The sequence below is a fragment of the Girardinichthys multiradiatus genome, chromosome 2, assembly GCF_021462225.1.
Source record: "Girardinichthys multiradiatus isolate DD_20200921_A chromosome 2, DD_fGirMul_XY1, whole genome shotgun sequence".
In the NCBI taxonomy this organism is placed as follows: Eukaryota; Metazoa; Chordata; class Actinopteri; order Cyprinodontiformes; family Goodeidae; genus Girardinichthys; species Girardinichthys multiradiatus.
The window spans coordinates 45,712,623-45,816,705 of record NC_061795.1 but is presented as its reverse complement, the minus strand read 5'-3'; the positions used below and the strand labels follow the sequence as shown (position 1 = coordinate 45,816,705).

Sequence of the window (104,083 nt, the reverse complement as noted above, 5' to 3'; positions counted from 1 at the left end):
ACAGTTTGGTTAAGCTGTACAGTGTGGCCATGTTGAACAGCTTCAAAAGTTGGACATCATTAGTAATGTGGTAACAGTTTTATCTCTGTATGAGTATCTCCTTCTCTCCCTGGCTTCTCTTCTGCATTGAAAGGAATCAGCAGAAGTAGTTCCCACATCTGATCAGGAAGCTCTTGGACGTTTCCCATTCCAGGGCATGATCCATTAATAGGAAACAGATAATCCTCCAGAGGGACCATAGTACAGTGAAAAACCATTTTCCACTTCACATTTTTTTTGGTCACAAACTAATGTTTCAGATCCTTAAACAAATTTTTAGCAGTTTTTAAATCAGTCAGTCAGTCATTTTCTACCGCTTATTCCATAGTGGGTCACGGGGGAGCTGGTGCCTATCTCCAGCAGTCTATGGGCGAGAGGCAGGGTACACCCTGGACAGGTCGCCAGTCCATCGCAGGGCAACACACAAACAACCACACACACTCATTCATACACCTAAGGGCAATTTAGAGTTACCAATTAACCTAACAGGCATGTTTTTAAATAATGATTTTATTTATTAAAGGAAAACAATTTAAGGACCTCCTGGTTCTGAATAAAGGATATGAATTGCCTGTGATTCACATTATTTAAAGCTTAGGTTAATTTCGCTTGCCACACCTAGACTTGACCTCAGTAGAGCCTATCTGACAACATTAAGTAGGCTAGAATATCTCAAAAAGCAATGAGAATTCAAGAGCAAATGAGAAAAAAAGTCTGATATTTATCAGTCTGGAAAGGGTTACAAAGCCACTTCTAAGCCTTTGGGGCTCTAGTGAACCACAGTGAGCGCCATTATCCATTAATGTAGAAAATAGAAACAGTGGTCAAACTGCTAAAACCTACTAAAATTACAAGACTGCGTCAACTCCGCTGATCCAGGTGGTCACTCAATAATATTCTTGCTTCCCTTTGTTGAAGTCAGTGTTCATGATTTGTGGTTTACGTGTGATGGCCTGGGACTGCTTTGCCACTTGAAGTCCTGCAAGAGTTGCTGCACGAAATCTGTAAGGGGTTGAATACTTTTTCACGTCCCTGTATTATGGTCCAGGAGCTCTTCCAGAGAGCCGAGAAGGAGCTGGAAGGTGTTGCACATAAGAGGTATGTCTGAGTTTCTCTCCTGGACCTGGTACCTCAGTGGCCTGACCTAGGATAATGGATGGATGAAAATTTAAAAACCACCTATTAGTAATCATTTTTTATCTCTTATCCATCTCAGGACCTTCTGCTTGTCATTTCAGGGCCCACTAGTGGGGCCCATCCCCAGCGTTAGGAACCGTTGCATTGAACTGACATTAACTTCTTGTTTTTTGACTTTGAAAAACAAGTTTAGAGGTTTGCGAAATGTTTGTCAGTGTGCTGCTCGATGAAACGGTCCATTCAGTCATGGGTTTCCTTTTAAGATGTGGGGGCACACCTTCATCAAACACACACACACACACACACACACCTATAAGTTGTAAGGAGGCTGGTAACGTGACGTGTTGCCGCAGCAAAGTGAAACATTCTGAATGTTTGACACCAAGCCACTGTTTCATGATGTATTTTGGATGAAACCAGAACCTTTTCTTCATTCAGCCTGTCACCACAGCCCCCTGCTGGTCAGTTAGTGCTATGGTCTGAAGGAGGGTGGTCGAAATTGTAGTTGTAATAAAGACCAAAATGTTGTTTTTTTTTATCCACTCTGGGCTATGTCAAAAAGAGGAGGGGATACAGTGTTGGCCAAAATTATGACAGCTGGTAAAGATGTGTAAAAAAAAAAAAAACTAAATTAAATACATATTTTATAGTTTATGCATACTCTATAATAATTCAACCTATAATTTCAGTACAATTTTCTTTATCCAATTTTCAAACAAAATCCACATTGAAAGTTATGTTTTTAACAACATCACCGATGCTGCATTTATTAGTACCCATGCTGTAATTACTTTGTTGATCCGCCAACAGGACAGCACCTAGAATTATCCTAGAATATTTAGCAGATTTATTTTGAATTATTGCCCCTCCTTGAACCGCCACCTTAACGTGGTGGAGGGGTTTGAGTGCTCAAATGATCCTAGAGGCTATGTTGTCTGGGTCCTAAATGCCCCTGGTAGGGTCTCCCATGGCAAACAGGCTCTAGGTGATGGGTCAGACAAAGAGTGGTTCAAGAATCCCTCATGAGGACCAAAATATCGAGGCACGTGACGTCGCCCGGTACGGCGGAGCCGGGGTCCCACCGTGGAGCCAGGCCTGGGGTCGGGACTCGTTGGAGAGCGCCTGGTGGCCGGGTTGCTCCTCGCGGGACCCGGCCGGACCAAGCCCGAACGAGAGACGCGAGGCCATCCCCCAGTGGGCCCACCACCTGCAGGGGGAACCGTGAGGGACCGGTGCAAAGAGGATTGGGTGGCGGACGAAGGTGGAGACCTCAGTGGCCCGATCCCCGGATGCTTAGGCTGGCTCTAGGGACGTGGAATGTCACCTCGCTGGGGGGGGAAGGAGCCTGAGCTTGTGCGCGAGGTCGAGAGATATCGACTAGAAATAGTCGGGCTCGCCTCCACGCACAGCGTGGGCTCTGGAACCCATCTCCTTGAGAGGGGTTGGACTCTCTTCTACTCTGGAGTGGCCCACGGGGAGAGGCGGTGGGCTGGTGTGGGTTTGCTTGTTGCCCCCCAGCTCAGCCGTCTCGTGTTGGGGTTTACCCCAGTGGATGAGAAGGTTGTATCCCTGCGCCTTCGGGTTGGGGAGAGGTCTCTGGCTATCATTTCAGCCTACGGGCCGAGTGGTAGTGCAGAGTACCCGGCCTTCTTGGCGTCCCTGTCGGGGGTGCTGGATAGTGCCCCTCCCGGGGACTCCATTATTCTGCTGGGGGACTTCAACGCCCACGTGGGGAACGACAGTGACACCTGGAGAGGCGTGATCGGGAGGAATGGCCTCCCCGATCTGAATCAGAGTGGTGTTTCGTTATTGGACTTCTGTGCTAGTCACGGATTGTCCATAATGAACACCATGTTCAAACATAAGGGTGTCCATCAGTGCACTTGGCACCAGGACACCCTAGGCAGGAGGTCGATGATCCACTTTGTTGTCGTATCATCAGACCTTCGGCTGCATGTTTTGGACACTCGGGTGAAGAGAGGGGCTGAGCTGTCCACTGATCACCACCTGGTGGTGAGTTGGATCCGCTGGAGGAGGAGAAAGCCGGACAGACTTGGCAGGCCCAAGCGCATAGTGAGGGTCTGCTGGGAACGCCTGGCGGAGCCCTCGGCCAAGGATGTATTCAACTCCCACCTCCGGGAGAGCTTCGACCAGATTCCAGGGGAGGTTGGAGACATAGAGTCTGAGTGGACCATGTTCTCCGCATCTATTGTCGATGCTGCTGCCCGTAGCTGCGGCCGTAAGATCTGTGGTGCCTGTCGCGGCGGCAATCCCAGAACCCGGTGGTGGACACCGGCAGTAAGGGATGCTGTCAAGCTGAAGAAGAAGTCCTATCAGCTGTGGTTGGCGGCTGACGGGTACCGTGAGGCCAAGCGTGCCCGGGCTGTGGTAGAGGCAAAAACTTGGACCTGGGAGGAGTTCGGTGAGGCCATGGAGAAGGACTACCGGTTGGCCTCGAAGCGATTCTGGCAAACCGTCCGGCGCCTTAGGAGGGGGAAGCAGTGCTTCGCCAACACTGTTTATAGTGGGGGTGGGAGACTGCTGACCTCGACTGAGGACATTATTGGGCGGTGGAAGGAGTACTTCGAGGATCTCCTCAATCCTGCCATCACGCATTCCATGGTGGAAACAGAGGCTGGGGACTCGGGGTTGGACTCTTTCATCACCCAGGCTGAAGTCACCGAGGATGTTAAAAAGCTCCGCGGTGGCAAGGCTTCGGGGGTGGATGAGATCCGCCCTGAGTACCTCAAGTCTCTGGATGTTGTAGGGCTGTCATGGTTGACATGCCTCTTCAACATTGCGTGGCGGTCGGGGACAGTGCCTCTGGACTGGCAGACTGGGGTGGTGGTCCCCCTTCATAAGAAGGGGGATCACACTCCTCAGCCTTCCTGGTAAGGCCTACGCCAGGGTATTGGAGAGGAGAGTCCGACCGATAGTCGAACCTCGGCTTCAGGAGGAGCAGTGTGGTTTTCGTCCCGGCCGTGGAACACTGGACCAGCTCTATACCCTCTACAGGGTGCTCGAGAGTTCATGGGAGTTTGCCCAACCGGTTCACATGTGTTTTGTGGACCTGGAGAAGGCATTCGACTGTGTCCCTCGTGATGCCCTGTGGGGGGTGCTCCAGGAGTGTGGAATCGGGGGCCCTTTATTAGGGGCCATCTGGTCCCTGTACGAGCGGAGCAGGAGTTTGGTCTGCATTGCCGGCACTAAGTCAGACCTGTTCTCAGTGCATGTTGGACTCCGACAGGGCTGCCCTTTGTCACCGGTCCTGTTCATAACTTTTATGGACAGGATTTCTAGACGCAGCCAAGGGCCGGAGGGGTTCTGGTTTGGGGACCAGTGGATTTCTTCTCTTCTTTTTGCGGATGACGTGGTCCTGCTGGCCCCCTCTAGCCAAGACCTACAGCATGCGCTGTGGCGGTTCGCAGCTGAGTGTGAAGCGGCTGGGATGAGGATCAGCTCCTCCAAGTCCGAGGCCATGGTACTCGACCGGAAAAGGGTGGCTTGTCCTCTTCAGGTTGGAGGGGAGTTCCTGCCTCAAGTGGAGGAGTTTAAGTATCTCGGGGTCTTGTTCACGAGTGAGGGAAGAATGGAGCGGGAGATCGACAGACGGATCAGTGCGGTTGCCACAGTAATGGGGGCGCTGTGCCGGTCCGTTGTGGTGAAGAGAGAGCTGAGCCGAAAAGCAAAGCTCTCAATTTACCGGTCGGTCTACGTTCCTACCCTCACCTATGGCCATGAACTTTGGGTCATGACCGAAAGAATGAGATCCCGGATACAAGCGGCTGAAATGAGCTTCCTTCGTAGGGTGGCCGGGCACTCCCTTAGAGATAGGGTGAGGAGCTCGGCCATCCGGGAGGGGCTCGGAGTAGAGCCGCTGCTCCTCCACATTGAGAGGAGCCAGTTGAGGTGGCTCGGGCATCTATACTGGATGCCTCCTGGACGCCTTCCTCTGGAGGTGTTCCAGGCACGTCCCACCGGGAGGAGGCCCATGGGACGGCCCAGGACACGCTGGAGGGACTATGTCTCTCGGCTGGCCTGGGAACGCCTTGGGCTCCCCCTGGAGGAGCTGGAGGAGGTGTCTGGAGAGAGGGACGTCTGGGCGTCTCTGCTGAGTCTGCTGCCCCCGCGACCCGGTCCCCGATAAGCGGAAGACGACGAGTACGAGATTTTGTGTCTCCTGAACTGTCTCTATGTTGTGTTTGGCTGTATGTATGGGATCATTATCTGACTGAAAACAAGAATAATGACCCATTTTCAGTTTTCTGGCCAAGGCCAACAAGGAAGGCCAGCCCACAGCATCACAGATCCTTCACCATCCGTAACAGTGAGCATCCTTCGTTCCAAAGCAGAGCCATTTGGAGTGTTTGTTGCCAAAAAGCTCAATCTTACTTTTTTCTGACCACAGATCCAGTTACGGTCCCAGTAGAGTTTAGTAAACTCCATATGTTCATGTTTGGGAGTTTAGGACAGAAAAGGCTTTTTCCTGGCATGCCTCTTAAACTGTACAGTGCTGTGAAAAAGTATTTGCCCCCTGAGATTTTTTTTTTCTCTCTTGGCCTTTTTAATCATACTTAAACGTTTCAGATCATCAAATACATTTTAATATCAGACAAAAATAACCCGAGTAAATGTAAAATGCAGCATTCAAATAATGATTTAAAAAAGAAATACCGCTATTTAAACCAACCTGGCTTTATGTTAAAAACACTTCCCCCTAAACCTAATAACTTGTTGTGCCACCTTTGTTTAAGACAACAGTTAGTGAGTCTTTTCTATCACTGAGAAGGAAATTTGGCCAATTCTGCTTTACAGAATTGCTTTATTTAGGCCACTTTGGATGGTTTTTGAGCATAAATGGCCTTTTTAAGGTCATGCTAAAGGCAACTCCATGTCATTTAAGTCCAGAGTTTGACTAGGCCACTCCAAAACATTCATGTTGTTTTCCCTTTTTGTTGCCGCTGTTTGTTGTTGGTGGTGGTGTCTGCTGCTTAGCTTAAGGTAAGGAACTGATGTTTTGAGGTTCTCCTTTTGGGTTTTCTGCTGGAGAGCAGAATTCATGGTTCCATCAACTACGGCAAAGTGTCCAGGTCCTGGTGTAGCAAAGCAGCCGCTGACCATCACACTACCAGGCACTATGTTTTACTGTCGGTATGGTATACTTGTTCTGAAATGCTTTGTCAGTTTTACTCCAGATGGGAAGCACATCTTCTACAGTCTGTAGAAGATGTGCTTCCTAAAACTGTCGCAGTTTTAGGCCAGTAGGCATGCCAAGCCAAGCCAAGCCAAATATGATAAGCAACTTGGATAAAACATAATATAAAACACGTAAAGGATGTTATAAGAAACTTGAATGAAATGAAGAAAGTGAGCTCTGTCATGCCACGTCAAAAGCTAATGAGGTAAGGTGGGTTTTCAGAGCAGATTTTTTATTTTATTTTACCGTGTCCTGTCCCGGCAGAGTAGCGCTCAGAATTGTTGTCTGAGTGCCAAGAAAAAGCCCAACAGATTTACTTTCACAAGTGGAGCATCACAGCTAACGCTTTAAAGCTCTGCTTGATATTTATAAAAGGAAACTTTATTAGAAACTGCTTTGGGATTATTTCAATTGTTACGGACACGGAGGCAGAAATGGAAAGGAAAAAAAAGAGAAGCTCAAAAGAGAGAAAGGTCGGGCAAAAAGGAAAAGGGGAGAGAAGGAGAATAGAATGGAGGAAAGAAAGAAGGATGAAGAGAATAAAAGATATCACCCTGCTTGCTTCTTCACCTGCAGAAATGTTCATATTACCAGCCTTTTTACCAAAAGGTGCACTGTACTTATAAATGCAAGATGTATTTAGTGGTAAATGCGGCTCAATACAGAACATTTGTGTATCTATTAATCCCTGAATCTAAACACCTGTGGGTCAGAGTGTGAGCACGTTTGTGTATACAAGGTTTCTCCATGAAAATATCCAATAGTGAGTGTGAGGAGCCACAGACTTGCCCCCCTGTACCCAGGACAGATACGGAGGAGATCCAAGCCACAGACATCCAAAGGCCCCTAAGAGCACAGGAACCCCAGGAGAACCACCGCCAGGACTACCGTAACCCCGCCCAGAGAAGAGCAGGGGAGAATCCCAGGGGAACCACCCAGCAGCCACAGTGCAGAAGCCCCAGGGAGCAGCAGCGACGAGCCCACAGGCCCCGCCCGCAGCTGTCTACGCCCAAGCAGATCCAGTCATGGACCCAGAGACCCGAGACCCTGGGACATATCCCTCCCCAAGCAGAGGCTTGACCGAGCCCTGGGGTCCAGGCCCCGGCAAGCAGCCACCAGGAGTGAGCCAGCACACACCAAAGCACCCAGCCCTGGATACCGAGAACCACAAGTACACCGGCGAGCAGAGATACCAACCACTGGCAGGTAGTGTGGCGGGGAGGGAATAGGCCCCACATTCGATGGGCACCTAAACTGATCCAGAAGAGGGAGCAGCCCAAGACCCAACCTGACACAAAAAACAGGCACACACAGTCACAATCACACCTTCCCACCCTCATGCGTACACATAAAAACACTCACACCCACGCACCCAACGTAAAGACAAGATGTACAAAAGAGGGGTCTACATGGTCCAAACAAGCCCGCCAACCAGAGCCGTCACAGAATAGAACAGTCCCAACCCCCAATGAGTTCCGATTCCAACCCCATGAGCCCTCCACCCCCAATGAACCCGACATGAATCTCCCCACTGGGCCACTCCCAACCAGGACACAGATATTTTCCGACGAGATTTAAAAATAGACAGTGAAGAGGCCTGTCTGATGTGTAATAGCGGCAAGTTCCAAAGTCTTGGAGTTGCCACAGAAAAAGCTCTGTCCCCTCTGAGCTTCCACCGTGTCTTCAGCACGTCCAGGAGAAGCTGGTCCACTGACCTGAGTGAGTGGGAAGGACAATGCACTTGCAGAAGCTCAGAGAGGTAGGGTGGAGCCAGACCATTTAAAGATTTAAAAACAAATAAAAGAATCTTAAAATGAACCCTAAATTGAACAGGCAACCAGTGCAAGGTGGCTAAAGCAGGAGTTATGTGCTGTCTCTTTCGTGTACCAGTTAAAAGACAGGCAGCTGCATTCTGCACCAGCTGGAGACAAGACAGGGTTGTCTCCGATACCCCATAATACAGAGTTGCAGTAGTCAAGGCGTGTTGTGATCACAGTTTTAAAGTCCTGTTTTAAAATAATATGTTTCACCTTTGCCATTTGTCTGCATTTCACCACTGAGCTGATCTGCCTGTTAAGATTATCATCACTATCCTTTTTTAGCCCAAGATTAGTGATAATGGGTTTTATATACTGATTCAGAGGGCCAAGCTTTATTGTTAACGACCCAGTGAAAACCCCAGAACTAAAAAACAAAACTTCTGTCTTTTTGTCATTAACATTAAAGAAATTAAGTCATCCAGGCTCTTATTCCCTCAAGGCACTAAAGTGGTGATTGTGCAGAGTAGGTTCCCTCATGTTTCAGGGGACCATGAACCTGGCAGTCATCAGTATAAAGGTACAATGAAAAAAGCAGAAGCCCAAAGATTGAGCCTTGTGGGACGCCACAAGAAAGGAAGCAGAAGATGATTTAAAATCTCCTAAGCTAACACAGAAAGTGCTTTCAGACAGGTAAGAACTGGACCAGAGCACCATGAGGTGCTCTAAGCAAGAAATTAAGATGCTGTGATCCAATGTCTAACGCAGCCGTTAAATCCAATAAAACCAAGATCACGCAATTTCTGGAGTCAGTAGGTAAAAGAATGTCATAAAAGGTATTGTCCTGTAGCCATTTTACTGACTTATGAAGATAAACATCTGCCTCATTTAAATGACATGGTCTCTCGTCTTGCCTATATTGAACACTGGCTAAAAGAAAGAGGCCTATGTGCACCATCATGTTAATACTGATACTTAAAAAGCATAAATAAAATGCTTAAATCACATTTATTTTAAAGGTTATATTAAATTATTAGAGGTGCCAATACTTGGGTCACAAGTGATTTTAACTATTTCTTAATTTGGAATTTTTCAGTGTGACGTTATAGTACAATGCAGTATAAACTTTAGTTTGTTTCGAATTAACCATCCATTTTATTTATTTAGTTAATTTTCAGGCCTTTGATACATCTGTACCAGGGTTACCAATGAATGTGGTCACCAGTGCCTTTGCTGTAATTTTAATAAACTGAATTGAACTGAAAACTGGATTAGCACTGAAAAAATAAACATATGAATACTGCAGTTTCTGTCGCAGTCAGAAATCATTTTACTACATTAGTAGTAAAACAAACAGAAACAAAATGTGTAAAAGCTCACAGAACAGCATTTCAAACATGAAACCAGTGATAAATTCTATGTTTTCTATTTAAATCTGTGCCTCAGACCAGTTTGAACCAGTCTGACCAGTAAACAGAGACCTGCAAATGTCCTTCTACACCTTCTTGGGCACATTCGTGATGATGGGTTTGGGACGAGTCTTAAAGATCAGTTTTCGTTTGATGAGCGCGGACACCGAGTAAGATGTAGAGGAGGATGCAGGCTGGTCTGTTTCCATGGTAACCTGACTGATACCATCAGTGTTACTGTCCTGTGAATGTCCCGAGTGCTTTGTGAGGACGGCGAAGGGCTTCTCCAGTTTGACCATCTTCCCATAGAGAATGTGATGTCCTACGATCAGCACCGGCACCCCCTGGTGGAGAAAAGACAAACAGCACAACACAGAGAGAGGCTAACATATGAGAGTGATTTTAACTTAAATGTGGATTTTTTTTCTTTTCTCTTGAGTAAAATTGTTTGAAAACGAACAATTCAAAGGTTTCCAAACATAACAACCATGAAGTAAACTTCTGTAATTTTGTCGTATTCAAACTGCTGCTGGATTGTTGGAAGAAGGTTCTCTTGGAGGAGGTTTGATACCATTTATCCATGGCTGTATTCTTGTGCAGAATTGGGAGGAAGCCCTGTGTCTTGGAAAAAAAGCAACCACAGATATGGACTGGATCAGGATGCTGCATGCTGGCTCCACACAGGACTCATGGTGGCTCTCAGCTGCTCTTCTCCAGATGTCCCAAACAATCACAGGGAGGATTCATCAGAGAAAATAACTTTGCATCAGTCTTCTGTTCATCCTTGTCCTTCCTGTTGAATTTTGGTGTCTCTTTAACGGTTTTCTTGAAACCAGCAGCTGAACCTCTCCACTTACAGTAAATGATGATTCAGAAAACTGTTTTTCCAGCTGCAGTATTCTCAGCAACAATTTTCTACATGTGAGGCCATTTTGATGCAAAGTGATGATGGGCACAGCTTCTCTTTGGAGGTAACCATTGCTAACTAAATCCAGCTCATCTGCTCCTTTCTTACATAGCCACCTCTACTGATTAAAACAGATGGACTGATTTCAGCTGTAAAGCAAAAAATATGCATCTGACCTTTATTTTGACTAAATGGCTTTATTCAGTGTAAAGCATCTGCACCTCCTTGGTGTAAAGCAGGTCTCCCATCACATTTCCTGCAAGGCCAGAGTTGAGTCTGGACACCATCTCGCCCTGCAGCTCCACCAACAGCCACTCCGGAGGGTTGCTGCCATCCACGCTGCCTCTGCAGGAGCGGAAACACACGGTATCATCACACGGTATCATCACACGGTATCATCACACGGTATCATCAGATAAAGCAGGGAGTCTTGTGTTTGTTTGTGATGTTGTGGCTGAAATGGAGTACCACATTCTTCATGGAGAAAAACAGGTGAGAGAGGGAATACTTCAGCTGTATTTGCATGTTGATTTCTCATGCAAACCCCATGAGATGTTTTTACCACCACAGTTTACAAAAAAAGGTTTATGAGAACAGAATAAAGTATTTACACCGCTTGACCATTTATCACATTTTGTCAGGCTACAACCACGACCCTCTTTGTAATTATTGGGATTTTAAGTGACCAGCACAAAGTAGTGTTTAAATGTTAAGTGCAAGGAAAAGAATAAATGGTTTAAAACATCTTTACAAATAACAATCAAATACAAAAAACTAATAATAAGCAGCAAGAACTTGGTGTGTGTTTATATTCAGGATTTGTCTTTGCAAAATGTCTCAAGCTCAATCAGAATGGACAGAGAGGGTCTGGGAACATTGATTTTCAAGCATTGTCACAGATTTTCCGTTAGATTTATGACTATTGTGACTTTAACTAGGCCATTTTAACACATGAATTTACTTTAATCTAAACACCTCCTTTTTAACTCTGGCATTATGTTTAGGGTCATTGTCCTGTGTAAATGGGGTTTTGATGCGTATGTGCAGTATTAAGTTTTCCCACACAGCATTTTACTTAAAGACCAAAAGGTTTGATTTTGACAGGAGCAACTTGTTCCACATACATGCCGTGTCCCCCCACCCTCACGGCTCGTTGCAAACTGCAGATCTCGTGTTGCTTTCTTTTTTCTGATTTCTTTGAAGGAAAAGACTTGCAAAGTGCACAACTAATAGATGTTGTGTCAACAGATTCTCCCACATGAACTGTGGACCTCTGCAGCTCCTCTTGGCTGCTTCTCTGAATAATGTGTTCCTTGCCCTGCTTGCCAGTTTAGGTGGACAGATGTGGCTTAGTAGGTTTACAGCTCTGTCATCTTCCCTTTTCAGATGATGCATTGACCAATACTCTGAGTGGGATATATGTCATAAAATAACCCCACTTTAAACTTCTTTACAATTTTATTCCTAATCTGAATGAGATTATATTTCACACAAGTGGACTCTATTTACATAGAGGGTGACCTCTGGAGGCAGTTGGTTGCGCTCAATTTTATTTAGAGGTATCAAAGTAAAGGGGGATGAATACAAAAACAGGCCTAGTTGTAAAGGTTTTTAATTCTTAGATGTAAAAAATGTTTAGATGTTAAAAAATGTAGAAAACCACATAAAATTTTCATGCCTGTTAGGAATTATTAAGCGCTACTTTGTGTTGGTCTGTCACATAAAATCACAATAATAAAAATAAAGAACAGGTCAAGGGTTGCGGACACTGATGCAAAGCACTGCACTCTTGTGAAAACAATCCCAATGGTAATCAGCTGTTGGAAGACATTCATGCAACTGGATCGCTGGGTGTCTCAGATTCATCAGAGAATATGGAGAACAAGAGGTCCGGTTCTGCTTTTCAACTCTGTGCATACAGCAAAACAACAGGAAAGTTACCCATACACAAGAGAAAAGGATGGTGTTAACATAAAATAAAAATCACAGAAACAGGATAAAATAATAAAAAACAAATCAAGCATCAAAATCCCACCATTCGTCATAGTTTTTGCTCACTCACAGAATGTGAATTTTGTTAGTTCATAGAATATAAAACAATTAAACAGAAAAAAATTAAATCTGATTCTATGTCTATTTGCTACACAATGTGATAGATGCAGAATTATTATTATTTATAAATATTGGTTACATTAATTTGTCCATTTAAATTAATAAAGATTTGTGATTTTTTTAAATAAGGAGATAATAAATTTAAATGTATAACTAACTACACTGAAACTGTTTCTACTACATAAAACCTATTAAAATACACTCACCGGCCACTTTATTAGGTACACCTTGCTAGTACCGGGTTGGACCCCTTTTGCCTTCAGAACTGCCTTAATCCTTCGTGGCATAGATTAAACAAGGTACTGGAAACATTCCTCAGAGAGTTTGGTCCATATTGACATGACAGCATCACACAGATGCTGCAGATTTGTCGGCTGCATCCATGATGCGAATCTCCTGTTCCACCACATCCCAAAGGTGCTCTATTGGATTGAGATCTGGTGACTGTAGAGACCATTTGAATACAGTGAACTCGTTGTCATGTTCAAGAAACCAGTCTGAGATGATTCGTGCTTTATGACATGGTGCATTATCCTGCTGGAAGCAACCATCAGAAGATGTGGTCATAAAGGGATGGACATGGTCAGCAACAATACTCAGGTAGGCTGTGGCGTTGACACGATGCTCAGAGGCCCAAAGTGTGCCAAGAAAATATTGAAAATAACGAGTGGTTATTTGAGTTACTGTTGCCTTTCTATCAGCTGGAACCAGTCTGGCCATTCTCCTCTGACCTCTGACATCAACAAGGCATTTGCGCCCACAGAACTGCTGCTCACTGGATATTTTCTCTTTTTCGGACCATTCTCTGTAAACCCTAGAGATGGTAGTGCGTGAAAATCCCAGTAGATCAGCAGTTTCTGAAATACTCAGACCAGCCCGTCTGGCACCAACAACCATGCTACGTTCAAAGTCATTTAAATCACCTTTCTACCCCATTCTGATGCTCGGTTTGAACTGCAGCAGATCGTCTGGACCATGTCTACATGCTTAAATGCATTGAGTTGCTGCCATGTAATTGGCTAATTAGAAATTTGAGTTAACGAACAGTTGGACAGGTGTACCTAATAAAGTGGCCGGTGAGTGTATGTTAGTGTGTGAGAAATACGATAGAAATATTTGTTGGTCAACAGAAAAAAATATATAACTGCATTATATAAATTATAAATATAATAAATTATAATAATTTTAACAGCTTTTCAGAGAAGTAAAAACGGGTTTTGTGATTATTTTTACTACACTGAAATCCATCTTGTAATGTCACGTTTTTTTACATCTCAAAGCTGCTGCGGTTATTCTGCATCTTTTGGAGAATTATCCGCTAAAAATGTGAAAGGTTGCGGTCACATGAAGTGAAGTTAGCGCAGTTCTCACCGTATGAATATCTGAACCATCCTGCTGGGAACCAACCAGCCACCGCGTCTTTAAATCCGCTTGGAAAGGTTCTTTCAATCAGAACCAAAACGAGCATTCAGCAGCCCAAACTGACACTTCTGTTTACGTTCGAGTTCCCGCCAACCAGCTAGCGTCCGGGACGTCATGACGCATTTCCGCTCCCTCTTCCTGCTCCGGGTCATCAACGTGGTTCCTGATGTTTTCAAACGTGCAGCGTTAAATGTAAGGTGAGTTTGGCTGAAAGTCAGCGACGAAGAGACTTTTACTAAGTTTTAAACTGTTGTAGTTCAACTGTGAGGCGTTTGAGTTCTTCTAACCAACAGTTCGCTTTGGTTCATGTTAGCATTCCGAGCTAACTGTTGTTTTTCTTACATATGTTTGAACTCAAACGGGTTTATAAAGCCAACTGAGACTCCTTCTGAGACTTCTGTCCCTTAAAACGTTTCATTCACTTCCAATATCTAATAAGAACAATTTAAATTAAGGAATGTCAGACGATTTTTTTTAATTTAAAGTCAGACATTTCATCCATTCCTCGCATGATATAAAACAATACTGCCGCTTTTTAATGTCGCGATTGTGGAATAATTAGTGTTTGTTAATGAGCTTATTAAAGGTTTTATATCTATACGCCATGTTCCTTTAGCTAAGAGTCAATATTTTGTGATGATGTTTACTTAAATTTAGGATTGACAGTCATAAGAAAAGTGTTCATCCATATTAGAAGCTAAAAAACATGAAAATAAATATTGTGTAAATATGTTTTCTCGTTGAATGGTAAATTCACAATTTGTGGACGATGCAACGCAGCATCCCATTGTTATGATCTGAAAAAACCAAACTGGAATTTCAACCAAAGTAAGACAGACCATCCCAGAAAGAACAACACACACAGTGTGAAGCATGGTGGTGGTGGCATGATGCTGTAGGGTGCTTTGAATTAAAATACAAATGGTTTAAGATGGCGTTCAGTTTAGACCCAAACCCGTCACCGTGATTTCAGGTGTACATCCAGATCAACAAAATAATGGCTTCTCACAGGAAAATAGCCGTTGTGCAAAGATCCAGAATCCGACAGAAGGTCACCTGAAGAGAGCTGTGGACAAGAGATGTCCTCACAATTTGACGGATCTGGAGAACGCTTGCAAGCTTTCGTGAGCAAATACTTCCAAGTCAAGATTTGGGATGCTGATGGACTCTTTCCAAAGTTGACTGAATGCTGAAATTCAGTCAGAGCTATCAGTATAGGCAAGGCAAGTTTATTTATGGAGCACATTTTAGCAACAAGACAATTCAAAGTGCTTTACAGCTTTGCAGTGACAAACAGAAGAACATAAAAAAAGTACACTGCAGTGGCATGATTCTTTAAGAAGTTTGATAATCCTCACCTTTGTTTCAATTGACATCTCTCGTGTTGGTGCCATGATTCATGTTGGTCCACTTGTTGCGACAGCTCTGCAAGGTGTGATCACTCGTTTTTAAATGCAGAGTTAATCTGATGCAGGTGTTAGTTTTGGGAATGAAAATATCCAGGGTGATTCCATAACTTTTTCCTTCTGCTCGAGCAAGAACAGTGACTGTTACTGACCACCACAATGTTTTCTTTCTTGATTTCTTCTGTTGTTTCTTAAAGCCAGAAAGTTACCACTTAGAATGACTGTGATGTCTGTGATCGGCTTTTGTTTTGACAAAATTAAACAACTAAGTACACCCTCCGAGACTGGTGATTCCATCACTTTGCCAGGGGTAGTAGCGTCCACTGTCAGGGTGTGAATGTGTGAAAGAAGGGGTGGATGGCTGATTGTAGTAGAACGTCCTCAGACTTGATAAAGTGCTATACATATTGAGCATTTAGGTCAAGGAACCCCCATTTAATGGATCTGCACAGGGATTCTGTGCTTCAGAACTTGGAGCTAAATGTTAACCTGCCTATAGAAACAGCAGGATTACTCAACAACCAGCCATGAAGTGCAGACTTTATGTGGATCAAGTGACTTTGACCTTTGTTCATCAGGTGGCCATGTGGGTACTAACAATTTGAACTTGTGTGCTCCAAAAAGTAACAGTAAATAGATCCATCAGATGTCTTCTCCACCCACCTGATTATTTTCTTTGTGGTTTCTACAGACAAATCTGAGTTTTTTTCTGTCCCACTGTCAAATGGGGGAGTTTAAAGTGCACCGGGTCCGCTTCTTTGACTACATGCCCAGCGCCATCCGGGCCATGGCCTTCAACAGCCACACGGAGCGGCTGGCCGTGGCCCGAGCTGATGGAGCCGTGGAGATCTTTCACTTTGCTGACAACTACTTCCAGGAGAAGGTAAAGGATCAAACCTGTGGTTAGTTTGAATGCTTTCACTGTCTTCTCTTCAGCTGAACAGATTCCTGGATCTAACCTCCTCTTGATGCTCAGGTAATCCCAGGGCGGGACAGGAGAGCCATCGAGGCTCTTTGTTGGGTGGGCCATCGTCTATTCAGCGCTGGTTTGGACGGGGAGGTCACAGAGTATGACCTGGAGAACTTGAGGGCCCGATACAGCATTGAAGCATATGGAGGACCAATTTGGGCCATCAGCAGCAACAGCCAGGGGACGCTGCTGGCGGTGTGTAGATGTCTCAGTTATATTTAAGAGGTTTTATGGGTTTGACTGATCTACATTAAGATATGAACGGACTATTTTCTCTAACAGGCTGGGTGTGAAGACGGAACTGTGAAGATGTTTGAAATCCTGGAGGAGAGGATTCAGTTTCAGAGAAACCTTAGCAGGCAGAACGGTCAGTGTCCTCCCACTTTGACTAGACCTTTTTAAATTGTATAGTAATATTAATAAATTATTCACTTTATTTATAAAGCCTTTAATGAAAATGCAGAAGCCGGGAGAAAAGAAATGAGCTCTTCATGATCCAGCAGCTTGTAGCGCCACCTTCAGCAGCAGAAACACTCAGCAGGAGTTTTCTGCCTGACTCCATCAACCTCTCAGATTGTGGTGGAGGGATTTTGACCCACTCTTTTTTTCCAAGTTGCTTCAATTTATTGAGGTTTACTGAAAGTTGTTTCTTCACAGCCACCATAAGGTCCCAGCACACCATTTCAGTCTGGTTGAGATCTGGACTTTGACTGGGCCATTGCAGAACCTTTGAATTATTTTCTTTTTTCTGCCATTCTGACTATGGTGGTGGTAGTGTGATGGTCCCGGGTTGCTTTGCTTCCTCGGGACCTGGACACCTTTCTGTAAACGGTACTTAAAACCAGTTGAGTTGCTGTTGTAAAAACCTAAACAGATTGTTCATTCAAAACAAGAGACTCCTGTAAAGAAGAGTGGTCCAACGTTCCTCCTCAATCACGTAAAAGACTCTTTGCAACTTATTAATGCTTATAAACATTTAGACAAAAACAAAACAGACGAGATCTGTAATGGAGGCACATACTTGTTCTTCACCTTAGTTACTCTAGAGGGGATAAACTAAACTGACAGGAATGTAAAACAGATTGTTCAGAAAAATGTGACCATGTCTGAATAATTCTTCAGGTCGGATCATATCTCTGTCCTGGCATCCGTCTGGTGCACTGATAGCAGCAGGAATGATGGACATGGTCAGGATCTTTGATACGGAGACGGGTAACTTCATCCTGAAATATCCACACGGAGGCTGTGCTCGGTTAAATTGTTCCTGATCTGTTCAGTGTTTGTGTTCTTGATCAGTTATTTCCTTGTCTTTGGTTCTGACTTCAGGCCACGCCACACACAGGCTGCTGGTGGAGCGAGGTGTGGGAGCCTCTAAGAGCAGGGAGGTGGTGGTTTGGAGTGTCGCCTTTTTGTCCGACTATACCATCATTAGTGGTGATTCTGTAGGAAAGGTCCAGATCTGGGATGGGTTAACTGGAACTCTGATCAGAACCCATCTGGTCACTAAGTGGGACGTCCTGGCTCTGTCCATTTCACAGGTAAGAAACCCGAGACAAGGTGGACATTGAAACTGGATGTCGGTGCTGACCATTGCAGAATCCGTCATGTTGTGCGAATATTTGACAGGATGAGAGCAGCGTGATCGCTGGGACGTCTGAGGGAACCATTGTCCAGTTTCAGTTCATCTCCTCCACCGTGGGACAGCAGGACAAGCACTGGGTCCGTACCAGGACCTTTAAGAACCATTCGCATGATGTGAGGGCGCTGGTTCACACCGACACGGCTGTGGTTTCTGGAGGTTAGTGCTAAATCATTAGTGTTACTATCCTACCTGGCAAGAGTCCCGATGGAGCTCTCTGTTTCCGTATTTGCCTAATTAATGTGTTTAACAAGACCAAAAGGTCTTTGGTTTTTCTTTGGACTTTGGAAGCTTTTTCATTCATTCATTATCAATCCAGAGAAATGTTTTCCTAACTGATCTGTGAATCAGTCCCAACACAAGAAGGTCCCTTAGTTTGAATCATAAACCCATTTTGTCTATACCCTGTAGTTTAATAAAGAACCAAACTTCAACTTAATGTAACTTATTTTAGTCGGACTTATTACTTACCTTGTTGTAATGTCTTAGCTTACCGTATTTTCCGCACTATAAGGCGCACCGGATTATAAGGCGCATAGAATAGAAGCTACTGCAGTCAAACGTTTGACTGGGGTTGCGTTATGCATCCACTAGATGGAGCTGTGCTAAAGAGAATGTCAACAAAACAGTCAGTCAAACTTTATTAATACACTACAAACCAGCGTTCTGATAACTCCATTCACTCTCATGGTAAGGTCTCCTCTACATAGAAATCTATTGAATAGAGCCAACCACACGTTAGGAATGCATTGGAGTCTATGAAGTTGAAGTTGAAATCAAACGTTAGTTAAAACGTGAAAGGGAACTTTTCCCTGATTCAGTAAACACGTAAAAGAAACAGTTTGATGCACTAAATCAAACGTTAGTACTGTTAACCTTTCCTGTTTCTGTCCCCTGACCGTAGTCTGATGACACAGGGGAGACGCTTTCTCCAGGGCCGAAGTTACTAGTTTCCTCGGGGTTAACTCCCTCACTCATACGTTGCTGAGTTGAACATGAAGAAATAGCATCAAAACACTGAGTTGTTGACGAGATTCGGGGTTCTTTTTAATGACTTTGCAGCACGTAAAAACACAGGGCTTACAGACTCATACACCGCTGCTCCGGTCGCCGTCTCTACCCACCCCACACACACAATAATACCGACGTCACTCCTTCACTCTTGATTCTCAGCTACGGCAGCACACAGCGCCACCTCTGTCCGGAGGAGTAATGTCAACATCTTCCATACACACACACGAAACATACACCCCACACACTGAGCTTCTAATCACATATAGTTCAGGCAATTCCTGCAACAGTACATTCAAACGTTATACACACACAAGTGGTGTTGGACTAGGAGTAAGCACAGTACAGGTGTTTACCGCTATTACTTCGGCGACGCCCCTGACTACGGTAGCCGTAATGCTGCAAGCGGTGCGGCTACCAGTCGTACTGAAACATTTTGACAGAGCGCCGTGTACAACCAGTATGGATCAACCAATTAACCAATTGATCCATATATAAGGCGCTCCGGATTACAAGGCGCACTGTCATTTTTTGAGAAAATTAATGGTTTTTAAGTGCGCCTTATAGTGCGGAAAATACGGTAGTTTAACCAGACTAAGATTACTTCACAGTTTACTGTTTAATTTATTTTTTCTTGCCTTAGTTTAGCTTTAATTACTTCACTTTAGTTTACCTTAATCTGGTCCACCTTACCTTAGATTAGTTTGGCTTGTCTTGACTTAGCATGCCTAAGCTTAGCTTCACCTTCTTTGATGAAGCATAATGAATGATGATGATGAGGATGATGTTTCCCTTCAGGTATGGACACCCAGGTGGTAGTGAGACCCCTGCTGGACAAAGTGGAGAAGAACACCCAGGAGTCGGCACTTCGCAAAATTGCTTTCCCACATGTGAGTCCAGAAGGAATATATCTTACTGCATGTGAACATAGAAAAGATCAAGAAATCACGTCTGTAGTCAAAACCCGTAGAAACGCGGGATCAACTGACTATTTAGATATGGATACGAGATTAGTGAAATCTATAAATCAGGTTTTTAATGGAGCCATTCATATACGTTTGTAATTTATCCTTTTTTACTGTAAGATTTTCTTGAAATACAAAAGTAGTCAAAGTTATTGCACTTAAAAACTGTGACAAACATATTTTCTCAAACTACAGACCAGCATCTTTACTTCCTCCATTTCTAAACATTTTAGAGAAATTGTTTGTTAGCAGATTAGATCAATTTATAAATACAATATTTTATTTAGTACTCAGTATGGGTTTCGTAAAAATCTATGGCCTTGATGGACATGGTTGAAAAAAGATTTGCAACATTTTGTAAAAATCTTTTCTGGTCTCAAAAAATCTTTTGATTCCGTCAATATCAGAATGCTGCTGGAAAAGTTAAGGTAATGTGCTATAAGAGGACTAGCACAAGAATGCGTTTCCAGTTATTTAGTAAACAGCAACAGTTTGTAGAGATTAACTGCAAAGTATAAACATCCATAAAAAAACATATACTATAAATATGAATAAAAGATTAAGCACAATATAACCAATTAAAACAAACAAGGTCAAGCTAAGTCTTTAATGCTGAAAGCCAAAGAATAAAAATGGGTTTTAATACAAGTTTTAAAAGTAGGCAGTGAAGGAGTCTCTCTAAATGTGTAGGGGTAGGTTATTCCACAGCAGAGGAGCAACAATAGCGAAGGTCCTGGCCCCTCTGAGCTTCCTCCTTGACTTTGGTACCTGCAGGAGCTGCTGTGTGTTCGGCCTGAGGAACCGAGAAGGTAAGTAGGGATGAGGAAGCTCAGAGAAGTACGGTGGGGCGAGGTCATTCTGACATTCAATTTGGAGCGAGGCCCGATCTCCTCTGGGCTTCAGCCTAGATTTACATCAACAGAAGCTGGTCAGATGATCTTAGGGGTGAAGCAGGTCAGAGACGTGCAGATCAGCAAGACCATAAAGCCATTTAAAAGCAAAGAGAAGAATTTTAAAATCAATACCATGACCCACTGGCAGCCAGTGGAGAGATGACAGAGCAGGTGAGAGATGTTTGTGTTGGCGGACAGTTAAAAGACGAGCAGCAGCATCTGAACAAGCTGAAGGTTCTGGAAGAGGGGCCTGGCTGATCCCAGCATGAAGTGAACTCCAGTAATCTAGTCGAGTTGTGATTAAAAAAAACTTCAACTGTCAGGAGCATGCCAAGCTAAACATCTGACAGGTTTAAACCAGGACAAACCTGGTTTAAACTTCTGAGTAACAATAGTCTAACCGTGAGGTGAAGGACCCATGCCTGATATCAGCCATTTAAGAGGAAAAATGTGAGGCTCTCCTAATTAAGTTCTTTAACAAAAGTTGCATTTTGCAAAAAATATTAAGGTTTTTTTTGTTTCTTATTCATATAACTTGATTGTTTTTCAGTAAAATTGTTGTTAAATATGAAACAAAACTCACTTTCATAAAGTGCCCTAATATTTTCGCGTGACTTCATATCATAAGTGACTGCTATTAATTGGAATAGGCACCATGACAGCATGCTAACCTCCGGCCTCTCCCTTGTAGAGAAGCCTCGTTAGTTGTGCAAAGAAAACAGGACTTCTGCTCTTCCAGTTCCCGGATCATTTGGAGCTGTGGAGGCTTGGAGAGAGCGACGGAAACGGTGAGAAAACCCATTAAAACCAACTCATAAAGGCATCAGATGTCTGCAGTGTGTTTATATTCACTCAGTGGATGCTATGTTACCTCCACTCTTCCCGCTTTCTAAATCATTCTTGGGTAGTAATTTTATTTCAAACTGTTTCTAACTTTAGCTCAATTGGTGAAGTTGTTCCGTTATTCCGCAACAAAAAGAACAAACGAAACTGAAAAACGTTCGCTAGTGGTCTCGGTTTCTTCATCTACGTCCAGGGCTGCTGCTAGTTGTCAGTGATCCGATTTGTGGTGTTCCTGGACTGGATAGGTTCTGCTGCAACACAGGAAGTCCTGGTGCTTTTCTTCACTACATACAGGTCCTTCTCAAAATATTAGCATATTGTGATAAAGTTCATTATTTTCCATAATGTCATGATGAAAATTTAACATTCATATATTTTAGATTCATTGCACACTAACTGAAATATTTCAGGTCTTTTATTGTCTTAATACGGAGGATTTTGGCATACAGCTCATGAAAACCCAAAATTCCTATCTCACAAAATTAGCATATCATTAAAAGGGTCTCTAAACGAGCTATGAACCTAATCATCTGAATCAACGAGTTAACTCTAAACACCTGCAAAAGATTCCTGAGACCTTTAAAACTCCCAGCCTGGTTCATCACTCAAAACCCCAATCATGGGTAAGACTGCCGACCTGACTGCTGTCCAGAAGGCCACTATTGACACCCTCAAGCAAGAGGGTAAGACACAGAAAGACATTTCTGAACGAATAGGCTGTTCCCAGAGTGCTGTATCAAGGCACCTCAGTGGGAAGTCTGTGGGAAGGAAAAAGTGTGGCAGAAAACGCTGCACAACGAGAAGAGGTGACCGGACCCTGAGGAAGATTGTGGAGAAGGGCCGATTCCAGACCTTGGGGGACCTGCGGAAGCAGTGGACTGAGTCTGGAGTAGAAACATCCAGAGCCACCGTGCACAGGCGTGTGCAGGAAATGGGCTACAGGTGCCGCATTCCCCAGGTCAAGCCACTTTTGAACCAGAAACAGCGGCAGAAGCGCCTGACCTGGGCTACAGAGAAGCAGCACCGGACTGTTGCTCAGTGGTCCAAAGTACTTTTTTCGGATGAAAGCAAATTCTGCATGTCATTCGGAAATCAAGGTGCCAGAGTCTGGAGGAAGACTGGGGAGAAGGAAATGCCAAAATGCCAGAAGTCCAGTGTCAAGTACCCACAGTCAGTGATGGTCTGGGGTGCCGTGTCAGCTGCTGGTGTTGGTCCACTGTGTTTTATCAAGGGCAGGGTCAATGCAGCTAGCTATCAGGAGATTTTGGAGCACTTCATGCTTCCATCTGCTGAAAAGCTTTATGGAGATGAAGATTTCATTTTTCAGCACGACCTGGCACCTGCTCACAGTGCCAAAACCACTGGTAAATGGTTTACTGACCATGGTATCACTGAGCTCAATTGGCCTGCCAACTCTCCTGACCTGAACCCCATAGAGAATCTGTGGGATATTGTGAAGAGAACGTTGAGAGACTCAAGACCCAACACTCTGGATGAGCTAAAGGCCGCTATCGAAGCATCCTGGGCCTCCATAAGACCTCAGCAGTGCCACAGGCTGATTGCCTCCATGCCACGCCGCATTGAAGCAGTCATTTCTGCAAAAGGATTCCCGACCAAGTATTGAGTGCATAACTGTACATGATTATTTGAAGGTTGACGTTTTTTGTATTAAAAACACTTTTCTTTTATTGGTCGGATGAAATATGCTAATTTTGTGAGATAGGAATTTTGGGTTTTCATGAGCTGTATGCCAAAATCATCTGTATTAAGACAATAAAAGACCTGAAATATTTCAGTTAGTGTGCAATGAATCTAAAATATATGAATGTTAAATTTTCATCATGACATTATGGAAAATAATGAACTTTATCACAATATGCTAATATTTTGAGAAGGACCTGTACATTTTTGTAGAGTTTAATGTCGTGTAATACCAGCATCCTAAAGGAACTAACTTCTAAGTGCAAAATGTTAGAATTACTGACATCTAGTGGTCAGGTTGGGCATGACTACTAGATAACTAGTATCTAGCTGTAATTAATTAAGTAGCCTAAGTTACCCTGTTGTAGAATGAATCACAAAAATCCTAATTTATTCTTTAAATCGCAGCGTTTGCATTATTTCTGCTTTAAAGGTATAGACCAAAAAAAGAAGAAAAATCCATAACAACTTAATAGAATTATTCAAATAAATAATAAGAATAACAATTATTATAAAATTAAATAAAAATGACTTTATTCGGTTAGAAATTTGAACACCACAAGTTGAAAATAAAATTGAGCAAAGTGATTGGATATGAATGTAAACTTTGTTGGTAATGTAATGTGAACTCTGCTACCAACGCTGTGTTGACAGGAACACCCGGGGAGAGTCTGCCTGTAAAGAGGAACCCAGAGAAACTGATCCAGCTGAAAAGGAAGGTGGGTTGTGTTGTCACGGTAACCAGCTGGGCTCAGCATCTGCAATTGGTTTGAATGGTTTCCTGCTTTTGTTTTCATTGATGTCAGGGTGAGTTCTGTGGAATCCAGTCGGACATTTCAAAACCAGAAAAAGCATGAATGTGTCGTCATTTTAACCAAACGTTCTAAGATTTTTTTTCATTTATTTAATCAGTTTTTATCTCGTATAATTTAAACTAAAATAAATCCGAACAATTTAACTAAATTTAGTTTCAGCTGGTAGCTGGAGAAACGTTTGGTTTTGGGGCATTTCACACCTGAGTTGTTTGACCCGTTTAAAAGCAACTCTGGTTCACGTCGTTTGCGTAGATGTGAACGCAAACTGAAAGAACCAGACGGCAACTATTTGGATGAGGGGGTCTCGGTACGGTTCCAAAGGAGCTCTAGCATGGTTCTGTTTTATGCCCCTTCCATTAATACCTAATCTGTTCTGGTTGGGTTGGGTTGGGTCGGGTCGGTTTGTCACGGTTTGATTCATTTTCCATTACAATTGGGCACCATCTCAATGGGGCAGGGATCGTTATGAGCAAGGCGGCCCCACGGTCCGAAGTGATGTGATTTTAAGACAAAACACAGGACAGCCTGGACCGCTGCTCCATTTGGGCTGCAGTCAGACTCAGGGTGACAGAAAAGAGCCGGAGAAGGTTCTAGGTAGCAAGACCCAAAGCACTGTGGATCAGTCCAGGCGAGAGAGGGAAGCCATACCAAATATGTCCTCAACTAAATCGTTGAAGATATTAGTTATTGAAATATGCTGGGACTAGTGGCTCCGCCCCCTAACCAATCAGTGACATATATATATATATATATAATCATCTTTATTGGTCATTGCACATGTACATTACAACGAAATTTGTCCTCTGCATTTAACCCATCCCTTACAGGGATTGTGCGGCGCCCGGGGAGCGTTCTGTGGGACTTCTTAGTCCCTGAGTGGGACTTCTGGGGCTAAGTGGTAATCTGTGGGATACGAACCTGGCCCCCTTTGTCCCCTCTGGAACACAAACCTCCTGTTCTAACCACTAGGCCACCACACCGTGGCCGACCGTCTTCTGCCGTCACGTTTTCAGTGCAACTCGAAAAGGTTGGACCCACAAGTAAGCAGGTACTAAAAATACCAACGGGTCCACGTAATGGTTGCTAATTGAAAAGCGGGTCGACCCATACCGAACCGGTCTGAGTTGATACTTGTGAATTTAACACAGCTACCAGGTGTACGCTCCTTCCCGAAGCAAGGTTTGTATTGCAATGTGGGATGCGGTAGGGTAAACAAACTAATAAACACTTAATACGATTAAATTCTCCGTTTTTTCTACAAGCTCAGAACACAGAACCCGCTTCCTGCATTTACATTACGCCCTGGACACATCTGACCCATAAACAGACTGAACGTTCCCACCTGGTTTGTTGTGACGGGTTTTGGTTCCCTCGTTGTTTTCTTTGTGTGAAAAGAAACAGAACTGAGTTAAACTCCTCAACTTGATTGGGACCAAAGCAAACAAACTACCCAGAGTTTACCCAGATTGTGTGTTTGCTGCCCCCTGCAGGGAGAGGATCATATCTGCTGCAGCACATTGTCTCCATGTGGAAGCTGGTTAGCTTACTCCACAGTCTCCAGCGTTTGTCTCTACAGACTGCAGCTCAGCAGCAACAACATCAGCATCCAGAAGGTGAGTGCCACACGCCCTGAGCTGCAGGGTTACCTGCACTTTCTGCACATTTCATCAGAAAACATCTAATTAAAGATGGGCCTTTTCATTTAAGCATTCAAATTTGGAAATTTGCAGTGAAGTTCATATTTTAACTAGAAACTACAGGTCTTTCTCAAAATATTAGCATATTGTGATAAAGTTCATTATTTTCCATAATGTAATGATGAAAATGTAACATTCATATATTTTAGATTCATTGCACACTAACTGAACTATTTCAGGTCTTTTATTGTCTTAATACGGATGATTTTGGCATACAGCTCATGAAAACCCAAAATTCCTATCTCACAAAATTAGCATATCATTAAAAGGGTCTCTAAACGAACTATGAACCTAATCATCTGAATCAACGAGTTAACTCTAAACACCTGCAAAAGATTCCTGAGGCCTTTAAAACTCCCAGCCTGGTTCATCACTCAAAACCCCAATCATGGGTAAGACTGCCGACCTGACTGCTGTCCAGAAGGCCACTATTGACACCCTCAAGCAAGAGGGTAAGACACAGAAAGAAATTTCTGAACGAATAGGCTGTTCCCAGAGTGCTGTATCAAGGCACCTCAGTGGGAAGTCTGTGGGAAGGAAAAAGTGTGGCAGAAAACGCTGCACAACGAGAAGAGGTGACCGGACCCTGAGGAAGATTGTGGAGAAGGGCCGATTCCAGACCTTGGGGGACCTGTGGAAACAGTGGACTGAGTCTGGAGTAGAAACATCCAGAGCCACCGTGCACAGGCGTGTGCAGGAAATGGGCTACAGGTGCCGCATTCCCCAGGTCAAGCCACTTTTGAACCAGAAACAGCAGCAGAAGCGCCTGACCTGGGCTACAGAGAAGCAGCACTGGACTGTTGCTCAGTGGTCCAAAGTACTTTTTTCAGATGAAAGCAAATTCTGCATGTCATTCAGAAATCAAGGTGCCAGAGTCTGGAGGAAGACTGGGGAGAAGGAAATGCCAAAATGCCAGAAGTCCAGTGTCAAGTACCCACAGTCAGTGATGGTCTGGGGTGCCGTGTCAGCTGCTGGTGTTGGTCCACTGTGTTTTATCAAGGGCAGGGTCAATGCAGCTAGCTATCAGGAGATTTTGGAGCACTTCATGCTTCCATCTGCTGAAAAGCTTTATGGAGATGAAGATTTCATTTTTCAGCACGACCTGGCACCTGCTCACAGTGCCAAAACCACTGGTAAATGGTTTACTGACCATGGTATCACTGTGCTCAATTGGCCTGCCAACTCTCCTGACCTGAACCCCATAGAGAATCTGTGGGATATTGTGAAGAGAACGTTGAGAGACTCAAGACCCAACACTCTGGATGAGCTAAAGGCCGCTATCGAAGCATCCTGGGCCTCCATAAGACCTCAGCAGTGCCACAAGCTGATTGCCTCCATGCCACGCCGCATTGAAGCAGTCATTTCTGCAAAAGGATTCCCGACCAAGTATTGAGTGCATAACTGTACATGATTATTTGAAGGTTGACGTTTTTTGTATTAAAAACACTTTTCTTTTATTGGTCGGATGAAATATGCTAATTTTGTGAGATAGGAATTTTGGGTTTTCATGAGCTGTATGCCAAAATCATCCGTATTAAGACAATAAAAGACCTGAAATATTTCAGTTAGTGTGCAATGAATCTAAAATATATGAATGTTAAATTTTCATCATGACATTATGGAAAATAATTAACTTTATCACAATATGCTAATATTTTGAGAAGGACCTGTATAACAACTAAAAAACTTGTTTCATGGTCCTAATAGTATTTATTCTGATATTTAAAGCCCCGGCATATAGATATGTTTCGAAAAACAAAACTCATCTGTCACAGGATGTTGGGGTTTAACATCAGCAATACCAACAACCTGGCAGAGATCGTGAAGGTGTCTTCTTATTGTCTCATACCTTCTCCTTCTCCCTCCAGGTGTCCAAACTGCCCAAAGAACTGCGCTCGGTCCATCAGCTCTGCTTCTCTTCGGACTCCTCCAGACTGTTCGCGTCCTCCAGTCTCTCCTCCGTCATCGTTGTTGCTCTCGATCAGACGGAGTGTAAATACCTTCACACCCTCAAACATAAGTCTGGTGAGTGTTGTTAGTGGCTCGTTAAGAAGCTGGTCTTGTTGCTCAGAGGCAGGGGGAACCCACAGCATCACTCTTTCATCAGAAAGAAAGAAATTTAGACTTTAAACAAAGAGTCGCTGTGTCAGAACGATAAGTCTCATTGAAAAAATGGGCAGAACCTTCTGGTGGTCCAACCTTTGGTTCTCCAGCTCTGGTACCACTGGTGATGCTTGGTTGCCTTTTAGTGATAATCAGAAAAAAGGTTTTGTCCGAAGTGCGGCCTGGTGGCCATTTGTTGATGCAGATTGTTAATGTTGGGGGGGGCCTTTGAAACAAGATGCAGAAAAATTAAAATATTGTTAAAATAAAAAATTAACCGTGATTTAGCCATAATTTTTATTTCATTTTAAACAGAACCACACCTATCCAGTGACTTGGATTGACCCAAATGTCAGTCTTCTTGTTCAGACTGTAATAAAAAATATTTTCTAGACCAAGAAATGTATGATACTGTACGCGTGTCAAGAAAATCACTCAAATCTGAACTTGGAAAATTAATACTCTCATGATATCACAGTTTGAATTGAAAGAAAGAAACATTTCTGCAGCAAGTGAGGACTTTCAGTTGGAGAACTAAACCCGTGTGGCAAAAGGTTTGGACGCCACAACCCCAAGTGCCGCATTACGTATTTATCTTTACCAGCTGCAATTTTCTGTTGGGAAATCTTGACACATTTATGATTTTAATTTAAAACAAAAATGTGATTCGATTTTTTTTTCGTTCACCTTTTTGAATGGATGAAAACCATCGCCATTTCCTAATTGGTAACCTCAATAACCAGGCTAACTATAACTAGCAATACAAGCTGACAAGGTATTTCTCTGCATTCTGTATTTTAACCTCTAAAGCAACATGTTTAGTTGAGGAGATTTTACAGCGCAGTGTTTGATTTAATTAGACACAATTTGCTCAAAGTGAAAATAAAGAAATTTTTTTCCTTTTATTTAATAAATTCTAGACGCAAAGCAGCCATGTTGGATTTTGAGGATCGGGTTGAAGAGAAATCTTTGACTTTCTCACTTTCTGTTAGGGCTGCACAACTGATTCAAACGCACAGCGTGGGCTCTGGAACCCATCTCCTTGAGAGGGGTTGGACTCTCTTCTACTCTGGAGTGGCCCACGGGGAGAGGCGGTGGGCTGGTGTGGATTTGCTTGTTGCCCCCCAGCTCAGCCGTCTCGTGTTGGGGTTTACCCCAGTGGATGAGAGGGTCATATCCCTGCGCCTTCGGGTTGGGGAGAGGTCTCTGACTATTGTTTCGGCCTACGGGCCGAGTGGTAGTGCAGAGTACCCGGGCTTCTTGGCGTCCCTGTCAGGGGTGCTGGATAGTGCCCCTCCCGGGGACTCCATTATTCTGCTGGGGGACTTCAACGCCCACGTGGGAAACGACATTGACCCCTGGAGAGGCGTGATCGGGAGGAATTGCCTCCCCGATCTGAATCCTAGTGTTCAAACATAAGGGTGTCCATCAGTGCACTTGGCACCAGGACACCCTAGGCAGGAGGTCGATGATCGACTTTGTTGTCGTATCATCAGACCTTCGGCCGCATGTTTTGGACACTCGGGTGAAGAGAGGGGCTGAGCTGTCCACTGATCACAGCCTGGTGGTGAGTTGGATTCGCTGGGGGAGGAGAAAGCCGGAAAGACTTGGCAGGCCCAAGCGCATAGTGAGGGTCTGCTGGGAACGTCTGGCGGAGCCCTTGGCCAGGGATGTACTCAACTCCCACCTCCGGGAGAGCTTCGACCAGATCCCGGGGGATGTTGGAGACAGAGAGTCCGAGTGGACCATGTTCTCCGCATCTATTGTCGATGCTGCTGCCCGTAGCTGCGACCGTAAGGTCTGCGGTGCCTGTCGCGGCGGCAATCCCAGAACCCGGTGTTGGACACCGGCAGTAAGGGACGCTGTCAAGCTGAAGAAGGAGTCCTATTGGCTGTGGTTGGCTTGTGGGACTCCTGAGGCGGCTGACGGGTACCATGAGGCTAAGCGTGCTGCGGCCCGGGCTGTGGCAGAGGCAAAAACGCGGACCTGGGAGGGGTTCTGTGAGGCCATGGAGAAGGACTACCAGTTGGCCTCGAAGCAATTCTGGCAAACCGTCCGTCGCCTCAGGAGGGGGAAGCAGTGCTTCACCAACACTGTTTACAGTGGGGGTGGGGAGCTGCTGACCTCGACTGAGGACATTATCAGGCGGTGGAAGGAGTACTTCGAGGATCTCCTCAATCCTGCCATCACGCATTCCCTGGTGGAAACAGAGGCTCGGGACTCCGGGTTGGACTCTTTCATCACCCAGGCTAAAGTCACCGAGGAAGTTAAAAAGCTCCACGGGGGCAAGGCTTCGGGGGTGGATGAGATCTGCCCTGAGTACCTCAAGTCTCTCGATGTTGTAGGGCTGTCATGGTTGACACGCCTCTTCAACATTGCGTGGCGGTCGGGGACAGTGCCTCTGGACTGGCAGACTGGAGTGGTGGTCCCCCTACATAAGAAGGGTGACCGGAGGGTGTGTTCCAACTACAGGGGGATCACACTCCTCAGCCTCCCTGGTAAGGCCTACGCCAGGGTATTGGAGAGGAGAGTCCGACCGATAGTCTAACCTCGGCTTCAGGAGGAGCAGTGAGGTTTTCGTCCCGGCCGTGGAACACTGGACCAGCTCTATACCCTCTACAGGGTGCTCGAGGGTTCATGGGAGTTTGCCCAATCGGTTCACATGTGTTTTGTGGACCTGGAGAAGGCATTCGACTGTGTCCCTCATGATGCCCTGTGGGGGTTGCTCCAGGAGTATGAAGTCAGGGGCCCTTTATTAGGGGCCATCCGGTCTCTGTACAGGCGGAGCAGGAATTTGGTCCGCATTGCCGGCACCAAGTTGGACCTGTTCCCGGTGCATGTTAGACTCCAGCAGGGCTGCCCTTTGTCACCGGTGCTGTTCATAACTTTTATGGACAGGATTTCTAGACGCAGCCAAGGGCCGGAGGGGGTCTGGTTTGGGGACCAGAGGATTTCGTCTCTTCTTTTTGCAGATGACGTGGTCCTGCTGGCTCCCTGCCTGGACGCCCTCCTCAGGAGGTGTTCCAGGCACGTCCCACCGGGAGGAGGCCCAGGGGACGGCCCAGGACACGCTGATGGGACTATGTCTCTTGGCTGGCCTGGGAACGCCTTGGGCTCCACCCGGTGGAGGTGTCTGGGGAAAGGGACGTCTGGGTGTCTCTACTGAGTGCTGTCCCCCCGACCCGGTCCCGGATAAGCGGAAGATGGCGAGTACGAGTTTTGATTCAGGGGATCACAAAAATGGCATAACGGTAAAAAATCTGTTTATATTATTTTGGGGGTATATTCAGGTATGCTCTTATTTTGCAACACCTCAACCTGCCTTTTTTACACACTGTTCCCTTTGTCCTTTCCTTTTGACTGGTAGCGGATAAACCTTGCAGGAAACAAAATAAATGAGAGCGCAGCAGACTCTTGACTGGTAGTGTATATTTATACTCAAAGCTGAACCTATGTGTGTTGTGCCTCCATGTTTTAAGGTATCAGCACTAATAAAGAAAAAGTAGAGGAGGAGCAGCAGAATATTCTCCTGGTGGGTAGAAGTCCTCTAGCGACAGACTGCTGCATCCTATATGCACAAAGAGCTTCATCACGGATCCTTCCTCCCAACAGCTGTTGAACTTTATAACCATCACTGCTCCCAACAGACTCTTAAGTGTTCACATCCCTGCTGTTTGAACAGTTTCTCATGCTCTTGTGGTGTTTGTTCTTAATTTATTTTATATTTTTATGCACATATATTCTGGCACATATTGTACATAATTATTACCTTGAATGGAAACAGAAAATCTGGAGAAAAAAAATCACCCTTCTCAGTTACACATTTATTTTAATCTGAGTATGCAGATTTTAATAACTGTACAATATTTTTCTTGTCTTGTAAATTTGCCTTTGCTATACTATTTGTGTTATTTTATTTTACCTTTGTGTGTATCTGCATGCTTTTATTCGCCTGTCACGTGCCTGCTGGTACGACTGAATTTCCCTGCTGAGGGCAAGATTCATTTTATTTTTTTTCCACTCAAATCTTCCCTGATTTCTAATGTTGATTTTTGTGTGTTTTCAGGTTCCAAACAGCCGATCCACATCCTGTCTCCCAGTGAAGACGGTCAGTGGCTCGCTACAGCAAACACAGGCTGTGAGATCCACGTCTTCAACCTCCGCAAGATGAAGGTGAGCTCAGATGTTTATGGCCCCCTTACAGATTAGTCTTCACTGAACATTGTTCCAGTATTTGTGTTTAGCTTCGACACGTAGCATTAATGGAGAACAGCAACAGCAACAGTCTCTTCTGGTTTGCAGCTGCACTGCTCGGTCCCGGCCTACAGCTCCTGTCCCACAGCCGTCTCCATCCACCCAACGAGCTGCAACCTTCTCTCTGTGCACGCTGACCAGCAGGTGGGCACTTCAGCAGGGTCCCCTCTGCCTGTTTCACCCAGAAGATCAGGTCTCCTAACTTTGTGGGGTTTGTTTGCAGATCTTTGAGTTTTCCCTGAAGCAGAAGGAGTACACCGAGTGGAGCCGGCAGCTGCAGAGACAAGGACTTCACCCCCTGTGGCTGCAGAGGGACACTCCCATCACCCGTGTCACGTTCAACCCAAAAAATCCAGCGCACATCGTGCTGCATGACACGTTCATGTTCTGCATCATTGACCAGAGTCTGGTACGCAAGCTAATCCTTTCAGGGTTCATGCGCTTCAACATCATTCTGTCATTCAGAAACGTTTTAATTTGGTTTTATCTGCTCAGCCTCTTCCTGAACCAGAGACGAAGCTTTACAATCAGATGCTCCTCCGGAGTCTTCCTCAGCCGCTGCGTCTCAGAGAGAGCCACGCCTTCAAGATCTGCAAGAACTACCAGGTAAAACCTCCATGCTTTGTTTGCAACAACTGAGGCTTACTGCAAATAATCAGGCTGATTTTACAACCTGCCGTTGTAATCTGGAAACAGTTCAACTCATACACCTCAGAGCTTTTTCTATTAGATTTCTGCTCAGAGAAAATGTTATCAGTCCTGATCCTTCTTCCCCACTTCCTAACTGACCTGCTGGTTATCAGCTTGTGCATCAAATCCTGACAGACCCTCACGTGTTCCTTTCTTCTTAGAGCCTAGAGTTGATCCCAGGTTGTTGGTTTCTGTTTCTCCTCCTGCTTTTTGAGAACTGACCACGGGTTCTCAGTGGGGCTCAGATCTGGGGAGTTTCATGACAGGTCCAAATTTCTGGTGTCAAGTGACACGGTGCTCCTTTATGCTGGAAAATCAACAGATCACCACCGAACAGCTCCTGGATTGTTGGGAAGATCTAAATGGCAGAGTTCTGGGGCAGAACTGGGAGAAAGGTTCCTTTCTTGGAGAAGCAACCCCACACATGGATTGGATCAGGATGCTTTGTTGTTGGCACCAAACTGGACTCATTGTTACTCTTGCAGTCTCTCCTTGTTGGTTTTCTTGGACAAAAAAACGCTTCTATTGCTGCCGTCCTTCTTCCTACACTCACACCCAACTCCTGCCACTGTGTAGCAAGCTCTGCTATGGAGGCAACGTGAATCTGTGGTAGATGGACGCTTGGATGCCCAGAAGCCTTCTTTGAAGCCGCATATCTCCGCTGGAGGTTCTCAACAACTCATAAAACTGTTCTTTGAGCTACAATATTTTCTGCAGCCGTTTCCTGAATGTGAAGCTTGCCTTGCCTTTACGATGTTGAGCGATGATGGCAGCAGATTAACTTGTGCTAACACAAGGCACAATGATTTCAGCTCATCTGTTCCTCTGTTTAAAGCTCCATGGATATGCTGATAAGATCCATGGAGCCAGGATCTCAGCTGGCCTCTTTCACAGCTTCTCCTGAGCTGATCATGTAATCATATAACATGAAACTCATCGGTTTGGGCTGAAAATGAGGTTAACCTTTGAAGTTAATAAAGCTGTTTGCTGTAATTTAATCTGAAAACAAAGTGAACTGAAACTACAGACTCTTGTAAAACTCAACATTTGTACGAGTCACCCACTTTAGCCACAACCTCATTATTTTATCCCACAGCACCTCCTTTCTGTGAACCTGCTGGAGGACCTCTCGCTGGTTGTAGTGGAGCGCCCCCTACTGGACATCATGTCTCAGCTCCCTGCTCCTGTCCGGCAGAAGAAGTTTGCCACCTAAAGTCTTGCAACTAATCGTTATCGTGCTCTGTTGATGTCTCCAGTTTGTTGAAGTTTTGATGCAATAAAAGAAATAAACTGAAAACCTGCCACCTGAATGTGGATTTATTTCTTACCATGGGCCTCCTGGCTGCTTCTCTGATTAATGTTCAGTTAGGTATGCATCCATGTCTTGGTGGGTCATCCTCTCCGTGTTCAGATGATGGGTTGAACAGAGCTGCGTGAGATGTTCAAAGCCTAGGATGTTGTTTTAGAACCTAACCCTGCTTTAAACTGAACCAGAACTTCCTCCCTGGCCTGTCTCCTATGTTCCTTGGTCTTTATGATGCTGTTCATTCTCTAACAAACCTCTGAGGCCTTCACAGCACAGCTGCCATTTTATTGAGATTAAATTACAAACGAGTGACTCCTGAGTTAATTGCACTGGATTTAATTTCAGGACATCAGAGTAAAGAGCTGATTTTTGTGTAAACATTTTTAAAACTTGTGGATCATTTTCTCTCCATCTTGTAATTACGGTTGACTTCAGAGATGTCCGAAATTTTTACCACGAGGGCCAAAATCAGCAGGTTGAGAGCCTTCAACAGCTATATTTTCAAAAATAAAAATGGAAAAGTAAATTTCTCAAGACTTTCCTTTTTTAATTTTATCTACTCACTACTATACTAAACATGCAATATTTTAAAGAAACAATGTATTCCATTTTTTGTAGAAAAGGAATCTGTAAATCATTGTTGATTCAAAACATAGATAGGTTCTCGCATGATTGTCGCATTAAAAGACGAGCATATAATTTCCCAGATTCTTCTGGGTCAACTGTTAGGGACATGGGTCAGCACACTGGTATGTCGCTCTGTTTAATTACTAAGAAATTAGCAAAAATGTGGTTAATAGAAGAGAAATACTTTGTGTTGGATCAAACTTTTAAGATTTTGTCCGTTAAAAATCTCCCCATAAAAAATAAAGCGTCTCCTGGACTGTAAATGGTCCGTGGGCAGCACTTTGGACACCTGTGATCTACTTTGTGTCGGTTCCACCACACAAAATCCCGATGAAATACATAAATATGTGTGATTTTAACGTGAAGGCGAAATGTGAACATTTATTTTAACGTTTCTTTCCCAAGAAGGCCTTAAATTATCAGAGGAATTGCCAAAGCAACCAGGGATTCAGTTTGAGTCTCCATCATGCATTAGGGTCTTGAAATCCTAATAAGAAATGCCACACATGGTTCAGTCAGCTGAAACATATTCACAGACATTTTATTTTTGATTGAAATTATTTCACATCAGTTATTTTTCCTGTCAAAGAGCCTTTGTTTTTTTATTACAACAGCCACAGAGCAGCAGCAATAATAATAATTGATAATAACAGTAATATTAACCCAGCAGAAGAAGCAGATCAATGCAACTGAAAAAGAGAAAAAAGGTGATGGACGCCCCTTTTCCAGCTGCCAACAACCATTTCAGCACAAAGAATAAAAACTGTTCAACCAGATTTATCAGGATGTGCCACATCTGGCTGCCTTCATTCCTCAACATCTGCCAGGACTCAACTCAGACACGTAGAAACGCTTTACAGATTGCCCACAATGACAAAAAAAAAACAACAAAAAAGATGGCGGCGAGAGGGGAAGAAGCTCCACAGGATACAGAGACCGGACAGGAGAGGGGGGTCTATTCAACCATAAAACACAGAAACCCTTGAGCTCTGCACGCTTGTTCATGGAACAGTTCTTGGAGATCCAGCTCTCATGCCTGTATGTTAGGAACCAAAACTAGGACCAGGTTGGGTCAGGATGTGCAGCATTAAGGTCATTCCTTTAGGCTGGGAATAAAGGTGTTCAGTAATTTTCCTCTTAATGTCTCTAAAGCCTAAGATTCCCCCTGAGCCTGAGAGCTTTAGGCCTTTTTCCAACTTTAAACAAAGAATTAAAACAGCCTTAGTAAGATCAATCACCATACAGCCATATTCAATAAATTAGAATATGAGTTACCATAGGCTTGTCAAATTAAAAGTACCTTTTGAAAATATCCTTTAAGCAGATATTAAACATACATTTCATTTCATTAAGATCAAATTTCTGTATTAAAATTGTTTTATTGGTCTGATGTAACTAAAATGTCATATTTTCGTTCGCTGTAAACAAAATCATAACAGAAATAAAGGTTTTGAAACACCAGTCCGCGTGAAGGGGCGGAAAACACGTATAGTTCTCGACGCACCCATCACGGGTTCGAGTCCCGACCCGTCGACCTGTGCTGCAGGTTTCCTTCCCTCCAACCTATTTCCTGGCGGACAACTTGCATAATAAAGGACACTGAATATGTATTTTAATTCATTGAATGAGAATGTATGTTTTCACTTCTTCCCCTCAATTAATGTCGGACCTCTCAAGTGCTCGTAGAGAATTACCACCCCCTGCTGGTCAGCTGGTGGTAATGGAGGGATAAAAGAATTTGCAAGTTTTTTATCTATGGAATAAACGGTAGAAAATGACTGGGTTTTTTATCTTATTTTCCAAAACATCCGGTTAAAACTTTTTGCTCCATTTGGGCATACACTGACAGAACCATTTCCACTTTGTGTCAAACCTTCATATCATACAAACTGTTGCAATTTAGGCTCCTTAAAGAAGGATGTTGTCGCCTTTCACGAAGTTTCATGACAAATTGTTTTCAGTCTTTCAGCCTAACCGCTTCAATAAGGAAAGTTAATGTATAAAAAACATTTTAAATCATTGTTCTTCATCTCCCTCTAACCGACCCTGATAGACCAGATAAAAGCACTCAGGGGTTAAAAGCTATGAAGGGCAAACAAAAACGGTCAAATCCGAGCTGCTGATGTGGAACCACCCCTTCAGTGGGAGGGTTGCACCTCTGATATGATTATCCGAACAACATTCTTTAAGAAAAGAGAAATATGTGCATTATTATTATTATTATTTTATATAAAAAATGGCCACATTTAAACGAATAAAGCTCAGCTACGGTCAGATCGGCTTTCATCGACCCTCCTGAACTGGCCTGTTGGGGGATCAAATCCCAACGTTTCAGTCGCTCGCCTTCGGGAGATAGTGATCAAACCCCCTTTATCAGATTTGTACAAACCTTTTCTATAAAATAGAAATTACAAAATAAAAATATTAGATGATGCAGGAACGCAGACGTGCAAAAAAAAAAAAAAAAAAAAATACAGCAACAACACAGGAAAAGAGACTCTGATTAAAGTGATTAAATCATCAGAGGAGAGCTGGAAACTTAAAATAATATGCATTAAAACATTTCTTTTTTTATGATTACAGTGCACTTTGTGTGAAAAAACAAGGAAAACAACCACACACAAAGATGAAGGCAACACGAGGATGAAAACCAAGCTGAGAAGAAGAAAACGGGGGAAGGAGGATGGAAAGGTTTCCAAAAAGACGACTATGTACACCGGTATGTACAGGACAGCCGGACCCGAACCTCGGACTGGGTCTTTATAGTTATGGACCGGAACAGAAATGGCACCAAAATAAATAGGAAACAAAACGTCCTGTCCTGTGGGAAAGCTCGGTAGGTCAACACCAATAAATTAACCAAATGGATGCTGTCCGACGTGTGTTTGAAACTGGGGGAAAGGTCAAAAGGTCGGTTCCGAGGGAATGTAGCAAACAAACGTCCTCCAATCGATCCGATCTAATATGTACATGAATTCATCCGTTCGGATAATTTCCTCCAGTAGAGCTCGGAACAAAAATTGGCCGGATACTGACGTTTTTTTGGCAAAAAAATGTCCTTGAACAGTTAGTTTCCAGAGCCAAAAAGAGTCAGAGAGGAGATAAAAAAAAATCTCCCAGTCTGAGCTGGTGACGAACTACAGGTTCCGGGCTCCTCAACATGGCGTCGCTCGGAGTTTAGTGGTTTTCCTCTTCCCTCCGGATACAAACAAAAAACAAAAACAACTGCTGCCACGTTTCATCCCAAAAACACGTGGAACATAAACGCGTCCACGCCTGGAAAAAATATGTTTATTCAAGATCTTATAAAACTCTTGATTTCCTTTTCCGTGTGACGGAAAAGAGGAGGAGTTTTTCCCAGTGACAGCCCGGGAAAAACTGAAAAGCGGACTGGACTCACTCGTTCAGAGTTCGGTTGGTCCGTTCAGGGAGCTACATCGTGGACCGGATCAGAGTCAAGCAGGTGTTGTGTCGAGCCAAGTTTTCGCGTCCAGATGTGTTTCCCCACCAGCTCAATTGTATCAAAATGCAGACTCAATGCCATTTGGTGCCCACAGTATGAAGCCCTTTCCGGTTTGTTATAAAAGCTACTTCCGGTTAGCGCATGTTGCGAGGAAACCCCAGCAAAGTTGTCCTCCGGTTGTCTGAGGAGTTGTCAATGTAAATCTGAATCAAAGTTAGGGTTGTGGGTCAGGGTGGGGTTAGGTCTAGGCTTTACAGAATGAAAGTAAAGAACTTACGACCTGGAAAGGGCCCAAGAACGGTTCCTACACCCTGGTTCTTCGTTTTACCGCCATGGTGCATTCAGGTCCACTAGTACAATAGATTACCATTACTGACATACTTTCTAAATTATTCTTTTAATGAAATGTCACCAATGTCATACATAATTTAGTTAAATCTGAAAATCGGACCAAAACTGGTGTCACTTCTATACTTGCCACTCTTTGTGTTGGTGCAATGTAATAATTTGTTAATCTAAACCTCTGTGGATGCAAAGTATAAAATCAGACATGTCACTTTCCACAGTGAAGACCTCCATTATGACGTGATTTTTAATTTCTTTTTTCCGTGTGGGAACTTTTGCTGTTTTTGTGTCCGCATCTATTCTGAATTATCACTGCCTAAAATATGGAGTTTGAAGACTAAAAAGGATCAATGTGATGAGCTTCCTTCACATCAAACTTTATTTGTAGGGCACATTTCCTACAGTCAAGCCTTGTGGCAGTTAAAAATAGACTAGAGACCCACACTAGAAATGATTAACCTAAACAAAAATCAAAATATAAAATTTAATATGTGTTTCTTTAATAAAAGGGATTTCAACATATGTTTGAAATTGTGACAGACTAACCACGCCTAAGTAGACAAAGCCTCTAGAGACGTACTGCTTATAGTGAATATAGTATTAGTCAGTCAGTCAGTCAGTCATTTTCTACCGCTTATTCCATAGTGGGTCGCGGGGGAGCTGGTGCCTATCTCCAGCAGTCTATGGGCGAGAGGCGGGGTACACCCTGGACAGGTCGCCAGTCCATCGCAGGGCAACACACAAACAACCAAGCATACACCTAAGGGCAATTTAGAGTGACCAATTAACAGGCATGTCTTTGGACTGTGGGAGGAAGCCGGAGTCTTTGGTTGTATTTCATGATATTAAAGTTTGCTAATATAATTTTAGATGCATTTTAATATTGATTGTCTAGTGTACGAGGTGTATTTAAATGCACCATGAGGTTAGTGACGCTGACCTCAGGACAGAATTAGTGGGGAACACATTTCAGTGGGGAAACTGGTCTGGACACGACACCTGAACATTTCCAGCTTTCATCAGACAAGGCTGGCCTCACAGGAAGGCTCCGAAGGAACAATGGCTGGATCCGTTTAGGGCAAAAGACGGGTGAAGGGAGCAGCCCCTGTGCAGCCCGAATAAAACGGGCCCTTAACTTTTGTAAAAAATTAAAAAATAAACAGAGCTTCTCCCGGGAAGAGGAGAGGAAGGGATGAGGTCCACGGAGAAACGTTGACCTTTCCTTCCCGGCTGCCCCGCAGTGGTTGGGGATGAAGCTGAAGAATTCTCCTTCACCGCCTTCGACGTGTTGGAGAACAGGTGCTGAGGTTCTGGTGTAGAGATGCAGTTGATGGTGGAGTGTGTGTTTGTTAAGTTTGTGTGTGTGTGTGTGTGTGTCTGTGTCTGTGAGAGTGATCATGTAAAGGGCAGGGGGCTGTGATGGATCACCAGGCCTCTGTGTACCGGACATCAACGTCTTTCAGGTTGGGCAGTTTGGCCTGCAGAGACAGATCAAGAGGTTTTCACACACTATAAATGTGTTTTGTTGTTTACGGTTTGGATTTGTTGCAGGTTACCAGTTGAAACATCTCTTGATCTGACTGTCAGAGTAACAAAAGTCTTTGCATCATGAGTACATTTCAGTTTAGTTTTTATAGCTGTGCTTCAGATCTGTAGAGCTACTAAATATCTCTAAGGAGAATCCTTAACGAAACCTCAGCAGCTGCTGGGAGTTACCTTGAGGTCCTCGTATGTGTCCGCTGTGAGCTTGGTGCTATTCATGTTCAGACTGCACAGGCTCTTCATGGCTAAAACACAAACAGCAGCTTCATCAGCACAGCTACCAGGCAGCTGACCTGCTCTAACAGGAGTGTGTTTTATCAGTGTTTGTTCTCTTACAGCTCAGAGCCAGCAGACCAGCATCAGTGACCGGAGTCTCACACAGGTTCAGGACCTGAAGACACGCCAGATGTTCAGATAACAACCTTAGTCCTGCATCCCCGAACTGAAAAGCACAAACAAACCACAGATGAGTCATTTCACAGCTTCATCCTTCTTCTGCCTGTTTGTGTTGTCCGATCGCAGACCTGTGTGGACCAGAGGTTGAGCTGTTTGAGTGAAGGCAGCTTGATAAGCTGCTCGGCACAGGCACTGGTGACATTGGTGAAGGCCAGGCTCAAGTTCTCCAAGTTCCCAAAGGAGCCTGAACTCAGCAGGCGGGCCAGATCTGCATCCTGCAGTTAGGAGGAGGAGAAGTTCATGAAAAAGACAAACCCAACGTTTTTACCATCTGTGTTAGCCAGGAAGGAGAGCCAGATTATTTAACAGACTTAAGGTGAACTTACCGTGGACTTGGAGGGCAGAGTCAGTCGGGTCGGACCTCCTTTTCTTTGCTGAAGAGAACAAAAAAGAAAAGTTGGAGTCTGAGCTGAAGGAATGTCAGGAATATTTTGTGTTTTAAAACACAAAATAGTTAATGAATGTGAAAACATTTTTGCCCAAACAAGAAAACAGAGAAAAATGGATGCAGTGGGCATGTAGGTAAGACCCACAGATGCAGAAAGGTCGGTATTTAAAGCAACATTCCCTGAGGTTAGGTCCAGGTATTAAAAACATGCAGTACTGCAAATGTCCCGCCCCTCCTTCAATCTCCACCATATCATAGAGGAACAGCCCAATCACCTCATTTAGGTTGGTTCTGGAGAGCTTTGCTCCTGGTAGGCTCTCCCAGTGCAAACTGGTCCTGGCAAGTGTCTAGAATGAAAGGGATTTAGTAACCCCAATGATGAATTCAAGACGATTAGACCAAGTTACTGTGCTGGAATTAGGGATACGGAGTCAGGTCTGAGGGAATGACTTGTTAATGGTTTGACGAGTCGAGTTTAACCTGAATTAACCAGATGAGATCAACCTCCTGTGCACGAAGCACCTGCAGGAGGCGCCGTCATGGGCTGTAGACGTAGGCCATAGACACCTTGGTCTGATCCCTGAATGCTGGAACTGACTTTAGAGACATGGGCTGTCAACAGAAACGGGTGGACTGCCACCATCAGGCCGGGAATGAGTTCTAACCCAAGATCTGAGCACTCTCTGCAGAGATGTCCACGTAGTGCCCGTTTGATGTGGTGAAGAGGCAACCTGGGGCCAAGAGCTGTGGGTAATGACGAAAAGAATGGGATCACAGAGACACTTGAATGAAGGGGGCGGGGGGGTCTAACCTTAGGGATAAGATGAGGAACTCAGATGTTCAAGAGTAGTTCAGAGTACAGTCGCTGCTTCTTTGCATCAGAAGTTCTCAGTAGGTTTGTTTCAGACATCCGGATAAGAATGGCTTCCTGAAGGGTTGAAGACATCTTTCACTCAGAAGAGGACTTGAGGGAACCTCAGGATGTAATGGATGGATTATTTCTCACAGCTGGTTTGAGAAAGCTTTAAAATCTGCCCAGATGAGCTGGAGCAGGTATCTGGGAAGAGGGAGACCCGAGGAGCTCTGCTAAAGCTGCTGTTTTACCGTCAGCAGTTGGAATCTCCACATCTAGTGGAGACAAGTGTAACGAACAGGAGCTATACAAACAATTTGCCCAAAATCCTGAAAAATCAGTCAGTTTGTTGTAATGACATTTTACGACTGTAACTCAGAAAAACGGCCGACGCATGTACAGAGAAACCGCTGCCTTCTGTTGTCCATTCAGTACCGTTTGGGCCACAGCGTGTGAACTGAAACCCGTACTGGAGTGTTGGAGCAGAAACTCACCAGCTCTTTGAGCTCCCGTTGACGATCGCAGAGCTGCTCATACATGCGGAAGCCCACCTGCGTGCTCTGCAGAGTGGAGATGATCTGCAGCTGCGTATCTTTGTTCTCGATGATGTTGTACTCCAGCATCAGACACAAGATCTGAGAACACAAGCAAATATAAGATCTGTAAAATAAGCGGCTTTCTTTCAGTAGATTTCAGTCATTTTACTCAGTTAGGAGAAAAACGAAAGATCCCACGGTAGTCCAACTATTTGGCACGCCAAACAACCTCCAAGCACTTTCAATCCATGACCTCTTGTTTCCCTGAGGTATAAATACGACGTGACACCACACACAGAGACGAGGAAGGAAAGGGACATAAGATCATCTACAAAGCTCACTGTTAGAGAACTGCAGCAAACTGCTTTGGTCTCCATGTGATGCTATCTCCATGCCAACGGGTTGTTTGGGAGGCATGACAGGAAAAAATGTTTTTTCTGTCCTAAAATCACCCATTCGGAGTTTGCTCAACTCCACTGGGACTTTAACTGGAGCTATGAGACTAAGACTGAGCTTCCCATCAACAAACACTGTCGGTGGATCTGCCGAGAAACAGAGGATCAATACGTGGAAAAGCCCCTTATGCCCACTGTTCAGTATGGTGGAGGATCTGTGATGCTGTGGGCCCTGGGAACCTTGTTAGAGAGCATGGCAGCATGGACTTTTAATCTCCAGGATCTTCGGAATTAAAATCTGTTGGCCTCTAACAGAAAAACTAAAATGGTTTGTTGCCGGGTCTTTTAGCTGGATAATAATCCACAACTTATGGCCAAATGAACAAAGACAGCGTTCACTAGACTCAAAACTGCCTTCCATGGCCATCTCAGCTCTGAAACCTAAATCCTGAAGAAATCCCCACAGGCTGAGCAGGGAACTTGGGACTCTGGACCACTGCGGTCATCCCTCTCATTTCATGCTCCAACCTTGTGAAATATTAGAAAAGTGGGGTTCTTCTGTGGTCTCGACATAGTGGAGTTCTCTGTTTTTACCAATGTGCTATACTCAAGAGCTATAAGAACCTCAAACCTCCCTCTGATTTCTGGAGGCATCCTCGGGAGGTCAAGGTTGGGGTTGGGAATGACAGCTTTTATTTGCATTTCAGCAACTATAAAAGTGTGACTAAAAAATTGGTCTGACCTCGACCATGGTCTGGTTTCCTCGCAGGGCCAGCAGCATGCAGGGACCCAACTTGTTCTCAGCCAGAGAGAGGAGGAACTTCTTGGTTTTATAGCAGGACCCCATCAAGATATGAACCTGGAGGAGAGGAGGAGACGGCTCGTTACATCAGCAGTTCATTTCACTGTTTAAACATAATAACATGGGAAAGGGCAACAAAAGCACAAAGATGCAAGTGAACCAAAGGGCAGTTACACATTAAGACAACAGTTTTTCACCACCAAGGGAAGCATCCAACTTCTGTTTGAGTTCAGGTATGGTTTAGGGTTCAATGTGTGTCCAAACAGAACTTCACCTAAATGGAATGGAGCCCTTTTGTTTTGCCTACCTGTTTAAGTCAAACCGTTTGCCATGAAATAGGCAAACTGCAAAGAAATGGTAGTTGGGGTGTGAGCTGTCCACTCAGGGCTAGTTTGGCAGAAAACTGGAAGTCCTACAGCATTGGGAGCCAAAAATATCTTCGTTTTAAATCATAACCTGTGCATGTGGCCTTGAAAGACGTTTATATCAGAGCTCAGAATCATCACGCTAGGCCAAGACATTTAATGGTAAAAATCCTGGAAGTTAATTTTCAGTTTAATCATTTGTCATCAGAGATGACCGACATTGGGGCATCCATGATGGACTGATTTAAGAAAAAAAACCTGCTGAGTCACATGTAGCTATGGTAATTACCACCTTTCCTTGGGGAGCAGTGGTGGGGGGAGGTAAATAACCAAATTTTCAGTTTATGGATGTAAAGCTAGACAAATTATGTACACTACCGTTCAAAGGTTTTAGAACCACTTTCTCATTTAATGGTTTTCTTTATGTTTATGACTATTTCCATTGTTCGTAGATTCTCACTGATGGCATCAAAACTGTGACTGAACACATATGGATATCTTTTATATAATATCTTTTTAAGATCAAATAAGCCATCAGCATAAGTCTGAACTGAAAAACAGGACTTAAGATCTGTGCAACATGTGCTGCAAGACCTCACACTGAAAGTGTTAGTGTTTAACCCCAACCTTTAAAAGATTTCAGCCTTTGGAGCCAGTTTATGATCTCACCATGCTAGCAAACAGCTCGCCGTCGTCGTCGCAGGCCACGCCCCCTGGACTGTAGAGCTGGAACCAGCCGTCCTTCCCCGAGCGCACGCTGAGCAAGCAGGAGTGGACCTGAAGGCCACAGAGACACATGTTGATGTGATCTTCTCCACTGACACACTCCAACGTTCACAGAGGAACACCCACTCACCTCCTGCCTTGGGTCCTCTGCAAACCTCTGGATGACATATTTCAGTTCCCTGTGCAGACAGAGAAACAGACGTCAGGCTGTGCTGAAGCCATTATGTCAGCGAGGAGCAGACTGTGATGACCGAGATACTTACTTTGTGAATTTGGCGTGTGCCAGAGCTCTGCAGGGAGGATAACAGACTGATGTGAGAAATGGCAACGAAGAAACGGGAAACTTTTCAATGTTTGTTTTCAGCTGCAGTGATGTGATGCTGATGACACAGATTCACAGGTTTCAAGAGAGCAACAAGCTCGTTAAATTTTCCGACTGCAAATGATCGTCCGAGAGTTCACGTTAGCGTTTAATTGTCCCCGAGAGGAAATTAGTGAAGGGTTCTGTATCACTGTTTGTTATTGCAGTCTGAGCTACTTGCTTCACAGCAGGTCCACACTAATGTTGCTCAGAAGTCTTCATAGTCACAAAATAAGAGATCTATCGAAGGTCCCACCACTGCATTTCAAACAGGCTGAGGTCTGGACTTTGACTGGGCCATTGGTTCTTATATTTTTCAGCCATTCTGTTTAAGGTTTGCTTCAGTGTTTGGATTCATTGTCCCGTTGACGAGCATCAGATGTTGGACAGATGGGTCCACGTTTGACCCTGGAACACTTTGGTATGCAGAGGACGACTCAATGACTGCAAGGTGCACAAACCACCAGCCTTCCTCACTGGGCTGATGGTTCATATGAGGTGCTGGTACCAATATGCTGTGTGTGGTTCTGTGCATTATGGTCAGACATCTCTGCTTTGGTCTCATCTGTCCAAAACTCTCTCCCTTGGCCCCTTCCAAAAAAGCCATTCTTCCTCAGTCTTTTTCAGTTGTTTCTGTCATGAACTTTAACCTTTAACAAGCGAACTGAATCCTGTAGAGTCTGAGGTGGAGCTCTTGGGTTTCTGTTGTTTCAGCTACTTGTCATCTTGGAGGTAAACACTCGGTTTTTATCCTCACCACTCAGTCAGATGAATGAACCTTCTGCTTGTGTATGGAGATGATGACTCATTTAATTTTCAGGTTCATTGGGAGTATTGTTGCCTTTCCTAATGACGCCTAAAGGATCAACTAGGCAACAGTGGCACAGGTGCGTCCCAGCATTGGAGAAACAACAAAACGTTCACCAGTCAACCCTAATGAAGGTCTGGGTGGGCCAGCCAACAACAGCTCTGGGGTGCTTCTGTCCAATAACAGCCGGCTCTCTGGGGGCAGGAAGGCTGGGACCTCTACTTTGCACCCCAAACCCCTGGGAGGCGAGCTGAAGTATCTGACCTACGTCAGCCGACGGGCCCCCGCAGGACAGGAGCCTCTTAGAAACAAAGCTACATTCACAGCGACTGAAGCCAAAATACATTACATGGGAGATTAGGTCATAGTTGCACCACTGGTTACAGAGGGAAACTAAAGCAGCAGAAAAGCATCTCAGTATCTGAAATTAAATTGGAAATATAGAACATTTGGATCAAATCAATCTGAAAGCAGCAATAAACCGCAGAGTCTTAAGAAACATAACATGAAGGTGGAAATCTGCAGAAGGTCCACAGGTTGAAGGCAATGACTGCAGAATCCAGTCAGTGTGTGCAGTCAGCAAACCCAACGGCATTAAAATAGAAGAACTGCATCAGATCTACAGGCAGACAATCTCTGATGAATCTCTAGATATTTTTCTTTAATATATTTTAAAAATAAGAGGCTTAAATTTATCTCAGTAATATTTAATTTTTCCACCTTGTGGAGCAGAAACTCTTCAAGATTCACCAGATGTGGAACTTTTCACTTCATCAATCTGAGAATGGTTATGAAGCCACTCCTTAACCATCGGAAGGTCATCATTTTCCAGAGAGAACGATTTTTCACAAGTGGAAGACATTTACAACAGACACCAACCTTCTCAGGAGAGGACATCCCAGAAGCTTCAGCTCAAGGTCAGGGCATCCAGTGCCTCAGCTAGCTTTTTAACTTCGTGAAAAGACTGGACAAGTACGACTCTCCTCTAAGAAAAGGCAGCATGAACCACAAGACCTCTGGAACAACATCCTTTGGTCCAATTAGACCAAAGTAGAGATGTTTGACCATGATGCACAGAATATCGGCACCAACACCTCATTTGATCAATGAAGCACGGCAGAGGAAGGCTGATGGTTTGGGCACCTTGAGACATCGAGTCAACGAATGAATTCCTCTGTATACCAAAGTATTCCTGAGTCAAACGTGAGACCTTTTGGCCAACATCTGAAACGTGGCCCAACTGACAACGATCCCAAAACCAACAGAATGGCTACAAAAGAGAAGATTCAGGGTGTTGCAATGGCCCAGTCAAAGTCCAGACCTCAACCCAATAGAAATGCTGTGGTGTGAACTTCTGAGGGCTGCACTGAAACAAATGTCTACAAACCTCAATGAACTGAAGCGACGTTAGAAAGAACAGAAGACCAAAAGTCCTCCCTGACCATGTGAGATAGTGATAGAGTCAGACAGAAACCCACTGAGTTCCTGCTGCTAAAGGTGGTTCTACAAGGTGCAACAACACAATCAGATGTTTTTATAGGATGCTAGGATGACTGATATTTTACTCAGTAGTTTTTAAATTCTAAGACTTGAATCAGTGCTTGTTTGTTTAGATGAATGAACATGAAGTGAGGATGTGAGCACTCACTCTTTAGGGAAAGGGATGGGCTGCAGCAGGCTGGCCAGAGCCGGTCTCCAGTCATCGTAGTCCGACCTGAAAGTCACAAAGAAAAGAAGAAATCAGGGAGGACAATGCAAGGAGGGCCGTAATAGCCGGCAGCATAAAAAGACAGCAGAAAATGAAACTTGAACAGAGCTGCGATGACGCAGATGGACGATGCGCTGATATAACAGAAGCTCCTGCAGCCTCAGATTACACAGATTAAGTAACTCCAGCTTTGTCACAAACGCTACAAACCCACAAACACTGTTGCTTTTTAAGCCAGCCAGCTTAGTTGCTGGGTGGACGCCCTGCCACCGCGGCTGCTGCTCCACTTTCACCCATAATCATCAGCGATCAGTGAATCCAGGCTGCCTGCACACTCTTTCACAAACTGTGACACACTGGTTTGTTCATAGCAATTATCTCTAAAAGGAGATTAAAAGTTCCCATAAACTCCACTTAATGTCTGCAGGCAACACCTTTTACATTTTTACATTTTATTCATTATTTAGAAAAACATCTCAGAATCTAATTTGACAAAATGCGAAGCTAACATTGATCAAACATTACGCGTAGTGTCACAGCCCAGTTCACCTAAAGCAGAACCGAGAGATTTTTTTCTCCAGCCGTTTGCTCTGATTGGTCAGTTTCACCAGCCTGATTAGGCTCCACCTACCCGAATGAACACCTATACATCCCAAACTGCCAAAATACAAAACAATCTTACATCAAATAGGATTTTCTGGGCAATCTAAAGTGCAGAGGATGTTATAACATAAGAACAGAGAAACTACTGCGTAATGTGTGAACAGTTTCCATGGTGATTGCCGCCTTTTGTGGGAAGCAGGAAGAAAGGAATTAAAGCTCCTGAACAAACAGTTACATAGAAAAACGTTCTGAACCACGAGCGCCAGAACCTTCTGGTGGCTGCACATGAAAATGATGTGTCTATGGTGTTTTACATAGAAGATATGAGAGGTTAAAGAGAGCCTTCGGTTCTAGTTTGGAAAGACAAAAATCCGCACTGAAATGTAGTGGGAGTGAATTAGTGTCTTGGTGCGACCCAATGGGTGAAAGTAGACAAACTGCTGACGTTTGGCTGTATAAACTGTACACGTGGAGCTGAAACCGTGGGCATGGATGCAGTCTGAATGAATATTTCACAGGTTTCAAATCTAGATGTGACATCATCACTTGATGCTGAACATTCTGTGGGATAATCTGCAAAAAAATCCTCATACTGTGATTGTGTTAAAAACTGTAAAAGGCATCAGTCAGGTAAAGTCCCACTGTCCGTGAACTGTTTAAACTTTGAACGCCGTTTCTGCTGGTGAGCATGGTTGAACGATGGAGCTCCAACAAAGGCTGGGATTTCTCAATCATTTCACAAAACTTCAGAGATTTTTTTAAAGGTATTTGCAAATTTTGTAAAATGCAAATAATGTGATGTTTGCACACTATTCTTGATCACGCTGCATGTTTTCTTCTGTTGTACGATATAAAGGTGTAGTAATTTTAAAATAGTATGGCTGCTAACTAACAGAGCAGAGCTCTGATTAAAATTTCTTTACAGCATTTCTACTGGAAACAAGCTTTTAATATGACATTTTGTTAAAGAGCTGCTTGTGTGAACTTACAGCATCTTGAGGATGAGGGCGAAGCAGCCGAGCACTCGGTCCGCCTGCGCCGGCAGCTGGATGGACAGGGTATTAAGAGCCGGGCTGACCAGCAGACAGTCGATGAGGTTTGGCTCGCTGTCGCCTCTTGCAGGCCCGCCCTTCCGCTTGGCGTTGGCGGTGTTGTTGTTCCGTTCCAGCTCCACCAGGATCTCGCTGGAGTTGACGATGGAGGGGGGAGGGGAGAGAGGCAGGGAGGGTGTCGGGGAGGAGATGGGAATGGATGGGGCAGCTGGGTTTGTGGGGGCGGGTGGAGACGACTGAGGGGGGCTGGGGGTGTTGGAAAGTGGGAGGATGGTGGCGGGAGGCAGTGGTGGGGGTTCTGGCCGCAGCAGGCGGAGCGGCATCGGCGGTTTGCGGTCGTTCTGCTGTTGGCAGCCGTTCCTGATCTCCTTCAGGCTGGGAGAGTTGTCCCGGCTGCAGTTGGGAGAAACATCAGAAATCATCACGTCAGAGCTAAAACTTTCCAGCACATGGTAAAGATGGAAACGAAAGAAGCAGCAAGAGAGATGTAAACGGAGTCTGGAGAAATGGTTGCCAGGGTGATTGTTTCTCTGGAAACTAAAGCTCTGGGAGAAGAGAATCTCTGGGGTTGGTGGTATTAAAGCCCCAAAGGAAAATACAAAAACCATCCAAATGTAAATTCCTGGAAAGAGTTGAATCAGAGGGTAAACAAGCTATTAAATCCGTTCGTTGCTTTAATTTTATTTTCTTCTGTAATTAACACTCCTTTACAAAAGGATTCAAATCCCTAAACCTTTGCGTATTTTGTGAAATTACAGCCACCATTGACTGAAATTATAGCTGCAAACGTTTTCTCGAGCTTTGCCAGATTGGGCAAACAGCATCTCAGAGCGCTGATTTTCTCATTTCTTGCCACAGATTCTTAAATGGATTTAGGTCTGTACTTTGACTAGGCCTTCTGAACACATGCCTATTATTTTTTTTTTTATCTAAACCATTCAGTTTTAGCTCTGGCTGTATATTTAGGGTCATGTCCTGCAGGAAGTTGAACCTCCACCCCTAACTCAAGTCTTCTGCAGCTTCTAAGGGTTTTTTCCAGTTTTGTCCTGTAGTTAGCGCCTCGTCCCATCAACATTGCCTAGCGTCCCCCTCCATGCTGGAGAAAACCCCGTAGCATGATGCTGCCACCACTATGCTAACTGGGATGGGATGTTTAGGACATCAGTTTTCCATCACACACGACACGGGCCAAAGAGGTTTATATATGTTGACAGGAGCAGCTCCCTTCACTGTGCTCCCTTCATGGTTCTCTGGTGGGCAAACTGAAAACGTGACTTCTAATGCTGTAAGATCAAAATCTATCTAATAACATTAATTTCAAAATACTAAAACACAGAGCGCTCGAACCAACATCTTTTTTAACGGAGATAAAACATTTGTTTCATATGTCTGACTAACAAACTAAATTTAATCAAGACCACAATCAACAGAGTTTGGGCAAGAAAATCCTCTGAGAGCAGACCTCATAAAAAACCTTAGGGTGTTCTCCTCAGTCCAATGATCAGGCAATATATTCAATTATTTTCCATTCATTTATTTCTCATATAATTGCTTGTGTATTTCTGTGGCGCTGTGGGATGCTGCAAATTAGTTTAGGGCTATAAATGGCATAATGTGGGTTTGATGACCGATCCGATTATGGGCTGCCTTCCTGGTAACAACTGGAAATGACTGTTTGTCCCGTTTCCTTCATATTAGAGCTGCAATATGTGGGAAATTACCAGCCACGGGTTTGTCTAATCAATGGAAACATGGAGGCAAACAACACCGCGGCTCCTCTGGATCAACAGCTCTAACCAAACACTCATCATAAAATATAAGATTAAAAGCAAGGTTAGCCCCAGCAGTCCAGAGCATCAATCAGTGCCAGACAGGTTATAAACGATGGTAATTAACAATAAAAAACGGAGATAGTTTTAGCATTTCTAATTCTGCTTCTCCAGCTCATTTGAGTGGAAAACTAGCATCATATTCAGGAAAGGAGACGAGAAGAAAGGCTTTGCAGGACTGACCTGTTGATGAACTCCTCATAACAGGAGTAAATGGCAGCCAGACACACTGCCACCAGGTTCGGCAGGACACGTGGGTGCGGGCACTGCCCTGTTGGACCGTGCATGCTGCAACACACATAAACGCATCAGGATTTTCCGTTTAATCCAGAGCGTCTGCCGTCTGCACAGCGAAACCAATGCTGCTGCCTGATGCATGCTCTGAAGTCCTTCAGCGGGACATGCTCACCTGTGAATAAACTTCTTAACAACCTCCATGCCGCCGTTCAGCTCGTTCAGAGCCAGAATGTACTCCTGAGTGAAGAGACGAAGCCGAGGGCACTTCCCAAAATCCTGACCAGGAGGAAAAACACAATGTTTAAGGAACACAACTGAAAGGATTAAGTCATTTGCAGACTCGGTTTCTGGAGAAGCAGAGACAGGCAGCCACTGAAGGAAAATCCAAAATCATGCATTAACCTTCTTCTGTCAGTGTGGTTTAGAAGTTGCTTGATGGGAAATACAATAAGAAAGAAGCTGCCGAGTAATGCAATGACCAGAGACCCCGAGTCCCTGGTTGCTATGGAGATTCCCTGGTTGCTAAACTGATTCCTTGGGTTTTCTGGGGAGCAGGGAAGAGGGGGAGACTAGGGTTTAATCCTAAACAAACAGCCACCATGTGAAAACTATAACTCATATTGAAACATATTGTGATTTGGAAGAGAAAGAACCTTCTGGTAGTCACAGATGTTTATCTATAGGTCTGTATGTCGTTTTATGTAGGAGATATGACGGATTAAAGAGACCCTTTAAGAACAGCTGTAAGTCCTACAGTAGGGAGCAGCACTGGGTGAAAGTACACAACAATCTGATGTATTAACTGTACATGTGGAGATGAAACTGGGCATTAACATCATTTAAATCAGAAGTTTCTACATATATTACAGGGTCAGAAATAAATAACGTTTACCATCATCACACTCTAAGATGAACATTTGGTGCTAAAATCTGAAAAGAATCTTCAAATTTAAGCTGTGATTGTGTAAAAACTGTAAAAGGCATCAAAAAGCCCGTCCAGTCAGATAAAGTTGATCATTTTATGAGGTGTTTACACTTTGAACTGTGTGTCTGAGTGGTGGACCACCAAACAGGACTGACTTTTCTTACTAAGGTTCCTAAAATCACAGCACACGAGTTTCTATTGAGTGTCCAGCAGCACGTTTTTGTCTGCAGAATACTGGAAAACAGGCAAATAAATGCTGTTATCTTCTAATTAACGGAGCATGCAGTGAAACATTTATCCCAGGCAATAAAAATCACACCAAAAAGTAAAAAAGTTTGAAGTATCTCGGACCACTACAAATCTGCCAGGCCAGGCACATAAAGGAACTGGGTGGAACCACTCCTGGACAGGAAGTGGTTTTCACTGTTGATTCCCGCTGAGAATCTGCAGGTACTAAAAGGATTTTAGGTTCAAATCTTGCTTTGCGCTGAGACTTTCATATATTCAGCATCATATATGTTCTGTAAGTTCTTTCAGTCTGCTCGGAGCAGTTTCTGTGTGGTCCGTCTCTCACCATGTTGTGTTTGAGGATTCTCTGGACCACAGGTGTGAACACTTCGATCACAACCATCGACCGTGGCCGCTCCCGACAGTGCTGCAACAAACAGCAGAGGTAAAACTTTTGAAAAAACCCTGAAACTGCAGAGACGAAATGATGAGCGGAGCACTGCTGCTCATCTTACCTTGCAGAAGAACTCACACAGGTCAGGCGGAGGGTGGTTGTTTTCCAAAAGAGGAGCGATTGCCTGCAAAAGAGCACACATAGATAAATATTTCCGTATGCTATCTGTTATTTACCTGGGCAGGGAGCCAGCACACAGGATCAGGTAAGCTGCACAAACAACACAAGTCCTCTGCATGCAGCGAGAAACACAACAGGGATCAATATCCGTAAGGTTAAAGTGCAAAATGGCAGGAAGCTGGAGAGGTTTCTCCTGGAAACTCAGATTTACAGCAAATACCTTGAAGCCCAAACTCACCACGATGATGTTCTCATGATCCTGAGCACTCAGGTTTGAGTTCTGCAGACAGGAAGAAATAAAGATGGTCAACAGAAGGAATTGCAGCAGCTGCTGACCAGTTCTATCTAGATTATACTTAAAATATAAGCGTCTTATTTCAGTTTCAGATCATATTCACCTAATCTAGTTTAGATGCAGAAATACATTTTTGCATAAAACGTAAACTTTTGCTCCTCACACTCTCTTAACTTCACACAGTGAGATCGTTGTTTTCAGCCTGTTGACATTTTACCAAGTCTCCAAACGTCACAATTCCTGTAAGTGTCAAACTAAGGGAGATGGTGCAGAAATGTTTCATGGTGACATGAAAAAGTTGGGTTGATTTAAGTGTGTTCCTAACAGAAGCTTCTGCCATCACACCCTGCCACGTCAAGACTGTCCAAACACATTCCCTGGAAAAACTCCAGCTTTAAGGGAGTGATGGAGGCATCAGAGCAAACATGAGGAAGAGTTTGACAGAGGACAGCCCAGAGGAACTGGTATCCAGAGGAGTCAGATGATTTGAATAGCATCAATGTGAAAACAAAAGGGGATTTGCATCCAAAAGCAGATTCTTACACGTCAGCACTCTAAAAGCTATGTAGAAATACTTAAATCTATGCCGTTTTATGCTTAAATAAATTAAACAAAAACTCCATTGCACGAAAGCATGGATAAAGATGCATGCATGGACGTGCATGCATGAATCATGAATGTAATGCATGTCGATGCATGAATGTACATGTATGAATGTGCATGCATGCAAAGTATGCAGGAGCAAGTGACGTACCTCTGCTAACAGGGTGGAGATGATGTGCAGCGGGGCCTGGTGGATGGATTCGTCCTGCAGAGGAGAGGTCAGAGCCATGTCCACCAGCGCTCGGATCTCCTTCAGCACCACGTCCCAGCGACTCGGGTTGTTCAGGACTTTCCGGTATTTGTAGATCTTTTTCTGCAGAAGAAACATCTGATCAGGAACGGGCTTCTGAATGGGAAATCAACATCAGTGTCTGAAGCATTCATTGCTAAAGGTTGCAGTTCTGGTAAAAAAAAATCCATCCAAGCAGCTTTCCTGGAATCTTTTAAAGTGGTCCTTTTCAGCTGTTCTCCAGACTTTATGAAGATCTTTTAAAGTTTGTCTTAGGACTTTGGATGCTTTCCCCTCAGTTTCAGTCCAGGTTTACATGGAAAATATTTCAGAACTCTTTGGGAATCTTCTTGTTGGAGACAAATCTTATTTTCTGCCTGTTAAACTGTGTGATCTTTGGGATTTTAATAGACTGAACTCCAAAACACCATGTTGGAGAACAATTGATCAAGACTGCCACCAATGTCTGGCTGCTTGGAAGGAAAATATAAAAAAGCAGAGCTGCATCAGGAGTTGTGAAGGACCCTGTAGGGTACCGTGTGGGATATTATCTAATATTTAATTTATTTCCCTCTCATGTTTGAACCTTCTGAAATACATTCTGGAAATGTATGTTGGGGTTGAATTTTCACAGCACAGGATGCGATGCCGTGGTCACACTGAAGGTTCATGGGTCAGTAGGTTTACAGGTTAGATCGGTAACAAACATCAGAACCCATTTCCTGAACGAGCTGCGGGTGTCAGGGTGTGCAGAGGCTACGGTCTTTAATGAAACTGAAGAATTAATAGTTAAAGACAAACAGAAAGCTCACCTTCCACTGCAGGGAGTGAAACCACTGGTCCCTGAGGTAGCTGTTTGCAGCCTGCAGCAAAATAGAGACAAACTGCATGTTCTCACTTAGGTCCAAACAAACAAAAACTTTTACATTCAAACTAAAAGTGTCAAAATGTTTCCTTTAAACTGATGCCAAGTTATCAGATTCACAGTCTACCTGAGATAATTCACAAAACATCTTTATCAAACCGAATTGATGAGACACGCTTTACTTGAACTTGGTTTGAAAGAGCCTCAAAAAGCTGCAGGACGATTAAAAATAAGCAGAACACGGAGAAGTGCAAACATGAAAAACGGGGTAAATGTCTGTTTGAGATGTGAGAAAGTTTGACTTTACTCAGTGATGGATTAATATAAGAAAGAAGAAGCTGCGGAGTAACAGAGGTAAGGCTGCTTCCCACCTCTTCTGGGGAGCAGGAGGGGGAGCCTGCAGCATCACTCCTTACATCACACAGACAGAATGAAAATCTGACCTTTATGGAAAGGTGGTAAGAAGAAAGCTGTTGTTAAGAAAACCCAGGAGAAGTCCAGCTGCTATAAGCCATCTAGGCGACACAGCAAACAGGGGGAAGCGGTGCTCAGATGACACCACCCAGAACATACATCCCGCACAGTGAAACGTGGTGGTGGCAGCATCATGCTGTGGGGAGGTTTTTCTCCAGCAATGACAGGGAAGCTAGGCTGAGTTTATGGGAAGATGGATGGAGCTAAATACAGGACAACCCTGTAAGAAAACCTGAGGCCAAAAAAGACCCTAAACCTACTGTCAGAGTTACAATGAGAAGGTTTAGATCAAAGCATAAAAATGTGTAAGAATGGCCTAGTCAAAGTCCAGAACTAAATGTAGTTAAGAATCTGTGGAAAGAATTGAAGATTGTTGTTCACAGATGCGCTCCATCAGCTTCGGGTGTTTTGCAAATAAGAAGCGGCATAAACTTCAGTTTCTATCTATCTTGCAGCTGCATCTGCAGTGAAATTTATTCTGCAAAGTATTCAATCCGGGTGTCTGAATACATATGCACGCCACACTTTTTCTCAATTTGGAAAACAATTTTAAACCAAGAACCATTTTTCTTCCACTTCACAATTTAGCGAAATTGTGGCAGCATTGTGACATGTGAAGAAGTTCAAGGGGTTTAAAAGCAAAGCAGAGCACTGTACGTGAGCGCAACTTCTAAAAGAAGACAAGAGATTTCCTGTGAGCTTCCTGTTTGAAACAAAGCTGCACGCATCCATAACAGACGAGCGCGTCGGAAACCTGGATGAGGCACACATTTCCTAACCTGCAGTGAAACATGAATCTGACAGCTTAATCCTCCGAGGTTCTCGGCTTCACCTCTGACCGAGACACACCTGCGTTAACACGCCAACGTTTACACAGCCGGCAGGGCCCTAAACAACTCATTAGTGTCTTTAAATTACAATCGTCTTTGACACCACGGAAAGCGGAACTAATGCTGCAAAGTAATAAGGAATAATTTCACCCGTTTCCTTCCTGCTTCCTGACCACACAGCAAACATCATCGTGTTTGGTGACTTTAAGCTGACCAATCACTGTCAAAATAAAGGCTCGAGCAGCATGGGCGTGGTGTGTGTTTAGAGGAAGAAATGGTCCATGTTATAGACAGCTGAATAGGAACAGTTTGTCCAGCGCCGTCTGTGTGTGCAGTTTTTACAGAGACAGAATAAACCGAGAGCGTCGCTGCAGCAGAGGAGTTCGGGAGATGAAAACTGTGTCCAGACTGTGAAATGTTTCTATGAACAATGATTCACTTGATGATTAACTGGAAATACCACAAACACAGATAAAGATGAGCTCAAAAACTAACGACGGTGACAAAACACAGAAAGACTAGATCGACAGTTACAATAAAGAGAGGAGGGAAATGACAACAAATAAAGAAAACATGAAAACATCAAGGAAATGTAAACTCTTAAAAAGACCGCCAGGGGTCTCGTCTTGGTTATGCTGAGTCATTTTGAGAATGTCCCTCCCCTCTTTTTGTGGTTGTTCCAAGTCATTAAACAGTCTCCTCAATCTCTTCACGTTGTCCAATGTCTCTGAGTTCTTTATTTGTCTCCTCGAAGTTGTACCAGATCTTTGCGGCCGTCCCTTGTCTCTTTAGGCTTGCCAGGAATCTGTTTGAGGTCGTCCAAAACCTCATTGAAGTCTTTGAGGTCATCCTGTGTCTCTATGAGATCTTCCCACATGTCTTTGAGGTCCTCACTTGTCTCCGAGGTTGACCAGTATCTCACTGAGGTTGTGCTATGTCTCTCTCAGGTTGTCATTTGTCTTTAAAGTCTACTTGGGAATTTTCTAAGTCATTCTATGTGTTCTTGTGTTCATTTTATGTCTTTGAGGTTGTCTGGTGTCTCTAAGGCCATAAATGATCTTTGTTGTGGACGAGTATCTTGTAGAGGTCTTCCCATGCCTCCCATGTTGTCTTTTCTCTCTGAGGTCATGCCATGTCTCTTTGAGGTGGTCCAGTATATCTCTATGACAGTCATTTGTCTTCTTGCAGTTCTTCCATGACTCTTTAAGGTCATAGCTTGTCTCAGCGGCCGTCTGGCACCACTCCGAGGTCGTCCCAAATCGTTCTGAAGTTGATCTGAATCTCTTTGAGGTCTTAACTTGTCTCTTTTTTTTTTTATGAAGTATCTTTGCCCTTGTCTCTTTAGTTGTCCCACATTGTTAAAGGTCATCCAATGCCTCCTTGCAATCATGGCATATGTCTTTGAGATTATCCCATGTTTCTACGCGATCATTAATTTCCTGTCTTATGACTCTTTGAAGTCACCCGGTGTCTCCCAGGTTGTCGTTTGTCTCAAAGCTTGTCTATTCCAGGCTGTTTTACGTGGCTTTTTGGTTATAATGTGTCCGTTTGAGTTCACCCCCCGTCTCTTCATAGTTTTCTCTTGTTTTTGTGTTCATTATTTGTCTGTTTTTTTTTTTTACCTGTGCATCCAAATGTTTAGCTTATTAGCTTGTGGTCATGCTAAATCCCTTTAATTGGTGAAGGAAATAGTACATTTAAAACACACTGTAAAAACATTCCATTTATCTATGAATCTCCAACAGACCAATTGTATCAGAGTCAAAGGTTTCAGCACCAGAAACACAGCATTTTAAAATCAGTATCTTAGGAGTCTAATGTCTCTCATTATGTCAGCTGCACCCTTAACAGTAAATGTGACCAGGATTTGCGAGTTTTTTTTTATTATGTGCTATGCCTGGCCACATTGTATTATAGACCATGAACATTATTTTTTATCGAATGAATCTGGGTTTACCCAACAATCTAGGCATTTTTGCACCCTTGATAACAATGTTCGCAGAGAAAGAGAGACTGTGTTGGCTGCTGCAGTTTCCTGTCTGTGCGGGACCTGCAACCCGCTCTTCACCAGCTGTTCTTGGAGGCTGCAGATTTCAGAGCAAAGCATTTAGTTTGTTACGCAACTTTTGCTGGATGTTTTCTTGAGTGCATTGAAATATGCTACGAGTCAAATTATCAATGAGTCATATCAAAACAGAAAGGAAACATGCTAATGTTAGCCTAGCAACACTTCAGCAAACTGCTCTACATAAAACCACCATCAGCAGGAGCAAGACGCAAGTTTAATGTTATTACACATCCGTTTTCACATCACAGCTTTTCCGCCGAGTTAACCCGGCATGTTGAGGCTAACCTGCAGGAACTACGGCTGGACAAAATATCTAAAAAACACACTGCAGCCACAATTTGGATTATTTCCATCTTATCTGTGAAAAAAGGTTTTGTATTGGTCCAAAGTGTTTTTACCAACTTCATATTTTTGTGTGCTTGAGATTGATTATTTTTTATTTGTCTTTTATCCTGTTTCCCGTCATAGATAGTTATGGTTAGGATACTCCCTCCATGCTTGTCATAAACCATCTAAAAGTCAGTGTGTGCTCATCAGAAGTCTGAGTGTTTTTATTCATGTGTATAATAAGAGGTGAAGAGAGTTTGTTGGTATTTATTTATATTTTTTATATTTTATTTCTAAGCTATTATTGTTATTTTTTAAATGAAGGTCTCCTATAGATATAAAGTTAACTAACTGACACTGGGTTCTGTAGGTTCTGCCTAAATACACCTGATTTTCACCCTCATGATGTGTGTGAATCACCTGCAGCAGGATAGTGCCCCCAGGGATGCTGAGCTGGACGCAGTACTTTGGAGCGTTGTCCCAGGAGAGGAGCTGCAGGTCCTCAATAGAGCTGTAGGACAAAGTGGTTTCCATGTAACCGGTGGGCTGCAAACAAGACAGAAGAAGATAACGTTAGCCTGCATGTTTAGTTGCAGTACATGAGGTCTACTGGAACAGAGCCAGAGGAGAAAGAAGGCTTTTATTTTTCCTGCCAGCCAGCTGGAAAGACAAAAAGATCTCCTGAGCGGAGCCGCACTGAGCAAACTAACCTGAAGATACTTTACTCTGAGTTGGCTTTATCAGCTGCATTCAGGGTGATGCAGCTCAGAGTGAGGAGTGCTTAAATGCAGAAAAAACATGGAAAAAGAATTTAACAAAAGCCAATAATCACAGACAAACCGAAGAGGAGCGGGACGTGGTGTTGGACGAGCAGGCAGCAACGGCCCCAGACTCCACCGTCATGCAGCTGCTTGCTTGTCTCCAAATAATTACAGAAACACTGACAAACTACCACAAGTTTCTAAAGTCTAAAGAGAAATATGTCTGTGTGTTTGTGACTCAAACAGACAAAAATATCCAGAGCAAGGCGAAGCCACAAGGAAACCAGGCTCGTCCTCCTAAACCATGGGAGGAGTTTTGTAGAAATGTCTAAGGCAGCTCTATAATAAGAGCCGTAAATGATATAAGGCTGATTTTGCAGACATTAGCGTCATTGGATGATTTAGAAGCAATTATTGTTGATGGGAGATTAACTGTATGTGCACACAAATAGCCTGAGCAGACGTCATCTGTAGGAGCTTCAGCTGCAGCTCTGCTATTTGCCAATTATCTGCTTATTATTCATTTACTTTTCATTTTCCTGCACAATAATTCACAGAGTAGGCTCCCACTCATGATCCCCACTCCTCTTCCCTTCTGCACGGGGGAAACCGAGAGGCGGTAATGCGTGGACGGGGGAGTGCTGATGTGAGAGAGTTGTTTAACTGTAAAGTACATCTGACCGAGTTCCCATAAAACAAGTTATAAAAGGAAGCAGAACAGAGTTTAGTGGTGAGATGAGCAGAGGAGAACATTTGCTGATGTTGATCTAATGTTGTGACTCAGAGTGAAACAGGGAGAAATGTTTGGACTGGAACCACAAGCTGACTGTGTACCATCACATCTTTTTTCAACTCTGGAATTTTTTCTACATCTACATAACGTCATGCGGTATTTCAGCAAGGAAAAATAAAACGACCATTCCAGGAAAAATGTTGGGAGATGCAAATGCAGCTACTGTCAAACCTTTTGTAATAATCCGAACAATGACTGAGCTCCACTTTATTTTAAATAGCATCTGTTGCTTTATTTTGAAATTAAAACGGCCAAGCTGGTGGTGCCGGGGTAAAACGTGCAACCCATATTTAGAGGCTGCAACCCTCGACACAGCCGTCGCAGGTTCGACTCCCGGCCCAGGCGACCTTTGCTCCATGTCTTCCCCCTCTCTCCACCCCCTTCCTGTTAGCTTACGGTCAACAAAATAAGAAAAATGAAAGACGCAAAAAAACTAAATGAGATATGAGAGGTTAAAGAGAGCCTTCAGGTCCAGTTTGGAAAGAAATATTCAGAGCTGAAATATAATGGGAGTGAATGAGAGTTTGGGTGTGGGCTCTCTGCACTCTGGGCTGATTTCACAGAAAACTGTAGGTCCTACAGCAGAGGGAAACACGCTGGCTGAAAGTAACCACAAATACCTTCGTTTTGATGTATAAGCTATGGAGATGAAACTGTAAACATGGAAGTGGTTTAAATCAAAACATCTCTGAATATTTCACAGAGTGTTTGGCATCATCACACTCTAAGCTGAACAATCAGTTGTAAAATTCTGAAAAAAGGATCAAACTTAAGCTTTAATTGTGTAAAACTGCAAGAGGTATTAAAGTGTCAATTCAGTCAGGTACAGTCTAACTTTCTATGAGCTGCTGGGAAGTTTGGCTGAGATGTGGAGCTCCAAATTGGGCTGGTTTTGTTCTCTGTTTTCATTGGAAAAGGGGGAAAACCTTTTAATTTCAAGGCTGCGCAGGAAGTAGCAAGTATGTTTTAATGCTTTTATACTGGCACCCTGAACGAGTCTGAAAACGTGTCTTTCAGTAATCTGTTCAGATCTACAGGATTCATTTACATCAAAGTAGAACCAATCCAACTTCACATCATGATGCATTCACCGAACAACGCATTTTCCTTCCTCAAACCCTGTAAAAGAGAGTTGGATTAACTTTCCAACAACACAACACCTGAAATCTGCTGCCGGCCTGGGCCTACGGGTCCTCTCTAAACCAGGTGCCCTGCAGGTCGGAGACGAGCAGATAGGTGCTTCTCTTCTTTAATGGCATCCATCTCTGCCTCTGTAGAGCAAACAGGCAGCTCCCTGCCTCCCTCCTCCTCCCTCAGCTGAAGAACAAACATGCTCTTCTTTTATGTACACCTCCCTCTGCAGCTGATGGAGAGCTGGCTCTTCTCTGTCACCCCCCTCCCTCCACACAGGCAGGATTTTGATTACAGACGACGTCCACGGCAAATATTGGTTCAGGAGAGATGTCTCATTTCTGTGGAAGAGTAAACGTCAGCCGCAGTCTTTCCGTCTGCAAGCTGCCAAATCATGTTTTGTTTTGTTTCTGCAGCACACGACTCGGTAATGAGATGAAGAGCAGAATATGAACCGGAGTGCTGAAGGAGAGGGAGATAAATGGCACCGAGTCTCTGAAAAAGCAGAGCAGAACGAAGAGAAGGGACTTCAATTTTCTGATAACCAGCCGAGGTTACCATAGATACAACATCCTGTACACGAGCGAGCGCGGACGCCCTCCGTCTCCCCGTCTCTCCTCCTCATCCTCCTCACTTACTTTTCTACATAACTGTTTTTTTTAGCTATTTTTCCTTTACTCGGTCTCTTTTCACTTTGCTTTTCATCATCAAGGAGGGATGAAGGAGACTCCTGCTCCACTCATCTCCTTTGCTGTCTGCTGTGTTGCCATAGAAACAAGAGGATGGAGATGTATGTTATGCTCCCCCCGTGAGAAGCAGACAGAGCGATGATGAAATGAAAAAAAGGCAACAAGGACATAGGATTCAAAACCTGAGATGTTCTGGATTTTTCTGCGAAATTTTTATCACATCCATGACGATCATATGGAGTCATCGACAGAAGATCCGTGTTTAAACCAGAACACGTGACATGTACATTTACGCCACATCACGGCAGGACAGGATCAGGAATATTTTTCAACAAGTATTCCTACAATATTATTCCATACAGTTAGAAACACAACCAAGAGTCAAAGTAAAACTCCTTCAAATCCCAGGAAAACGCCTCACCATCACATTCACATGGTAAAAGCCAGTACCAAACCAGACCAAACCCGGCCATCAGCCAACTGATGCCAACGATGTGCCAACTCGGTACCTGATTTAGAAAGCTGTGTCTAATTTCGTCCAGTTTGCCATCTCACTTCAGCTAACTTGGCGTCTCCCTTTAAGGCCCGCCTTCCACATTTATTTGAATTCTGTGTGTAATTACGGCCAGTCTTGGGTCTTACTTCAGTCAGCTCTGAACCAATTTGGGCCAACTTTGCGATTCATTTCGGTCAGTTTTGTTCATAATTTCTTTTTAAATTTGGGTCTAATTTCAACCAAGTCTTATTTGTTTAATTCTGTGTTTAGTTCGGTGACTCGTTCAGTATGTTTTGGCCGACATACCTCATCTCGGTAGAGTCTAATATTGCCCAGTATGTCCTCTCACTTCTGCTAATGGGCCACCTCATTGGGCTGGCGATGAAGCTCATTTCTGATAAATTACAGCACGTGGGTTTTTGCTGAGGTTGTTGTAGGTTTCTTTCTGTTTGGAACTGCTGACTGTACAGCAAATAATAAAGGTTAACTGAACTGATCTGTCAATCTTGTGTATCAAGTTTAATAAATTTGACATCTAATTCCAGCCAAATTTGTGTCTGATTCTGTTTGTCTTACTTGAGTGAACTCTTTGCCACATTTCAGCCCACTTTGTGACAAATTTTTTTTAATTCTGTCTAATTTCAGGTGTTTCTTTTCTGCTACACATAATTCGACTGACTTTGTGTTATATTCCACAGTTTTGCATCAAATTTGGGTACATTTTGTTTTTAATTTTAGTCCATTTGGGACCTCACTTTCATTTCTGTCAGTTATATGCAAAACTTTTGGTCAGTTCTGTGTCAGTTTCAGCTGACGTTGCTGCTCATTTCAACCAACTTTACCCCATATTTTGGTCCTTTTTTTGAGTTTAAGCGTGAGACATAAAAAAGGGCCTCAAGAACTATAATCTTCTAGATAGATCGCTACTTTCTCGCTGATCCTCAGCATCATCAGCTCCCTCATAACATGTGCAACATTCGAGTACTGTAGGGAAACTTAGGGAACACTTGAGCAGAGGAGCAGGGAGGGAAGGAAGAGAAACCGAAGCAGGGGAAGCTGAGAAGGAGTCCAGCAGCTGACTGAGGAAAAACCCAACAGGTGTTTAGCTTGCCGCTGAAAAGGTCAAGCAGCCATTTTACTGGTCAGTCAGCCAAAAAACAGACACCTGGAACAACTGAAACACCAGGGCTATTAATGATAAATTACCCACCAGTTTTCGTTAATATTCAAGTCACTTTATTAAAAGGAAATCTAAATATTTTTTCCTATGCTTTTGCCTTCCTCACTGAGATCAGGACCCTGGGCGAAGCCTGCTTTCTGAAACCTCTGTGGTCTCCTGCAGCTACGGTGCATCACACAAAAATACAACCACAACCCTGCAGCTGAAGACAGACGCCGGTGGAGAAGAGGTCATTTTAGAGCAGCACGTTTCTTCCGGTTCCCGTCGTCATAATAACAGGATTGTTTCACATCCTGCGCACCAGCGGTTTCACGTTCGCCAGTAATTCTTGTTCCAGAGCAGAAGGAGATCCATCCCTGTGTTTGCTCAGAGACACTCTGTGACCAGCCAGTTGATTGCTGTGTTTGGAGACTTCATCACGCCGCAGATCTTGTGTAAAGCTGCAGCTCTTGAAGCTATACACTTCCTTTTAATCATCAGCGTCTCTATTTCTCCATCTGCTACAGAACACTGTGACTGTCGCTTCTAAACTGCGATCCTGCAGCAGCTAGCATGAAAACGTAGCTGTGAGGTTTGTTGTGTGCAGCTGTGTGGGCAGCAGAGCTGCAAGTTTCTGTGAAGACATGGCTCCAAAAGAGTATCAGCGTCACCAGAGACAGGAAATAAGAACGTAATCAAGTACTCAACTGTGAAGCTGCTGCAGGAAGAGGAGGTTGCATAAAAGAAACGCCAGTGCTGCACCCAGTGATGACTGCACAGCATTTGCTGTCTTGCAGCATCCATGGATCCAGGATGGACATGCATGTGAATTTTCACGTGTCTTCAGTGTTTCATGTAGATAATGTGACTGGTTAAAGAGACCCAGAGAATTCCTATAACTGTAAACGGTAGGTTGAGTGTGCACTCGCTGCACTCTGGGCTGATTTTATCGAGAACTGAAAGTCCTACAGCAGCAGGAGACACACTGGGTGAAAGTAGAGAAAAATACCCACGTTTTGATGTATAAACTGCACGGGTGTGGATCAAACCGTTGGTGATTCTGCTGGAAAGTGTAGCTGGAGTGACGGAAGGGCTGGATTTTCTCCCTCCTTTCTGCCATTAACGCCAGCGGGGGAAAACATCATGGTATCGCTATCAAGCTGCAGGTGATTGTTCTTGATTAACTCACACACCTTAATGCATTTTCTCAGGGGTGTCCAAGGTGTGGCCCAGGGGCCTTATACAGCCCTCTGAATCCTTTTGTTCGGCCCCAGACTACAATTCAAATCAGGCTTGCAAGCGCAGGAAGTTGATGGAGATTTTAGCATGTTAGAGGCAACACAAAGTCAGTCATTTTCTACGCTTCTTCCATAGTGGGCGCGGGGAAGCTGGTGCCTATCTCCAGCTGTCTATGGGCGGGAGGCGGGGTACACCCTGGACAGGTCGCCAGTCCATCACAGGGCATCAACACAAAGTATTCCTCTCTTTTTGTTTCTGCTTTCATTTAACATTTGCAGTAAGTAGAACCCTAAACATGCCCGGCGCCCCCAACTAATTAAACTTGGTTGAATACAGCAGGCGCCGACCCATGTGGTGTTCTTCTTGCTAAGCAGACAAACGAAGAGACTGGAAATTATATGCCTGTCCTTTTATTAGGCAATAGTTCGAGACCCTCTTTCGGATCAACAATGGATTACAGATTTCTTCTCAACAAACATTATACCACTTTATTCATTGCATTGAACTCTTGCAAGTTCAGTATCTTACTGAGCAGATAAAAATAAAAATAAATTTAAAAAAAGGTTTGGACACCGATACTCTAAGAGGAGTAGCCAATCGAAACATGACACAAGAAGACGAAGATGTGAAGGAAAAAGGATAACCTTTAAAAACCTCTCATAAAAAATATTTGTCTCCCGTTTTTATAGACAAACACTTTGTTAGCTATGAATTTAAACCATGAAGGCAACATTTGTAACGAACTAATGCAATCATCAATTAACTCCAGATTTGCTGCAGCACTATAGATGAAACAGGTACAATAAAATATATTTAGGAAATCTTTCTTTAGAGGATCAGTGTGTGAAAACTGACCACATGCAGTGGATGAGAGGCAGACAGCAGCCGAAGAAATCTAAATATTTTGTGTGTTTCTGTTTAAAGAACGTTCCAGATCTTTCTGCTAATTTATCAGCTGAATATTGCAAATAAATATTATCTTTATACCTTCTAATAGAAATCTATAATCAACTGAAAGACTCTTGTTTGTCTACATGTGACAAAGCGAGGACATACCCTCTGCTCAGTCACACACGTGATGTCAGCTGGATCCGTTTCCCAGCGTCTTCATCGTGTTTACAAACACAGGGAGGACTGTGATCATTGCACGTGTTGAAAACCTTCAGAGATAAACTAACATAGGCCTCTAAGAATTCAGCGAGTCGGTACTGAGTGAATGATATCAGAATGTGCTGAAGGCACAGCAGCCCGAGTACTTGAAGAGGAAAAACAGCGTGATTTTAGCACATGTGATGAAGAACAAACAAACAAAAACATGAACAACAAACGGAGGAGCTCCAACGATCCCAGCTGCTCAGCCTGACGAAGAGGCCGGCGACTGGAAAACTCTCAGCATCTCCGAACTCTGATCCAAAAATAACGTTATCCAAACAAAACCGTAAATCAGACCCAAGAAGCTTGCACTAAGAACGTGCAAGGCTGCCAGAAGTGAGGCGGGTTACTGCGGACAACCAGTAGAGCTGTGAGGGTTCAGGAGGTCGCTGCACAACCCCAGTGGCGGCTCTTGAATAAATGGGTCCCTGGGCGGCCCTCTTTCTACACAATCTCAAACCCACTTCCAAAAGGCTGCAAAAATGTCCAGATCCTTTATGTCCAATGAGAGGCAGAGTTTAAGAAATGAAATAAAGCAACTTTTTGTATTCCAGTTAACCTTTCTGTGGTCTGCTTAAGCTCCTTGTTGCTGCTATCATTGCTGTCCTAATGTTTGCACCGAACACCCAAGTAGTAACTGCAAGATCTCAGGGAAACATGTAATTGTGAAACTACAGCAGTGACAACATCGACTATGATGAACCCACATTTTCCCGGGAGGCAGGAAAAGCCCAACCGACTGGACAAATACGCTGCGTTACTGTCAAGCAGAATTTGCATGCATAGCAGCTCAACTATGATATCCTGGCAGATATTGCATTGAAGCAGTCCTTTGGAATGTTGCACACATGGATGCAGCGATGATGACTGTCTGCTTTTCTTGAGTAGGCCAACACATAAACTATCTTGTGTTTTGTCCTTTCTAGCACTGAAACGTTTCATATGAAGGTGATTCTGAGCAGCAGAGGGCTCACTTTGCAGCAGCAGGCTGACAGTGGCTCCACCCCCATGTTTACATTTTAATTAGTCAGCCAAACATAAATAAATTTTATTTAACAGATTCAGCTTCCAGCATAAAATGAGTCAATATGTGATCTGCAGCAACAGGAGCATGTTGTCTGGATCACCTGATTGGATGAGTGTCTGTCTCAATGAGGTCAATATCAGGTCCGACACTGATCCTGGATCTGATTGGTCCCATCTCAACACGTCTCTAATCGCTACTGCGAACAGGTCCCAGCTGATACTGAGACTTCCACCAGCAGCAGTTAATGAGAGGAGGCTGAGTGTCAACCATGATGAACTGCTGCTTTCTATGATCACTGCGCTGATCAGCTGTCTCCAGTCTTCACAGACATTTTTAACACCTCACTGGAGACATGTCATGTGCCAGCCTGCTTCAAGTCCTCCACCATCGTCCCTGTTCCCAAGAAGCCAAGGACCACAGGGCTTAATGACTTCAGACCCGTCGCCCTGACCTCTGTGGTGATGAAGTCCTTTGAGCGCCTTGTGCTCTCACACCTAAAAGACATCACCGACCCCCTCCTGGACCCCCTGCAGTTTGCCTACAGAGCCAACAGGTCTGTAGATGATGCAGTCAACCTAGCCCTTCACTTCATCCTCCGGCACCTGGACTCCACAGGAACCTATGCCAGGATCCTGTTTGTGGATTTCAGCTCTGCCTTCAACACCATCATCCCAGTTCTGCTACAGGAGAAGCTCTCCCAGCTGAGTGTGCCCGACTCCACCTGCAGGTGGATCACTGACTTCCTGTCTGACAGGAAGCAGCGCGTGAGGCTGGGGAAGCACGTCTCTGACTCCCTGACCATCAGCACTGGTTCCCCCCAAGGCTGTGTTCTCTCTCCTCTGCTCTTCTCCCTGTACACCAACAGCTGCACCTCCAGTCACCAGTCTGTCAAGCCTCTGAAGTTTGCGGACGACACCACCCTGATTGGACTCATCTCTGATGGTGATGAGTCTGCGTACAGATGGGAGGTGGACCATCTGTTGGACTGGTGCAGCCAGAACAACCTTGAGCTCAACGCTCTAAAGACAGTGGAGATGGTTGTGGACTTCAGGCAGAACCCAGCCCCACCTGCCCCCATCACCCTCTGTGACTCCACAATTGACACTGTGGAATCTTTCCGCTTCCTGGGAACCATCATCTCCCAGGATCTCAAGTGGGAGCCAAACATCAGCTCCCTCATCAAGAAAGCCCAGCAGAGGATGTTCTTCCTGCGGCAGCTGAAGAAATTCAACCTGCCAAAGACTATGATGGTGCACTTCTACACAGCCATCATTGAGTCCATCCTCACCTCCTCCATCACCATCTGGTACGCCGCTGCTACAGCCAAGGATAAGGGCAGGCTGCAGCGTGTCATTCAGTCTGCTGAGAAGGTGATTGGCTGCAGTCTACTGTCGCTCCAGGAACTGTACACCTCCAGGACCCTGAAGCGGGCAGGGAAGATTCTGGCTGATCCCTCCCACCCCGGTCACAGACTCTTTGAGACTCTCCCCTCTGGCAGGAGGCTGCGGTCCATCCGGACCAAAACCTCACGCCACAAGAACAGTTTTTTCCCATCTGCCACCAGCCTGGTTAACAAAGCCCGGAAACCACCCTGACACTCTCCCTTTCCCCCACACCCCCCCTTTTTTTGCTGACAGGACACCTGTAACCTGTAACTCTATGAGTTACATTAACGCTCAGCTTGGACTCCTGCTTTACTTGCACAATGATCACCTGCACTGTTGTATTGCTCTTGCATCTTATACTGCTCTATATTTACTCTCACTCACTTAAAACTGTGCACATATATTTATATTATATTGTAGATATGTTTATACTGTTTAATTTGTATTGTATTGCACCGACTACGCCAAAACAAATTCCTTGTATGTCCAAAAACGTACTTGGCAATAAAGCTTTTCTGATTCTGATTCTGATTCTGATCTGGTTCTGCTTCTCACACTGCACCAGGCCCTGAGATTCTCTTCTCATCACTTCACCCTGTCATTTCCAGCTTGACACTGCCCTCCTGGTCCATAATAACGAGCTTCTCGGAACCACTCAACCTTGAACCCCCATTTCTGGACGTTAAATTCTCAGTGTCGATCCCTTCAGTCCACTGACATGATCTCAGCTGTTTCCTAAAAACAAATTCAAAACACCAAGAAGCAACGACAGCTGTTTTTCAATCATTAGTCATCTTCTACTTGTTTCTGCAGACTAAACATCCAGCACTCAGCAAACATGGCGAGCCAAACGGAAGCTAAGCAGAGGATAACAGGAGCGTTTCAGCTCTTCCAGCATATGTTATCTTGCCACCACAGCGTGAAACGTGAAGCACAAAGGCATGCAAACGATCAGGAAAAAGGGCCGCAATGTGACATCACGGCGACAGATTACATGGAAAGCAGATTTTAGCAGACTAACAGGATAGAAAGTTAAACAGTGTGTAGCTTCAGAGATGTGAGCTCTTCCATTAAGTTTTCCAGTATTCCAGATGCACACCGCATAGTAAAGCTGCATGCATCCAGGAAAGTGAGTCCGAAGCAGTTCATGGGACGTTTCTCTTCATCTTAAAAGTGACCCGATCATCCCACCTCCGTCATTAACAGAAACAAACAAAAATGTGAGGGTTTATCTGTGCAGGTCAAGGCTCAGGGTGTGAACACATTAAGTAACTACAGCTATATCTGTGCAGGAGATAGCACAAATGTTATCTTTTTTTCCAGAAGTGTGATAAGATTATGAGGTATGATTCGCAGCAGAGCTTCCTGCCATTGTGCAGCCTGGAACCAAACTGGACCAAACTTATGTTTAGGTCTGGTTCAGAGATTGCTGAGATTAGGATTAAGGCCAAGCTTCAAATTGAGGCTGAATGACGCATTAAACAGCTACATATGGAAGCCTGACTGAATACTCTTCATATGCTGATGCCTGTAAATCAGACGTGGCAGCCTGTGTATCTTTCTGACACATTTCTCTGAACCCAAAAACCTCAAAATATAAAGAAGGGACCTTCACAGCGAATTTTACGTGACATTTGCAGATACTAACCATGAACCCAGACTGCATTAACTGAAAACAAAAAAAAAACCTCAGTTAAAAGAAAGCTAGACTATTACTCTGAAGAATATCCGTAAGCTTTATTTTGAAAGTTCAAGTTAAGGCCTTCTGTTTGCATTTTGAGCGTGTTTTAAAACTCGAAATACTCAATTCTGCAGCGCTTCACTTAAGTAACCAGAGGTTAAACAATTAATGGATTACTGTAAGAGGGAAGAAGCTGCTGTGTCAAAAAGATAATGCTGAGTCACCCGTTGCTATGAGGATTTAGGGAGCCCAGAGCAACAACCCTTCACAAGCCAGGCAGACAGAGATGCAGGCAAGAAATTAAGTCTAAAAAGGCAGGACCAGAGCGAAGACTGTAAGTCGTATCGACAAAATACTTGAACCATGATTGGTGGAACATTCTGATGGCAACACTTATAAACTTAGATGTCTACAGTGTTTTATGTAGGAGATATGACAGGTTAAAAAGAGCCTTCAAGGCCCGTTTGGAAAGAAAAATTCAGAACTGAAATATAATGGGAGTGAATGGGAGTCTAGGTGTGCTCTCTCTGCAGTCTGGGCGGATTTGACAGAAAACTGTAAGTCCTGGCTGAAAGTAGAGAAAAATACTTTCATTTTGATGTAGAAACTGAACATGTGGAGACGAACTACTGTGTATAGTTATAAACTGAACGCAAATTCAGAATATCGAGAATGTTTGACGACATCACTCCAAACTGAACAGTCTGCAGAAAAATCTGAAAAAAACTATCAAATCTAAACTGTGATTCTGTTAAAACTGTAAAATGCATCAAAATGCCAGTTCAGTCACTTAAACCCCAACTTCCTGTGAACATCGAACAGTGTTTCTGCTGAAAACTACGGCTGATACTCTTAAGAAAAACGTGCCTTAAAACCCTCGTAGCATCCATCTGCAAGCAAAAATAATTGTAAATTCTAAGAAAAAATACAATTACATTTGATATAAATCCCAATAAGTAAGAACTACTTAAACGTTGCTCCATTCTACAATCTTGTACAACAATACAATTGTTCTGATGATACAACAGGAAATATATACTGCATAAACTGCAGGAAAGATGTCCAGTTATGCTCCAGAGAAAATGATGTTCCCAGCCTGGGCACCCCATGAAAATGTCCTGACTCCGGCCCTGGTGGAAGGCTGAGAAAGCCTGCAGCCAAAGATCTAAGTCAAATAAAAATGTTCTGTAAGCCCTCCCATTAGCTGCTGCTAAAATAAATTATGGCTAAACTGACACAGAAGATCAAGCGTAACCCAGCTAGAGAAGCAGTGGTTGTTAGAATAGATTTCTGGTGTTTCTTTCTGTGTAATCTCTTCAGTGACCTCTAAGGTCGACCCTTTAAAAGCCACTCTTTCTCAGCCTTACTTCTTTGCTGTGATTGGCTAATGAGGCTGCCAGTGTTTAACCACATGCCTCTCAGGACGCTGCAGTTGACATAAATATGATGCAGTTTAGGGTCAGACGACTTTGTCCTCTTTTTTTAAAAGCAGTGACATTAAAAGATAATTTGATGTGGGTCGGCTAGATCCGAAGGAAGATGAATGGAACTGGTTTAACTGAACTCATGTGAACACTGCTGGCACGGACATTCAGTTTCACAAAGCCTTTTCGCTCCTAATCATCTCAGTTATTTGAAGAGCGTGGGGATGTTCTCAGCCTCTCCGGATCTCCTCGCTGGGAGTCGTCTATCTGAACGGGTCAGCATTGTTCTGCTGCCCACATGGGACGTTGAGCAGCACAAGGCCTCCACTCAGGAAAGGCACCTTGCTCCTCGCCCCCCGAACATGAGCCCTCTTCCTCATGTTTCAGTCTCTGAGCGGGGCTGGGTATAGATGAGTCTCAGACACATGACACAGGAATTCTGGATAAATTACCTGCATGACTCGATTCAAAACAAAAAGACAGAGCACAGCGTCACAGTCTTTGCTTCCTGCCATAAAAACAAAGCACACTGCAGCTCAGTAAAGGCCATCAGATGATGGATGACACCGCGCTGAGGAGTGTTCATGTTTTCTGTTGTGTTAACAAAACGTGCAGCAGCAGAGCATCGTCACCTTACAAAATACCACTGCCATTAGTCACTGAAGGGCTCGACCTGTGCAGAATATAAGAGCATCCATACGCCTGTACGGTCTGAGAAAGCCTGCAGCCAAAACCAAGTGTTTACATCCTCTGTCTGACAATAAATCAGACTAAAAATGTCCTGTTTTAGAGATTAGGTTTACCAAAACTATTACTACAGTGAAAGGCCACTAAGTGAGGAAGAACCTGTTACTCCAAAAACAGCATAAAAAGCCAGATTACAGAGTGCAAATTCACGCACAGAAAAGGACTGTCATTTTTGGACACATGTTCCGTGGTCTGATTAAAATTACATTAAAGTGTTTGGTTATAATAAATATCCTTACATTTGGAGGAGAATCGGGGACACTGTGAAGCATGGGGGTGGCAGCATCATGTTTGGGAGTGTCTTGGTGCAGGCGGGACTGGTGCACCTCACAAAATAAATGGCGTTATGAAAAAAATAGGTGGGAAAATTGAAGCAATATCTCTGCTTGGATGCAAATTCGTTTTCCAAATGGCCCTATGCATACCAACAAATTAGCTACAAAGCGGCTTGAGGACAACAAAGTCAACGTTTTGGAGCGGCCATCACAAAATCCTGATCTCAGTCCCAGAGGAAATGTGAGGCAGAGCCGAAAAGGTGAGTGTGGTCTACAAACCTAACCCAGTTACTCCAGTTCTGTCAAGAGGAATGGGCCAAAATCCCAGCGAACTATGAGACGCTTGATGAAAGAACCCTAAAACGCCTGACCCAAGTCATACAGTTTAAAACATAACTAACAAATACTAAGGAAAAATGTATGTACTTCTGAATTTTAAGTTAAAAAAAATACAAACTTATTTTCTCTCATTATTTTGGCATTTAGTAAATCTAAATATGTTTGGAAATTCCAAATGACCTAAAATAGGAACGGTTCAGCCTGACAAAACAAATAAGTTCAGTCTTTTTATACAATGTATGTAAATATCTGTTTTCTACTTTAAATGACCTACAAATACTGTTGCCTGAAGGATTTTGAGCTTTTAAAGCATTCATTTAATCTCTTCACAGTGAATAAACGCTCCAATACACCAATCAGGATTTTTCTGGCCGATACCGATTTCCAATTGATTCTGAGTATATGACAAAGAAGTTTTACACAGCCAAACTCATTTCTGTAACCTTGAATTCAACTGAGGTAAATCTCACTGCTCACATGTATCACAGGTTCCTCTATAAAAGGTAGTAGTTTTTAGTCCAAGAAAATAATAAAGTGGACGGGATTACCAGATTATCCCCAACAAAGCATCCACGCACTAAAGCATCAAAAAAACTAAAGCTTTGATGCTTTAGTTTTTACTAAACTCCCAGCAGAGAACATACCATTTCTTGATGCATTTACAAACCATAAAAATGTGCGTTCTCAGTTTTGAAGCATTAAATGAACAGGAATGAAAAGCTGGGTGTTTTTTCACTAAATGAGCTGCTGATTCAAGAGAATGCCAGCCAATTCACTGGGGCATGAACATGGTCGTTGATCTACACAGCCTATTACGGCCATCTGGATCACAGCAAATTTGGAAAACCACCTTTAGTGTAAAGGGAATTATTAAGTTGCTCAAATCAAAAGGTTTTTCGCATCCCAAGGCGCTCTCCTGCACATTCAGCACACTGACAGGAAATGTCTCTCCATGACGATCCGACTGTACGCCCGCTCTGGCCCAACTCTCTTAGTCAACACCTTTGAAGACCACCCCCCCCAGGACCTTTGGTTAAATCTCTTAGACGAACTTGAATAGGACACATAGGTCCTTCCTTCCAAACACCATTTTCTGATCGATGCCACCATTTAATATTGAGTCTGGAGAATTTTCTTTTAAGTATCCTGATAAGTAAACTTATCCTTGCTTGAGAAAAATTACAATGCGGCCAGATATATGTATAAACTAGTTAGTTATTCCAAACTGCTGCTGCAAACTGGGGCCACATATGGCAGCATAAAGAGTTGTGCTAATGTCATTGCACATGCCCTACTGGTTGTAGCAAGAATGTTGGTGGGGCAAGATGCTTGTAGCATTGCTTTAACCTTCTTGGAGCACTGCCGATCAGGGCGTGATGGGCCCACAGCTTCACTAAGGGACCAGAATGCCCAGTCCTGTGGTAGGATTTCTTTCATTTTGGCTGCAAATGCTGAGATTTTCCAGGAAAGCTGCTCCTGGACAGCCAAAAATAAATTAAGTATCACTGACAGCCAACATAGCTAAGGAGGTAGGATGGCACCAAAGTAATGCAAAGCTGGGATTTCAATAGGATATTATTCCAGTTATCAGTGAGGAACTTGACACACCTTTAAGTATTGAAATTTTGCCTGGAAGATCCGCTTCAAGTCAGAGTTTCTGAACATAAATATGCTGCGAAGCATGTTAAGATATATTTTGTACATAATCAGTTTAAATGTACTTTGTCAATTCACCGTAGGTCTATTTTTGAGTAAAAATTGTTGCATCTTAATACATTTTCATGTTTCTTTACAGATCTTCAGACTCTTTTTCTGTTGCCTGGTTTGGAGTGAATATATTCTGTGCTGTTGGGTCAACAGGTAGCGATAAATGGCGATTTCTACATGGCTGTAATTACAGGGCTAGTATGGGGGCCATGTACATGGCCGCATAAAGGGATACCAATAAGGGTTCTTTAGGAGTACCTAAAAGGTACTTATGGGGTATCTAGGTACACAAACAGGCTGGGGTCCATTATCTTACCCAAAAAACCCCACTTCTGGCTGCTGGAATCAAACAACATATCAAAGACCAGAGGACTACTCTTCCCACTGAACCACAACCCACACTACCTATACCGTACCTGTGAGGTATATATCCCCTTTTTCCACTAGTCCCTACTCTACTTGTCTCGGGACGGGTTGGGTCGGATCTATACGGTTTGCCTCATTTTCCATTAGAATTGAGTACCATCTGAATGTGAGCAGGATCGTCAATATTAAGGTGATCCGAAAAGGTAACGTGATGTGATTTGTAGTGACGCAAACACAACAACAAAGGAGGACCTGCTGTTTGGTCTATGGCTGCTGTCAAACTCAGAGTGAAAGAAGAGAACCAGGGAAGACTGCAGGTAGCAAGATGAAGCACTCTGGAGAAATACAGGAGAGAGAGGGAAGCCATGGAGCGGTACCAAACTGAAGGGTACAAGCTAGACGACATGTCAGGGTAAGCTAATGCTACCTATTGCTTGTTTCTGTAGTGTTCATTTACACAAGAAGCCCGGCATACAACGATATAACGCTTGAAGACATTCGTTATTAAACTATGCAGTAAGTAGTGATGCCACCACTTACCCAATCAGTGACCGACAGTCTTCTAAAGTGGCGTTTTCAGCACGGATCGGCTCGCTTGGAACTGTAAGCAAGCAGATACTAAAAATAGAGCCATACCGAACTGCACTAAGTAGGGACTAGTGGAAAGGGGGCATTAGGGGTTCCTTATAGGGGTACCTTTGGTGCATCTACGCTACTTACAGGCTACCTACAGGGCACACATACTTGGTGGATATCAATGGCAGTTCTTACAAAGAACCTATCGGTAACTTGTGGAGTAGTAACTGGTTATCTTACAAAGTGCCAATTGTGTGACCCTAGGGTACATGCAGAATACCCATCAACTACCTACGGGTGTTCCTCGGGTACCTATGGGGGGCGTAATGGTACTTATAGGATACTAAGGTGGTACAGGATACTTTAGAGGGTATTTACAGGGAACCTATGGGATACCTACAGAAAATACTTACAGGGAACTTATAGGGAACTTCAGTGCAACCTAAAAAAGAACTAAGGTGGAACTTTAAGGCGTACTTTCAGGAGTACCTATAGGGTTATTTATGAGATAAAAATGTATAATTAATAGTTAGGCTAGTTACCTAATTATTATTAGTTAACAGTTAACATGTTTGTGAATGCGACTAAAAAGGATTTCTGTCAGTGTTGAATATTATTTCTAAAAGATGTATGTTAAAAATCATATTGTATTTCTTTATTCCAATATTTAGATAAGGTATGTAGAGTTCAGCAGTAGTAAACATTATTCATATTACAAAACACCAAAAAGCCTTTAATTTCAAACTTTGTAAAGTAAGAAAATATTCAACAAAAAACCTGCAATGTTAAAAATCTAAGGGAAAAGTTAGAAAAGAAAAGGAGACGCTTCATGATTCTGCCGTTTAAGTTCTGCTAAAGCTGTCATCTCTTGCTTTAGTTTTTGCCATTTTGATCTGGAAGCTTAACAGAAACATGACAAATAAAACACCCACAAAAAAAGCATCTCATTGATGTGTTGAAACAGTTTAAACATCCTCAGTTTTAACCTTGAAAACAAAATCCATGAAACCATGAACGATTTATTTTCCTGTTTCTCCGGTAACAGTAACAACCCACAATGCTGCCTCATGATGAGGCCTTTTCGGGTTTCTTTGAGTACTTCTGTCACTAAGTCACCCCCTCAACGATGCAGATGAACCATTAGTGGAGAACTAAAAATAAGATTCCCATAAACAAGCCTCTAAACATGAAACATAAAGATCACCTGTGAAAGGCAATTCAGATGGGTTTTCCCGTCGGCTACATGTGTTTCCTGCAGCAATAAAACTTCTTCCATGATGCTACGGAGCTCGGCTCGTGCACTCCTGCACTGTGAAAGGCACACGTCCAAAAAGCCCTTTACAAGGTGTGTTGATACAACAACAAGTGGAAAATGTCAGGGTGATGACCACACAGAGATGCCATGGACTGCTGCTGCTGGGGTTAATCATTACACAGAATCAGATCTTATAGGTGTGGGAATAAAGCGGCAGAGAGATGATCAACAGCAGCTGCAGAACCACAAACAACAGAGCAAACATCCATCAGAGCTTCATCTGTTCCCGCTGAGAGGCTAGTTCACGTCTTACATCTGACAGACATCTCAGACCCCCAGTTGATGGGTTATATTCCCAGAAGATCTGTGGTAAACACTGAGACCCAAGCAATGGTAATTCTGCTGGAGGCAGGTACTGCAAAGCAAAGCCTTCAGTAACCCATTACCAGTTTGGGGATTTTCGAATATACAGGAGTATGTCGACACACCAAGAAGGAAAGACAACAGCAATGAGCAAAGGAATCCAATTACTGCTGCCCATCAATCTGGTGAAGGGTAATAAGGCCACGAAGTAAATCACTGATCCCAAACACACCTGGACAATCATGGCAACAGAAAAAGCTGTGATGTTTGGTAACTTTATCATATTGAACCTTTGTAATTTTGGTCATTTCACATCTGAAAGATTTTTATAGATATGAAACGGATCTGTCTGCCACACAATGTTTCGTACCAGCCAGTCGCTGTCCTTACCCACCAGGTAAAACAACAGACTACTTAAAGCAATTTTCTGCCGTCTACTTAAGGTCTGCCGTTAAGAAATATCATTATGTTAATAATCAATTTACCGGGATGTTGCTCAAATCTATGACAGTTTGAACAGGAGGATGTATTTTGTCATATTTTATGAGTTATAGGGTGTTTGTTCTACATTTTAAAATACCCATAAATTAATATTAAAGATGACATTATTGTCAGATAATTTCATTGTAACATTTTGTTTTATTTAACCTTTATTTTACTAGGTAGTCTATTAAGATAAACTTCTTCCGAGGGCGTCATGGCCAAGAGGCAAACCGCTGTACAGTAAACAAAACTATGTCAATAAAAAAAGTTGCATTAAAATGTCATAAATGTCCCTGAAGTACAAAACCAGACAAAAATCTACAAGAATAGAGCATACAATATAGATTCTATATTATTTCTACTTTTTTGTTTTAGCTAAAAGCAATTAGATCATCAGATACATTGTATTTTTTTAGTTGTTGTGTTATTACTTTAATTCTGTAAAACAGTAACGTTTCTGCCCATGCATAGAACCCAAACAGGCATCAGAAAATAATATGAGATGAAACCATGGGAGCGATTTAAGCATTTATTGACTATAACTATAGCTTTCGGAAAGTATCAGATTGCTTAATATCTTATTTCCCATATCAATTAGTTACCTTGCAATAATAACATTAAGTTTTAGTTGGTTATGTTTCTCATTTTAACTTTGTGGTTTGAGGTATCTTCTCACTGTTGAGATAATCAGTCAATGCTGCATTTGTGGTTTAAAAACAATATTATTTTGAAGTGTTTAGCAGAAACGTTGCGGTGAAGCCCCTTATCTGATGCAGTGTTTTATTTTCTGAGCAGTATTTGTCTTGGTGAGGCTGTGACTGTATGCAGATAAAGATTTATAGCCAATGCCTTTCTATCATCGTTGCAATAAATACAACATAATATTGTTCTACAATGTTTAAGTTCATATCCCCCACCCCTACTTTATCAGAAATAAAAATAAAGTGGTAAAGCTAAGTACGTGGGAATAAAATGGGCTATTAATGATATAAAATTGGAAATGAAAGGTATGAAGGTGGAGTACAAATCGGCCTAAAACAATTAATATTTTCTTTTAAACTGCTGTCTGATGTCACATCTAATCTTGGCCACTCAGATAACAAAGGTATTTGCTACGTTCCTGGTATGGGAGCTGAATGATGGCCTGACAGCGTCCTCCTCCCCTCACCTGGAGGACCAGAAGTGTCCACAGGATGGTGTGTGTGTGTGTGTATTTATTTATATGTGTGTGCGCCTCTGCACAACTATGATCCTCTTCCTCCTTTCTGTTAAATGCGTCAAAACCCAGAATGCGCAAACTTGGCTGCGCGTCCAGACAGGAAAAGGTCTGATGGAGGAATGCGAAGCATCACGCACTGACAGAGACACGCACACGCGTGTAAACTCACCGTGGCCGAGCTGAGGCCGCTGTCCGTCAGCGTCAGGTGGTGCGGCTCCCACCTCCGCAGGAACTTGGAGGTGAGCAGCTTGCTGAGGAAGGTGCAGGGGTGCTTGACCACGCACACCTGGATGTCCCCTTCGTGCAGCAGCTTGTAGCGCATGCCGCTGCTGCAGTGGTGCAGGGACCTCTTGCACGGCCCCGCGCCCAGCTTGGTGTTGTTGTTCCCCTCGGACATCTCCCCCAGTAAAGGTTTGCTCTCCTCGCACTGGTAGAACTGGTTGTTGTGCAGCTCGTTGGGCCCCCCGCCGCTGCTGTTAAAATCCATTTTCCCAGTAAGCCCAGTATTTCTTGTTCCCAGAGTTAGACGGATGATCGGGGATAAAATAAAATCAGAAGCTTGTTAGGATGATGAGGGGGCTACCTACCTACCACCAGAGGAACAGGACGTCAGACCTCGCAGCAGATCCAGATGTTTCAACCTTTTAATAACTCCCTTACAATAATCCACCATTTTCCTCTCCGTGAACAGTCTCCACGGTGCGCGTCCCCCCACCCCACGGACACAGAGCTGTTCTCAGAGTATGAGGGCCATGGCCTGATCCAGTTCGTCCACCTCGGAGCCAGACTCAGTAAATCCTCGGGTCGGATCAGCAGTAAAGACTTCAGTCCAGCGTCTCTGCGGTCTTCAGAAGGTGTTGGAGGCCATTTCTGCCTCTCTGTTCGCTTTTATTCTTCGCTTTTCCTGCTGACCGTCTCCGTGTAAAGAGGAGCCAGCACTCTCCGCTCATTGGACCCTGCTCGGTCACGTGATGCAGGACTGACGTCAATAGGGAGGCGAGCGGATGAGGCCGTGCGTCTTTGTGCCCGTGTGTGTCTGCTGGGGGCGCGCACACGCGTTCGGCTCTCCCCTCCCTCAGAGCGCGCATAAAAACGGAGTCAATCCCTCCCCCTCTTCCTCCTCCACTCCTCTTCACTTCCCTGGAAATGATGCAAACACCGAGATCCACATCAATTCCAGGGAATTAGAATAAAGTAAAAAAAAAAAAAACTATTATATTATATTATATTAATGTGTTTTTTATTTAGTTTGTTTTTCTCATTTATTTATTAATTTAACTTTATATTCACATATAATATTCAGTCGACTAGTTATCAGCTGTTGTCAAGTCTTTTTTTTAAATGAAGTTTCTCATTTTTAAATAATTATGTATCTTGAGAAATATATCGATATCTCCTCATACTATTTTTTAGCATAATGGACAAACTATTGCTCCCAAGAAAAGATGTTGTTTATAATATATAAAATAAAGCTCTATTTGTTTTTCAATGTAATATTTTTTTATATAATTCTGTTGTATTTCTATTGAATAACAACAAGTTTATCTTTTTTGGCAATTTGTGAATTAACAGTATTTATATGTTCATTTAAACAAGATTTTTATAATTTATTTCATATTTGTTCTAATTTTTTTACTCTATACACAACTTCTCTTTTTTATTTTTTATAATTTTTTTAGTCTTTGTTGCAATTAATATTTCTCTTTACATTTTATTCACATTTTCAATCACTTTCTTTCAGTTTTATGAAATAGTTAGTAATAAATAGTAAGTTATTTATCCATATTTGGCTATGTCCAGTGTTATATACGTGTGTAAGAGGTTTTATTCTGTGTCAGAAATAATAATTTACAATAACAACCAAAGAATAAATCAAACTTTAGATTAGCCTCGGCTTTCATTGGTTTTATGTCTGCTCTAATTTTGTGACTGCATCCTGCTCTGCTGGTGTTGCAGGTTTTTCCAGCTGTTTTTCCATCTTTCATGGTAGATCTCTCTATAGACGACGTGTCTTATTGCAGCAGTTATATCTACATCAACCTTTCAGGAGGATAAACAGCGATCATGTGACCGCGTTGTCTCTGCAGTCAGTAAGAACACCACCTTTGGACTCAGGTAAGCAGTCCCAAAGATTCAGTGTGTTTGCCATGAATAGCACAACAATCCTGCATTCATTAGTTCCACTTATCTCAAACATCATGATTCATGTTATCTTGTCAACATCATCAGTGGGTCATAAAGACCCTCTTTGAGCTGCAGCGGTCACCAGCTGGCATTAGAACCACCGTGTGCACTGTTGTTTTTACACCCTAAATGGATCTGGTCTAAAGGGTTTTCTGTGCTGGATTCACAGGGTTCAGGTGAAGCAGGTTTAAAGGACGTACGGTTTGACCTCAGGGAAATACAAACTCTCAGTCACACCAGACCAAGCTATATCTTTAAGTTTTGAAATAGGTCTAATGCAGGTGGAAAAGTGCCTGCATGACATGACATTTGGTAGGGGCTGAAGGATGCAGTTTGAGGGAGCGGAGCAGTAGAAACCAGCCTGGCTGTGTGACCCCCTGATGGGGCATCACTCCGGCTCATCTCAGGGATCCCACCCCACAACAAGCAGCTCAGCATCACCTCTGAGCTTCACACATGGGAATTCAACGTTTATTTTTTGGTTCTGTCGTCATTTCCCACCTGCAAAGGCCTTCCTTCTGATAAAGTTCTGACTGCCCTACCAGTAATCCTCTGCCGCAGGTTCAAACAGGCCTGGCTGTCTGCAGGTTGGGTCAGCACTCAGTGAGTCAGTGGGAAAATAAGAAAAAATTCCGGAAAGAATGAGGAATGTCAGGCATCATACGGCCAGGTACGTATTAGGAAGTGAAGAAACATCTGACGACAGTGGGATTTTCCCACCGGACGCATCGGGGTGATTATTTCAGAGTTGGGACCAGGTCATTACTCCCCAAGACATAAGTAAGTGTCAAGTCTTTATAGTCCAATCTGAGACTTTATAGTCAAACCCTTGACCCTGAAGCTCCACACAAAATGTCATAAAGTATCTAAAGAAACGCTTTCTATAAATATTTAGCTTCCTTCTTGAAGGCTTTCAGGCCTGCAGTGGACTAGCGACTTGTTCGGATCGTACTCTACTCTCTGCTTGTTGGCGGCTGGGGTAGACTCACTAACCCAGCTTTACTAGACCCTAAATATGATGTAGCAGAAGAAAATGAATGGACAGATGAAGGCAATCATTAGACAATTTTAAATGCCATAAAAAATTATAATATACATGGTAGTGTCGTAATTCCAAACACCATCAAATAGTTAAAGATACAAGAAAATTCCTTTCTAGTGTTTTTTCACAGTCTTTTATTTTTTATCACAGTTAGAATCAGTCAGTCAGTCAGTCATTTTCTACCGCTTATTCCATAGTGGGTCGCGGGGGAGCTGGTGCCTATCTCCAGCAGTCTATGGGCGAGAGGCAGGGTACACCCTGGACAGGACAGTTAGAATCAATGGAACGAAATATATTTTTTATGGAACTATTTTTTTGTAAACCTGTGAACACAAAAGAAAAACATTGTTCTGCCCGGTTAGAAAGCATGAGGCATTTCTGACTGGGGGGATGAGGAACAAAATGTTACTGACGTGAGCAAAATTATTATTTTATGTGGTAATTTTTTTTTTTGGCAGACAAGAAGTGGGGTAAAGAGAGGGGAAAGACATGCAGCACAGGTCCCCAGGGTTCGGACTCGAACCCCGGACAGATGTGTTGAGGACTGGGGCCTCCATATATGGGTTACGTGTGCTACGCTACGCCAGGCGCCATGCCCGCCATATGTAGTAAATTTTTGACATTAGAGCATCAACTCCTTTCAAGTAAATACCCTCAAGTCCAAATCAAGTCACAAGTTATTGGTTTTCAAGTCAAAAGCAGAGACACAAGTCTTTTTTAACATAACCGAGTCAAATCTCAAGCCAATATAATCAAGCTGTGTCATGCATCAGATATCCTATTGGTCCATACACTCCTAGCACTTTGCCCTCAGACTGCAAGTTTACTGGTGGTTCCTAGAGTGTCCAGAAGTAGAATGGGAGGCAGATCTTTTAGTTATCAGGCTCCTCTCCTGTGGAACCAGCTCCGTGAGGCAGACACCCTGTCTCTACTTTTAAAACTAAGCTTAAAACGTTTTAACAAAGCTTATTATTAGAGTGGCTTAGATTATCCTGACTTATATTCAGTGTTTAACTAGACATAGCTACTGGCTGAGCTTTCACTGTGACTAACTCTATGTGCTCTTTAATACTGTAGACTTCAAAACTGGCTCAGAGTTTATCTGCTTAACTGTCTTTCGCTCCTAGACGACGCCACTGTAGGAGCTACAACCATTAATGTTTTACTTTTCTATCCCATTGAAAATACTCCTGGATAATTTTTTTATTTTGTGAATTTATTATAATTTTCTTTTCTTTCTTTTTATCTATTTATTTTATTCAGTGTATTTTTTCTTTTATTAATTGATATAATTAAATTTGCATATTCTGTTCATAATACTAACATTTTGTCTCTGAGATCTAACAGAATGGGTCTATTACCAGAGGTCACAAGAACATCATTAGTAACTTAACACTGCTGTGTATGTGCAAATAAAAATAAATACTGTGAATTTGTGCATTAGCTGCATGAATGTAACAATAAATGTTTGAAAATAATCTACCAGACATACTGTGCAAAGGTTACAAGTACTTCTAAGCAGCCAGACTTTGTTGTAATCTTTTAAAGTAGTCTTGGCCAATAGATGGGCTTTCTGGAGGGTTTTCTTTGGATGTTGGTTGCCTCTTCACTTTCTTTCGGTTCATTTCATCTGAACAGCAATACTACAGAGAGTAACCCAGCTTTGAATTCCCTCTAAGTGTAACAAGTGACCTGTATTAAAGCTGCTCTGAGCTCTGACACAATCTACAGTTTCCCTTTCAGAGTTAAGGTGAAATTAATTAAAATTATTTGACATCTGAGCTGAGTGACCAATGAGATGAACTCGTGCTAGTGGTTCTGTTTCCTCTGCAGCAGCTGGTCCCACTCAGCAATCAGCTCCAGCTGCTCTGAGGATCGCATAAAAGAAGCTCCTGCAGGTTGCAGTCACTATTAGGTCTGTCCTGCACTAACTGTAGCACAATGAGGTGAGGGCTAGTTTAATGTTGATTATAATCCTACACCAAAGCTGTGTTGGTACAGCCTTCTGGTCTGGACTATGTTGTGAATTTAATGATCTGAACCCTCCATATGTTTGCAGGATGTTGAGGATTTCTTTCATGCTGATTGGAAGCATCACCTGTGCTCCCCAACAACCAGGTAAGAAGGCTCTAATCAAACATGACCTATTAAATGAGCTGTGAATGTCTGCTCTGACTCAGGTGGTGAAGATGAACATTCAATGTGGTGGTGGAATGTAGCTTCATCCTCTCAACAAGACCCATCCAAGTCAGTCCATCAGAACCCTGGTGGAGAGGCTAGCAGTTCTGGTGGCTACGTCAGTTACCCAGGATTTATGTACAGCAGTACTGGAGGTACTGACAGCGGTTCTACTCATGGGGTCCAACAAGGCGGCCATGAACACAGCCAGCATGCAGCTCGAGGAGACGGCAGCGCTCAGTTTGCAGAGGAGAGCTGGAGCTCTTCATCTGATCCCAGCGGTGAAGATGAGCCAGTCTTCTCTCCTGTAGATGAAGAGGATCAAGAGTACGCCTACAAGTCCAAGTCACGATACAACCGTAAGCAGCTGAAGTTCAGCCAGTTCCGCTACACACCAACAGAACAAACTGTTCTCAAGCCACCAGGGTTTCCCCATCATGGGAAAACGTCCCATCATCCAGGCAAAAAGGGCTACTGAAGATCTGTGGTGAGGTTCACTTCAGTCAGTATGTTCACTCTGCTACCGATGGTCTGACTATTTTGCAGGTTCCAGAGGAGCTGTTGATGCTGTAACCTGAACACTGTTTCATAAACTTGTATCATTAAAGTACCTTGGTTGAGGAAACTCTAATTTTCTGGGCTGCAAAGCCTGAAATTAAGTTTCTTTGCTCAGTGGCTGGAGGGCCATTTTTAGGTGACTCAGAAAATTGCTCAACTAGGGGTCAAAGTAAAAAAATCTCTTGTGAAAGGTGGTTCGTTGACTTAAACTATGGCACTAAACTGGTCAGTACATGGAGAATCATTATTAATGCAGATGCTATTGGGGGGTCTAAATGTCCAAGCTTTGCTGTTTCACCGTGGGTGAAACTAGATTCAGAAAGATCTGGATCTACTTGGCTACCACAAACCCTACTTTCTAAGGTAACGCAGCCACATTAGAGAGGGTAAGCTGCTTGTAACAGATCTGGTTGAGTTCTGATCCGTGAGGGTTGGAACGCCCCAGGAATCACAAGTATCGTGGCACCACTTTAGTCTAACTGCAAATCAAAGCTCCAATTCATCTTTGTTCCTAAAACTAGAATTCCTCCAGACAATGCCCCCATTCTTTACTGTCCTGCTAAGACGATCTGCACAACACATCAAGCCATTATTGCAATTTAAGGCAGGATAATGTATTTCAGGAACTATGCATGAAAACTCTTGCAAGTCCTGTAACTTTCACACTTCATGGCCTGATTTAGTTCTGGGAAATCAAGATGCTGAAGCTCAGAGTGGTGGGGTCATTGTGGAGGAAAATGTTGGTTAATTACAGTGAAAAACATAATTGGATATGTTCCTTAAATCCTGCAGGCATAATTAAGACCAGTTTTTAAAAAATGTCAACACTGGAAATGAAGACTGGCCAGGATTCTTTACACATCAGAGGAATTGGTACTTTTTAATTACCAAGAGTTTCATCTTCTATTGGTAAAAATGATGCAGATAGTTGCCAACAGGGTTAGTCATGTAAAGTTTTCAGCCTTCAGATTTGGTGAGTTCAAAATAAGCATCACTATAACAATGTGATACCTCTTTGGTTTTACCATTTCAAACCCTTAGTTTTATTTTAAAGGCAGGTTTTCCTAACTCCTTCCTGCTAGACCTGACAGTCGGGCATTTTATTTATGTTTAACTTTTCGCCAAATTAATCTTAGAGGCAGTAATTATTTTTTTTCCTCAACCACAACTTATTTGGTCTGCTTTTATTACCCAAGATGTAGAATTTCAATTTTAACAGTTAAATTACATGGTTAAATTTTATAAATCTGTCTAATCCAACTATACACAATTATGGAAATTTAGGTTTGGGTGATTTTTATTTTCTTATTTGACAATAAGTCTTTATTATTGGAACGCATGTGTAGTTTCTCCTTAAATGGTGCCACATTTGTTGGTTGGAACTCAGAAAAATTGGCTAAATCCTCTCAGAAAATACCAAACAGCTTTTGGTGGAGGCAGTGTAATGGTGTGGGACCAGCATCTACCTTACTGGAAAAACGGGCTTGCCATCATCCCCATGAGATTCTGCAACCAGTGGAAATCCCAGGGAGAGATCTGTCCTCCAACATGTCAACGCTCACCACCACAGAGGGGATATCTCCAGAAGGTGGAAGGGATGGAGCAGCAGGCCTGCAGTCCTGAGCTCAACCACACTGAAAACTTGAGGGCTCAGCCTGGGTGTCGTTTGTCAAAGAGACCAACACAACCATATTGGCTGACTTGTGACAAATGTTGGCCGAAGAATGTGATGCTATTCCACAACAGCGTGTGACCAAGCTGATGACCAGCATGAGGTGGGGCCAGGCTGTTGTGGTTATGTTTCTCCCTATCATTACGGAGCCTCCTGCTTGTTAAATATATAGTTATGTTGCCAATATGAATTGTTTTCTTCTAATTTAAAACATTCAATCCAAGAACAGACAGCAAACAGTTAACATTAAGAGTTATTTGATATTGACAGAGAGGAAGTGGCCTCTGCAGAGCTGATTGCTGACGAGGAAATGCAGCCATTTAATTCAGGTGTGTTGGAGCACTGATTCATCTAGACATTGCAGGATTGTGGTCTTGAGGAATGAGTTGGGCATCTCTGCATTAAAGAAATAAACAGGCTTTCAAACTGTGTAAGATCCACTGATTGAAACAGTGTTACAAATTAAATCCCTTCTTTTTTTGTTAGGTATACAGGTCCTTCTCAAAATATTAGCATATTGTGATAAAGTTCATTATTTTCCATAATGTCATGATGAAAATTTAACATTCATATATTTTAGATTCATTGCACACTAACTGAAATATTTCAGGTCTTTTATTGTCTTAATACGGATGATTTTGGCATACAGCTCATGAAAACCCAACATTCCTATCTCACAAAATTAGCATATCATTAAAAGGGTCTCTAAACGAGCTATGAACCTAATCATCTGAATCAACGAGTTAACTCTAAACACCTGCAAAAGATTCCTGAGGCCTTTAAAACTCCCAGCCTGGTTCATCACTCAAAACCCCAATCATGGGTAAGACTGCCGACCTGACTGCTGTCCAGAAGGCCACTATTGACACCCTCAAGCAAGAGGGTAAGACACAGAAAGAAATTTCTGAACGAATAGGCTGTTCCCAGAGTGCTGTATCAAGGCACCTCAGTGGGAAGTCTGTGGGAAGGAAAAAGTGTGGCAGAAAACGCTGCACAACAAGAAGAGGTGACCGGACCCTGAGGAAGATTGTGGAGAAGGGTCGATTCCAGACCTTGGGGGACCTGCGGAAGCAGTGGACTGAGTCTGGAGTAGAAACATCCAGAGCCACCGTGCACAGGCGTGTGCAGGAAATGGGCTACAGGTGCCGCATTCCCCAGACCTGGGCTACAGAGAAGCAGCACTGGACTGTTGCTCAGTGGTCCAAAGTACTTTTTTCGGATGAAAGCAAATTCTGCATGTCATTCGGAAATCAAGGTGCCAGAATCTGGAGGAAGACTGGGGAGAAGGAAATGCCAAAATGCCAGAAGTCCAGTGTCAAGTACCCACAGTCAGTGATGGTCTGGGGTGCCGTGTCAGCTGCTGGTGTTGGTCCACTGTGTTTTATCAAGGGCAGGGTCAATGCAGCTAGCTATCAGGAGATTTTGGAGCACTTCATGCTTCCATCTGCTGAAAAGCTTTATGGAGATGAAGATTTTATTTTTCAGCACGACCTGGCACCTGCTCACAGTGCCAAAACCACTGGTAAATGGTTTACTGACCATGGTATCACTGTGCTCAATTGACCTGCCAACTCTCCTGACCTGAACCCCATAGAGAATCTGTGGGATATTGTGAAGAGAACATTGAGAGACTCAAGACCCAACACTCTGGATGAGCTAAAGGCCGCTATCGAAGCATCCTGGGCCTCCATAAGACCTCAGCAGTGCCACAGGCTGATTGCCTCCATGCCACGCCGCATTGAAGCAGTCATTTCTGCAAAAGGATTCCCGACCAAGTATTGAGTGCATAACTGTACATGATTATTTGAAAGTTGACGTTTTTTGTATTAAAAACACTTTTCTTTTATTGGTCGGATGAAATATGCTAATTTTGTGAGATAGGAATTTTGGGTTTTCATGAGCTGTATGCCAAAAACATCCGTATTAAGACAATAAAAGACCTGAAATATTTCAGTTAGTGTGCAATGAATCTAAAATATATGAATGTTAAATTTTCATCATGACATTATGGAAAATAATGAACTTTATCACAATATGCTAATATTTTGAGAAGGACCTGTATATGTTGGGGATTTCTGGTGCCCATCTGCAGTGGTCACAGGGCGGAGAGAAGGGGTAGACCCTGAGGAGGACCCCAGCTTTTCACCGGGCAACACTGAAACAAGACAGAAAAACAATTATACATGCATATAGTAGGAGTATAAATGATTATAAATGACGAAAACTAAATCAGTAATAAAATGAACATCTGGTGACCAGACTAAATTAAACAGAAGTAGACATGAAAGCATAGAGATGTTTATGTTTGGCAGTGAAGTTTGGGATTTAACAGTATTGGCAGTGTGCTTCTTTAATCATTTCTCTTAAACTGCTTGTTTACCCGACGTCAGTCACATGACCTGGGTCAGATGGATTAAAGAACTGGTCATGAGAACCACTCGCTTTAATAAACCTCCTTCCTGTAACTTTACACCCAGCAATCCTGTTTCCTCAATAACCTGTCTGGACGTATACTGACCGACAGGAGTATTCTGATCTCAGGGGTGATTAAACTGGACATACAGAACATGTCACCAATGTGCTGGATTTAAGGAGCCGGGGCCTTGTAGGGTGTATCAGAGGAAGCATGATCTAACAGAGAGATACCGGATTAGTAATGGATCCTCTAAATACAATGAGCAGAGGAACTTCACATGAACCACAAATATTCTACATTCCATCCTTCAGCTACGGTCATTAGATATCCACCATGACTTCAAATAATAAGAACTGGACACAGGTAGAAACTTGCCACCAGACAGTGGAAGCTCGTCTCAGCTGCTTAAGAGGGAAGGAGAGAAGCTCCATCATTCAGGAAGAGCTGCTGCTGCTGCTCCTTCACATTGAAAGGAGTCAGCTGAGGTGGTTTATCTAATCATGATGCCTCCTGGAAGCCTCCTTTTAGAGCTTGACTCAGAGCTTAGTGGAAGGACTGTACAGCTGGTCTGGACTGGAAACACCCTGGCGTCCCTCCAGAATGAGCTGGAGAATGTTGGTGAGGAGAGGAACGTCTAGGTTTCCCTACTGGATCTGTGACCTGATGATAGAGGGAGGTCAGAATAGAGAGATGGATAAATCAGCAAGAGGATGGATAGATGGATGTACATGTATACGTATGAATGAAGGGATGGATGTAAGGGTGTACATATGTGCAGAAGGATTTATGGATTAACAAGTTAATGAAAGTATGGACAGGTGGATGGATAGATGAATGGGAAGACAGATGTATGGTATACATATAACGAGGGAGGATGGATGGACTAACAGATGGTTGGGTGGATGGATAAAGGGAAAAAGAGAACAGATTGGGGGACAGATGGACAGATAGGTGGATGGATGGATATTTGGAAGAAGGAAGGAATAAAAAGATTGATGGAAGGATAGATGGCTAGACAGGTGAACAGAAAGACAGACAGGAGACTCAAAATCGGATGGACAGACGGTTGAACAATGAACAGATGAATGCATGAACAGACAGTCTGGTAACAAAGCAAAGTGTGTCTATCAGGTAATATTTCTGAGATCTTTTGTGTTCAAACTGAAACAAAAACAAAGTGTTTTATTTTCAGCTCTTTGAGAATTTAATCCTCTGACGTCAATGAAACATTCAGCAGAAGCAGCATCTGACAAAACGTCCTCCACAGAACAAACTGAAGCAATCCCACAGCTGCTCAGCTGCTTCCAGGTTTCAGACAGTCACAAGATGCCAACAAGTGAGACGCTGTTTAGACAACAGTGATGCATTCCCCAATTGACTGTAAACGTTGGAATGTGTGGCAGGAGTCATGCTTCATACTGGGCTACTGTTTGTCCACAGAAAAACGATTCATTTCTCATTTACATTCTTTTAAAGCGTAAATCATTTTACTCCGATGAATGTTGTTGAAAATACTAAAACAAGAAAATTATATTATATTACAAACATTTGGACCACTGCATGCTCTTTGGAAACCTGAGTGTTTCTGTTCCACTCCGATTCACTCTCCGGGACACTCTCTAAACTCGTTTTCAGCCTCCAGGAACTAATTTCCTCTGGAAGAACAAGTTCTAGGAGTCTCCAAAGAATCCAGCAGGTTAAACTAACCAAACATGTTCACGACTCAGCGACTCTGAATGAACAGAGGCAACGCCAAAGCTACAAATAAACCCTCATTTACAGCTTCCATCTGCCCCACAGTCGAGTGCACAGATAATTATCCTGGCCTATTATCTGGAAGCATGGCGTCCTTATCTGCAGGAAGAATCAATAAAATTTTTCCAATTTGTTCAACTTTCGCATAAAAAATAAGAAAATCCACATCTGAATGCTTTTAATAAAAGTCTGTTTCTTTTAAACAGATATTTTAACAGCCTCAATTATAGTTTTTGTTAAGATATTCTTTCTAATAAGCCATCAATTTCTTTCAAATATGCAACCCATTTCCATATTTCTTTTAGGCAGATAACATCTCTCTGCAAAAAACTATTTATTTAAGATTAACTGGTACAATAAAGCCAGGTTCAAATCACAAAATAGTTTTAAAGCGTTAGCTTGGGCAAGAAAAACAATAAATCTGAGACTAAAAAGCTGCATAATTATTAAAACATTATCAGTTTTTACCAGATAAAATCAGGCCAGGATGAATTCAGAAACTCTTTGATTTAAACCACAGTCATGTCAACAGTTTCATCTCCACATGTACAGTTTATACATCAAAACGAAGGTATTTCTGTCTACTTTCACCCAGCGTGTCTCCCACTGCTGCAGGACAAACAGTTTTCCAGAGAGCACAAACTCTCATTCACTCTCATTATATTTCTGCTATCTCTTAACTCTTTCATATCTCCTTTCTAAAACCCCGTAGATGCATAAAAATGTACCTGTGTCGCCACCAGAAGGTTCTGACACTCACAGGTCAAGACGATTTGGATACGATGTACCATTTCCATAGAGTGGCTGTTTATTTCAGGCTTAAATTTGGCCTCTGTTGAAAAATATCATCTGGCGGGTTTTCCACTGCTGCGTAGGAAAGGCGGAAATCACCATAGCAACCAGTGACTCGTCATTTTCTGAAGTTTCTAGTTGGATTTTCAGAGAAAAGCTGCGTTAAAAGCTTCACTTTAAAATGTCTTGTATAAAAATAAATATTACCATAACCCCTTAAATCCCAATCCTGCTTTAACGAGCTGTTATGATCCTGCCCCAGCTACAATACTGAAATTAAAAAACAACAAACACACAAATCTTACCTTCTGTGCATTAATAAATCGTCAACATTTAGTTTTAAAGCATTTATCATGAAGCATGAGACGATAATTTTAAGAATACCTCGGAAATATCACTTACTTCAGACAAACTGCACTGCAGGACAAAAATCTCCTCTAAATTAAGCGTATATCATAATTTCATTGATAATCTTAGTGTTCAATCTCTCCCCGAGCCATCAGTAAACAGGTAAAAAATGAGGAATGACCTTCAAAAGACCACAGAAAAATAAAGTTCCAAGATAAACAGAAAATACTTTAAAATTCCTACAAAAAACCATGAAAAAACTAGTTTTCATGAGTTTTTGATGCATCAAGTCAAAGAGTAAAGACCCATGATCCCCAACATCTAGAGTTTTCTTGTACGCCCATCCCGGATCAGGAGGTAGGGGGCAGCAGTGAGTAAAGGACGTGGAGGTTGCTGTCCTGGGGTGCCGAGCCTCACAACCTGATCGGGAACATTCCCTGGGTCAGCTGGAGGCGGAACAGGCGACAGTTGGCGATGCGTAGGGCAGCGCAGGCCGTTTTGGAGAGGTCCGTGGGTAACATGGGCTTGGTGCGGTGCCACGTCCCTGTACTGCGGCGAAACTCTCGGATGTAGTCAAAGCTCGTCCCTGCACACACAACCAACAGGGGGTTAAAGAAGACACCATCCAAGAAGCCCCCTCGGAGCCCCGTGTGCTGTGTTTTTACCGACCCGTATCCAGGTCTCCCACCACGTAGATGCTCGCCCCGATCGGAACAGCCCCATACACGAAGGATGAGCTGGCTGGAATGCACAGGTTCTGGTCATCTAGGAACATCCACCTGAACCACAGAACATTCAGCAAAGACGTAATTTCTGTGCTCGGAACACAGAACATAAACATAAAGATGAACGTTACCGGTGTCAACAATGACTGACAACACAGTAATAATAGTGCTGAGCAACAATTGACATAAAGCAGTGTTTACTGCATTTGATAATCAGTCATCAGTGATTTGTCCACCATTAAAAACCATGTTTTAGGGTCACACAACTAGAACTGAGAGCAATAGACAAAATATGAGTTAGATAAAACATTTAAAATTGGACCTTCTCATCTCGTCGTGGTAGAACTCAGACTTGCAGGTCATCATCTGTCTTTGCTCAGGGTTCTCGCTCTCTTGGCTTCTGACTCCACCGAACACATACAGCTCCTCACTGACACCACAGGCCACCGAACCGAACCTGAGCGGGACAAAATGTGCAGAAAAACAATATGAAGAAAATCCATTTCGATTTACTAGTTTCCTCAAATAAAACAGAATGTTCAGAAATATAAAAACCTGATATTTAAAAGTCAATCTAAAAATCACCAGCTTTCTTCTCTATTTTACCAAATCTTTATACTAATCCAAACTATAATAAAGCAATAATCTTGTTTAAAAGAATATCTATAACCTTCAATGCAAAAATTCTATATTGGTAGGTTTAGGTAGGAGAAATGACCGGTTAAACACACACTTCAATTTGGTGAAATAATAAAATAAAATGGGAATGAATTATGCTCTCTGCGCTCAGCAGTGGGAGAAACATTGGTTGAAAGTAAACATTTCTCATGTTTCGGGATTTAAACTGTTCATGTAAAGATGAAACCGGGGGCATGAAAGTAACTTAAATAAAAACAAAATCCAAAAATATTTTACAGAGTCAGAATGTAGAGAGGGACATTATCACATTCTAAGCTGAACATCCTAGAAGGAAATGTAAAAAACTTAACCAGTGGTTGTATAAAAACTATACAAAATATCAAATTATCGGTCCAGTCGGGTAAAGTCTAGTTTCCTGTGAGCTGTTAAAACCTTGAATAGTGTTTCTGCTGGAAACTACAGCTGAGCTGCGAAGCTCCAAACAGGGCTGTGAAAACCACACATAAAAACACGGCTCCTGAGTTTCTACGTATTCTTTGCCTGGGTTTCATGAAATGCTGTTTGATGAGTAGCCAACCACAGACCACATCTCGGCGATGATGCAGCAAGTAAACAAAATGTCAACATCACAGAACATCCTCTCATAGAAACCGAAGGTCCGGAAACTGAAACAAGCAGACATGGATTATTTATGCTGCATATATTTTAAATCAGAAACATTTCAATGAATGACAATAAATGAGAACCCCCCCGAGTTAAAACAACTAAATATTACTTGAACGATAAAACCAAAATAAATCGTGTCCTACAGTAAAGAACAGGACCTTCAGGCTCCATAAAGCAACTGTTACAGCTGATATTTATTCTGAACACAGTAAAACTAGATCAACAACCATCTCTTAAAACGTTTATGGCCAGATCTAACCTTGTTGATGAATGGTCAATGGTAATTTTATTTCCCCCAATGGGAAACTGATTTACAGCATCTCCAAACATCAAACAACACCATTGAAAGAAAAACCAAATTATGTCGCTGCACATCCCACATCAACCTGTTTTATCCATCAGCATCAAAAAAAGGTGCAACCTGCGGTCGTTCTGGCAGCAGCGCTTATAATTCCCGGTTTTAACAACAGCGAACTCAGCGTCTCTCCGTCTTCACTGCAGGCACTTTACACCGAGGACCTGGGGGAGAAGCTTATAAAGGCCACCTCTGGTGTGTTATGTTCAGATGATCCTCTAAAAGCGGAGGTTCTGAACACGACAGAGGTTCTGAAGCACCGACCTGTTATAAACATCCACAAGTTGGACCCGAGTTGTCCCTGAAACCTTCCCAGCCACTCTAACCAGGTTACCAAATCTGGTTTAATTGGACAAATTATCGCAATTATACAAAATATCAAAAACAAATTCAATAAAACTTTTATAAAATGAAACATTAAAAAATTGCCCAATACAAAATATTATCTAGAGCAACCGCAGTTCACAGGAAGCGCCATTAACTTCTATAGGCTGAAACAATTAATCCGATTAATCGATTATTGGAATAATCATCAACTAATTTATTAAACATTAACTGGAGTATACAGAACATGCCATTAACTGAAAGTACAACCCCAGGGGACAGAGACAGGAACCCTGTAGTGACCCAGTAAATGAGTGCAGCTGATTGGAAAAACAGAGTTGACTTTCACACACTAAACTCTGTCAGTTACATACGTCGATGGTTTTGTCGTCAAGATGCTTCAGATGTCTGCATTCTTAACCTGTGAACAAGATCTTTGTTGAGGCCTAATTACTGAAATGTTGTCAAAGTATTACCTGAAATTGAATATTTCTGATTGAAACTGTAAGATAAACTAAACTGAATGGAGTAAATTGTATGTTTAACTACACAGAGTACAGTAAAATGTCCATAAAGTCAACATTAGTGTTATTTTTAGGTTGAAGTGAGGAGTTTCTGATCTGATATACAACTACACACAACCAGGATGGATCAGATTGTTACTTAATGACTAATTAATGACTTCTTCTTTACTGACAGAAAGAATGCAAATGAAAACCAAATGTTGAGTGTGTGATTCAGGTTACGGAGGAAACGGTGAACACCACAGATGTCAGATTGAGATGGGATGTGGTGTTGCTTCACACACAAGAAACAAGAAACGGGCTGAAGAAAAACGAGGCTTCACAGCCAAGCCGTCTCAGTCTGGTTCAGTCACTGGTTGGCCGAGCCACCAAAGGTCCACCAGGCACACTGGAAATGCTGGATGATGACAACAAACAGCATGGATGCCACAGCTGACACAAGCGTGCAACTAAAACCACGTGATGTGAAGGAAACCCTGGTCAGAAACCCAGAAAACAAGCCTCTGCGTGCTGAAGAGTGACTGCAGCGTGACTCCACATCAACATCATGCGTCGGTGTGAATGTGGAGCGACTTCACTCAAACTGAAACTGAAACTAACTCATCCAGAATTGTGACAGTCACCATCAGGCCTCGTTTCATTTACTGTTGGGCAACTCCTGGCCACATGATTTATATGTAGCCGGATGAACATGTGTCACCTGATGGGATCACGCTTACCGTCTCTCCTTCAGAGGACACAGGCCCGTCCACTGTTGGGTTTTTGGGTCAAAGCTTTCAACAGAGTCAAACAGCTTCCCGTAGGAGCCTCCGCCGATGGCGTAGATCTTCTTATTCATGGAGGCGTAGCAGCCCACCTGAAGGCAATACATGAAATATGTTTTGCTTTATAAATACTTAACTGCAGCACAAGCAGTACTATATGTATATGCAAGAACATAGTACCCACCACTTCTAGATTTTTTCCATTTACCTTATTTTGTCTTACTTCAACGTTTCAGAACAAAGATAACTTCAATAAATACAAAAGGCAGTTTTTTAAATTACAAACCTTACGTATTAAAGGGAACATATCATGTTTTAAATCATTTTTCACCCTTAAATCATTCAGTTGTGGTCTATATAAAGTGGAACTGCAATGCTTTGGTTCTTGTAGCTCCACAGGCTCCTCTTTCACCTGTTCTGAAGAGCGTCTGAGAACAACTCGTTTTGGTGCCGTCTCTTGAAATACTATTAAATGCAGGTCAAAGAGGGCTGCACTTTAACTCGTTCGGCCATTTTTGTAGTTTGATAACAATTATCTAGCACCGCAGAAACAAGACAAAAACGGCAAAACAATATAAAGTTGTTTATGTAATAATAATATTCAAACACGCAGTACGGTTCTGTCCTCCAGGAGCTAAAAGCAGCACACAGCGCTAACACCAGCAGAGATGCTACTGCTATCAGAACAATGGCCAGGACGTCATATCAACACAGTAAATTCATGTCTAAAATAAAGTTTGTTGTCATTTAGCGTTATCTGCAGATTATCTCTTTGCTGTTTCGTCGTTTCCATAGACAGAAGGAACTCAGCCCTGAATCAGAGGAAGTCTTTCAGCAAATCCATCTTGCTGCCTCCACTTTCCAGCAACCTTCACTTACTGATGGAGGTTGATGAAGAACTCGTCCTTGAAGTGGCAACATTTCTCCACTGATGTGGGAACGTTTCCATGAAACATAAAATGTAATCAGGCACTTCGAAGAGGTTCTGACGCTGGGAACGGTCTAATGAATTGTGTGGGTTAATACACCCAACAACCGAACATTTAGACTTATCTACTTCCAGCTTCGGCTTACTGGAGCTTTTTTAGTTTTTCTGCAGCAAATACTGTGACGTACCAGTTAAACCAACTTAAAAATATGACCCAAACAGAATATAAAGATATCTACGCAGCACCGGGAGAAACTGAATTCAACTTTCCCGCACTCCTACAGACTCCAACTACACAACAAACAAAGTGGATTTTGCATGATATGTTTCAAAGCCATTTCTAAGGCTTTGGGACTCCAGCGAACTACAGTGAGAAAAAATATGGAACATTGGAGACGTTGATCTACCAAAATTAGTTCAAGAGAGCGCCAAGCACTCTTCCAGGAGGTCACAGAAGAACCCAGAACAACATCTAAGTCTCTGCAGACCTCACTATAACAGTTAAAGTCAGAGTTTATGATTCAACAATAAGAAGGGAGAGTTCCAAGGCTAGAACCACTGCTGGCCAAAAACATCTTGATGAACCGCAGAGACTTCTGGGAACACATAAAATGGGCAAAAAAAAGGGCATCATAGCTGCATTCAAGCATGATGGTGGTGGTATGATGGTCTGGGCCTGCTTTGCTGCTTCAGCATCTGGACAACTTGCCATAATTGACAGAACCATGAATTCTGCTCTCTATCAGAAAATCCTGAAGGACAATATTTATATATATATAGTATAATATATATAATAATAGTAAATATCAGTTATCGGACATAACTGCAATATTAATATCGGCCCAAATATCAATATCGGTACATCCCTAATTTGTATAGTTTTATGTAACATTAGTGTAATTAGTTATTAGTTTAGCTTTTGAATTTCACTTAGTTTTATTTTAACTTCATTTTATTAATTTGGTTTTATGTATTTAAAAAAAAAAATTTTTTTAATCTAAATTTTAACTGTCTTATTTATTTATTGAATTTGATTTGTGCTCAGTTATTTCGGTATACTCATTTTAATTGTATTCAATGGTTTTCTAGTCTAGTCTATTTATGAGGATTATTTTATATATATACAGTACAGACCAAAAGTTTGGACACACCTTCTCATTCAAAGAGTTGTCTTTATTTTCATGACTATGAATATTGAAGCTTCACACTGAAGGCATCAAAACTATGAATTAACACATGTGGAATTATATACTGTCACCTGAAATGGTTTTCCAAAAGTCTTGAAGGAGTTCCCAGAGATGCTTAGTACTTGTTGGCCCTTTTGTCTTCACTCTGCGGTCCAGTTCACCTCAAACCATCTTGATTGGGTTCAGGTCCGGTGACTGTGGAGGCCATGTCATCTGGCGCAGCACCCCATCACTCTCCTTCTTGGTCAAATAGTCCTTACACAGCCTGGAGGTGTGTTTGGGGTCATTGTCCTGTTGAAAAATAAATGATGGTCCAACTAAACGCAAACCGGATGGAATAGCATGCCGCTGCAAGATGCTGTGGTAGCCATGCTGGTTCAGTATGCCTTCAATTTTGAATAAATCCCCAACAGTGTCACCAGCAAAGCACCCCCACACCATCATACCTCCTCTTCCATGCCTCACGGTGGGAACCAGGCATGTAGAGTCCATCCGTTCACCTCTTCTGCACCGCACAAAGACACGGTGGTCGGAACCAAAGATCTCAAACTTGGACTCATCAGACCAAAGCACAGATTTCCACTGGTCTAATGTCCATTCCTTGTGTTCTTTAGCCCAAACAAGTCTCTTCTGCTTGTTGCCTGTCCTCAGCAGTGGTTTCCTAGCAGCTATTTTACCATGAAGGCCTGATTCACACAGTCTCCTCTTAACAGTTGTTCTTGAGATGTGTCTGCTGCTAGAACTCTGTGTGGCATTGACCTGTTCTCTAATCTGAGCTGCTGTTAACCTGCGATTTCTGAGGCTGGTGACTCGGATGAACTTATCGTCCGCAGCAAAGGTGACTCTTGGTCTTCCTTTCCTGGGGCGGTCCTCATGTGAGCCAGTTTCTTTGTAGCGCTTCATGATTTTTGCGACTGCACTTGGGGACACTTTCAAAGTTTTCCCAATTGTTGATTGACTGACCTTCATTTCTTAAAGTAATGATGGCCACTCGTTTTTCTTTACTTAGCTGCTTTTTTCTTGTCATAATACAAATTCTAACAGTCTATTCAGTAGGACTATCAGCTGTGTACTGTATCCACCTCCAGCACAACACAAATAATGGTCCCAACCCCATTTATAAGGCTTGAAATCCCACTTATTAAACCTGACAGGGCACACCTGTGAAGTGAAAACCATTTCAGGTGACTACCTCTTGAAGCTCATCAACAGAATACCAAGAGTGTGCGGAGCAGTAATCAAAGCAAAAGGTGGCTACTTTGAAGAACCTAGAATATAAGACATATTTTCAGTTGTTTCACACTTTTTTGTTCAGTATATAATTCCAAATGTGTTAATTCATAGTTTTGATGCCTTCAGTGTGAAGCTACAATATTTATAGTCATGAAAATAAAGACAACTCTTTGAATGAGAAGGTGTGTCCAAACTTTTGGTCTGTACTGTACATATACTCGCACTCATCGTCTTCCCCATCCTGAGGCGCCGGGCTGTTGGCCAGAATCGCTACGAGGCCAACCGATAGGTCTCTCCATGGCCTCACCGAACTTGTCCCCGGCCGAGTTTTTGCCTCTGCCACAGCCCGGGCCGCGGCACGCCTGGCCTCAGGAGTCCCACAAGCTAACCACAGCTGATAGGACTCCTTCTTAAGCTTGACAGCATCCCCTACTGCCTGTGTCCACCACCGGGTTCAGGGATTTCCGCTGCGACAGGCACTGCAGACCTTACGGCCACAGCTACGGGCAGCAGCATCGACAATAGACACGGAGAACATGGTCCACTCGGACTTTATGTCTCCAACCTCCCCTGGAATCTGGTCAAAGCTCTCCTGGAGGTGGGAGTTGAATACAGCCCTGGCTGAGGGCTCTGCCAGACGTTCCCAGCAGACCCTCACTATATGCTTGGGTCTGCCAAGTCTGTCCGGCTTTCTCCTCTTCCAGCTATCCAGAACCCCCGACAGGCACGCCAAGAAGGCCAGGTACTCCGCACTACCGCTCGGCCCGTAGGTCAAAATGACAGTCAGAGACCTGTCCCTGATCTGAAGGCACAGGGATGCGACCCTGTCATCCACTGGGGTAAACCCCAACATGAGACAGATGAGCTGGGGGGCAACAACCTAGCCCACCCTAGCCCGCTGCCTCTCCCTGTGGGCCACTCCAGAGTAGAAGACAGTCCAACCTCTCTAGAGGAGCTGGGCATGGAGGCAAGCCCGACTATTTCTACCCAATATCTCTCGACCTCATGCACCAGCTCAGGCTCCTTCCCCCCCAGCGAGGTTTACTTTCCACTTCCCTAGAGCCAGCCTAAGCATCCGGAGATCGGGCCGCCGAGGTCTCCACCTTCGTCCGCTGCCCGATCTCTCATGGTTCCCCCTGCAGGTGGTGGGCCCACTGGGGGATGGGTTTACGTCTCTCGTTCGGACTTGGCCCAGCCGGGTTTTATTTGTCCTAAACAATTAAATGCAAATATTTGTAAAGGCGTTTGCTTTACACCTTATAAACCTGACAGTAGAACCGCTCAAACAATTTTTCAGTCACACATGAAACACAATGGCTGACAAAATAAAGGCATCAAGGTTTTGTAATGGCCTAATCAAAGCCTAGACCTCAGTCTGACTGAAATGTTGTGGTGGGGAGCTGTGCAAAAACTATTGTCAGTGAACCTCAATGAACCAAAGCAACTTTGGCAAGAAGAGAAGGTCTCCTTGGTTCTGCCGTTACCTTCCGGATCATCGTCATGCTCGTCTGTAACTTCCAGGAGCTAAAATGTGGGTCAAAAACTTCCACCGTGGTCAGTGCTATGTCTTCGGCTTCTCCTCCCAGCACGTAGATCAGCCCGTCCACCTCCACCACGCCAAAGTTCTGACGAGGCTGTGAACACCAGACAGGAAAAAAATAATCCACAAGCACCGAAGCTCCTGGGAACATTTTTATTGAAACATGAAAAAAAAAAACATTAGCCATCAGGTGAATTTGATAACTTTCTGACCTGAGACCAGGTCAGGTGTTTAAAGGTGTGAAGCTGTCTATATTTGGCTATGACTCCAGTCATAAAGAGTTATTTACTAAAATCTGTTAAAATCAATGAGTCTCTTGACTGAAGCTGAGCTTTTCAATACAACTTTTTATAACTTTCTTAAAGCGATACTGACACCTTGTGGTGGCAAGATAAAAAGATCAAAACAGGAAAAAACAGCAGCCATTTTCAAGTATAGGAAGGTTGTTAGCAGAGCTGCACAGACAGAGTGATGCAGCTTGGAGATGAATCAACTCGCAGTGATGATTCAGGAGCAGCTGTTGGTACCTGCAGCATCGGGGGGATGGGGCTCCAGGAGTTGGAGTCAGGGTCGTATTTCTCTCCAGTGTCCAGTACCGTTTTGTTTTCATCTGTTCCCCCCATCACAAAGAGAAACCCCTCTGAAGGATGGGAAACAGTGGCGTTAATCACCCACCTGCTGCTCTTCGCTAACACAGTCTTCGCCACAGCACTAACCTGCGGCGACCACCCCGTGTCCAAGACGAGCCACACTCATTGGCTGCAGCTCGATCCACTTCTGCCTGTTGGTGTCGTACAATGGGCACATGCAGCGGGTCACAGCAGTGGGCTTCCTGGTTCTGGTTAGAGTGAAACAATTGAATCAGACGGAGGTGTTCCTTAAATTTTTACTGAAATTCATGAGTAATGCATGTTTAGACTCCTTCCCATTTCGGGTTTTGTAAAGTTTTTAGCCTTTTACAAAAATCAGAGTTAAAAAATGTTTATTCAGCCTCTACAGGCACATCTCAATAAAACAGAATATATAAAAGTAATATACGGATTTATAAAACACAGTGATGTAGTTCGAGCGAATATTTCTATAAATTTTGATTATGTCTCACAGTAAATGAAAGCCCACAATGGGAATATTACACCAAACCAATATGTTATACCAATTATATTTAATACACAAAGGTTTTGCTATGGGTTGGAGTTAGAATTAATCAATGGGAAGACTGCTGACTTGGCAGATGTGCATCGACAGCCTCCACAAGAAGGGCTAACCATAAATAATCAGAGGAAATGAAGCTAGCTGGAGCGTTGTATGCAAGCATGTTACTGGATAGTTGAGTGGAAGGAAAAAATGTGGTTTAAAAAAAGGCACACAATCAACAGAGATAACTGAAAGCCTTGAATTGAGTTACTGAAATAAATGAACCAATAATTAACATTTGGATAACATTCTGATTTATTGTGAGGCTCCTACATCTGCTATAAAGCTCCCAACGTGTTATTGTAAAATTCTACGGTCAGTTAATGTTCTAGCTTACAGATTCTTAGAAGATGAACGAGTCCTTCCATGGTCATGATGGGAATCTGAAGAGTTACTTACCTTCGATCTTCTCCTCCTACGAGGACAATACACTCAGAGTAACCTCGGGGTTTGAAGGCGGTCAGCATGGCCTCGCCCTGCGGTGGATCCTCTGTCAGAACCTTCTGGCAGAATTCCCGGATCACCTCCCTCATCAGCGGCTCTCCCATGCTCTGATCAGATGACACAAGCTCAAAGTTTCAGTTCAAAGCTGCAAAAGAAAAAAAAATCTAAGAATTATATTCACCCAAAAATGATTTAAATTATTTTTTTTATCCTACTTGAAAATGATTAGTGGGGCCAATGGCTGCAGCATTTTTAATTTCTGCTGCACCTGGCTAGTGAAGGTGATACAGGAACAAAGTATTTTAAGGTGCTTTGACTTTTCACCATGAGAAAATTAAGTAACTTTCAGATTATTAAGATTCTAAAACTGTGAATTGCACATTGAAATCTTGGGTGAAGATATAACTAGAGATTAGAGCTGCACCATATTAGAAAATATTGTGATGGTGATAATGATGGTAAATATTGCCAGGGTGATATCGGTATATGCCGATTGTCTTCTTTCGTCCTTTTCTTATCTGTGTTTCCATCACTCTGTGACCTTTAGCATTTGCAGAAAATGTCCCGTTTGAACATCTGCTGCCCTGAGACTCTGTCCAATTAGCTAAATATTACATTAGCATGTTAGGAATGTCATAACTAATTTTGCACTACAAACAGTGGGATATGAATATGGAGCACACTGATATTGCGAGGACGATATATTCCTAGCATATTGTGGAGCCTTACTATAGATGCACAATAAATACAGTTTGTAGTCTGAGTTGGACTTAAGCATGTGCACATACAGCACCTGTTCTCTCAGATAGCTCAGGTCCAAGCCCTGCATCCACACGGCCGACATCACTTCCTTCATGTGGACCTGCAAACACAGAAGGAAAAACTGTTTGATGGACGTGCTTTAAACACCGACATATGACATCATAAATGCGACAGCAGCAGACTTCCTTCTATGAAGTGTGCTTCACGTGGAGCAGCGTAGGATATGGAGAACTAAATGCAAACACGGTATGTAAACGTGTAGACTTGTAAACTGCATTACGTTTCAGATTGAAGCCATTTTAAGAAATCCTGTAGCAATACAGAAAATGAATGTTATTAAAAGAGTTACCGAAGGGTATGAGGTACTAACTGCTCACATCTCCATAGAATCCCAAATTTGAAAAAAAAAAAGTGAACTAAACCGTTGACCTCATTGAGAAAAGTGAGAAAAACCAGCAGACATCAAATTATTTCGCTTAGCCCTATTAGGACTTCAGCTCTTCCTTGCTGATGGATACAAATACGAGAAAAAGGGTGACGATGCTGAGTCACTGGTTGCTATGGTGATTCCTGCGTTTGCTGCGCAGGAATCAGACAGAGACACAGACAAGGATTTAATCTGAAAACAAACAGCCACTGTGGGAAAACTACAATCCTAATTACAAGTTGGGAAGTTGAGTAAAATGTAAATAAAAACAAAACACAATGATTTGCAAATACCGTTCAACCTATATGCAACTGAATACACCACAAAGACAAGATATCTAAATGTTCAAACTGATAAACTTTATTATTTTTT

General features: G+C 43.2%; 4 protein-coding genes across 6 annotated transcripts in view; 1 reads left to right on the top strand and 3 right to left on the bottom strand.

The window, feature by feature from the left end:
- Nucleotides 1–9,137: 9,137 nt before the first annotated feature.
- chtf8 (CTF8, chromosome transmission fidelity factor 8 homolog (S. cerevisiae)) lies at nt 9,138–14,094 on the bottom strand. Its single transcript, XM_047352432.1, has 3 exons — nt 13,930–14,094; nt 10,668–10,791; nt 9,138–9,883 (listed from the first exon to the last, which is right to left on the bottom strand). Exons 1-3 carry the CDS (start codon nt 13,947–13,949, stop codon nt 9,626–9,628), a joined length of 402 nt encoding a protein of 133 aa, XP_047208388.1. The 5' UTR covers nt 13,950–14,094; the 3' UTR covers nt 9,138–9,625.
- Nucleotides 14,034–34,264, top strand: utp4 (UTP4 small subunit processome component). 2 transcript variants are annotated; one of them, XM_047352412.1, is made up of 17 exons: nt 14,034–14,172; nt 16,078–16,269; nt 16,363–16,551; nt 16,639–16,723; nt 17,479–17,568; nt 17,683–17,894; nt 17,983–18,154; nt 19,805–19,896; nt 21,556–21,652; nt 24,063–24,127; nt 25,714–25,836; nt 27,789–27,945; nt 32,090–32,196; nt 32,326–32,421; nt 32,501–32,686; nt 32,773–32,883; nt 34,064–34,264. In XM_047352412.1, exons 1-17 carry the CDS (start codon nt 14,095–14,097, stop codon nt 34,178–34,180), a joined length of 2,169 nt encoding a protein of 722 aa, XP_047208368.1. In that variant the 5' UTR covers nt 14,034–14,094; the 3' UTR covers nt 34,181–34,264. The 2 variants fall into 2 exon arrangements, with proteins under 2 accessions (XP_047208368.1, XP_047208374.1); XM_047352418.1 differs by having other exon boundaries at nt 14,039–14,177.
- Nucleotides 34,265–35,410: 1,146 nt separating this feature from the next.
- On the bottom strand, nt 35,411–80,921 carry LOC124884625 (c-Maf inducing protein). The gene is made up of 22 exons (XM_047392654.1): nt 79,642–80,921; nt 79,224–79,527; nt 59,208–59,333; nt 55,036–55,086; nt 54,146–54,307; nt 53,335–53,376; nt 53,038–53,100; nt 52,869–52,949; nt 51,542–51,645; nt 51,316–51,420; nt 49,241–49,696; nt 47,589–47,654; nt 45,035–45,061; nt 44,902–44,950; nt 44,715–44,822; nt 43,621–43,737; nt 42,442–42,582; nt 41,033–41,080; nt 40,775–40,921; nt 40,587–40,692; nt 40,425–40,495; nt 35,411–40,186 (listed from the first exon to the last, which is right to left on the bottom strand). The coding sequence occupies exons 1-22, from the start codon at nt 79,725–79,727 to the stop codon at nt 40,133–40,135; spliced, it is 2,514 nt and encodes an 837-aa protein (XP_047248610.1). The 5' UTR covers nt 79,728–80,921; the 3' UTR covers nt 35,411–40,132.
- Nucleotides 80,922–91,022: 10,101 nt separating this feature from the next.
- gan (gigaxonin) overlaps nt 91,023–104,083 on the bottom strand; it is a 16,285-nt gene continuing 3,224 nt past the window's right edge. For both annotated transcript variants that reach the window (XM_047346477.1, XM_047346486.1), the window contains exons 5-13: nt 103,316–103,384; nt 102,478–102,629; nt 101,601–101,722; nt 101,412–101,524; nt 100,829–100,978; nt 95,952–96,088; nt 93,047–93,181; nt 92,669–92,778; nt 91,023–92,585 (exon numbers count right to left, since the gene is read on the bottom strand). In XM_047346477.1, coding sequence (XP_047202433.1) covers nt 92,413–92,585; nt 92,669–92,778; nt 93,047–93,181; nt 95,952–96,088; nt 100,829–100,978; nt 101,412–101,524; nt 101,601–101,722; nt 102,478–102,629; nt 103,316–103,384 — 1,161 coding nt within the window. In that variant the 3' untranslated portion in view covers nt 91,023–92,412. The remainder of the gene's footprint in view (nt 92,586–92,668; nt 92,779–93,046; nt 93,182–95,951; nt 96,089–100,828; nt 100,979–101,411; nt 101,525–101,600; nt 101,723–102,477; nt 102,630–103,315; nt 103,385–104,083) is intronic.

Coding starts and splice junctions, on each gene's coding strand:
- chtf8 (XM_047352432.1), bottom strand. CDS start 13,949: ATGGTTCAGATATTCATACG. Junction 10,792..13,929: donor ATGGTTCAGATATTCATACG/GTGAGAACTGCG, acceptor CCGCTCCTGCAG/AGGCAGCGTGGATGGCAGCA. Junction 9,884..10,667: donor ACCTGCTTTACACCAAGGAG/GTGCAGATGCTT, acceptor TTTCTCCACCAG/GGGGTGCCGGTGCTGATCGT.
- utp4 (XM_047352412.1), top strand. CDS start 14,095: ATGACGCATTTCCGCTCCCTCTTCCTGCTCCGGGTCATCAACGTGGTT. Junction 18,155..19,804: donor CACGGCTGTGGTTTCTGGAG/GTTAGTGCTAAA, acceptor GTTTCCCTTCAG/GTATGGACACCCAGGTGGTA. Junction 32,197..32,325: donor TCAACCTCCGCAAGATGAAG/GTGAGCTCAGAT, acceptor TCTGGTTTGCAG/CTGCACTGCTCGGTCCCGGC.
- LOC124884625 (XM_047392654.1), bottom strand. CDS start 79,727: ATGGTGGATTATTGTAAGGGAGTTATTAAAAGGTTGAAACATCTGGAT. Junction 53,101..53,334: donor ATCATGAGAACATCATCGTG/GTGAGTTTGGGC, acceptor GCTCTTTTGCAG/GCAATCGCTCCTCTTTTGGA. Junction 40,187..40,424: donor ACACATACGAGGACCTCAAG/GTAACTCCCAGC, acceptor CTGTCTCTGCAG/GCCAAACTGCCCAACCTGAA.